Raw genomic sequence first — 144179 nt, 5'->3', positions numbered from 1 at the left:
ATATGTAGCTGCAAGTAACTCAAGGTAGCTTGGTTACGAGTTACAATATTACACTCCTCGACCTTTCGCCATTACAGTTGGACCTTTAGTTGCATGCCCTGGTTAAGATTTACATTCAAAACATTGTAATAGTTTCTTTATCCAGTGGAGACACACTACAGTTCAGAGCTGTATTACAAAATCACACAAAATACTTTCTCGCTAGAGTACACTTGAACTTAGCAGTTTACGCACATTACAGACGCTAATCTATGTATACTAATGTGCACTTAAAGTGTAAATTCTACTTTCCATTTGTTGCCATTTGCTGATACATATCCCACCTCCACCCCCAACACAAAAGACTACAGTGAAAAACTTCTCAAAAGCCAACTTTACACTTCTTAAAACTGAGATGGTATCCTTTAAGCCCACTGGGCCAGTGGAAACCACATTCCACAATGCAGAATCCTTCACAAATGCTTTCTATGGACATCTCCAAGAATGCATGGATCATGCAATCCCAAATAAAACCAAGACCCTCTCCACCAAGGGCAGGCATCCTGTCTGGTGGACCCCAGCCATAAACAAATTGTATAACAAAAGAAGGAAGCTACTGCATGACAGAGCAAAATCCCATAAAGAGAAGGCATCTCTGATCAGCACTAGTAGAAAGCTACGTTCTCTCATAAAAACATCCAAGGCCAACTTTGAGAGAAAAATCGCTATGGACACTAAAGATAACCACAAGGCCTTCTTCAGCTATGTTAGAAACCTGGGCGGAAACCCTAAGATATGTTCAGAGTTAGTTCATAATGACAAAAAATACACTGAACCCACAGATATTGCCAACATTCTGGCAGACAGGTTCAGTGCAAATTTCTCCCCTCCCTCATCCCCAAAGAAGAAATACTTATCCCAGCTGAATGTAACCTCCCTGTCATCTCAGATGTCCAGGTGAGAACCGCGCTCAGCAAAGCTAAAAACACAGTATCAATGGGACCTGACGGTATCCCGGGTTGCGTGCTACGTGAACTCCAAGAGGAGCTAAACCCGCACATAAAAATGCTACTTAACCTTAGCCTTACTACAGGATATGTACCTGAACACTGGCGTACAGCAACAGTAGTCCCACTCCACAAAGGAGGCACCTCTAAAGACCCTGGTAACTACCGCCCCATAAGCTTAACCAGCCTGGTCTGCAAAGCTATGGAAAGAATCATTATGGAACTCATAAACAGAGACATTGGGGACTTACAGCCACTTGATCTCACCCAGTTCAGCTTTGTAAAGGGCAGATCCTGCCTTTTGAACCTGGTTGACTTTTTTGAAACAGTCACTAGAGCCATTGACGAGGGCAAAGCAGTCCATACAGCCTACCTGGACTTGGCTAAAGCTTTCGACACAATACCCCACTCTGGCATCATAGACAAGCTCAACAGCTTAAATGTAAATCCATATGTCACAAGATGGGTTGCAAACTGGCTAAAGGATAGAACCTATAAAGTCAAAATTGCTGGAGCCATGTCAGACTCAAAGCCAGTCACAAGTGGTGTCCCACAGGGCTCTGTCCTGGGACCCCTCTTGTTCGGCATTTATTTCTCAGATGTGAAAGCAAACATGGGAGGGTTGTGGCTGACAAAATTTGCAGATGACTGCAAACTAGGTGCCATAGTCGATACACCAGCTGACACATACATCCTACAGCAAGGCCTCACTGAAATGGACAACTGGTGCCGGAGTCATGGCCTTAAACTAAATGCCAAAAAATGTATAGTCATCCCCTTTGGGAAAAACAAAGTACCCACAAATTATAACATAGACAGTAACCCACTGAGTATGGAAAAAGTAATCAGAGACCTGGGGACCCAAGTCGATAGTGACCTCTCATTTGACACCCACGTTGCCAAAGTGGTTAGAAAGACTTTCTACCTTACCCACCTTATCATGAAGGGATTCACATCCAGATCAAAGGAGGTCATTGTACCCCTATACTCCTCCCTTATCAGGCCCATGATTGAGTACAATGCCCCATTTGGTATGTACCTCACCCGGCACTTGCAACAGCTAGAGAGACCCCAAAAGTACCTCACCAAGAGGATCAAGGGTCTCCAACATATGTCATATGCTGCCAGACTAAAGAAACTCCAGCTCTATTCAGTAGCATACCGCCTACTCAGAGGTGATCTGTGCCTGACGTACAAGGCCATGTCCAATCAGGAATTGATGGACATGCTCCACCTCAAAAAATCCAAATCCATCAGAACCACGAGAGCTAAAGATTTAAACCTCAGCACAAATATGAATAGGACATGCTGGAGGGACAGATTCATAACTCAGAGGCTTCCCATACTCTGGAACAGAATCCCAGTTCATGTTAGGCAGAGCCCCTCACTGACACTCTTCAAGAGAAATCTTGACGAGTGGATGGGAGATCATAGGTTTACCCCAGGGGTCATCTCTGTGTCACTACTAGACAGAGGCACAGTATTCTAAATCGATTCTGCACACTTTTGTACCATTACATGGGGTGGCGAAAGCCACATCACTATGGCTAGGCTTATAAATGCCCCAGAGCAGATAGCCTAGTACTAAACTATGAAACTATGATTAAATTGACCATTTGGGCACAGGAGAATAATATGCTAATAAATATATCAAAAACTAAGCATATGAGATTTGGGAGACATAAATTGAAAGGTGAATATTTAATACAGCACACAGTGACTGAAACTGTAGACTCATTTAAAGACCTGGGTATATGGGTAGATTCAGCTATGAGTGTTTCTAATCATATTGACCATTTTTTATAGAACTATAGGTTGTATAAAAAGATTTGTAAAGTCTAGAAAATAAAAAATGACAAAGTCATTGTTTGTTAGTTACATTAACCCCAAACTTGAATATGGAATAACAATATGGAAACCCTGTGAGAAAACAAGCATCAGTAAACTGGAAAGAGTACAGTTGAAATATACAAAGGGCATCCATGGATGTGAAAATTTAAGTTATTATGAAAGACTAAAATATCTGAACTTGTACAGTGTCTCTTATAGATATCTAAGAGGAGATCTTGTTCAAGTATATAGGGCATTTAGAGACAACTACCTCTGGGAATGTATGGGGTTATCAAAAGTACTAGAGAATCATCAGACAACCTATGCAGAAGATTCTATAGGAATAAGAAGTGTACTAATTGGTTCTCTGACAGAGTAGCTGATGCATGGAACAGACTACCAAATTACATCAAAGCAAGTAGTAGTTTAGATATTTTTAAGAACAGCCTGGACACTTATTATGGGAACAGTCTATTATTATTATTATTATTATTATTAATATGTATTTACTATGTACTTTTTATGGGAAAAGTCTACCAAAGCCAAATTTGAGGTAAGTTTGGCCTCCCAGGCCAAGGACAACCACAAAACATTCTTTAGCTATGTCTGCAACCTCAAAGGCAATACACAATTGTGTGCAGAGCTCATTGTAAATGGAGCCACCTATACTGAGCCAGAAGATATACCAAATCTCTCCCCTCAACCTTCCCTCAGGAAATATCATCAAATGTAACTCTCCCTGCTATCACTAGGGAACAGGTCCTTAATGCTCTCTCTAAGACCAAGAGCACTGCATCAGTGGGCCCAGACAATATCCCATAATGCCTTCTAAATAGCATGAAATATGACCTATCAGGGCCTCTGCAATTACTATTTAACTGTAGCCTCCAAACAAGCTTAGTGCCTCATGAATGGAGAAAGGCAACGGTTATCCCTCTACACAAAGGTGGGCCATCTACAAACCCTTTAGAAAAACACCAAACACCAAATCCAGTAGGAAGGAAATCAAACAATAGGATGACTGTGAATTTCCATTTAATAGCACATTCTGGTAACTCGGCAGTTCGCCTTCAGTGGTTCCACTGAAGGCGAACTGCCGAGGTACCAGAATGTGCTATTAAATGGAAATTCACAGTCATCCTATTGTTTGATTTCCTCCCTACTGGATTTGGTGTTTGGTGTTTTTCTAAAGTTGCTGTTTGCTTAGTTTGGATCCAGTGTGTTTTTTACCATCTACAAACCCATAAGTCTCACTAGTGTTATATGTAAAGCCATGGGAAGAATTATCATGGAGATGATCAATAGAGATATAGTAAACCTCCAGACAATGGACCCAGCCCAGTTTGGTATCATCAAGGGCAGACTATACCTACTTAACCTGGTGGACTTCTTTGAGAAGGTCACCAAAGCAACTGATGAGGGCAAAATCGTTCATACTGCCTACGTTGACCTGGCCAAGGCATTTGACACAATGCCCCACTTGGGCATTGTTGACAAACTCAGGAGGTTAGGTGCAAACCTGTATGTCACCTGATGGATAGCCAACTGGCTCACAGACAGGACCCAGGAAGTTAGAACTGGGGAGTCCACCTCTACAAAGAGGCCAGTCATAAGAAGAGTCCCTCAGGAATCAGTCCTTGGACCACTCCTTTTTGGTATTTACTTCTCAGAAGTCAAGGCCAATGTCAGTGGTCTCTGGCCAACTAAATTTGCATATAATTGCAAATTATGAGCTGTCATTGAATCTCACACTGACACAAATGTTCTCCAGGATGGGCTGACACAGACAAACAGCTGGTGTCAGAGTCATGGACTAAAACTAAATGCCAAGAAATGCATAATAGTATCCTTTGAAAAGTCATCAATCCCTGGTAACTATCATATTGACAACACAGCCCTTGGACTTGACTCAGTAGTCAGGGACTTAGGGACACACATAGATAGTAATCTAGTCTTTGTTCATCACGTGACTAAAGTGGTGAGGAAATCATTTTGTGTTGCGCAACTTATAAACAAAGGTATGGCATCTAAGTTCAAGGGAGTCATGGTTCCACTGTAGTTAGCATTCATCAGACCTATCATTGAGTACAATGCCCCCTTTGGTATGTACCTAAGCAGGCATATCCAACAAATGGAACATCCACAGAGGTTCCTCACTAAAAGAATACAGGGCATAAGTAATATGTCCTATGCAGACCACCTCAAGGCCCTATCCTTGTATGCCATCTCCTACAGGTTTTTGATGGGAGATTTATGCCTGGCATACAGGGCATTGTCAAACCCCACTTTGATGGACCTCGTGCATATCCACAAAACAAACAGTACCAGAATTACCCATTCTAAAGACTTAATCCTTGCCTGTGATATAAATAGGACCTGCTGGAGAGATAGGTATGCATCCCAGAGACTACGCTGTCTGTGGAACAGGCTCGCCATCTGTGTGAAGTAGAGTTCTCCCCAGTCAGTTCAAGTGCAACTTGGACAATTTGATTGGAAACTGGATAATTCATCCTTGGTTTGGCACCTATGTCTCTAATGCAAACAGGCAACCTATAAATGGTTCATCTCCTAGGCCCATGCTTACACTTATCAAGGATATCAGAACTTGTCAGAAATTTGGGATGCATGGCTAGGTTTAAAAAAGCCCTTGTGGTTGTTAGCCTAGTAAACACCTATGAACAAGTGTTATGGTATATTGGCAAGCTAGAAGGAGGCTTTTAATGCCCGTGCTTGAAATATATGTATGTATGTATGTATGTATGTATGTATTAATGCTTTGCTATGGACTGAAAGGCATATGAAACCTTTTAGTAGATCATAAAGATGGGTGCACATAACCCTGTATGAAAATAATATCTTTTCTTATCTGCTGCTTGAAGTTTATGACTATTTTAGTCTGAGTGGAGTGTTAGAAGGAGAAGGATACAGTCAGTCTTTGGGATAAGGACATTCCTATCTAAGGAGAATTGTGCAGTTGGGGTAAGAGGTGAGAAATTTTGTAACACAATTTTAATTGAAAATACTAGTTTTAAAAATTCTTCCATAGTTTTAACTAAACCTCAATAATTCTCTGTGTACATATAAAGAACTTGGTTTAACCAGACTGAATATATGCAGATGCCCTATGTAACTTAAGGTTAAGGATCAGATTATCTATCATTTTTTCTGCTCTTTCTGTAGGTTTTTATTAGCTAGTTTTCTAATGTTAGTAATATGTATAGCTCAAAGTGAATGCCTTCAGGATACTTTAAATCTTCAATTTACATTTATTTATTGTTCCATTCGAAATATTATTTTAAAATATGTTTTAACTAATATTAGGTTGACACACACAGCATATCCTATACAATTCTGTGGAATATGTTACTTGAAGACTGTAGACTCTTTTCTGCATTTGATACTTTTTAAGATTCATCTTGATAATTTTGTAGTGAATAGGAAATATCATTATGATATTAATCATTAATGGTTAGATCCATATTCCTTGATGGTTTAATACTCTAGAATGTAGATTTGTAGTTACTGTGATGCATGATTATGTCCCCAAAATTGGATCAATTAACACTACTTCATCTGGCAGCCTTGAAACTTATGGAAAGATATTATGACTCTGGTGTAAAAGCATAGAGGATGTTGTCTGTTGGGGTAAGGCAGAACTAAAGCCTTCCACAGATACATGGAAAAGCATTGGAAAAAAACATCAGAAACAAACACCTGTTGCCTGATACAGTTTCTTTCCAGGTAAATGTATTCACAGATACAGTTCAGTGTGTTTTTTTTTTAAGGTTAAATGTGTAATTTCATGGTCTCTGAGCTTGTTACTCAGTTGTCATTAAATGTAATTAAATAAGTCTTTCTAGGTTTCACATTCACACTAGACTTCATATCAACCTTACAGCTGCAGCATACAAATACAAAAGTTGTTACCCTACTGGTGGGCAAAGACTGAACACTTATACTTCAATTGCCGAAGGTTCAGCTAGCTGAATTGGATTTCCTGCTTTGGAAATCACTGTCAGCAAGTTATCCCGGCAGTGATGCCCTTTCCCTATTCTTTGAGTTGGTGAAACCATGGAATTGATATATATATATATATATATATATATATATATATATATATATATATGTATATATATATATATATATCTTTGGCGCATTTAGGTTTTGTCCACTCATAGCAGAAGATAAAAAAGGGCCTCCCAACTCCATTTATATAATCTTGTTTCTTTTTATTCCTCTTTTTTACTTATTACTTTCTTTTATTATCTGTCTCTTTTATTTTATTTTTCAGATGTGCTATGTAAACAGATAAAGGCACTTTATGTGATATAGTAAAGTTGATGTTTATTTGCTTTTCAGAAAAAATAAAAATAATGTAATTAAGAAGAAAGGGCTTTACAAAATATGAAAACTGGAATACTCACAGTGATATCTTACTCAGAGGATACAAGCCCTAAACATCATGTCCTATGTGGACCAACTCAAAGTCCTGTCACTATACTTGGCAACCTACACACTACCAAAAGGTGACCTGTGTTTGATGGATGTACTGTATTTTAACAAGTCAAGTGACATCAGAAATACACAGTCTAGGGAGCTAAACCTCTTCTATCACATCAACAGAAAGGTTGGGAGAGATGGGTATATTTCGCAGAGGATGCTGCTGCTGTGGAACAGATTTCCCAGCCTCATAAAACAAAGTTCATCTCTGTCCATTTTAAAGTGCAACTTAGATCTATGGATGGGGACTGCCCCCTGTACTAGCAATGGACAAATGCAACTCTTGCATGCTTTCTCCCATGTATTGGTCCCCTAAAATTGTCCATATTCAATCACAACCTGGATCTATGGATGGGAAACAGAAAATATACCCCCAGGATTGCCCCATGTACTGCAGAAGCAGCTCCTAAATGCTTTATTACATGCATGGGTACCCTCAAATTATCTACAGTATGAAACCAGTTATTCTCAATTGGGATAATCTATAATTATCTATCTCAGGATGCAAAAGAAGGAGGCAGAAGTGAAACCAAAATTCTTTTATTCCATAACAATGAGTGCTTTCATCCAAATTATATGGACTTCATCAGAAGAAAAATGCCATTGTGCACACAACTCTTTAAATGCAAGTAACAAGTGACATTTAGAGTTAATAAAGAAGCTAGTTGATTAGTGTGACCTCTGCAATTTAAGGAGCCCTTTACAATTAACAAAAAAAAAACATACACATTGTTAAGTCATAAAAATGCAATCAGTTTTTTGTGTAACCTAAATACTTTTTGAGTAAAAACTCTAAAGTACCCGTTATTAGTGTGCAAAACTCACTAAGCCTTTAAAAACCTTAATAATTAAACAAGGTTAGCTAACAGAATATAACTGATAAGAGTATAAATACTTGAACAGCAGTTTCTTCACAGTTTATTTTTTCTAACTTTAAAGCCAGTATAGAACCAAATGGGAGAGGTTATTTTGAGCACAAAAAGGCAAACTGGCTGGGCTTAGAATGGTTGCTCAAGTCTCACTGGTATGAACTATTGCATTGTACAGAGGTAGACGTGAGCAACCATTTTAATACAATAAAGGAAGCATTCAATTGTTATATAGTTTCAGTGAAAATATTGTTCCAATTATTTCCTGTTGGGAAACATTAACACCAAGTTTTTAGGATGATGAATAAATGAAATATGATATGTTAGATAAAATGTATGTTACAGGTTCATAGTAAGTTACTAGGCATGCAATTCAGCAAACCATTAGGGAGTCTAGCTCAGATTTTCAATTTTCCAAAAGCACTGCCTGATTACGTGACTTGATCAAGGTCCCACAGTAGGAAAACGAAGGTTGAAGTATTTAAACCTTGTATACTTAGCACAGGATGCATATCAATCAGTCAAAGCTTTAGTCCTCAGCACTAGCTGCCAATTTATGACCAATGTGAACTGTAAAATGTATTTATTTTACATTTGTTTACCGGGTAGTGTCTGACTGGGCCATGAGCCCATTTTGAGTGGAGACATGGGAAGAAAAGTATATTACAAATGATTTACAGAGACATGTTGAAAAAATTTAGCATTATTTATATAGTTAAGGATACTCTAAGCATTATAAAACACATTAGACTGATTTTCAGAGACATGATGAAAAAGCTAAGCATTACTTACATAGTTAAACATGCACACCAAGGAATAAGTACTTATATTGCAAAAGATAAACAATATACAGTAATCAAAATTCATGTATACAACTTATAATTTTTTTAAACAGTTATGAGTAGACTAGGGGCCTGTAATCTCACAGGATAGAGTTTATGGGTTCCTAGGTTCATAAGTAGGTACTAAGCTATTGGCCCTAGGGCCTATATAAGCCTTGCCAAAAAGGTAGCCTGGCTTTTGTCACCCAAGAAAGTTATTTTCCTGAGCCCCTTTCAAGCAGAGTCACAGAAGTGATCCCCAGGGTGAATTTCCTATTTCCTATCCAATCATCAAGATTTTTCTTGAAGAGTGCTAATGAGCTCTGTTTGATATAGATAGGTAGTCTGTTCCAGAGTATGGGAAGCCTCTGGGACAGGAATCTATCCCTCCAGCATGTTCTGTTTATTGTGGTGAGAAGGTTTAGGTCCCTAGAGCATGTAGCTCAGAGGGATTGGGATTTCTTTAAGTGGAGCATGTCCAACAGCTCTGGGTTTGACGTAGCTTTGTATGTTAGGGAGAGATCGCCTCTGAGTAGGCGATATGCGATGGAGTAAAGCTGGAGTTTTTTGAGACAGTCTGTCTGAGGCCAGTAATCCTCTTTGTGAGATATTTCTGTGGCCTTTCCAGTTGTTGTAGATGTCGTGTGTGGTACATACCAAAAGGGGCGTTGTACTCTATAATGAGTCTAATGAGTGATGAGTAGAGGGGAACAATGAACTCTTTTTTTCTGGATGAAAAAAACTTTTGTGATGAGGTGCGCCACGTAGAAGGATTTCCTGACCACTGTGGCAATGTGATTATCAAAAGAGAGACTACTGTTCACCTGTGTCTCAAGGTCTCTTATCACACTTTCAGTGTTAAGTAGACTACCACCTATGTGGTAGTTCATGGGTACAGAGTTTTTACCAAATGGGATGACAGTGCACTTTTTGGCATTGAGCTTGAGGCCATGGCTTTAACACCAGGCATCTGTCTCAGTGAGGCCCTTTTGTAGGATGTCCACATCTTTAGGAGTTTTGATTATGGCACCCAGTGTGCAGTCATCTGCAAACTTAGTTAGCCAAAAGACCTTCTGTGTTAACCTGCACTTCAGAGAAGTAGAAACCAAACAGGAGAGGACCCAGGACTGAACCCTGTGGTACTCCACTTGTCACTGGTCTGAAGTCGGATTTGGAGTCTGCTACTTTCACAGTGTGGGTTCTGTCAGTAAGCCAGTTGGCAACCCCTCTTGTGACATAGGGATTTATACCTAGTTTAGTGAGTTTATCTATAATTCCAGAGTGGGGGGGGGGTGGTGTTGAAAGCCTTGGCAAGATCTAGATAGGCTGTGTGAACCATCTTACCCTCATCTATGGCTTTGGTGACTGCTTCAAAGAAGTCTATCAGGTTTAGGAGACATGATCTGCATTTTATAGATCCAAACTGTGTGGGGACCAGAGTTTGGAGATTATCAATGTCATTGTTTATGAGTTCTATGATGATACGTTCCATGGCCTTGCAGACCAGGCTCATCAGGCTAATGTGGCAGTAGTTCCTGGGGTATGTCATAGCTCCCCCTTTGCGGAGTGGGATAACCATTGCAATGTGCCATTCAATGGGCACAAAGCCTGAGGTGAGGCTATGATTGAACATGGTACTTAGGTGGGGTGCCAGTTCATTCTGTAGTTCATGTAGAATGCAGCCTGGGATGTTGTCAGGTCCCATGGATGCTGTGTTCTTGGCTTTGGAGAGTGAGGTTTTTACCTGTGCAGCCGTTTTTACAGGAACTTTGCATTCTTCTGGTATAGAGATGGGCCCTTTAGGGGGTGAGAGGGGGTAAAGTTAGCACTGAACCTATCTGCCAGAATGTTGACAATATCAGTTGGTTCTGTATATTTAGTGACATTGTGCTGTAACTCAGAGCAGATCTGAGTGTTGCCATTGAGATTCTTGACATAGGTATAGAATGCTTTGTGGTCATCTTTAGAATCAGTGGCAATTTTGTTTTCATAACTAGCTTTGGAGGATTTTATGAGGGATCTAAGCTTCTTACTGAGGCTGACCAAGGAGTTTCTCCAATCATGGGATTCTACTCTTTTTTTGCAACAGTTTCTTTCTTCTGTGGTAGAGTTTGTTTATGGCAGAAGACCACCAGATTGGCTTCCTTTTTTGGAGGATAGCATCTTGGTTCTGTTATGGATAGCATGAGTTATGCACTCGTGTAAGTGCTTATAAAGTGTATTTGTGTAGGATTAAGCAGTTGTACCTCTACTGTCCATCTGCATGGGTGTCATGAAGTTTGCCACTTCTGTCTTAAGAAGTGTGAAGTTGGCTTTGGAGAAATTTTTTACGGTTGTTTCCCTAATGGGGGGGTGGAGGTGGGATGTGGATGTCTAGGGTAATTAGCTTGTGGTCAGATCTGACCAATGAGGAATTGACCTCTGGTGTGGAACACCGGTCACCCATGTTGGTAATGACCAGGTCTAGGATATTGCTGCCCCTGGTAGGGGTGTGGATAAGTTGATCCAAGGTGTTGGAATTTATGAATTCCAGAAAACATTGAGCAAAATAGTTGGTACATGAGTAGTTTTCCCAGTTAATAGTGGGGTAGTTGAAATCACCCATTATTAGGGTGTTGGGTTGTACCCTAATATTTTCCAGTGTATCAAAAAAAGAGGAGTGGGAATCCTGGGTCATATTTTCCAGTGTATCAAAAAAAGAGGAGTGGGAATCCTGGGGCATGGTGGGGGGTCTGTAACAAGCTACAATTTGGATTGCGGTCTTGCTCAGAGTTCGTTGCACTTGGATAATCTCGGATGCATTATGCTGAGCAACTAGCTCGGAGGTGTGGACATCCTTATTGAATATGGACATGCCTTTGCCTTTAGTGTTTTGGTCCAGGTTAGGTGGTTGAAAGGTGTGGTATGAATTATAGCCTGGTAATGCATGGGTGCTCTCTGGAGCTTTGAACCAAGTCTCTGTCACTGCACAGATGTCAATGTTCTCCATTTTAAGGAGTGCCGCGAGTTAGTGTATTTTGAGGTTTAGACTTCTAGCATTGTGTAGCATTACCCTCAGATTTTGCTTGCTTGTACCTGTTAAGGTGGTGAATTTTTCTTTTGAACCTTGCCTAAAAAAGGTACTATAGGGGCAGCAAGAGCCTTTCCCAGCAGCTGGAATCCCAAGGGAGACAGGTGCAGGCCATCTCCGGCAAAGCATCGTGGTCTGTCGATCATGTCATCCCAGGCAGACAGTTACTGGATTCCCTTAAAATGACACCAGAAGCTTAGCCAATTGTTGAAGTTGATAATTTTATCCTTGTACTATGGTATCATTCTGGGTGATGGCAGGCTGCTACTCAGGGCTAGGGTCATACCTGCCTGGGCTACAAGATCAGCGAACTCCTCCATGTCTCTTTTCTGTAACTCAGGAGGTATGTCTCAGGTCATTCACACCAACGTGGATGATGACAGAGTCATATTTGTACTTGTTGTGGAGTGACCTGAGTGCATGTGTTATGTGGTGGATCCTGGCACCTGACAGGCAGCTGACAGTAACTTTCTCCTTGTTTAGCCTGGTGAGTGGAACATCAGTGTGCCTCACTATAGAGTCACCTATGACTAGAGTGTTGTGTACGTTATGCCTTATGGGCTGCAGTTGAGTGTCACATTTTGTTTGTGGGCTATGTGTCATTTGGGGTGTGTTGGGAGGTGGAGGTTGCTTGCATTTCTGCTTTGGAGGTCTTGGTTGTTTGGGCAGATTTTTATTGAGAGCCTCCATGAATGTAGGCATGTGTTTTATGCTTCTATTTCTGTGTTTTGGTGGTGTAGGTTTTGAGGGACTATGTGATGAGTGTGGTAAGGTGCAAGTGTTTACCTTCTCCTCTTGACTGTCTATTCCAGTCTTCGGTAAAGAGAGCTTTGCTTCCAGTTTGGCTATATAAGTGCATTTCTCACAGGTTGTATTGTTGGGTGGTAGGAGGAGAGGGTTGTCCAAATTGCTGCATTGCCCCAAGATGACCAGATTCATCAGGTAGACAGGAGAAAACACCAGGAGCTGACCTTTAGACATGCCTGGATATGTGCTTATTTATTAAGTACTAAAAACTGTTTTCCTCTAGACAAGTGAGGAAAGTTGAGTGCTGTAGTAATTTGTAGCTTATTTAGTGCTTACAATGAGTTCTGAACAAGTGCTGAGCTCAAAGAAACAGATTTAAGTGCTAAAACTAAAAAGTTGGCTAGTTGTAAGGGAAAATTTGAAGAGCAGACTTTATGGCGTCGGAAACAGTTTTACCCTAGTTAAGCAGGGGGAGGGAGCTCAGGAGCTTACAAATAGTCCTGGATACAGCAAATCTGTATCTGGACTAGACTTGTTACAGGAAAGGGGAGAAACAAGCTTAGAATTTTTTTTCAGTTAAGTGGAAATGGAGAAAGCTGGAACAGAAGTTAATTCAAGGTTAAGAATCTGAGTGGGTTGGCCTTCACAAATGTTCTCTCTCTATTAGATTGAATGAACTAATAACACTAGACTGGGAGGAGTGTCCCAGATCAAATATACAGTATGGGTGGGCAACTGCAAAGCCACCAAGTATAAGAACACCACAACAATAGGGAAGGGGGGTTGGGAAACTAAAACTATTACAGCAACTAGCTGTAGCCACTAAATTAAAGTTTTAAACAGATCAAGGAGCAAGCAGACTCCAGAGAATGTTTTTAACTGCAAATAGACTAGACTAGAACACAGAAACCTCAGAAAATCAAAAATGCACAGAAAAGCACAGATAGAGCACTCACAAACAGAAAATACAACTCTCAGTATGAAAAAGCAGTTCACAGTTAAGTAATTCAGTAAACATGCAATTAGAGTAATGAAACAGTATCTAGCAATGAAAAATACAGTTACAACAATATAAAACAGTACATGAATGCAGTGAAACAGTAAAAAAGCTTCATAACAGTGCAGAATGTAGTAGTTTAACCGTATAGCACAATGATAAGTGTTACAGAAGTGTAATTCAATGAAATAAGTGTAAGAAATAACTTATCCTGCTCTTGGAATCTTAAGGAATTTCTGCTTAGTTTCAGTAATGAATTACCATCCACAGCCAGATAAATACAAGCACAACCTTTTCCAGCCACAGGGTTTATATACCAGTAAGGATGGAAGAGTTAGAAGATCAAATTACTACTCAGTCCTATTAGCCCCTGCTATTACACAATCACTCATACTACAGAAGGTCAGGAAACCTTGTTACTCTCAATAATAATGAAGACTGACTATCAGCAGAAAATGGCTGCCAGAAACACAGGAAACTCAACAAGCAAAACTACCAGGCCTGGACAACAGCAGTCCTCTATCAAGATTATGCCACCTGAGCAGAACACAGAAACCTCACTTTAAATGCATAGAAAGAGCACTCACAAAGAGAAAATACAAGTCTCAGTGTGAAAAAGCATTTTACAATTTACTAATTAAATAAAAATGCAATTATAGTAATGCACACTATTACAGCAACTAGCTGTAGCCACTAAATGAAAGCTTTAAACAGATCAAGGAGCAAGCAGACTCTAGAGAATGCTTTTAACTGCAAACAGACTAGACTAGAACACAGAAATCTCAAAAAAATCAAAAATGCACCGAAAAGCATGGATAGAGCACTCACACACAGAAAATACAACTCTTAGTATGAAAAAGCAGTTTACAGTTAAGTAATTCAATAAACATGCAATTAGAGTAATGAAACAGTATCTAGCAATGAAAAATACAGTTAAACAGTATAAAACAGTACATAAATGCAGTGAAACAGTAAAAAAGCTTTGTAACAGTGCAAAATGTAGTAGATTAACTGTATATCACAATTATAAGTGTTACAGAAGTGCAATTCAATGAAACAAGTGTAAGAAATAACTTATCCTGCTCTTGGAGTCTTAAGGAATTTCTGCCTAGTTTCAGTAATGAATTATCATCCACAGCTTGATAAATACCAGCTGTTGGGTTATGCATAATAGCACTATTATGCTAGTGATGTAGTGATGCAAGGTAGCCTATTGAGGGAAGAAAAGTGGTGAGTGTAGAGGGAAGTAAGATTAGCCTGGAGATGTTCAGGAACATAGCCATTGTTTGGAGAAATATTATTTTAGTAGTTGTTTGAAATTGTGAGGATCAGGATTATTTAGAATATGATTTCATTCTGTGTTTCACAATAAAGTAAAGAAGATGCTTATTTTTACAACTGATACTTCATTGTTTTATTCCAATCTCCTACTCAGGTGTAGTACAAAACATGAATAATCCAGGAGCAAACACTTACATCACTAGTTGGATTGCCAACTTGCTCACAGGATACAGGAGATCAAAATAGGGGAAGAGACCAGTCATCAATGGAGTCCCCAGGGTTCGGTGCTGAGACTTTTTTGGTTTGACATCTCAAAAGTAAAAGGAAATACCAAAGGGTCTGGCCGACTAAGTTTGAGATGTCTGCAAGCTAGGAGCAGTTACTGAATCCCCAAATGTCTTAACCATCATGCAGGAAGGTTTGTCCCAAATAATAACTGGTGCCAGAATCATGAATTGAAACTAAACACCAAAAAAATACATTATCGTATCATTTGGGAAGTTATCTACTCCAGGTAACTGCCAAATTGACAATACCTCCCGAAAATTGACCTAGTTTGGCATTTGGTAACTTGTGTGTACAGTGACCTAACTTTTGACCAACATGTACCAAGAGTCATAAGGAAGTCTTTCTATATTGCACAGCTCATATTTCCACTTTTTCTATGCAATTTACTCCTACCCTTTTCTAAACATCCCAATTCCTATTCTTTTATCTATGCTACAATATTTACTACTTCAAGTGTGGTTGGTTTAGATTTTAATTTCCATTTTCTAGTAATTGCTTTTTTGGCAGTCACCAGAATTAAACTTAACAAGGCCTTACTTTGTTTAGGCAAATCATATCCTGCACCCCCACATTAAACAAAAATCCTTAGTTACATTCATCTGCTCACCCAGTATTCCTGACAGAGTACTGTGTATGGAATTTTTAAAGTCTGACAGCTCATTACACTTCAACAACATATGCTCTCAGATACTTCTTCTCCATTGCACCACCAACATTTGACACCTACCTGAGGAAAAATTATTTGTAGTCTACCTGGGGTATAAAAGTATCTATGCAAATACTACCAAGCAAAAGTCCCAAATCTTCTAGATTTTGTTACATAGTTGGGTGCCATGTATATGTATTCCCATTACTTCTTTGTGAATTGCTTATCTAATTTGTCTTCCCAATCTTTCCTGAATTTTTCTGATTGAGTCTTATAGTTATTGTGCAATATCTTATATGCCCTACTAAACATCCCTTTTTTAACAGCAACTTCTGCTCTAGATTCTATTGAAAATTTAACTAGTATAGGTCCTTCATTTAGGATCCCCATATCCTTTTATTTTAATACTCTGATATCTCTCCCTGATAGTGAATGCAATCACAGGCCTGAAATCCAAATGTCATATTGGCCTCTTCCCATTCTATTACATTTCCCTCTCTAATTATTTGTTCCCAATACCTTGGTTACTTTGCCAGTTTCCTTCAGTAAATTCCAGTTCTCTCTTGTCTAATCTCTTTACCCTGAAATGCAGTCATCCCCATCATCAGAATCTCCTTTCTGCATTCATGTGTTGACTTAGTTCTTAGTATACTGCTACTTTATGAATATAATATTTTATTTATTTATTTACTTGTCTTTTGTTAACTGGGTTAGTCCACTCTGCTGGTGGACCATTTTCAGTGGAGACCCGAGGAGAAAAGGTTCCACACAAAAATAACAGTAACAATAGCAAAAACAATAACAAAGTTTACATTACAAACAATGTGAATTTGTATATATAACTACATGCATTCATGACATAAAAAAATATGGGTACATGGCAAAGATTTTTAATAAACTGGATTCTAGATGCAATACTACCTTAGCGGGCTTTGCACCCTTACTTTTGAGTTGGGTTATATTGTGCCATGACATTTACCATGAGTCTATGCAGCCATACACATCCTCATCTGTGATATTTAAGTAATCTCTGAAAATGTTTGTTTTAATGTAGGACAGGTCATCAGCTACCCCCATACTGGTGAAGTCAATGGCATGGGACATGGGAAGGCATGACTGTCATTATAGATTCATATAGAACTGGATTTTTTCTTTACTTCAATGGTGGTAGCACACTATCCTCTCTGTGCTGGCACACTACCAACTGTGCTGGTACAGTACCCCCTCTGTGCTGGTACACTATCCTCTCTGTGCTGACACTGCCCTTTCTGTGGTGGCATATTACCCACTCTGGGCTAGTACATTACACCCTCTGTGCTGGTACACTACGCTCTCTGTGGTGGGACAAAACCCCTTTTGTGTTGCTATACTTCCCTCTCTGTGGTGGCACACTACCCCTTCTGTGGTGATAAACTACCCCCTCTGTGCTGGCACACTACTCTCTCTGTGGTGGCACACTACTGTCTCGGTGGGACCTTATTAAAGACTAACAGCTGGTATTAAGCACAGTCTAAGGGCATTCCTTCCCCACCCCCAAAGATGGTGATACTTATCCAAAAGTGTTTGCACACTTAGCCTAGCCACCGTTCAGAGCCTGGGTCTCTACTGGAGCTATCTAATAACAGATCACATGTGCTAAATAATCATTCCCAACATTCTCCCAGAGAAAAACATGGAGGTAAAGCCTTATCATTTTCTATCCTATCATACCAGCACCAGCAGGTCTCTGAGGATTAACTGTACTCAGGCTGAACAAGTAAAAGCCAGACCTTTATCCCTTTGTGCCAATGAAATTGAGCTTTTACCTTTCCTTTCTAAAGGTATATATTTACAAACCAGTGATTAGTCTATGTAGACTAATCACTGGCAAAATGCTAGAAAATAAATCCGCTCTCTACTCTCAAATGGTATAGTACTGGGATCTGTGCAGTCTACTTTCACAAAAACAGAACAAGTTTAGAAAAGGGTTCAGTACCAGAGCTGACATTTATTGTATAACATATAAACAGCCATGATGAGGAAAGTGGATTAGGTTAAGCAAATATCTTTCTTGATTTCAAGAAAACCTTTTGACCAACTGAACCACTCTGTACTGCCAGGAGAAGTCACATTTTGGTACTGGACTAATTAGTTGTTTCAAAATTTGTCTTAAAGTTAAACCCCTTAAAATAATTTTCTTTAGGACTGGATATGCTAGAAATAGGAATCTTCAAGCACTTGTCCTTCAAGGATCTTTGTTAGAAGCCTGTATTATTTTCATCAATAATTTAACCAGAGATTTGCCAGAGGTGTAACTCTTATATCTAAAGATGATTCATTCATACTCAGATAAGCTAGAATAATCACAGACAAATAGAAATACATGGTGAATTTATTAGGAAATGATATTGATTTGACAGCAGTAAGATATTGGCAAACTTGACAGAAACAAAAACAATGTTGTTCAGGACAACATAGATCTTAAATGTGTTGTAGATGTGCTTAGCATCTTGGGCACACAAAGATAATACTCAGTAGTCACTGTCCAAATATTTCACCTTTTAATTCAGATAAGACATTGAGATTAATGCGGATAAAGTCCTTAAGCAACCCAAGATGAGTTATAAACTTATTAATCTCCTTACCATGGAAACCAAAAGAGACACCAATATTAATGCATGAATTTCCTTTCTGTAGAATATGCTCTGTCTGTTACTGCTTTAAACTCTAATATTAACACAACTTTTGTCGAAGCCTCCATCAATAACATTTTTTAGTTTTATTTTACTTTCTGAGCTTCTTATTCGGACCTGTACCCTTCCTGAGAAAAGCTAGCTGTTTTTCAGCCTCAGTCCAAGCTACTGTATTAGTGTCCATGTTGAGATGCTATATGCACAGCAATTCTCCATTATCATGTAAACAGGATCAGTTTTTCATTGAGGCTGCAGAGTAAAGAGGGTCCAAAAGCTGGAAGTGAAAGTTCTGGATTTGGTGATCAGATTTTTGTGAAATCATTCAGGCTGGAAACAACTCTCAGCATCACTATGTCAAGTAAAAGAAAATAAATCTGCTGTATTCAAATCTGAACTACTGTAACATTTATTTCCAAACTATATATTACAAAGAAAGTAATGGCACAGATTTAGATAGACAATCTAACTTAAAAGTTAATGATTATGTGTTCACTCAACATTAAAGTAAAACTGAAGAAAAGCTGCAAACCTGTTTAAGAAGTTAACGGTGTTATTCCATCACTATGTAATAATTAGTTAAAACTGTTCCTGTAGTACCTTCTTGTTTTGGTCTTGGTGGCTTGAAAACTATGCTTTTGGAGTTACTGTAGTGCATGCAGATACACATATGTATTTAAACCTTATGGAGCTTGTATATTTTGTCTGTTTCTACTTTACTTGTCTTTTTGACAAAGTCATAGCAGAAAAGGGTCCCTCAAGCAATATAGTTATTAAATAATTAAGTAAGTAAAATCACCCCATATGTGAATTTCATGATATCAAGTACTTTGCTAAGTGCTTTGATAGTTATCCTTCACAAGAACTGATTTCCATTGACTTTTATGTCATAGAGTTCAGTTTGGAAGTCCATATTGCTCTGTGGCAGACATATACAGTGCATAGTAGGTTCCTACAATATTTATATATGCAAGATTAACTTCCAGTCATGAATTTCTTTACTTCTGGATTTTAGGTATTCTTCTACAAATATTGAAACAGCAACACCTATCCCACTGATTTTTTTCCAATATTTTTATTACTATGGGTGGGTTTGGCATAATGGTTAAGGTCTTTACCTTGCAGATACAAAGTACATGGTTTGGTTCTGACCTCTGGCTATTGGCTAGGCTTGTAATCGTCTGCAAACTGATAGCTTAGCATATAACTATGGGGTTAGGTGTTGTATAATGGTTAAGGTGTTTAACTCACAATCCCAAAGTACAGGGTTTGATTCACATCCTTGAAAGGAAAATTGATAAAGCTTAAAATGGACCACAAATGCAGCTAGCCTGGTACTTACATTGAACTATTTCAAACACACGTGTGCATGCGCACAGATACGCACACACTTACAAAATCAATACACATAGTTTCAAAAGGAAAAATTACCAAAGTCAAAAAAATCTTGATAAAATAAACATATTATAAGAGTTTCCTCAGTTAATTACTCTTATTATATCTATCTAGTGATGTAAGTAAGTCCAATATGTTCCATTCTGTGATGTTTTCCTCATGTTCTTTGTTATTAATTCCATTTATTTTTGGCATACATTGGTGGTTACTGTTATAAAATGTTAAAAAGAAGGAGTTATGTTATCTTTTCATTTTTTTGTAATAATATCCACAACAACAGAGAGTAAACTCCATAATAGAACATGCTGTCATTAACTCTGCTTGCACTATAACTTCCAATGGGTGGAGCCTAAGCTTTTTGAATGTCCCCACATTTCAAACAAATGTTCATATCTCTGGAACCATAAAATTTACTGAAGACATTTAAATGACAATGTGTAAAGCACAAACTAATACTTATAGCGTCAGCACTAATTGAATTCTTGGTTTTAAAGTAAATCATATAAATTACAGTAAACACAATACATATTAATTGTATAATATTTTGTAAACAATTTAAGATATCTCAGTAACCACTGAAGCTACAGAGATACTTTCAGCAGTATTTTATTCATCCAGCTTTGAGTTTTTATATGAGGCTAAACATTTCTGCCTGTGGTACTTGGTTATTGAGATATTTAAGCAAATGTGAAAATTGTGACAATATAAATGAATACTACGTGAATACCAATTAACAATGCTTTCACTGCAGTGGTAAAAGGGCACATATTAGTGCAGTTGTGCTGCCCATTATATACATTTTAAGACAATAAATGTCCATAGCTTGTATGTAGCGTGGTTTTAAGAGTTATTCGAGTAAATATGAAGAGGCACTATTAGATGCCTAGAGGAGTCAGTAGACTATAACTACAGAAACACCTGGAGGCTTCATTAGGTTTTACAGAGTTAAATTGATTGAACATTTAAATAAATGACAATTGGGAAACCACAGCAGTTTCATGAAATCCTTAATTTTTAGCCTTCAGTCATTAAGGCTTTCATAACTATAGAAAACATGTTCACAGTCCCCTTTAAATAGATTGTTACATCTCCAGTATTCATTTCCTTGTATTTTACATAATTTACTTCTCATATAAGGATTCATAAATGATCTGTGTTCAAATTTCCATGAAAATGAGCCAGGAAAAAATGAAAAGGCTGTTAATCTGGATGACCTCAATATCATTTTATTGCCTTTAGTAAACTGCATTTTTTCTGTGTAATTCCAATAAATATAATGCATTTTCTAATTAAAAGCTGAACCTTGTTTACATAATCTAGATGGTCTTCTACTTAAATTGAATTGTTTAGCTGAAATAACATGCTAGACATTTCAACACACGATGGTATATTTTTCTGTCATTAATGAATATTCCTTGTATTTGTGTTGTACATATTTTGCAATGCTTTGAATTAGAATACAGACACTGAGATTTAAGGTATGTGAGCTAATATATTTTATCTAGAGAATAAACTTTTGATTATTGTATGTTTGAAGCATGAAATGATAATGCTTTTCATCTATGAGGCTTCATATTTTTTATCTATTTACTACTCTTTGAAGACTCTTAGGAGTAGTAGCATATGCTTTTTAGCTTCAGTTTTTAAGTCAATGGCTACATTATGATTAAGAATGGCTTGATATTCCCTGGACCAGATTCAATAAAGGCTACACTACGTGTACATGATATGCATTCAAGAACATGCTTATCAGATTTGTTGTGCTTTCTAGTCACTCAGAAAGGTTACACTAAGTGTACATATAGTCTACACTTAGTGGTAACCTTTATGAATCCCTGTCAATATATAAAGTTGCATGAATATCAGTAGGAAAACTAAAATTAGGAGGAAGAAGGTGTATTTTATGTCAGTGCTGTCTATTCACTCAGAATGATGCACACTTAGTGTATGTTTAGTGTAGGCACACCCCCTTATATTTTCTATTTAGCCTCATATAAATTTCCTGAATTATTTCTATAGCTTTGTTCTATTGTTTTTTTTTCTTGTACCATGTTATTATTTTACAAAATAAACATAATTTCAAATAATCCCATAATATTATTAAATAAACATATCCATCATTATTAAAGTGTATAAAGACTTACTTTTTTTATTTAACAATATTTAAAATGTTTTGTATTTAGTCATATAAGCAGACATTCTTATAAATATTGGAAATATTATGAACCTTGTATGTAGATTAACACAGTGTTGTGATCATATATAGTACATAGCATAGCAAAACTTTAACATTTTCAATTTTATCAGATCATTAGAAATATAAACTCTGTTCTTGTTTTTGTACCAAATACAAATGAATAATAATGTGTGAAAACAGAGTATCTGGTTCAGCAGATTCCATCAATTTTAATTTTAAGTTTTATTAATTTGTTTATCTTTTGTTAACTTGGATATTCCCACTAGGCTAGTAAACTCTTTTCAGTGGGGAGACCCAAGGTAATATTTCTAGTACTAGGGGAAATTTGGTCAGGGCATCAGGGAGCTTCCCCTACTCATCTTTGTTGTGAGTGGGGCCCATTTTTCAGAATTCATAAATTCATAGATTGTTACTAGGGTAAAGACCCAGTGGGCCTTTCCAAGCCTCGCTAAGTTTTCCCAAAAGAATAATGATGTCCTGTATCCAAATAGGACATTGTCAGCCAGGCATTTATAAACTACCTCTGTCCATAAGGGATATGGGTTCCAGACCCAGTGTAAATTTTCTATTCCCCAGCCACTGACCTAGGTTGTACTTAAACTGGGTAATAGACAAACTCAGCTTCACACAGATGGAAAGTCCGTTTCATAGAAGGACAATGTCTGGAACACATATCCATCTCTCCAGCATGTTCTGCTTAGGTCACAGACAAAATTTAGGTCTCTAGACATTGCATTTCTGGTACTGTTTGACTTACAAATATGTAGGTCCTTCGTAAGTGGGTGTTTTGTGGATGCCTTGTAATCCAGGTATACCTCGCCCCTTAGCAATCTATAGGAGACTAAGAAGAGGGAAAGGGCTTTAATATGATCTGAATAAGTCAGGTCTGTTATGCCTTGCATTCTTTTTGTAAGTAACCTCTGAGGACGCTTTAGTTATTGCATATGACTGGTCAGGTACATACTGAAGGGAGCACTGTACTCTATGACTGGTCTGATAATGGCAGAGTACAGTGAGATAATCACTTCTTTGGACCTGGATGACATGCTCTTATTGATAAGTTGTGCAACATAAACGGATTTCCTCACCACTATGGCCAGGTGGTCAAGGGAAAATCTAATGCTATTTGCATACCCAGATTCCTGACCACTGGGTCATCTCTTATGGTGTATTATCATAAATGTTAATTAGCCAGGATGGTTGACTTCTCAAAGGGTACAATTATGCATTTCTTAGCATTGAGTTTAAGGCCATGGCTTTGGCACCATTTGTTAGTCAGAGATAGGCCTTCTTGAAAGATGCTAGTGTCTGCAGGGGAGTCGATGACAGCTCCCAGTTTTCAATCATCTACAAATGTAGTCAGCTATAAACCATCAGCATTTGCTTCCATTTCAGAGAAATACATTTAAAAAAGGAGCAGGCCCAGTACCGAACCCTGGGGCACTCTGCTAGTGACTGGGCTCTTGGTGGAGGTAGCCTCACTTCTTTTGATCTCCTACATCCTATTAGTGAGTCAGTCAGCTTGTCTAAGAGTACTTTTTTTTTTCCAGGTGCAGAAGTGGCCCAGATAAACAGGGGTAAAGACGGAGAGAGAGAAGGAGATAATGGAATGGTGAGAGAAATGTAAAAAAATGTAAAAAGCAAATATCAAGACTTGAGAATTTGTGCAGGATTCTGAGAAGATGTTTGAAAGAAATCTGTTTGCTGGAGATGAGTCTGAAATTGATGGATGTATAATTACAACTTTCCAGTCAGGAGTGTTGGAGGATGACTTACTTAAAAAAAAAACAGTGATGCAGAGTGAGCCAGAAAATGAAGGAGACATTTCCTGGAGGAAATTATGGAAGAAATATGAAAGGAGGATGCAGAAGCAATCCTGAAGAACAGTGGTGAGATGACAAAGAAAACATATGCAGAGAAAGTAAAAGAAGCAAAAGGGGAGTTGCAGAAATGAAGGCAGAAGAAAATTAAAAAACAGAAGTATGTAGTATGGATTCAAAGTAAAGAAGACAAATAAATGGACAGGTATGAAGTGTGGGACAACTTAATAGCTCATTTGGGTGTAAAAGCATATGAGGTAAGAGCACTTATTCTTATTAGCAAAGATACATTTTCTGCATTATATCTGAGACTGTTTTTCGAATGGAAATTTTTATTGGAAAATATGAAAAAGAAAGACTGCAACCAATGGAATCTTTATGTGATAAAAGCATTTAACAGGGACACAAAAAAAGAAAATTCATGTACAACTTCAAACAGAGGAGGGAAGAGACTTTGAAAGGACATTTGTAAACTTTATGTAAAGAAGTACTGGGCATTGCAGATGGTTATGATAAAAGAGGTTTATGGACTGTTGGACTGGATTTCAATATTGCGCCAAAAATAGAAAGCAAAAAAAATGTACATATACAAAGCATGATAAATGTGGAGGGGAATGGGGGTGTTGTAAAATTCTGGGGACAACCCAAAACATGCTTTTTTTAGGGGAAAAGAAGGACATTTGATAAGCAGCTGTGATAAAAGAAAATTCTATATTTGTGGGGAAATGGGACATGATGCAAAAAATGTGAACTGAAGTGTTAAAAATCTACCAAAACTGGACATTTATAGCTTGATTGCAAAAATGAAAATAAAAGTATGGAAAAAAAGATAAGAAAAAGAACAAAGAGAAGATTTTTTAGAAGTGGTAGAAATCGAAGAAAAATAAGATGAAGAAAATATAATACAGAAGACATGGAAGAAGGTTCTGAAATAAGTGATGAAGAAGACGTAAATTGGGTGGTGGTAAAAGAAAAAGAATTTGATTGGTAAAAAGGTAAAAGACATAAAAAGGATAAGTATAAAAGAAAAAAGAAAACAAATGGATGAAAAATAATACATGCAAGTAATGGAGAGCTGGTATTATGGTCAATGTGTTTGACTCACAGAAACAAGGTACAATGTTAGTTTCTCACCTTTGGGAGGGGAATCAGCTAAGCTTAGAATGGTCTATTAAGAAAGCTAGCCTAGTAATTAGCAATGAACTTATGAAACCATGAATCGAAGGAAAAGGGAAAAAATTAAATTTTAGAGTGTTCCGCAAATGTGACTAATATTAAGAATATAGTAAGATGACTAGGGAATTTGGAGTGATGTGATTTATGTGATGTAGATATAATTATATTAGAAGGCACAAGCTTTTTAACAAGTGAAGAAAGATTACAAACAGAGAAACTATGGGGAGGAAAGATAATCTGGAATTTGGGAAATGAGAGATGTTCTGGAATAGCCATATTCTGTAGAAAAACAGTAAAGCTATTATATGTAACTTTAGCAAAAATGGAAAGATTAACCATTGTAGATTTAAAATAGAAAGAATAAGTATACAGACTTATAACATTATATGCTTATATTAACTGTAAATAAAGGTGAAGCTTACTTAATTAGATTTAGACTATGTAGTGATTTATGAATATTATAATAACAGGGGACTTTGCGATTTAAGAGTCAAGTGTAAAAAGAAAGGAAATGATATAAGAAAAATGTTAAAAATTATAAGAAGTGGTAAGTTAAAACTTTATGGCAAAAATTTGTGGACTTAGCAAAGCGGTATATATAGAACTGAAATAGTTATTTTATATCAGAAAATTTAGTAATAGGAGAAGGGGTTAGTTGAAACAGGATTTTCTGAGCATTTTGTAATATAGCTAGAGAAAATGGAAATAAAAAATGAAAAGAATCCAGGCCACCAATGAAGGCAAAATATTTTATAAAACCACACAGATTGAAGAAGTCTTGCTCCAAGACAAAAGCACTAATCTGTGTGGTTTTATAAAAGTTGTTGCCTTCATTGGTAGCCTGGATTCTTTTCATTTTTTTATTTTGTGTGTTTCACTTCCATTTACTTGCTTAGAGATAAAGGAAAATAAGGAATATATTAAAATAGGCAAAGGAATAAAAAGAATAAATGAAAAAGCATGGAATGAAAAAGGAAAGCAATTAGTAATACAGTTATAGAAATATCATATACTGCTATGAGAATATTTTATAAAATTGTTCTGAATGGTGGATGATATTTAAGGAAAAATATAAAAAATATTTTACACTAGCAATATTATGTGAAAAGTAGAGAAAGAAAAATATAAAAGTCATGATAGTACCTTAGCTGACACCATTTTAGATGTAAAAATATTTTGCAGAAATGTTATGCTGCATTTAGATTTTGGAAGTGACTCTAATGAGCATAGGATGATGTTTAAGAAACTGAGTACATATGTCCCTAATGACCACCCTTTGGTGGATGCATATTTTAAGTTAACAGAAGAAGAACTATACAAGTTCTATGGTAATAAAAAGAAATCAAAAGCAATTAAAAATAAGAACAATCTGAATTATAGAGAGAGAGAAGCACTCAAAAGGCTACAAAGTAACTCAGAAATCACTATTAGACCGGCTAATAAAGGTGGTCCAATTGTCATTTTAGACACGAAACAATATATTGCACTCATGAGAGAAATGCTAAGTGATGAAAAGTTTTACAAGTTAGTACCTACAGATTATGTTCATCAAGTCATGGACTCTATTTCTGCCACTTTACTGGATGATTTAAGGAGTGGTTTTATTAATGGAGAACTTTATAAATATTTAAGAGTGGAGAATCCTTTGATCCCAATAATACAGGGCTTACCTAAAGTACACAAACATAGTAAAAAACCTCCAATGAGACCTATAGTGGCAGGTGCAGGATGGGCTACAGAGCCACTCTCTTTGTTTGTAGAAAAACATCTACGCCCAGTCATTGATAAAAACAAAATAGTTTTAAGAGACACTAAACAATTTCTCATTGATTTATATGAGAATACGAATTTAGAGAGAACTCCAGGAGAAACCATCTTTGTCACATTAGACGTCCAACCACTATTTACTATCATACCAAATGAGTTGGGCATAAAATATATACATGAATTATATATAATTATATGTATATATATATATATATATATATATATATATATATATATATATATACATATATATATATATATATATATATATATATATATATAGTTATAAATAGTGACTATAGTTTGATACAAATAGATCTTGTATGTCATTTCCTCAAGATTATACTCGAGAATAACATCTTCACTTATGACGGGGACATGTATGTCCGGTGTGATGGCGTTGCTATGGGCACGTCATGTGCCAATAGCTACGCCAACATGTTTTAGCACACTGGGAACACACTGTCCTTTTTAAGAATGATATGTATATGCAATATGTTATGTTTTACCGTCGTTTCGTGGACAACCTCTTCCTAATTTGGACAGGAACTCAGGCACAGTTACTAATTTTTAAGAATCAAATTAACACCTTAACTGAATGTCTAAGATTTGCCATGGCCTCATCTAGTAAAAGAGTAGAATACCTCGATCTATATATAGAGAGATTACATAATGGTTCTATAAATACAGGGGTATTTAGAAAACCCTGTCATAGGAATTCTTTATTATCTAGACAAAGTATGCACCCAAACTATGTATTTAGAAACTTAATAAAAGGACAAGGGATGAGAGCCTCAAGGCTGAACCCCACAGAAGAAGGCTTCAAGAATGAAATTGTTGACTTAGAAAAGAGGTTGACAAAGAGAGGCTACCACACCAACGAAATCAAGAGAAATGTAAGTGATGTCACTAGTCTTAGGGATAGTAGGGCACAACCATACTATGGGCCTCAACAGAAAAACACTGTAGAGTCTGTCAATACCTCAGTAAATAAACAATTGAAAATTTGTTTGTTTTATACATGTGATAACAAGTAGCTGAGGGAAGTGTTTATGAAGAATTGGTCCATACTTACAGTAGACTCTGATATAAATTGTCTGCTAGGCACAAAATCCAGTTTCTTGTATAAAAATAAAAATAATTTAAAAAGACTGCTTTGTCATGGAAAAAATGCAGAAACACATAAAGATAAAGAATACAGTACTCAGCCTTGTGGTAAATATACATTTTATTCATATATTAATACCAGTAATTAATTTGTACATCCAGATACAGGTCAAGAATTCATATTTACTTCAGCAGCTACTTGCTTGACATCTCATGTGGTCTACTTAGCAGATTGCCAATGTTGCCACTCATTCTATGTTGGTAAAACCAACAGAGTTTTTGAAGATCGTATAAGGGAACATCTTTATAATATTCGTACTAAAAGTGAGCATAATGCTCTTTCTAAACATGTTATGCAAGAAGGGGAGACACACAAATTTAAATTCAGAGTTATAGAGGTTATTGTACCAAGTATTAGAGAAGGTGACACCAGAAATGTTACTGAAAATAGAGAGGCATGATGAATAATATCCTTTAGAGCAGACAAAGGAAGATGACTCAATGAAAGAGCCTCTATTAAACTTTACCTAAAGAATAGGAAGATGAAAAAGTGAAGTCAGAAACTCAAATTATTTGATTTCTGACTTCTATGGTTGTATTATGGCTATATTATAAATCAGTGCAGGTTATATGTGTTATAACTGTGCTGCATAACCCTTACATATTTGAACTATATTCTTGAATTGTGTTCTTGAATTGTGTTTTGAGCAAGCTGTTGCTGTGCATTTATTTTATTTCTGCATAAATTAGTGCATGTTATATGCGTTAATGTTGTGCTGTATAACTTTTATACATTTTATATTGAGCAAGTTGTTGATACACTTTTATTATTTTACGTCTGCATTTTTACCTTTGCTTTTATTCTTGCATTTTTGTATAAATATTTAAATTAGACACATGACCATGTAAGGGAGATGCCATTTTCATGTGATTTGTAGTGTTAGATGTTATGAAATTCAATGTTATGGGTTTTAGATGTTTCGGGTTTTAGATGTTCTGGTCTTAATGTTATGAAATTAGATGTTATGGGTTTTAGAGGTTTTGAAGGGGACCCATTTCTCTCCCCATAGCTGCAGAGGTGAGAGCTCGCAACTTGGAGGCCCATGCAGGGCACCAAACCAGGACCGAAACACTAAAGTTGGAGGAGTGTCAATATTCACCAAGGATATTCACACAACCAGGCTAGTTGGCCAACACAATGTGTCTGAAATTCTCCAAGTGCAACTAACACTAGGTAAGACTGCAATCCAAATTGTAGCTTGCTACAGATCCCCCACCATGCCCCAAGATTTTTACTCCACCTTTCTAAACATACTGGAAAATATTAAGATAGAACCAAACACCCTAATACTGGGTGATTTTAACTACCCTGCCATTAACTGGGAAAACTACTCATGTCCCAACACCTTTGCGCAACGGTTCTTGGAATTCATAAATTCCAACGCCCTGGATCAACTAATCCATAGTCCCACCAGGGGCTCCAATATCCTAGACCTGGTCATTACCAACATGAGAAATCAATGCTCCATACCTATGGTCACCCCCTTGTTAGTCAGGTCTGACCATAAGCTAATCACCCTTAACATCCACATCCCACCCCCACCACCCAGTAAAGAAACCACCATAAAAAACTTCTCCAAAGCCAACTTCATGCTACTCAAGTCAGAAGTGACAAACTTCATAACACCCATGCAGACGGGAACTGAAAGTTCAACTGCTGAATCCTACACTATGGCACTGTATGAGCACATCCACTCATGCATGAATCGTGCCATCCCAAATAGAACCAAAGTGCTTTCATCCAAAAAAAGGAAGCCAATCTGGTGGTCCCCTGCCATAAACAAACTTTACAGCAAAAGGAAGAAACTTTTGCAGAAAAGAGGAAAATCCCAGGATGCAAAAAACTCCCTTACTAGCCTCAGTAAGAAACTGAGATGCCTCATAAAATCCTCCAAAGCTAGTTACGAAAATAAAATTGCCAAAGATTCCAAAGACAACCACAAAGCATTCTATAATTATGTCAAGAATCTAAATGGCAATGCTCAGATCTGCTCTGAGCTAAACAGAATGGCATTAAATATACTGATCCGAAGGATATTGCCAATATTCTGGCAGATCGATTCAGTGCCAACTTCACCCCACTCTCACCCCCTAAATGGCCCATCTCAATACCGGAAGATTGCCAAATTCCAGTAATAACGGCCACACAGGTACAAAACACACTCTCTAAAGCCAAGAATACAGCATCCATGGGACCAGATGACATCCCGGGCTGTGTACTACATGAACTACAATATGAACTGGCACCTCACCTAAGTGTCATGTTTAATCATAGTCTCACCTCAGGTTTCGTGCCCACTGAGTGGCGCAGAGCTACAGTTATCCCAATCCACAAGGGGGATCCACCTTGGATCCCGGAAACTACCGTCCCATCAGTCTGACAAGCCTTATCTGCAAGGCCATGGAGCGTATTATCATGGAACTTATAAACAAAGACATTGGCACCCTTCAAACACTGGACCCCACCCAGTTTGGGTTTGTGAAGGGCCGATCTTGTCTCCTGAACCTGATTGACTTCTTTGAATCAGTCTCCAGAGCCATGGACAAGGGTAAGGTGGTCCACACAGCCTATCTAGACCTTGCCAAGGCCTTTGACACCATCCCCCACTCTGGAATCATAGATAAACTTACTAAGTTGGGCATTAATCCCTATGTCACCCAATGGGTTGCTAAATGGCTTACTGATAGAACCCACACTGTAAAAGTAGCCAACTCCAAATCCAGCTCCAGACAAGTGACAAGTGGAGTACCTCAGGGTTCAGTCCTGGGGCCGCTCTTGTTTGGCATCTACTTCTCTGAAGTACAGGTCAACACTAAGGGACTCTGGCTAACAAAGTTTGCAGATGACCGCAAACTGGGAGCCATTATTGAATCCCCAAATGATGTGGATACTCTACAAAAGGTTCTTACAGAAACAGATGCTTGGTGCCAGAGCCATGGGCTCAAGCTCAATGCCAAGAAATGTATTGTTATCCCCTTTGGGAAAAAACATGTATCCATGAATTACCATATAGGTGGCAGTACACTAAACACAGAAAGTGTGATAAGAGACTTAGGGACACAGGTGGACAGTGGCCTCACCTTCGATAACCACATCGCCACAACAGTCAGGAAATCCTTCTATGTGGCACACCTCATCACGAAGGGCTTTTCATCCAGAAAAAAGGAGGTCATTGTCCCACTGTACTCATCCCTCATTAGACCCATTATAGAATACAATGCCCCATTTGGTATGTACCTCTCAAGACATCTGCAACAACTGGAAAGGCCTCAGACATACCTCACTAAAAGAATCACAGGCCTAAAGCAGATGCCCTATGCTGACCGCCTTAAAAAACTCCAGCTATACTCTGTCACATATCGCCTACTCAGAGGCGATCTCTGCTTAACATACAAGGCCATGTCAAACCCAGAGCTGTTGGACATGCTACACTTAAAGAAATCCCAATCCCTCAGAGCTACACGCTCCAGGGATCTAAACCTTGTCATCACAATAAACAAAACATGTTGGAGGGATAGGTTCCTGACCCAGAGACTCCCCAGACTCTGGAATAGATTGCCCATACATGTCAAGCAGAGTGCCTCTTTGGACCTCTTCAAGAGGAACCTTGATGATTGGATGGGAGAAAGGAAATTCACCCCAGGGATCACGTCAGTCGCCCTGCTAGACAAGGGTCCAGGAAAGTAAATAATGTGGGAAGAAATAGCCAGGGAATTGTTATGGCTAGGCTTGTATAGGCCCTAGGGCTGATAGCCTAGTATCAACCTATGAACCTATGAACCTGGCCAGATTGCACTGAGAGTGTGGTGAGTACAGATTTATCCTTCAATATATAGTAATATTATTAAGAAAGAGTACAGTTGCAACTGCCAGTAGGTATATTCAGTTTTGAGTGTACTGCAATGAATGTGTTCATAGACCTAGACTGATATAAGTGAGTAATGCTAGGTACAGTTCAATATATATAAAAGCATGAAACCTGATAATGTTAAGAAAAGCAATTTACTACTGCATTAATAATGTTAAGGAATAACATGTATACTGTATTAATAATAATGTTCTGGTAATAAAGTACAACTGGATTAATAATGTGAAGGGAATAAATCATCTACATTCATAATTTTCAGGAAATAAAGTACACCTGCATTCAGAATTAAGGAAATAAACGTAGTAATGCATACATTGTGGAAAACAGCTGCCTTTCAATGCCTGCATTATGTAAAGTGTTCAACAATAAAAAGACTGTTAACTGTTTTGTGTCACTCTTAGTAAAGGTGTGTTGTGGCAAATGTGTGTATTTTGGGCTGTTGGTCAAAAAATTGAGTATTTCAAGTGCTGTGAAGTAATCATGGGTATAATACCATGAAGTGACCGAAGGTTGGCTGATAAAGAACTGTTTTGCTAAAGTGTCTGTACTACAAGATATACTGCATTATGATATTTGTTCTGCACTAAGATCTGAACCTTGACTAGTAATATACAAGGTATTATAGTGTTTCCCTCAGGACTGTTTTGTGTTAACCTTTGCATTTCAACTATATACCTTTCTGAATGAAGTTATGCTGATGCAGGCAAGTATAAAACTGTAACAGCTGTAGACTGCACATATACCATCTGCAACTGTATATGGATCAGGTAAGCAACTGAGCACCCCGATATGGTCTGTACACATCACACAAATTCCCATCCACTAAGGATGGATTAAATGTGTGCACCTGCATTCCAGGTAGTAATACATAGTTCACCTACTATCTCTGTCATGCTTTTATCTCATGCATGTGTGTTCAAGTGTCACTGCAGTCTTGTGTGACATGTTACCTACATTACCAGGTCAGACTTTGTTACCAGGTGAGCTCTAGGTACATATCAGTCAATCACTGCACAGCAGTGGCTCGGTAGCTCAGCTTGCTAAATGATATGTATGTTGTTCATTTTTCCACACACAGACCGGACTTTCAATCCAGGGACAAGTACTACTGTATATTTATAATAACAGACAAGTAGAAACAGTGTATTTGTAATGGATGTTCTCCCCACAGGAATTACAGGGAAATAAATTGTCAGTCATAGCTATTCCAATGGTATACTAACTCATGTCTCCAGATGTACTTGTGTGTAAACAGCATTGTTCAGCAGGGTGATAAGACTTCATTAAATTAAACATCCACAAGTATACTACTATTTCAAGTTAATAAGACAAATAAAACTCTTTATTGTTATGGCTGTATGCCTGGTGCATCTGTGAATGTCTGCGGATAATCTAACCCTATGCCTGCCAAGGATGGCAGGATAAGTGTAAGCTCTGTACCATGCACGATACGTCTCTCAAGTGTCATGCTATCACAGATAGTAATCACTGTTACCAAAACCCTTCGACACAGATTTAACATCCAGTCAAAGTATGTCAGTAGCACACTCGTACATCAGTGCACAGTACACCTTAGTAGTCATATATGTTCCTCTGACATGTAATAATCTCCTGTAGATGTGTACCTGTAGGTGTTACAGCTTGGCCCATACTGTTCCATGCAGATACCTTGAGAGGTATGTACATGCTACAGAAGATATAGGGCACCTGTAGACATTAAAGTAAAGACAGACCCGTAGAGTATAGAACAGTACTGTTGCGATAAATATAAGCCTATACTGTTGTTAATGGAATGTCCCCCCCCCACCCCTTATCTGTATCACAAATAGTATTGCTATACTATGGGTATGGTTTCCATTTCACATATGCTGTTGCTGTACAAGAAATGGAGAGTTATGGTCCTTTCCTACACCCATCCTGCTCATCCCTACATGCCTTTCATATTGTTTTTCCCCCCTGCTGGACCCCATTTCACTACTTTCCTAACACCCCTTTTTTCTTTTCTTTTTTTGGAAATAGTGTGTGTTTAAGTGTGGATAAGTGCAGTGTCGCATTGCTGTACATCATGCAAACCCAAGCAAACCCACTTAAAGCTGCTTAAAACTGCTTTAATCACCTTTTGTCTTTCTAAAACTGTTCTGCACATAAGCAAAACTATCACCCTGGCAATTCTTGAACTTGGGACCCTGGCATTTATGAGATTCAGCTTTGAAGGCTAGCAGGTGTTTCCATAAACTTATCCTGAATGCACAGCAGAAAAACATACAGGGCTGCCAAGTTTGAAACCCAGGACCCTGTCAACTACAGTGAAATAGTCCACTAGTCCACTCAGCTCTGAGGAAGAGTAGGCATTTCCATAAACATATCCTTATTGCAGTGACACACTGCTTCTACATATAATGGGAAAAATGACAACGTACTTGACACTGTGATACAGACACCAAACCATTACAGACAAATAAATGTCAATGGATGTACATGAGGCCTTTGAGATCAGGTAGAGATGGCATCTGCAGACTGTTGTGGAATGTCCACAGTTGTGCAATCTACATTTGGCACAGTTGTCACACAGCCTATACTGTATACAGATGTACTGGCAAGTCAATACACATTGAGATTATGGAATCATGACAGACAGTTCAGTGTCACAGGTCATACACATCTGACCACACATTTTCATGCCAATCCTGCGTAACAGACCATATGCATGCACATATGTCTTGCAAGTACACCTGCTATAGTACTGACTCCGTAGCTCAATCTGTTACATACCTAGCATGCTTAACATTTTTCCACCCACAGTCCTGGCTTCCATTCCAGTGTGTTGCATGTCAAGTATATGTTTGTCGGAACAATTAAATGACTACTAAGCCGTGCAATTTTAAGCAGACCTTTTCTCTGCTACTGCAGTCACTGCCACCCATATTAGCACCTCAAAGGCCTGTAGGTAGGGACACACTTCACAAATATGTATAGGTGTCCTAAATGTCACCTACCACTCTCTGGATGGCACAGTTACATAGTATATGTACCAGAGGCACATGCCTCACCTGGACTATTATGGGTACCCTCACCCTGGCTATGTTGTGACAACAAAGATAACACTGGTCCCTCATTCACATATATAGCTTGCTGTCCCATAATGTGTTTGTAATCCCCAGTATGACTTCTGGCCAGAATGCAGCAGTTGCAGCCTCCAGCATATGCATCAGTATGTTTAGCTACTTGCTACAGATCTACCATACCTTCAAAACACCTAGAACAGGGAATCCACACAACACCCGTACATAAAGTGTTGGGGGGAATGGTCAAATGACAGGGACATGTGTCAAAGTCTTCCCCTACAAACATACACAACTGATAGACCAGTGGCTACTGCAGCAGCATGCATAATCTGGTGAAAATTACGTATGACACTCACATCTGTCTGTCCTTACTGACCTCAACCCACATTGTACTACAGTAAACTGCCACATAATCAGAAAGTGTGTTCACAATGGCCAAACATAGCATGCAAAACTGTGGACATACCACATAAATCCAAACAGTGGACTGTATTTCAACCTACCCTCTGTGATGCTGTAGTCCCCACACCTCAATAATGTCCATCTCACAGGCCAAGAAAAGGGCCAAGGCCCACATGAAGACTTCAAATACAGTATTGTGTTGCCATGACTTTGGCTAATGAAAATGCAACCCAGCTGTTCTTAATGCAATTAACAAGTCTGAGCCACAGATTCATTCACAGGCAATCAGCTGTTCATGAGCATTACCTACAAAAGACAAGCTGCTACTTATGGTAAACAGGTCTGTAACTTTCTCTATGATGACAGACTGTGTTATCCTAGCATTCTACCACATGATTTCCACACATAAAGGACTACAGCACTATACCAGATATGTAATAGTATTGCCCATGTAATGGGATGCAGATGGAGGGATGCAATCATGAGAAATATGGATCACAACAGTAGAGGTCTGTGGTAAATATCTTGGAATAACATGTCACTGTCAGTCAGCTATCCAACAGCTATAGGTTTTCCCTTTTGGCTCTGTCTGCTGTGATATAGATCACAGCTCTGGCTCCTGAGCCCCCCCCCCCCCCCCAGCAATGGTCAGCTCATGTACGAATATGACTAGATTATGTGTGACAGAATAGTGACAGTCAGTAGTGGTGGATACAGCTGCCATATCACATGATGTACTGTCACTCTGCTCTTCTCACTCTGTGAATGCTGGGGGGGGGGCACAGGTTCCATCTCAGCAACTGAGTGTACATATTGACATTGCAACATGAAGGAATTCATACAGTACCAGATATTAAAGTACCATAACTGTTTTCTGAGGTGTCTGGTGTATGACAGCCCGATTCTCCACAGTTTGGAAATAACCATTACACATTGTCCAACTGTTTTCCAGACATCCACATTTGTCTGGCAGAGGGTCAACATATATCAGGCACATGTACACATTCTGCAAATATCTGTGTACTATGGATGTTTAACACCCACAAGAAGGATTCCCTACAACACCTTTGCAGTGCTGTCTGTAATTGTGTTTCACATATGTTGCTGGACTGTCCCCATACACCTGTGGTACCACTCACCTATTCGTTGGATGGTGGATGTATGACATGGTACTGGTATGTCGCCCATAGAGGACACACCACAATAGATGGCAGTGATGTGATGTACACACAACACAGTCCATCACAGCACACGGAGCTATAATTGGTATACCTAGGATCATAACAGGTTACTAGCCTATTGGCCCTGAGTCCCTCACAAGCCTAGCCCAGAGTTTAGCCCATGTGTATGCAAGTCAGGACCCGATGCCCTAGTCCAACAGGGACACAGGTGGTATCCGAAGTGTGTATGTCCTGTTAACCATCCAGTTATCCAGGTATCACTTGAAATGGTGTAAATAGCTACCCTGGTTGATGTGGAGAGGGTGTCCATTCCACAGCTGGGTGAGTGTGTGGGACACACATCTGACCTGCCAAAAGGTCCTGTTGATGTGACACCAGGTTGAGGGTGTGTGTGCAGGTTAATAGACTGGAGCCTGCCTTGCAGTTGTGCAGCAGTACCATCAAGATGGAGTCTGTGATTGCCTTGTATGCCACACAGAGGTCACCTCTGAGGAGTCTGTATGAAACTGGGTAGAGGGATGGGCTAATCTGTGCATAGTAGATGTGTGAGGCCCTGGTATTCACTTCTGGGAAATCTCTGATCTCCACAGCTGCTGCATGTGCTCTGCCAGGTAAATGACCACAGGGGCATTATACTCAATAATGGTCCTTATTGGGGGGAATACAGGGATGTTGTGACCCCCATGTCCCTGGATAATGTACTATTATGTATGAGGTGGGCCATGTAGAAAGTTCTCCTTACAACAGAAGCAACATGGTAGACAAATGTCATGTTGCCATCAACCTGTGTGCACATAAGCCTCTTGTCTGATTGTGTGCTTTGAATGTTGTTAGTACTGTGATAATATGTGGGGACATCGCTCTCCCCAAAAGGGATGACACTGCATGTCATGGTGTGCAGCCTGAGGCCATGTGTCTGGCACTAGTCATGTGTCCGCATGAGACCCTCTTGGCAGATGTCCATATCACTAGGGAATCCAGTGACAGCACCCAGCATGCAGTCATCTGCAAACATGGTTGGCTATAGCCCAATGGTTGTGCCGTGCACCTCAGAAGAGTACATCACATATAACAGAGGCTCAAATGCAGAATACCAGGTTATGCCACTAGTTATGGGTCTATCACTTGGGGTATTCCCCTATGTGGATATGTGCGTCCTGTCAGTGTGCCAGTGTGCTACCCATCTGATGACATATGAACTGATGCCAGGGTGGGAGTGTATATCTATTATGGCCAAGTAGGGAATACTGTCAAAGTCTTTGGCCAGGTCTAGGTAGGCAGTGTGCACTGTCACCTCCTGTCCATGGCTTTGGTGACTGGTCAAGGAGGTCAACCATTTCTAACAGTCATGATCCCTGCCTTGACAAAGCCTAACTGTGTGTTATGGAGTGTGTGGAGGCTGCCAATGTCCTTGTTAATGAGGTTCACTATAACCTGTGCCATGGCCTTGCAAAACAGCCTACTTAGGCTGATGGGTCTATATTGTGTTGGATTGGTGGATGCCCCACCTTAGTGTAAAGGGGTGACAGTGGGTGTCCTCCACTCAGCTGGGACAAAGGTGGTAGTTAGGCCTTGGTGGGATACAGTGCCTTATGGTGCTCCAAGGTCATGTTTGGGGTCCTGTGATTTGATAGGCACCCATCACGGCTGTATACTATGACTGAGGTGACAGTGGTGACCTGTTCCTTACATATAAGGGAAGGGGGCAGGTACTGGGGATGTCCTGATGTATTGATGGGGGGACAGGGGGTTCAGACTACACTGAATCTAACAAGCAGCAAGTATGCTATACCTACAGTGCTTGTATATCCAGTGTCCTTGACCACCACTACTGAGCAGATCTGAGTGTTTCCTTTGATGTTGCAGACATATGTAAAGAAAGGGAGATTATTGTCTGTAGTAGTTGTCACCAATATGGCTCGGGGTTTACTTTGCAGGATTCCAGTATCATAGGATCAAAGGATCATAGGCTGTTACTACGGTATTGGCCCTGAGGCCCTTACAAGCCTAGCCATTAGTTTATCCCCAATAGAATCATCATCAGCACCTGTTGCCCATGTCATTGAGGGACATAAGTGGTACCCCTGGGACAGATTTGTGGTATCCCATTCACTCATCATGGTTTCACTTGATGAGGGTCTGCATGGTACTCTGCTTGACATATATAGGAACTGCATTCCTGAGACAGTGCAGTCTCTGGGAGACAAACCTGTCTCTCCAGCAGGTTTTATTGATATAGTATGCCAGATTCAGGCCTGTTTTGCTGGTAATGCATGAGGAATTAGACTCACATATGTGAGGCAGCTGTTGAATGGCAGGGTCCAACATTGCTTTGTAGGGGTGTCACAGCCCACCTCTGGACAACCTGTCTGATACCGAGTGGGGAACTACTGTTTAGAGGCTGTCTGCATGGGACAGGTGTTGGAGGCCATGGATTACCTTTGTGGGTATTACCATGGCCTTTCCAGTTGGTGCAGACATTTGGATAGGTACATATCAGATGGGCCATTGTACTAAATTATTGTTCTACTGACTGTGGACTATACAGAGATAATGTCCACTTTTTTTCTGGATGCACTCCCTTTACCTATGAATTGAACCACATACAAAGCCTTTCTGACCACTGCAACTACATGATGGTTGAATCCGGCATTGTTATCAGACTGAGTACACAGGTGTCTCAATACAGGTTGTGTGCTTATGGGGTTGCCAATGAAGTGCCAAACAGTGGGGACATCTCCTTGCCATATGGTATGCTGGTACTGTTTTTTGCATTTATCCGGATCATGGCACCAGTCTATACCTGATGTATGACCCTGCTGCAGTGTGTTAACATAATTTGGTGGATTTGTGACAGACAGCATACAACTTACAGTCACCACGACCTTAGTCAGTACCTACAAATGTGGGTGGTGGCAGTTAGCATTCATGCCTAGGTACATGTGGGTTATTTAGGGGCAGTGTCTTTTCACAGGCCTCGACATATATACCTATAGCACACACATAGACAACACAGAGTAGTGATTCCACCATAACAAATGCCCAGTGTGGGATATGTCATGTAGTATAGTGAGAGTTAGCAGGACAAACCATACCCATGGCAACGGCAAAGGACAGGACTTCTCTTGATCTGTCAATATGACAACTTATTTTTGTAGCAATTCCCTACATTATGATATGTCTCAGAACATCTAGGTGTTTCTGATGTAAAATGACTGCTTTATGCAGCTATTACACACATGTAGGAAATGTTTGTTGTCCTACACTCTTGGGACCTATGTATTGTTTTAGCTGTTTTTACAGGACACACCTGTCCAAACATGGACTGCTACCTGCATGGTGGGACAGGTGTTAGCCCTAACACAGTCACACTGCTGCAAGGAGATATATGTACACACACAAACTGCCCTTGTTGAGAGTGGAACTCCTACCTGTCTAGTTGTAAATATTATAATGCTACATACTTATCACATGTGCCACAGAGCTTATATGTTTTTAAAGTGTTGGACACTACTATTCAGGTGGATGACATCTGCAGGTGCTGTAAAGATTGTCACTGGGGGGGGGGTTAACAGGTTTGCACACACCCTTAAAATGGTAGAAATGCTACACACAAACACAGGGAAAACAGCCGCACTGCTGTAAGGGGATATGCATAGACAAACACATACACTAACAGAGTTGCCAGTTTTGAGATTAGAATCCCTACATATTTGGTTGTATATATAATAGTGCTACATAGTTATTGCATGTACCATGGAGCTTAGGTGCCTGGAGAGTGTCTGTGCATCTAAGGTGGATGACACCAGCAGGCCCTGTAAAGTAATCCAATGGGGGATTAACAGGGAGGAACAGGCCCTCAAAATGGTATAACCATCACACACACAAGGCAGCCATATTGCTAAAGGGGATATGCCACACACATACACACACACACACACACACACACAGACACACACACACACACACACACACACACACACACACACACACACACACACACACACACACACAGAATTGCCAGTTTTGAAATTAGAGCCCCTACCTATCTAGTTGTACTGCAGTGCTACGGATCTATCCCATGTGCCATGGAGCTTATGTACCCGGAGAGTGTCTAACTGTGCATATAAGGTGGGTGACACCAGCAGGCCCTGTAATATAATTCAACAGGGGGGGTTCACAGATAGGCACAGGCTTTAACATGTATTGGCATTGCACACACATAGGCAAGGAATACACACAGCAGCAAAGTGATATACTTGTGCACATGCACGCACACTCACTAAGTTGCTGTTGCTGAGATTAGAACCACTACCTATCTGGCTGTATACACTATAATGCTACATAGTTATCACATGCACCATATAGAGTATGCATTTGGATAGTGTCTGCCACTGCTGTTGGGATGGATGACATCAGTAGTTGATGACAGGGAAGCCACTGTTGTGGAGAACACTAGTCAGAGGGTCATAAAATAAGTGATCATTGCACAGACATAGGCCTGTGCATTCTGCTGTATGTGGAATATATAACACAAACACACACACACACACACACACACACACACACACACATACACACACACACACACACACACACACACACACACACACACACACATACACGGTGGTTTATGTGAGATGAGAACCCCCTACCTACATAGAGCTCACCGTACTATTTGTACACGCCACTGGTTACAGTTGGTGTACGAGTGGCTGCAGCACTACACCACTCTATGCCTTTCTGTGTGTCTCTATCTCTCTATCTCTCTCTCTCTCTCTACCCCTCTGTCAGCCTCTCTATATATGATATGTTCTTATACACTGACTTGTTACAACATGCTGTTGTACTAGCCAACATCTACATTATTTCAGAGGTGTGTACTGTCCATATATGTGGCCCCCTGTCACTCCATTGTCTCTGTGTTTTTCCAACTTTTTGCATTAAGAAATACTGACATATGGACAGTCTGTAGAACTCCTACCATAGGTGTAGCTCACATGCAAAACAGTAGGCGCAGTCAGTCTCGAACCATGTCATACATAACACACTGACCCCTGCATATTTGGGAAATGGTACATGTGACCAGGTTGATTGGGACAGCCCATGGATTGTGCGGTCAGCTGCCATTACCTTGCAAACATACTGTTACTGCAGTTGTATGGGAACATGGGTGTGTTGGGGGTAGGGGACTCTAGCATTGCCAGTCAAGCTTCTGTCCTGTGAAGCTGCTGTTTGTAATTCCCTGGCATAGTGCAGTGGGTTTTGTTGGCTTGGGGCCTACTACATATTACGGGTTGGCCAGTATTAGTCAGTTGTCTGCAGCTATCCCGGTTGCCCACTCTATACCCTTGCATACATGAGGCAGGTCCATAGATATGCTACCACAGTCTATTACACCATTCATTTGTTGTGCAGAACAGTGACTTACCTTGTGGCTGCAGCAGTTAAGATAACCATGCTTCAAGGCTGTCTCTGTCTGATGCATGCAGTACACAGCCAATACCTGGTAAGGTACAGGTTGTCTGGTGTGGCTGACATCATACCTCTCAACCTCATTGAGCAAGAAATCTGGACAAAGCCATAAATAAAACTGGGACAAAGGCCCAAAAATAGGAACAACTTTTAAATATTGCTCTTACAAACTTAGAAAGTTGATAGAATTACAGGTTTTGCAATAGCATGAATTTTCTGAAGGGCTTGAAGTCGGAAACTCAATTGTCTATCATTATTTTCTAACTTCAGTCTTTAATGATTTGCCACTAATTTGCCAGAAAAGCACAATTTTATAAAAAACGGACCAAAAATATGAGGCAAAAATTTGGACATTCTGCAAAAATATGTACAGTTGAGAGGTATGGCTGGCATCCTTTTTGCTATGTATGTGAGTCAGAGTGAGGTGTCAGTCCTTAAGACCCTAGATTGTCAGTGCATGTGTTATGCATTGCCTCTGCCAAGATCAGGTCATACTAGGCATGCCTACATCTGCCTGCAGGGACAGGCTCAGGGGATTCCTCCTCCATGTCCCCCATGTGGCTGTGAGGACCTTGGCACTGGTGGGGAGCTGTGTGTCCCTTCCCTGTGATGTTCCTACTGCAGCTATTTCTGCAGGATCATATTGTGTAGCATATCACATACTGTATGTGTGCACATGTGGCTAGAGAGTACTGCAGAGTGTCACCAGATATGTCAAGGCCGTGGAACCGTGACTTGAGCAGCTGAAACACATGCTCTATAATGCTCCTAGTTTGTGTGTGTGCCTCATTATGATGTTCTTCAGTATGTGTCTGTGCATTTCTGATAGGTGTCATCATCCACAGTTCCAGTGCGTAGCCAGCATCCACCATATGGGATGTCTGACCTGGCAAACGTCTGGTACAGCTGTGAGCCAGGCCAGATTTGGGGGTCGTGATAGCTGCCAGCACACACATTCATGATAATGCTCTGGGCATTGCACACAAACTGGCAATTGATGGAGTGATACCCATTGCGGTTGATGTAGGCCCTACCCTTTTCACCAGGTGGTGCTTTCATGTGCACATGAGTGCAGTCTATGGCACCCAGTACCTCAGGGTAGTGTGCTACACTGTGGAAAAGATGCATATTATTGACCCTCTCCTCAGGGGTGTGAGGTAAATAAATGTGCTCACTGGCATGTGCTTGCATCGCATCCAGGAACTGATGGAGTACCATGGACGCAGATGCCTGTGAGACCCCTATTATATCCCTGTTGCTCATTGAAAAGTACCTGTAGCTAATATTTTAAGGGCTACACATACCTTTATTTCCACTGGGATGGGTTCCCCTGTATTGATTCTGGGACTGAGTTGAGGATGGCGGAGCTCAGTGAGTTCTTGTAGTATGTTCCTTTCCACCCTGCAGCGCTCCACAATCTCCAGCTCATGTAGTCCCTGGAAGTTAACCCTAGGCCTGAATACTCTTCTCCTTCTCAATCTGTGCTATTATCAGCATCAACATCATCACTGACCTCAGCGTCAAGCACATACAGATGTAGCAGAGCAGCAGCAGCCCCTAGCATTTTGTCAGTTAAAATTCCTAAGTGTGTACTCTAATGGTGCAGAGTATGTGGGAAAACAGATTGTAGGGTGTATGCATACTTTATAGTGGTGTGCTGCAGATGCAGCCTGTGTGATTGGCTCATTATGCCGCATTCTACCTGATAGGTATAACACTGGAGGTTTGAATGGGCCAGTGTCTGTTGTACAGGGCTTATCAGTCATTTGTACCTGATTGGCTTTCCCAGACTATTTTCTTTTTTTTAATTGTTTTTTTTTCCTATTTCTTTCACTGGTAAACAGTGCAACGTGCTGCTCAAACCCTCAGCACTAGTGTAAACAATGCTCAGCAGTTTGGACCCTCCTCCCGTGCATGGGCACGCTTAGCTTTTCTTTAACCAGCTAAAACATGCACTGCAGGGCTAAGCACAGCTTAGCAGCATCAGACACCCCCCCTGCTTAGCTGAGCGCAAACAAGCACTGCTAAGCTCCAATCCACGTAAACATATAATGACACACCCCTTCTGATGACAGCTTCCTTGTCTACTACTACTACCTACACAGTTCTAGCCCTACCACAGGGTGTACCTGTGGACACAGTGGCCCTTTTTGCTTTTCAATAACCCTACCTCATTTACATACACCTAATTGCGTATTCCCTGGATACTTCACCACTCCAGAGTCTGCCTCTTTAGCAACCATTGAAACCTGCCATTGTATGACTCTGCATGCTAAGCACTATAATGCAATACTTTTCATAATGTCTCATGTTCATTTTTTTACAATTTTTTTTTTTGCCATAACGGAAATATAATTTATGTATTAAAAAAATTAGTATGTTTTAATGATTTGCATTGCTTTCTGGACTCGCTGGCCATAGTTTTGGCCATTTACATGCCTACAGTGCTATATCCACCCCCTTTTTGTTTGGCCTTTTATAGCCCCTGTTTAAAATTTACAGTTTGGTACATGGTTTCTATCCGTATACATTTCTTACACCACCGTGGCACCTACAAGGGTGCCTTTCTGCTTATTGTATTGTAAATCAACTTCATTTGCATGGATTTTACCAGCTTATGAGATGATTTGCATTCTGTGGAGGCTACTCATGTACGCCCCTCCAACCTCTTTACTGGATGGCTTGGCAGCCATGTTCCCTGTTGGGACCATGCCATTATGCCTACATGGGAATTGCTATGTGTAGGCTTTATTGAATCCCCCCACTATGTTTACATTGTGAAGAAGAAGAAACTAGAGAATCGTGTTTTTGCAATGTAAAAGAGTAAAAAATTTATGGGGAAAACTATGTAAAGAATATTTTTCAGAGATGTAAAAAAGTGATTAAAATAAACATGGGTATGACTAAATATGGACATTATAAGAACAGATATAAAGAATATTTTTGTTTATTTATCTGTTTGTTTACCAGGATAGTCGAAATGGGCACAGGTCCATTTTCATTGGAGGCCATGGGGGAATGCCCCATTAGATGCAATTAACAAAATATATAGGTTGTAAACTTATTCAGTAGTAGCATAAACAAAAGAACACAGACTATACATAATACATGTACAAGATATAAATAACAGAACCATATATAAAGGAGCATAAGTAATACATAAAAATAGTAGAAAATAATTGTTTTATGCATTATACATTTGTAATCAAGAATGTAGGTAGATGTGAGTATGTCACTATGTGTAGTATACAAAACATTGTAAGTGGTGTAGGTGAGGATTTTGAGTGCACTGAGGTAATTAGGGTGAGAGTGAAACAGGTTGGACCAAGTATCTAGAAAGAGAAAGTAAGGTGATTCTTGTGATGAATTTAAATGTGAGATAAGTTAGACATATATCAAGTAGATAGAAAATATCTGAAAAGGTGCCTTTTTTAGGCAGTGTTCCAAAGACCAAATTAATCTGAGGGTCATGCTGTTCAACATGAAGAAGTCTAAATCTCAAAATGCACTTGCTTGAAGCACTCCTTAAAATGGAGAACATCAACTTTTGTGCTGTAACAGAGACCTGGTTCAAGGCAGCAGAAAGCAACCCTGCACTACCAGGCTATAACTCATTCCACGCCTTTCGGCCCCAGAATTTGGACCGAAGCTCCAAAGGCGGTGGTGTTTCCATATTCATAAAGGATGCACACACCTCCAGACTGGTAGCCCAACATAATGCATTAGAGATATTTCAGGTGCAACTAACATTCGGTAAGACAGCGATTCAGGTCATAGCCTGCTACAGGTCCCCAACTATGTCCTCACACTCCATGTTCCTAAGCACCGTGGAGAATATTAGGGTCCAACCTAATACTCTCATACTGGGCAACTTCAACTACCCCTCCATTAACTGGGAAAACTACTCATGTACCAATACTCTTGCCCAACATTTCCTGGAATTCATTAACTCCAATGCTCTGGATCAGTTCGTTCTTACCCCCACTAGAGGTAGCAACATCCTTGACCTGATCATTACTAACATGGGCAACCATTGCTCAACACCAATAGTCAACTCCTCCTTGGTTAGATCCGACCACAAACTAATCACCTTGGAAATCAACATCCCTCCCACTCCCACCCCCCACAAAGGTAACCACCATGAAAAAATTATCCAAAGCTAACTTTGGGCTCCTAAAAACAGAGGTGGCTGACTTCACGGCACCCATGCAAATGGAGAATAATTACATGACCACCGAATCATACACCAATGAACTGTAGGAACACGTACACAAATGCATGGATCTCACCATACCCAATAGAACTAAGATACTCTCCTCCAAAAAAAAAGCAAGCCAATCTGGTGGTCCTCTGCCATAAACAGACTCTACAACAGAAGGAGGAAACTGATGTGGAATAAGGTGAAGTCCCAAGACTGGAAAAATTCCCTTATAAGCCTCAACAAAAAGTTGAGATACCTCATCAAATCCTCTAAAGCTAGCTGTGAAAACAGAATTGCAGCAGATAGTAAAGACAACCACAAGGCCTTCTATAGTTATGTAAAGAATCTCCATGGCAATACCCAGATTTGCTCTGAGCTACTGCACAATGGTACCTCCTAGACCAAGCCAACAGATATTGCCAATGTACTGGCCCACAAATTTAGTGCCAACTTTACCCCTCTCTACCCTGCAAAGAACTAATTATAATACCAGTAGATTGCCAGGCATGCAGTATTACTGCGGCATAGGGTAAAATAGCACTGTTCAAGGCCAAGAATACAGCTTGTATGGGACCTGACAATATCCCTGGCTGTGTTCGTGACAATATCCCTGGCTGTGTTCTACATGAACTACAGAGTGAAGTGGCACCTCACCAATGTGTCCTGTTCAATCACAGCCTCACCTCAGGCTTTGTCTCTACAGAATGGCTCTGCTACAGTCATCCCTCTCCACAAAGAAGGAACAACTACAGACCCTTGGAACTATCACCCCATTAGCCTGATGAGTCTGATATGCAAACCTACAGAATCCATCATCATGGGCCTAATAAACAAGGATATAGGGAATCTCCAAATGCTGGATCCCACACAGTTTGGTTTTGTGAAGGATAGATCATGCCTTCTCAACCTGGTTGACTTATTTCAGTCAGTCACCAGAGCTGTGGATGAAGGCAAGGTGGTTCATACAGCCTACCTTGATCTGGCCAAAGTCTTTGATACCATTCCCCACTCAGGAATCATAAGAAAAACTCACTAAGCTAGGCATCAACTCCTATATCACTAGGTGGTTTGCAAACTGTCTCACAGATAGAACCCACAGTGTGAAAGTAGCTGACTCCAAGTCAGACTGCTGACCAGTCACAAGTGGAGTCCCACAGGGTTCGGTCCTGGGTCCTCTCTTGTTAAGGTATCTACTTCTCTGAAATCTAAGCCAACACAAAGGGATTCTGGTTGACAAAATTCACAGACGATTGCAAGTTGAGAGCTATTATTAACTCCCCAAGTGATGTTGACATCCTACAGAAAGGCCTCACTGAGACCAACAACTGGTGTCAGAACCATGGCCTTAAGCTCAATGCCAAAAAATGTGTCATCATCCCCTCTGGGAAAAACCCAGTTCCCATGCATTACCACATTGATGGTAGTCCACTGAACACAGAAGGCGTTATAAGATATCTGGCAACACAGGTTGACAGCAACTTCTCTTTTGACCACCACATTGCCACTGTGGTCAGAAAGTCCTTCTATGTGGCACATCTCATTACTAAGGGTTTTTCATCCTGGAAGAAAGAGGTAATTGTCTCCCTCTACTCTTCCCTCATTAGGCCAGTCATCGAGTACAATGCCCCATTTGACATGTACTTTGCTAGGCACCTGCAACAATTGGAAAGGCTGCAAAAGTACCTCACAGAGATGATCCTAGGCCTTAAACACTTGTCCTATATGGACAGACTCAGAAAACTCCAACTATTCTCTGTCTCATATCGCCTACTTAGAGGCAATCTCTGCTTGACTTACAAAGCCATGTCTGACCCAGCTGTGTTAGAAATGCTACATCTAAGGAAATCCCAATCCCTGTACACCACATGCTCCAGAGACCTCATCCTCATTACCACAATCAACAGAACATGCTGGAGGGATAGGTTCATAACCCAGAGGCTGCCCATGCTATGGAACAGACTTCCCATACACGTCAAGCAGAGCACCTCACTGGCCTTGCTCAAGAGAAATCATGATGAGTGGATGGGAAATAGAAAATTCACCCCAGGGATCACTCCAGTGGCTCTACTCAACAGAGGCACTGGGAACTAAGCTAAGCTGCCAGGGTAATCCTACAGGCTAGGCTTGTAAGGGATCCAGGGCCATTGGCCTAGTACACACCTATGAACCTAAGATAGACAAGTTAAATATGAGAAAACCAATACAGTTGGATGTCATCCAGGAGTTAGACAAGAGGGAATGATAGTCAACCAGGAGTTAGGCAAGAGAATTAGATAGATGGGAGCATCTCCATAGTGATTGTTAGCTTTTGTGACTTGTAATAGGAGTTTATCAGAAGATCTCAGGTGTCTTGTCAGGTGACTAAGGCTGAAATAGATTATGGAGTGCTGGACACCTGTCAAGATGGTAAATTATGCCATGGGCCTTTGCAAGTTGGGTAAGAGTTAGGTAATTAGGTAACTCAAGCCAATTTAGTTGATGTAAGGCAGTGCAGTGATGGGATCTATGTGGTGAGTTGGTAGCAAATCTGGCAATCTTATTGTAACAAGCATCAAGTTTTGTTAAATCAGTTTTCTTCAGGTTGATGAAGATAGGAGAGGCATAATGAAGAGTGGAGAGTAGATGAGTCCTGGCAGTAGATTGTCTTGTGGAGTCGGTGAGGAAGGGTTTATTTCTGTAAAGTAAACCTAGTTTAATATGGATTTTTTTAATGATAATAGACAAGTTTTTGTCAAATCTCATGTTATTATCGATTATAACCCCATGTTGCTTAGTGTATAGTACAGATTTTAACTTGAAATTGTTAAAAGAATATATCTGAAATGGGGAATGCATATCTAAGGTTTTGTTACTTGAAAAAATCATAAGTTTAGTTTTGTTGGGATTGAGAATTAACTGAGAGTCAGAGAACCAAGATTCTACTGCTGTGAAGAAAAGTTATGTTATTTCTTGGAGTTTAGAGAGTGAGGGGGCAGAACAAATGAACATGGAATCATCTATGTACTGAAAGATTGTAGCTAGGTGGGTGGCAGTTTGACTCTTGTTGATAACGATACTAAATAGGAGTAGACCCAAGATAGAGCCTTGAGGAACACGTAGTGGAACAGGTAACAGAGAGGATAAATCTCATTGTCATTTTACAGCTTGTTGTATGGGAGGGTTGTATGGCTTAAATTAAGGCATGACAGTTCATTAATTAGTTTTTGGTGGGAGACAGTATTTAATGCTTTGGACATGTCTAGGAATGTGGAGGATACTAGTTAACCATTATTTCTGTATTGGTTGATGGTGTTAGTGAAGGTTAGGAGAGCTGTAGTGGTACTGTGGTGAGGTCAGAAGCCATGTTGGGAATTAATTAGAAGGTTGTTTGATAGCAAATAATCCAGAAACTGGAAATGGATGCATTTTTCTAAGATTTTTGATAGTGGAGATAAGATTGTTATTGGCCTAAAATTAGAATGTTCTGTATACGTCCCTGCTTTATGAAGTGGTATGATGTAAGAGATTTTCCAGATTTTGGGAACATACTGTTTAATTATGGAGCGACTGATCAAAATGGAGACTGGATAGGCGATAGCATCAGCAGCTACCTTGAGGTATTCAAAAGGTAACTTATCGAGTGATAGAAGTTTGTTAAGTAATTTTTTTATGATGCCAGTTTGTACAGGGTTGAATGTTTGAGGCAGAAAGCACTGGATAGGCCTATTGTAATTTTGTTGTTTTGAGAATGATTAGAGGTGTGTTGATGTTAGTGTTGGTCAGACTTAATATGGAGCTAGTGAAGTATGTATTAAGTTGAGTGGCTATACTGTCTATGTTGTTTGTAGTGGTAGGTGTTGGTGTTATGGATTAACCTAGCTTAAGTAGTTGATTTATGGTAGCCCAAAATTTTGGGGGTTGTTTTTATAGTTGTGTTGTGTTGCAATGTAATAGGATTTTTGGTCATATTTGACCTGTTTCTTTGGATTTATTTCTTAGTTGCTGATAAGTATCTAGATTGGTTTGATTTTTGTTGGTCTGGTGGTGTGTCCAAGCTTTATCTCTGGGTTTAAGTAATAGCTTAGTTTTCCTAGTTAGCTAGGGAGCATAGTTTGTCTTCATTCTAATGGTTCTAGGTAGTGTCTGGCTATTGAGTATGTTTAAAAATTTATTATTAAAGCACAATACGGCATTATGCAGATTTTCCAGCATTTATTGTGATTTAAAAGCTTGTTTTTTTCCAAATATTGTACTTATCTGACTGCCTGCAATTTTAAAAAGCTGTTTTTTGTTTAAATAATTTGTTTAACTGTTGTAGGTCACACACTAAAGTGCAATAGCCTTTTCTGATCGTTTGTAGTAGTTTAAAGCTGTTTTAAGTGTATTTATTTTACTGTTTTTGCCTTATCTTTTAAAAAAAACAAACAAAAAAAAATCCTTGTTTCCTGCCTTTCTAAGCTAGTATAGTCCAGTTTTCAGGCTAGTGCTGAATTCAGGGCTGTGATACTAGTTTCTGAGTTGCCCATACCTTACTTGGATAGAAGGAAGTTTCTCTGTTCACCTGTGAGAGAGGGGAGCTTTGAGTAACCTATCTGTCCCTGGAGGAGTGGTTCCAGCCCAGACGTTAGTAGTTTATCGGCCATTTTGGGCTAATTTCTCTCTCTCTCATTTCCCTACTATAAAAACCACGTTTGCACGGTTTTGTGCACCGGGCAGTGCCGATAAGCTACGGTTAAATTATTCCCGGCTCCACTAAGTCTCCTCTTCAGTTTTTCTCTGGAAACTAGTCTATCAACCTAAGCACTCAAAAAGCATCTTACAGCCCAGCACTTGCTCAGACCTAATAGCAAGCACTAATATACCTTGACACTGATTGCCCAGCAGGGCAAGGCTCTTTATTCACCCCCTCACCAACCAAGCGACTAAGCAGCTCACCCTACTATTCAAGCATGACCAAAGGGCAATTTCAGGTGCACTCTCCAGTCCAGCTGGTGAATCTGGGTATCCTAAGGCAATGTTGCAACTGCCTCATGTACACAGACAAACCTCCCCTCCTACCACAAAACACTAACATATGTGAGAGATGCAATTATACAGCCAAACTGGAAGCTAAGCTGACTCCACCCAAGACTGGAACAGACAGTCAAAAGGAGAAGGTTAACACTTGCACCACAACTCCAGCCACACACAGACCTACTAAAACAGCACTGGCAAAAAATACACATACATACACAAAATCATACTCGGAGGCTCTAAATAAAAACCTGAAAAAGCATCAGAGACCTCCAAAGCAGACATCCAAACAACCTGCACTTCCCGTCACACACCAGACAACACATAAAACACAAAATCAGTGTGCCACACAATCACAGCCCTTAAGGTGAAATAACATACCTAACACACTAGTAATAGGTGACTTTATAGTCAGGCACACTGACGTCCCACTCACTAGGCTGGACAAGCAGAAGGTTACTGTTAGCTGCCTGTTGGGAGCCAGAAACCTCCACATAACACAAGCACCCAGGTCACTCCAGAACAAGTACAAATATGACTCTGTCATTGTTCATGTTGGTGTGAATGACCTGAGATGTACCTCCCTGGACTACATGAAAAGAGACATGGAAGAGCTCTCTGATCATGTAGCCCAGGCTGGTATGACCCTGACCCTGAGTAGCATCCTGCCCTCACCAAGAATGATACCTCAGTATAAAGAAAAAATGATCAATTTCAGCAATTGGTTAAGCTTCTGGTGTCATTCAAAGGGGATCCAGTGTCTGTCAGCCTGGGATGACATGCTCGACAAGCCACGTTACTTCGCAAGAGAAGGATTGCACCTGTCACCCCCTGGGCTTTTGAATACTGGCCATGGCTCTTGCTGCCCCCACAATACCTTTTTTAGGCAAGGCTCAAAAGTCAAACCCACCTCCGTAAACAGCACAATTAACAAAAAACTGAGTGTTATGCTACTCAACGCCAAGAGTTTAAATCTCAAAATGGACATGCTCGAAGCACTCCTCAGTATGGAGAACACTGACATCTGTGCAGTAACTGAAACCTGGTTCCAGGCCCCAGAGAGCACCCCAGCACTACCGGGCTGTGTCACTAACCTGGAGGTGTAAGTCATACCACACGTTTTGGCCAGAGAACACAGACCGAAACACAAAAGGAGGGGGTGTATCCATATTCATCAAGGATACCTACACCTCCAGGTTAGTGATGCAGCATGATACCTCTGAGATCATCCATGTGCAACTAACATCGGGCAAATCTGCAATGCAAATTGTGGCCTGCTACAGATCACCCTCCATGACCCGGGACCATCACTCCACCTTTCTGGAGACACTGGAAAACACCCTGATATTGGCCGATTTCAATTACACTACCATTCAGTGGGAAAACTACTCGAGTGCAAATTCCCAGTCCCAGCACTTCCTGGAATTCATCAACTCAAACTCCCTGGATCAGCTGGTAACCTCCCCTACCAGAGGTGAAAACATACTGGACCTGGTCATCACCAACATGGGTGACAGATGTTCCATACCGGAGGTCAACTGTCACTGGTTAGATCAGGCCATAAACTGATCACTCTGGATGTCCACACTCCACCACCATCCCCAACTAAGGAAACCACAGTAAAAACTTTTCTAAAGCAAACTTCACCTTACTTAAGACAGTGGTGGTACGTTTCACAGCCCCCATGCTAAAGGATAATGCTGCCCAAGAAGCAGAAACCTTTACAAATGCACTCTATGAGCACCTACAAGGATGCATAGATCATGCCATCCCTAGAAAAACCAAGACTCAATCCTCTAAGAGAAGGAAACCAGTTTGGTGGACCCCTGCAATAAACAGGCTATAGAATAGAAGGAGGAAACTAGTTCAGAAAAAAAGCAAATCCCAAGAAGGAAAAACATCCCTGATCAGTATCAGTAAGAAACTGAGGTCCCCCATGAAATCATCCAAGGCTAACTTCAAAAGAAAAATAGCCAAGGATTCAAAAGATAACCACAAAGCCTTCTTTAGCTATGTTAAGAATCTAAGTGGCAACTCACAGATATGCACTGAACTAGTGCAAAATAGCAGAAAATATACTGAACCTACTAATATTGCCAACATCCTGGCAGATAGATTCAGTGCAAACTTCAACTCCCACTCACCTCCAAAAGGGCCCACAACAATACTGGAAAAGTGTAGTGTCCCAAAAATTACAGATGCACAGGTGAAAACAGCCCCTTTAAAAGCCAAAAACACAGTGTCAATGGGACCAGATGGTATCCCAGGATGCGTCTTGCACGATCTACAGAACAAACTAACCCCCCACCAAAACATGCTGTTCAACCTCAGCCTCTCCACAGGCTACGCGCTCATAGAATGGCGCACAGCAACAGTTATTCCTGTCCACAAAGGAGGGGCCACAACTGACCCTGGTAACTATCAACCCATAAGCCTGACTAGCCTGGTCTGCAAGGCTATGGAGCGCATCATCATGGAACTCATTAACAAAGACATTGGGAACTTCCAAACACTTGACCTGACCCAGTTTGGCTTTGTTAAGGGTAGATCATGCCTACTAAACCTGGCTGACTTCTTTGAGACAGTCACCAAGGCCATAGACGAGGAAAAGGTGGTTCACACAGCCTACCTTGACCTCGCCAAGGCTTTCGACACCATTTCCTACTCAGGTATTACAGAAAAACTCACCAGCCTGAACATAAACCCCTACGTCATGAGATGGGTTGCCAACTGGCTTACAGACAGAACTCACACGGTAAGATTAGCGAGCTCTGGGTCCGACTCTAAACCAGTCACAAGTGGTGTCCCGCAAGGCTCGATCCTGGGACCCCTACTATTTGGCATATACTTCTCAGAAGTACAGGCAAGCACAGGAGGACTATGGCTAACAAAGTTTGCTGATGACTGTAAACTGGGAGCCATAATTGACTCTCTGGCTGACACGGACATCCTCCAAAAGAGCCTTACTGAGACAGACACCTGGTGTCAAAGTCATGGCCTCAAGCTAAATGCCAAAAAATGCATAGTCATCTCGTTTGGGAAAAACAAAACACCCACGAATTACCACATAGGTGGCAGCACCCTTAATACAGAAGAGGTAATAAGAGATCTGGGTACTCAGGTAGATAGTAATCTCTCCTTTGACAATCATATTGCCACAGTAGTTAGGAAATCCTTCTATGTGGCCCATCTAATTACTAAAGGGTTCTCATCTAGAAATAAAGAGGTTATAGTGCACCTGCCTTATTTTACTGTCTTCAGACTCTTACATATTAATGTTTTTTTTTTTTTGCCCTGCTTTTAGCTGCTATTAATACCTCTTTCTCCCCATCCAAAGCCTTTCTCTATTGTAGCTTATTTTAACCATACAGCACTGGGTTTGCTTCAAGTAAATCTACTTGTGTAGCTTGAGGCAACTGTCATTTTGTAAGCTTACTTCTGCTCATCTTTTATTTCTTTTTATTTTATTTCTGGTGACTAGACTGTGGTGGTGGTGCTGCGGTAGCATTGTCGCCTCACAGTTAGATGTTGCCCATTCCATTCTCAGTTAGAGCGTCTTCTGTGTAGCGATATGCGTGAATGGGCATTCCTTCATTGAAGGTTGTGAGTTAGGCCCGGCAAACCAGTATGTAAAAATCTACTGCCAATCATTAGTGGACCGGAGTTCCGCTGTGGCGACCCCTAACCAGGAAAAGCTGAAAGACACAAACAATTTTATTTCTGGTAACTATACCTTTAGAAACTTTATATCCTTGTCTCTCAAGCTAGTTTTTCACTATCTTTTTCTGATTGTTTCTATGACTTCATCTTGACTAGGGTGCTAGCCCCGCTCCGTTCGCCCTCGCTATGCTTGAGCTCACTTCACTCCTCTACCCTACCCCCATTCCCACCTACCCCATTACAATTAACTTTATACCTAACTATCCCTCCCCTTCCTGTCCCACTAGCCACTACAATTCTACTTCCTGCCTATTGCCACAACCACCTTACTAATTTGTCAATCTTGTCAACACCACTTCCTCTATACCACTGTCTCTACCTACTCTATCTGACCATATTTTATTCCATGTATTATTTTCTAATATCTTCTACACTACTCCTTATTCTCTCTATCTCCATCTCTTACCACTCCAGTCTCTCTGACCCACTCTTATGTTCACCAACGTCTCACTCATACAACATATATCCAACTACTTCATCTTTTACTATCTCCCCTAATCTCTTTACTACCTCTACTTCAAGTCTATATAAACTATCCATAATACAGGTTTTTAAACCTTCCCACAAAGCTAAGTCAAAACTATACAAATTCCAGCTAGCATCTACTACACACTCTCTCCTCACTAAAAACCTACTTTGTTCTGGAGATATCCATCCCGACCCTGGCCCCTCTTCTCTCCCCAAAACTACCTCTACACTGCCTCCATCTTACAGTCACCAACCTCAGTCACAACAATCATCTCCATCCAAATACTTAACTATTTACTCATTGAATATTCAGAGTCTAGCAAATAAAGTCAATGAGCTGCACTCATGGATAGTTCTCAATACCCCTCACTTCCTCTCCCTATCTGAAACCTGGCTTAAGCCACAAATCTCAAATAGTGAAATACTCCCACCAGGTTATAATATCTTCTGATCTGATAGACCTGTAAAAAAAGGTGGTGGCGTGGCCATCCTCTACTCAAATAACCTTAACGTCTCACCATACCCTTCCCCAATTCCTGACTTCCTCCCAGCTAAAATCATCATCCTTAACTGCCATCAGAATCCCCACAAAAAACTTGCAATTCCCTCTATCTACCTTCCTCCTGGTAACAATCTGCCCATTCCTGAAAACATCCTATCCTGGTTCTCCCACAACATACCATATGAGACACTTATCCTTGGTGATGTCAACATTGATTGGTCCAAGCTCACAACTGACTCCCCCCCAACTTAGTATCCACCTACACAGCTTCCACCAAATTATAACATCTCCCACTCACTTCCATAAAAAATCCACTTCCAGCTCCATCATAGACTGGATCCTTACCAATTCCCCCACCAATACCACAATCCCACCACCTTACCCGACTCCCTCAGTGATCATCTCCCTACCACCATCTTAAGACACTACTCCAATATTCCTAAAAACTATTGACTTTCAATTCATCCTAATTTAACTCCATTCTCCTCAACAGAGATTGGTCCACCCTAAAACACCTCTCCCTAAATGATGCTGTAAGCACTTTCAATAGCATCTTCATGAATACTCTAAACTCCTTAGCTCCCTCTAGGAAGATCAGAGTAAAATCAAATCATGCTCCCTGGCTCTCCAAAGAGCCTAGGTCCCTTATGAAACAAAGAGATTGTGCTTGGAAAACCTAGACTAAAACTAAACAACCAAATTTTCTTCAAAAATACAGGCAACTGAGGAACCTTGCAAAAAACATACAACTAATGACAAAAGGTTATACTATAGCTCTGCTCAGCTTAACAACAAATCCAATCCTCAAAAATTTTGGTCAACTCTCAACAACATCCTCTATCCTGGAAAGCCCACTAATCCCACACCATACCCTAACTCTTCCTCTCAGGAAACAGCTACCTGAATAAACACTTTATCTCTTCCATCCAAAATCTGGTAACCTCTAAGCCAAACTGTACTTTGACACCCACCCCTCCAAGTCCCACTAACACAACTTTGTTTTATTTTGAGCCAGTTCCCATTACTTACATCAAATCTCTACTACTCAAGCTAAAACCATGCTCTCCTTCCACTGACAATCTATCTCCTACATTCCTCAAACTTGCTGCTGACTCAATTGCCTATCCTGTATCTATACTAATTAATCGATCTATTCTGGAATCAACTGTCCCCACCTTTTGGAAATCTTTCTTCACTATTCCTCTTCATAAAGGTGGAAACTTCACTGACCCCTCAAACTACCAACCCATTGCCATTATGTCCCCCCTCTCCAAGATATTAGAAAAATGTATTCACTCACAGCTTCTCAATCACCTCCTCACACATCACTTACTTACCCCTACCCAACATGGATTTCTTCCTCACCACAGCACCACCACTGCCCTGCTTTCCTTCACTCATATCATTGCAGAGGCCCTAGACAACAATAAGCTAATTTCCTGTCTCTTCCTAGATCTCTCCAAAGCCTTCAATACTGTATCTCATCCTCTACTACTATCCAAACTTGCAAATCTCCACCTATCCCACTCCACACTTGCCTGGTGTAATAGTTACCTATCTGGCAGGGAGCAATCTGTCAAATGGCTCTCATCCTCCTCACCTTTCCTTCCCATCTCCACTGGTGTTCCCCAAGGCTCCATCTTGGGACCCCTTTTGTTTAACATCTTCACCAATGATCTTTACACCTCATGCAAGACTCCTCCCTTATTCAGTATGCCGATGACTCCACACTTATATCCATCTCAAATAACTTTCCTGAACTACACTCCCTGACCCAACGGGCCCTATTATTCACTGAACAATGGCTCTCTCACAACCTATTGATCCTAAATCCCAAAAAGACCAAACTCCTACTTTTCCTTCCCCGTTCTTTTTCTCATCGCAAAACCTCCTTTTTTATTACATCTTCTAACAATACAACGATCCAACTTGACACCCACACAAAACTCCTAGGGGTTATTATCGATGACGAACTAAAGTTCAACCTACACATACTCCAATGTATAAAAAAAACAAACCAAAAACTAGGTCTGCTATATCGGAACAAAAAAATTCCTAACCCCTGAATCTAGACTTACCCTGGGCCAGGCACTCCTCCTCCCCTCCCTCTTATACGCCACCCCAGTTCTTACCAATATCCAGGCCTCCACTCTAAACAAACTGCAACAGACTTACCATAAAATAGCCAGATTCATTACTAACTCCCCATACAACTCACACCACTGCATTTCTTTAAACTCTCTTCAATGGCTTGAACTTCCCCAATTTCTGCTATCTTATCAATTTCATATGCTGCACTCTATTCTTTATAAACCCTCCTTCTGTCCATCTCTACCTTCCTTAGTCTCCATCTACATCCCATCCCGGACCCTCCGTACTTCTAACCAACAATTACTTGATATCTACTACCCAAAAAGGTCAGTAGGCAAAATGCTCTACAAACACTCCCTTGCCCATGCTTGGAACAAACTTCCCCTTGACTTACGTTCAATATCCCACACCTCACACTTTAAAAATCAACTAAAAGCTTATTTTCTCAATTCCAGAACCTGCCCTTGCCATGACCATACCTAGTCTTCCTTCCCTTTATGTATCCTCAAAAGGACCATACTTAGCACCTTATTACACCTCTCTCTCCAATGTGTCTACTATGCATTTGCATAATTTTATACAAACAAAAAAAATTTACTGTTGACCTATTGAACTATATAAATGTAAAATTGTTACTTAGCTTCTTTTTAATGCAACTTTAACTTTATGCATGTAACCCAACATATGTGAATCGTTTTGCTATAACTGCTATTATATCAATATTGTTTAAAATTGTACTTGTTTAAAATGTACTACTGGAGCTTTTCTCCTCAGGTCTCCACTGAAAATGGGCCACAAGCTCAGTTGGACAAACCCGGTTAACAAATGTCAATAAATAAATAAATAAATAAAAATATAATGACCCTCTACTCACCACTCATTAGACCCATCACAGAGTACAATGCCCCATTTGGGATGTACCTCACAAGACACTTCCAACAGCTGGAAAGACCACAAAAGTACATCACCAAGAGGATTACTGGTCTCAAGCATATGTCCTATGCAGCCCGACTGAAAAAACCCTGGCTGTACTCAGTGGCATATCTCTTACTCAGAGGTGATCTCTGCCTGACTTATAAAGCCATGTCCAACTCATAATTAATGGACATGCTCCACCTAAAGAAATCCAAATCACTGTGAGCCACATGCTCTAGTGAGCCAAACCACACCACAACAATAAATAGAACATGCTGGAGGGATATATTCTTGTCACAGTGACTCCCCATGCTTTGGAACAAAATTCTAAATTACATCAGGTAGAGCCCCTCACTAACACTCTTCAAGAGAAACCTTGACGAGTGGATGGGTAACAGAAAATACACCCCTGGGATCACTTCATTGGCTCTGCTTGACAGAGGATCAGTTAATTAATCAATGGGGCAGGGAAAGCTGACACACTCTGGCGAGGCTTATAAATGCCCTATGAACCTATTATCTAGTGGGAATGATATACTGGGGTCCAGCCGCATTATTGTAAGTTTGATATGAATGTCTGAGGTGAGAATTTTTTTTCTATTGCGTGTTTGTCTATATGTATTTTTGGGGAAGTGTAGATATTGTCTGACAAGGTAGGTAGGTAGATGGTCACTAATTGTATCTGGCAGGTTTATCGGCTAGTATCCCATTTAGTAGTGACTTTTAGTTTTTTGTCAATTCTGGTTGGGGATTGAATTAGGTTGGAGAAACTATATAAGTTTCTCCAAGGAAGGAAGGAAGGGCTCTGAGCCAACTAATCTGTGATATATAACATTAAGTATCTTGTTTTTTTGCTTATTTCTGAGTTATTTATAGCACTTTTATTGTCTGCATATACTTTGCTAGCTAGCTTCACTGTGTGTGAGGTATTAACTAGACATTTTCTACAATTGTTAAGCATCTGGTTGGGTTTGTTTGTACTGATTTTTGTTTCCCACCCTCCCTCCTTATTGGTGTCCTGTTTTTATACTTGGTGGCTTTGCAGTTGCCCGCCCCAGTGTAAATTTGATCTGGGACACTCCTCCCAGTCTAGTGTCATTACCTCATTCTACCTAATCCAGGGAGAACATTTGAGAAGGCCTACCCAGTTAGTTTCTGCTCCTCCCTTCCCCTTTCCACTTTACAAAAAAAAAATAAATAAATTTCTCAGCTTGTTTCCTGCCTTTCCTGTAAGTCATCTAGTCAAGGTACAGATTTCCTGTATCCAGGACTGTTTATAAGCTTCTGAGCCCTCAAGCCTTTCTGTGTTGGAGGGAAGCCTTCTAGCTTAATTTTGTTTCTTAGAACTAGCCAGTTTTCTAGTTTCAGCACTCAAATCTGTTTCTTTGAGCTCAGCACTTGTTCAGAACTCATTGCAAGCACTAAATAAGTTACAAATTACTACAACACTCAACTTTCCTCACTTGTCTAAAGGAAAACAGTTTTTAATACTTAATAAATAAGCACCTATCCAGGCATGTCTAAGGGTCAGCTCTCTGTGTTTTCTCCTGTCTACCTGATGAATCTGGGCATCTTGGGGCAATGCAGCAATTGCCTCATGTACACAGACAACCCTCTCCTCCTACCACCCAACACTACAACCTGTGAGAGATGCACTTATATAACCAAACTGGAAGCAAAGCTCTCTTCACCCAAGACTGGACTAGACAGTCAAGAGGAGAAGGTAAACACTTGCACCACACCACACTCATCACATAAAAACCTACACCACCAAAACACACACATAGAAATACAAAACACACACCTACATTCATGAAGGTTCTCAAAAAAAAATCTGACCAAGCAAGAGGGACCTCCCAAGCAGAAAAGCAAGCAACCTCCACCCCCAACACAACCCAAATGACACATAGCCCACAAACTCAGTGTGCCACTCAACCACAGCCCATAAGGCATAACAACGTACCCAACACTCTAGTCATAGGTAACTCCTCTATAGTCAGACACACTGATGTTCCACTCACCAGGCTAAACAAGGAGAAAGTTACTGTCAGCTGCCTGTCAGGTGCCAGGATCCACCACATAATGCATGCACTCAGTTCACTCCACAGCAAGTACAAATATGACTCTGTCATTGTCCATGTTGGTGTGAATGACCTGAGATGGATCTCCCTGGACTACATGAAAAGAGACATGGAGGAGCTGTCAGATCTTGTAGCCCAGGCAGGTATGACCCTAGCACTAAGTAGCATCCTGCCATCACCCAGAATGATACCACAGTACAAGGACAAAATGATTGACTTTAACAATTGGCTAAGCTTCTGGTGTCATTCTAAGGGGATTCAGTATCTGTCTGCCTTGGATGACACGATCGACAAACCAGGATGCTCTGCCAGAGATGGCTTGCACTTGTCACCCTTGGGATTCTGGATACTGGCTAAGGCTCTTGCCACCCCTATAGTGCCTTTTTAGGCAAGATTCACCACTGTAACAGGTACAAGCAAGAAAAATCGGAGGATAATGCTACTTAATGCTAGAAGTCTAAACCTCAAAATGCACTCACTCGAGGCACTCCTTAAAATGGGAACATCGACATCTGTGCAGTGACAGAGACCTAGTTCAAGGCTCCAGAGAGTACCCCTGCATTACCAAGTTATAATTCATACCACACCTTTCGGCCTCCTAACCTGAACCAAAGCCCTAAAGGTGGAGGCGTGGATATCCACACCTCCAGGCTAGTTGCTCAGCATAATACATCCGAGATTACCCAAGTGCAACTAACTCTGGGCAAGACCGCAATCCAAATTGTAGCTTGCTACAGATCCCCCACTATGCCACAGGATTTCCACTCCTTATTTCTTGATACACAGGAAAATATTAGGGTACAACCTAACACCCTAATAATGGGTGATTTCAACTACCCCACCATTAACTGGGAAAACTACTCATGTACCAACTCTTGTGCTCAATGTTTCCTGGAATTCATAAATTCCAATGCCTTGGATCAACTTATCCACATCCCCACCAGGGGCAGCAATATCCTAGACCTAGTCATTACCAACATGGACAACCGGTGTTCCACACCAGAGGTCAGTTCCTCGTTGGTCAGATCCGACCACAAGGGAATCACCCTAAGCATCCACATCCCACCCCCCACTCCCCATTAGGGAAACAACCGTAAAAAATTTCTCCAAAGCCAACTTCACGCTTCTTAAAACAGAAGTGACAAACTTCATGACACCCATGCTGATGGACAATAGAGGCTGCTGAATCCTATACAATTGCACTTTATAAGCACGTGCATGGATCGTGCAATCCCTAACAGAACCAAGATGCTATCCTCCAAACAAAAAGAAGCCAATCTGGTGGTTCCCTGCCATAAACAAACTCTACAACAGAAGAAAGAAACTGTTGCAAAAAAGAGTAAAATCCCATGATTGGAGGAACTCCATGGTCAGCCTCAGTAAAAAGCTGAGATCCCTCATAAAAACCTCCAAAGCTAGTTACGAAAACAAAATCACCACTGATTCTAAACACAACCACAAAGCATTCTATAGCTATGTCAAGAATTTCAATGGCAGCACTCAGATCTGCTCTGAATTACAGCACAATGGCACTAAATATACAGAACCAACTGATATTGCCAACATCCTGGCAGATAGGTTCAGTGCTAACTTTACCCCTCTCTCATCCCCTAAAGGGCCCATCTCTATACCGGAGGAATGCAAAGTTCCTGTAGTCATGGGTAAAAAACACACTCTTCAAAGCCAAGAACACAGCATCCATGGGACCTGACAACATCCCAGGCTGCATTCTACATTAACTACAGAACAAACTGGCACCCCACCTAAGTATCATGTTCAATCATAGCCTCACCTCAAGCTTTGTACCCACTGAATGGTGCACAGCAACAGTTCACCCACTCCACAAAAGGGGAGCCACCACGGACCCCGGGAACTACCACCCCATTAGCCTGATGAGCCTGGTCTGCAAGGCTATGGAATGTATCATCATCGAACTTATAAACAATGACATTGGTAATCTCCAAACTCTGGACCCTACCCAGTTCTGGTTTGTAAAGGCAGATCATGGCTCCTAAACCTGATAGACATCTTTGAAGTGGTCACCAAAGCCATAGATGAGGGTAAGGTGGTTCACACAGCCTATCTAGATCTTGCCAAGGCTTTCGACACATGATGGGTTGCCAACTGGCTCACTGACAGAACCCAAACTGTGAAAGTAACAGACTCTAAATCCAACTTCAGACCAGTGACAAGTAGAGCACCACAGGGTTCAGTCCTAGGTCCTCTCCTGTTTGGTATCTACTTCTCTGAGGTACAGGCTAACACAGAAGGTCTTTGGCTAACAAAGTTCACAGATGACTGCAAACTAGGAGCCATAATCAAAACTCCTAATGATGTGGACATCCTACAAAAGGTCCTTACTGAGACAGATGCCTGGTGTCAAAGCCATGGCCTCAAGCTCAATGCCAAAAAATGCATTGTCATCTCTTTTGGTAAAACCTCTGTACCCATGAATTACCACATAGGCGGTAGTCTACTTAACACCGAAAGTGTGATAAGAGACTTTGGGACACAGGTGGACAGTAGTCTCTCCTTTGATAATCACATTGCCACAGTGGTCAGGAAATCCTTCTACATGGTGCACCTCATCACAAAAGGTTTTTCATCCAGAAAAAAAGAGTTCATTGTTTCCCTCTACTCATCACTCATTAGACCCATTATAGAGTACAACACCCCTTTTGGTATGTACCTCATACCAACAACTGGAAAGGCCACAGAAATACCTCACAAAGAGGATTACCAGCCTCAAACAGAAGCCCTATGCAGACAGTCTCAAAAAACTCCAGCTTTACTCTTTCACATATTGCTTACTCAGAAGGGATCTCTGCCTAACATACAAAGCTATGTCAAACCCAGAGCTCTTGGACATGCTCCACTTAAAGAAATCCCAGTCCCTCCAAGCTACACACTCTAGGGACCTAAACCTTATCACCACAATAAACAGAACATGCTGGAGGGATAGATTCCTGTCCCAAAGACTTCCCATACTCTGGAACAAACTAACTATCTATATCAAACAAAGCTCCTCATTAGCGGTCTTCAAGAAAAATCTTGATGATTGGATGGGAGATAGGAAAGTCACCCCAGGGATCACTTCTGTGGCTCTGCTTGACAGGGGCACAGGGAAATAATTTTCTTGGGTGGCAAAAGCCAGGGTACCATTTCTCTAGGCTTATATAGGCCCTAGGGCCAATAGCCTAGTACCTTCCTATAAACCTATGAACCTATGAAATTTGTAAGATTGTTTGTTGTGCAGAAAAGTCAATCTATATTGAAGTTACTCATTACTATAGTTTCTTGAAGTTTTATTTGAGAGAATGTTAAGGATGATCAGTGGAGGAAGTCCTCAATTAAGATGAAATTGTTACCAGGAGGAATGTAAATTGCTATAACAGTTATAAATTTTTGGGAGTTAATTTCAAGTCTAGTAAATAGTATTTCAGAATTATTGAATTTAGGAGGGTTAGGTTCTAGTAGATTCTAGATATTGAAGTTTAAGTGTGTTTTTGTAAATAATAGCTATACCTCTACCGTGTTTATTTAATATGTCCAATCTATGGATGTTATAGCCTTGAGTTAGAATTTCATTGTCACTTTTCTCAGGTTTTAGCCAGGTTTCAGTCATAGTTGCTATATCAGAAAAGAAGAGTGAGAAAGTTGCATGAAATTCAAATGTTTTGTCCACTATGCTCCAGAGATTCATATTTAGAAGAGGTCTGATTTGCTCTAGGTAGGGTTAGTGGTAAAATGAGCATGTGGAGGGGGGGGTGTTTTGATGTTATTGATTCGTTATGGGTCCTGAATTTGGGTGGATGTTGCCACTAAGTTTGAGGTTTAATCTTACCTGCATTACAGGAATGCATGGATCGTGCTATCCCAAATAAAACCAAGGCACACTCCTCCAAAGGCAGGAGACCTGTCTGGTGGAGCCCAGCCATAAATAAGCTCTACAACAGAAGGAGGAAGCTACTACATGATAGAACAAAATCCCTGAAAGGTAAGGCAACTCTGATAAGTACTAGCAATAAACTACAATCCCTCATAAAATCATCTAAGGCTAGTTTCGAAAGAAAAATTGCACAAGACGCTAAAGATAATCACAAGGCTTTCTTTAGTTATGTCATAAACCTGGGTGGAAACTCCCAGATATGCTCTGAGTTAGTACAAAATGACAAAAAATACACTGAACTCACAGACATTGCCAACATCCTGGCAGAGAGGTTCAGTGCAACCCCCCTCCCCCCCAAATGAGCAAATGACTATCCCAACAGAGTGTAGCCTCCCTGACATCACAGATGCACAGGTGAGAGCTGCCCTCTCCAAAGCAAAAAACACAGCATCAATGGGACTGGATGGTGCCCCGGGCTCCAAGAAGAACTGAACCCTCACTTAAAATCACTGTTCAGTCTCAGCCTTACAACAGGATATGTACCCAAAGAATGGTGTACAGCAACAGTGGTCCCACTCCATAAACGTGGTGCCACAACGGACCCCAGAAACTATCATCCTATAAGCCTAACTAGCCTGGTCTGCAAAGCTATGGAGCGTATCATCATGGAACTCATATACAAAGACATTGGGAACCTCCAAACACTGGATCCTACCCAATTCAGCTTTGTTAAGGGCAGATCTTGCCTCTTGAACCTGCTCAATTTCTTTGAAACAGTCACCAAGGCCATAGACGAAGGGAAGGTAGCCCACACAGCCTACCTTGACCTTGCAAAAGCCTTTGACACAATACCCCACTCGGGCATCATAAATAAGCTCACCAGCTTAAATATCAACCCCTATGTCACAAGATGGATTGCAAACTGGCTCAGGGATAGAACCCACATGGTCAGAATTGCAGGTGCCTTGTCAGATTCTAAACCAGTTACAAGTGGAGTTCCACAGGAGGACTATGGCTGACAAAGTTTGCAGATGACTGCAAACTGGGGGTCATAATCGACTCACCGGCTGACACAAGCATCCTCCAAAAAAGTCTCACAGAGACGGATAACTGGTGCCAGAGCCATGGCCTAAAGCTAAATGCCAAAAAGTGCATAGTCATCCCCTTTGGGAAAAACAAAGTGCCCACAAATTACCACATAGGTGGTAATCCATTAAGTACTGAAGAAGTAATTAGGGATTTGGGTCCCAAGTAGATTGCAATCTCTCCTTTGACAATCACATTGCCAAAGTGGTTATAAAGACATTCTATATAGCCCACCTTATCACAAAGGGGTTCACATCTAGATCAAGAGAGGTCATTGTGCCCCTCTACTCATCACTCATCAGGCCCATAATTGAATACAATGCCCCATTTGGGATGTACCTTACCCAACACCTGCTACAACTAGAAAGACCCCAAAAGTACCTCACCAAGAGGATCAAGGGACTCAAACAGATGCCCTACGCAGTTAGGCTAAAGAAACTCCAGCTCTACTCAATTGCTTACTGCCTACTCAGAGGCGATCTGTGCCTGACGTATAAAGCCATGTCCAACCCCAGAATTAATGGACATGCTCCACCTCAAGAAATCCAAATCCATCAGAACTACACGCTCCAGTGACTTAAACCTCAGCACAGAAATAAATAGAACATGCTGGAGGGACAGATTCATATCCCAGAGGCTTCTCTCACTCTGGAACAAAATCCCAATCCATGTCAGACAGAGCCCCTCAATGACCTCTTCAAGAAGAATCTTGACGTTTGGATGGGAGATCGTAAATTTACCCCTGGGATCTCTTCTGTGTCACTACTAGACAGAGGCAAGGTAAACTAACCTTAAATGGGCTATCTTCTGTGACCTACTATACAGTAGCACAGTCAACTAATCTAAGAAAGGTGGCAAAAGCCAAACACACTATGGCTAGGCTTGTAAATCCCCTAGGGCAGATAGCCTAGTATCAACCTATGAACCTACTTGAATTGGGTGATTGAATGTAAGTTTAGTATATTTACAGAGTAGAGGAGGTATGGTGTGTTGGTGTGCATATCTATATGTGAAAAATGCAACTTTAGTAGAGTTAAAAAGTTTGGTGTTATGTGAAAGTTTATAACTTTAGCATGGAGTGGTGAGGGATTAGAGTTTGTAGGGGAGGGATAGTATAGGAATAGGTGGTGTTGGTAAGATGTTACAATAGAGGTCAAGAAAAGAAGACTTAGAGAAGTGTGGAAGAGAAACATTTTAAATAATGGGTAATTTCTATTTTGGGTTGTTTGAGAGGTCAAAAACACAAGGTCTCCAGAGAAACAACAAGCTTAGAAAACTACAAGTAAACGCAACCTAGCCACTGTCAATTCCCATGTCCAAAACAAAAACATTCTTCAACAGTTGGTCGAGAGAAAAACTCCAGTATAAGCAGTACAAACAAAATCTTTTTAAATTATACAATAATAACAATGACAGGCAAAATACAATTAAGATAAATTTTACAGTGTCACAATAGATATGATAGTAACTTTACATGCAGCAGTAAGACTTCTTGTACTAATTATATTCTATACAGATATAGTTAAATCATACATTTAAACAACAAATAGTGCAGAATTGTACTAAATTGTGCTTAAATAAAGTAAAACAATTGGTATTATAATGGTGCAGTAAAGCAAAGAACTTCAGCTAATATGAAGGTGTCACTTCTAGTACAGCAATAAGCAAGTTTCTACACATTTCTTCTCCTTTCCCTATTCATTTCAGTTTTTCTTCCCTTCAAAAACTCACATTTCCATCACATTCTTGATGTGGTTTACTTTTGTATTAATTAAACATGTCTTATTCTATAAAGACATGCAACATAAGAATGGAGATTATAAGTTTCAGCAAAAGGTAAGCTCTTATACTCAGCTTACCTCTTTGGTATGGACTTTTACTTTTATATTTGTTTGACATTAGTTTTAGTACAATGTTTTGACACTAGCTATTTGTTTGAGACAAAACTGATTTTGGTGTCATCTGGAGAATTTAAGATTGCATTGTTTTGTAGTCATCTGTGCACCTGAGTCTGCCTTTCCTAGGATATCAAGTAAAGTCTCAACTACTTCTCATATTAGTATTTATTATTTTTAGGATTTCTTTAGCTATTTAGCTCCCAAACCAATAATCCAATACATATTATCCAAAGTAAAGATTTTTTATATTATCAACCAACAATAACATGCATTCAGAATCTGTATGAATCTGCACAAGTGTGTAAGATCTTAGGCATGATAGACTTTTATTTTTCTCCACATTATGGTAGTTTTTCTTCTCTTTTTACTGAATGACAAATTTGCAAATATTTAAAGTGCTTGTTTTGGCAGCCTTTGTTTTTTTCCCCTGAACTATGAATTTCCTCCAAAAAACAATTCTTACTTTATTTATTTACAAATATTTAAATGATGAAACCCTTATTTCTACTGTTTATGGCATTTATGTTTAAAGATAAAATTCTAAGAGATGTTATTTTTATATGTTGCTTAAATCATGTTGACCACAACATTTCCTTTGAATTAAATTAAGAATTAAGTTCAAAACATAATTTGAGAATTTTTTCTACATTGTCCCATCAATCTAAACCCAAGAATAAACTAAAATTTAGAAACCATCTTCTCAGCTAATGAAATTGATATAAATATTTAATAACTGTTTGAACTTTTAATCATACACACTGTCATAGAAAACTCATTTTATTAAATTAGACTCACTGTCCAGTTACCATTTTCACACTTCATCTTCCCAAGACCCTCAAAAGATTTGACTGTAACTTGTTACTTATGTGTTTACAAAATGTACTGCATCCAATCAATGTCTTAATTTAAAATAGTTAATTGTTTATCAGATACATTTCAATTGCAGAAACAGTTAACTTAGAACTTTAAGATATATCTGATGTATTTTAAACATTTTAAATGAAAGAATGACAAGATATTGAAGGCCTATTCTATATAATTTATCTGAATAGAATAAATGGAGAATAATAACATAATGCAATATACTTATATGTAAGTATATGTTCTCAGTTGTAAGTGCAACAGACTCCTGTAAGTTTAGATTAAACTGTCTCTATTTATTAAAATATTATTATTTATTAAAAGATTATTTATATTGCATTTTCTTTAAAGATCAATAAGCACATAATATGTAGAAAACCAAACTAAAACTACCTCTACACAGTTTCCAATTACTAAATTGTATTACTAATATATCAAAACCTCTCTTGTTTCCCAAAGTTATTACATTAAATATAACTTATAAAGACATTTGTAATGGACATATAATTAGACATCAACTATAAGACCAAAGGAACAGGACTTATTTCCAAACCATAACATTATTGGTTTCAGCATAATAATCAAATGTCAGGTCTTACAGTTCCTCAAAAGCTTGTTACTAAAGTGAATCCTGAAGGTGATGTTTCAAAATATGTTGTTTCTTCACTCATGTAAAATATTCCAAACACATGGATCAGATATAATGTTAATTAACATATAATTTAAATGATGCATCTATGTGAATAAGAATAATCATGAATATTCTAACTCAAAAATGCAAAATTAAGCAAGCCAAATTTGACTTTAAAAAGTAAAGATTTATGAAATTGTTCTAAATCGAATAGCACTAACTTAAAAATATTCATTGCAGATATATAATTTATCTCTGGAAGCAATATAGGCACGCAAGTACTAAGCTCTCAAAAACACCGTCTCAAAGCCACGGACCTGAGCACTTTGTAACTGGAGTAGGCTACTGCTTACACCCATACTTGTAACTTGAGTAGGCTACTGCTTACACTCATACTTGTAGCTTGAGTGGGCTACTGCTTACTCTCATGCTTGTAACTTCAGCAGGCCACTGCTTACTCTCATACTTGTAATTTGAATAGGCTACTATTTACTCTCATAGTTGTAACTTGCATAGGCTACTGCTTACATTCATACTTGTAACTTGAGTAGGCTACTGTTTACACTCATACATGTAACTTGAGTAAACTACTGCTTACTTGTAACTTGAGTAGGCTACTGCTTACACTCATACTTGTAGCTTGAGTAGGCTAATGCTTACTCTCATACTTGTAACTTCAGCAGGCCAGTGTTTACTCTCATACTTGTAACTTGCATAGGCTACTGCTTACTTGCATAGTTGTAACTTTCATAGGTACTGCTTATACTCATACTTGTAACTTGAGTAGGCTACTGCTTACACTCATACTTGTAACTTGAGTAGACTGCTGCTTACTCTCATACTTCTGAAGAAGTCTCCTGTGGTGGAGACGAAAGCGCTCAATCTTTGTCTTTGTATCCTGTACTATATGGAATACCAAGGATTTGGTGATGTTCGTTGTTGATGGCCTTTATTTGCTGGAAATAAATCTTTGTTTTTGCTAACTCGACTGCTACCTTTTTTGCCTACATTGGACAACCTTCATTGTGTCGGATTTTGGTTTGATCTGCTGTTTTTACTCTCATACTTGCCAACAGTGAATTAATCCAACACAGGACCAGCTAAAGTACAAACGGACTTTATTGACAAACAAAATAAAAATAAAAAAGCCCAACAGCCAAAAAATGTATATAATCCATGACTAAGCGCTTTCTCTATGTATAGGCATCATCAGAGTCATAGTTCAAAATCAAAACAAACCTTTTATAACCAGTCGTCACATCAATTTCCTGTACTAGCTTCACCCCATTAATTAATTAAATAATTGTGCAATTCCTTTATAAAATACATATATAAAATCTTTTAAATAAAGTGCAGAATATGCATCTTTAAAAATTAATTTAAAATAACATTATTAGATTTTAAAATTGTTTTCAGCTATAGATTCAGAGGGCATAAACCTTTTATAAAAACACTGTGTAGACATATAGGTTCATAGAGTAGTACTAGGCTAACTGCCCTTGCAAGCCATTTTAAGCTTAGCCAGTTATCCCTTGTGAGACTCAAACCTTGCACCTTGTGTTTGTAAGGCAAACACCTTAACCATTAGGCCACCCTCCCAACTATGACTATGTCAACCTATTGACTCAAAAGTTCCTTACTTGTTTTGTTTTAAAACATAGGCGACCTTTAATACAATCAATGTGTAGGCATATTAACTCTTAAGTTCTTTTTTTTGTTTTAAAACACAGGTAATAGAGATGTAGTCATTAATGCCTGGATATATTTTAGCATTGAGTCTTAACTTCCATTCAGTCTCTTTGATTTCTATATCCAATTTTCTATCTCCCCCTCTTTCATTAAACATAACCTCGGTCAATAATGAAAAATATGAACCTTTTGAAATTTGTGCAAGTAGTGCTGTGCACATATAGTGCACTTGTTGTCTTTTTCTTTTTATCATCTCCGACATGCTCAGCTATCCTGTCCCTAAGTCTCCTCATGGTCTTGCCCACATAAAATGCCGGGCATGACACACAAGTCACCATATAAACCATCATGTCCGTGTTGCAATTACACTGACCAGAGCATTTCAAATTCCTGAAATACCCTGGAATCTCCACATAGGGGCCATTGTTAATATACTTGCACATTTTGCATGTTCCACATTTACTCATTTGAGACCTATAATCACTTCCTATTTTCCTACCCTGTGATTCCAACAAATTTTTGATGTTTCTTCCTTTACTGTAAGCTATTCTAAAGTTGCCACCCATTTTGGACCTCCACACGGGGTCAAATACCCCTTCCCATAATATTTATATCTTGGACACCAACAGAGGGGTTGAATGGTTATACTGCATTACCATGATATTCTTGTCAAAAGGCTTTTGGGTGCCACTGTCGAGCACCCCAGTATCACTATTGTTCAAAATAGGTTTAAATTTTGTATTCCTAGCCTTAGAAACTTCATTTCTCATCTTCACCAGTAGTAGCCTACTGCTTACACTCATACTTGTAACATGAGTAGGCTACTGCTTACACTCATACTTGTAACTTGAGTAGGCTACTGCTTGCTCTCATACTTGTAACTTGAGTAGGCTGCTGCTTACTTACTTGTAACTTGAGTAGGCTACTGCTTACACTCATACTTGCAACTTCAGCAGTCTACTGATTATTCTCATACTTGTAACTTGAATAGGCTACTGCTTACTCTCATAGTTGTGACTTGCATAGGCTACTGCTTACACTCATACTTGTAACTTGAGTAGGCTACTGCTTACACTCATACTTGTAACTTGAGTAGGCTACTGCTTACACTCATACTTGTAACTTGAGTAGGCTACTGCTTACACTCATACTTGTAACTTTAGCAGGCTATGTATATCAGTAAGTAGTAGCCTACTCAATTTACAAGTATGAGTGTAAGCAGTAGTGCTCAAGTTTCTGGCTTTGAGACATTGTTTTTGAGAGCTTAGTACTTGAGTGCCTATATTGCTTCCAGAGATAAATTATATATCTGCAATGAATATTTTTTAAGTTAGTGCTATTCTATGTAGAACAATTTCATAAATATTTACTTTTTAAAGTCAAACTTGGCTTGCTTAATTGTGGTTTTGAGAGCTTAGTACTTGAGTGCCTGTATTGCTCCCAGAAATAAATCATATATCTTCAATGAATATTTTTAATTTAATGCTACTCTGTACAATTCATATATATTTACTTTGTAAAGTCAAACATGGCTTCTTTCCTTTTGTATTTTTGAGTTAGAATATTCATGGATTATTCTTATTCACATAGATACATCATATGCTAATTAACATTGCATCTGATCCAAGTGTTTGGATTATTTTATATGAGGGAAGAAAACATATATTTTGAAACATCACCTTTAGGATTCACTTTAGTAACATAGAAATGTTATATTTGTCTCACACGCCAGTGATTGGCTAATTTAAGTATCATTACATGAAACAGCTGCTTTACAAATAGCTTGCAGGAAATTAGCTCAATGTAGACACTTTTTGTTTAGTGTTACATTCACAAAAGAAGACTTAGATGTGGAAGCATTTATGCCAGTGTATATTAAAGAGTAAGCCGACCCTTCCTGTCACCTGTTGGACAAGCTTGTAAGGAAATGAAAGACTAGACACTTGATTATTATGCAGAAAGAAATAATGTTATGGTTTGGAAATAAGTCCTGTTTCTTTGTCTTATAGTTGATTTCTAGCTATATGTTGATTACAAATTTTTTTATAAGTTATACTTAATGCAATAACATAGGGAAACAAAAGGGGGTTGATATATTATTAATACAATTTAGTAAATGGAAACTGTGTTGAGGTAGTTTTAGTTTGGTTTTCTACATATTATGTGCTTATTGATCCTTTAACAAAATGCATTTTATAAGGATAGAGATAATTTAATGTAATTTAATCTAAACTTACAGGAGACTGTTGCACCCAGAACTGAGAAAATAAAGCTACATATAAATATATCACATTATGTCATTATCCTCCATTTATTCCATTCAGATGAATTATATATTACAGGGTTTCAATATCTTATCACTCTTTCATTTAAAATGTTCACAAATACATCAGATATATCTTAAAGTTCTAAGTTAACTGTTACTGCAATTGCAATGTATCTGATAAACAGTTAACTATTTTAAATTAAGATATTGATTGGATGCAGTATATTTTGTAAACACATTATACATGTTACGTTACATTCAAACCTTATGAGGGTCTTGGGAAGGTGAAGTGTGGAAATGTTGACTGGAGAGTGAGTCTAATTTAATAAAATGAGTTACCATGACAGAGTATGTGATTAAAATATTCAAACATTTTTAAAATATTTATACCAATTTCATTAGATGAGAAGATAGTTTGTATATTTTAGTTTATTCTTCAGTTTAGATTGATGGGAAAGTATAGAAAATTTCTCAAATTATGTTTTGAACTTAATTCTTAACAACTTTAAAGGAGATTTTGTGGTCAAGATTTAAACAACAAATAAAAATAACAACTCTTAGAAGTTTATCTTCAAAAATAAATGGCATAAACAGTACCAATAAGGGTTTAAGCATTAAAATATTTGTAAACAAATAAAGTAAGCATTTTTTTTGCAGGAAATTTATAGTTCAATGGCTGCAAAATAAGCAATTTGAAATATTTGCTAATTTGTCATTCATTAAAAAGAGATGAAAAATATAATGTGGAGGAAAAAAAAGACCATCATGCCTAAGGTTTTATACACATGCGCAGATTCATACAGATACTGTATCTTTGGTTGAGAATATTTAAAAAAATCTTTACTTTGGATAATATATATTGGATTCTTGGTTTGGGAGCTAAATAGGTAAAGAAATCCTAAAAATAATAAATACTAACATGAGAGGTAGCTCAGAATTTACTTGACATCCTAGGAAATGCAGACTCAAGTGCACAGACGACTGCAAGATGATACTTTCTTAAACTCCCTAGAAGACACCAAGATCATCCAAGAGGTCTTGCCTCAAACAAATAGCTAATGTCAAAACATTGGACTAAAACTAATGCCAAATAAATATAAAAATAAAAGTCAGTGTGACTACCATGTCTTAAAGCAGAAACTATAAAAATAATAAAAGAGATAAGCACTTTCGCATTGCTAAGAATGCTTCTTCAGATCTAGTTAAAATCATTGAATCAATAAAGGAAATTAATTATTTAAAAAGAAAATTAACTAATAGAAACAAGAAACAAAAATTCTTAGTAACAAAAAAAAAGGCACATTTTGATTGCTGTATATAAAAATAACATACTCTGTTACAAACGTTTTATTGACGATTTGTTTATTGTTTGGAGAGGGGGAATGGAATCTCTTAAATCTCTTTTAGTTTACATTAACAGGGTTTGTACGTATTTAAAGTTCACTTCAGTTTGGAATGAGAAGAGCATTTCATATGTGGATGTAGTAGTGTGCAAAGAAAATGGTAAATTATTAACCAAAATTAACAAAAAGAATGTACAAAATAATGCATATTTACACTTGTCGAGTATGCACCCCAAATATATGAAAGAAAATATTGTCAAAGGTCAACTGATGAGGGCCCAACAGCTTACTTCAGGGGATGTTGATTTTATCAAAGATGGTGGAGCAATATGTCACAAATTTGTAGCTAGGGGTTATTCTAATGAATTAGTTAGAAGTAAATTTGATGAAGAGAAAGAAATTAGGGTCAATTTCGGAGTTTCTTCCAAGAAAAATATAATTAGAGACTATAGGACTGCTATGCAAATATCCACCAGTGTAGATTCGGAAGCCATTAAACAGATTATTAGAACCAACTGGAAAATACTGAAGAGTAGTAAAGAAGTACAAGAGGCAGTTGGAGAAAGTCCATGCTTTGTGTACAAAAAAGGAAAGAGTTTTAAAAACTTCTTCCAAAGTAAACTGAATGTTAGGTCTTCTAGTACAAGAGGTAGGATGGAAAAATGTTTAGCACACAGTCTTTGTAATTTAATTTATGAAGGAATAAGGGAAATTGTCATTAACAATGTTAAGATTTATATTAACAATGTCTATACATGTAAATCAAAATTTGTTGTTTACCTAATTGTATGTCAGTCTTGTGATGCATTCTATGTTGGTCGCACCAGTAGGGAGCTATTTAAGAGAATGTATGAACATAAAAGAGCTGTGGAGACTGGCAAAGAAACTAATGCTTTAGGCAAACATTACAAAATGGGTGGTTGCAAAATTGATTTTAAATTTTTGGTTTTGGGAAATACTGTTGATTATGAGACAAAGTTGAATGCAGATGATGAGCTTGGATGGTTGGAATACACCTGGCAGGTCAAGTTGAATGCCTGTTATTCCCCTGGGCTAAATAACAGAGAAGATTTTGTAACCTATTTGAAAAGGAAAGAGTTAAGACATTGAATTTAAAAATGTCATGTGATGAAAACTTTTAGTATTTAAAGAATGAAGTGTAACTATTGCCCTATAAGCCTGACTAGCCTGGTCTGCAAAGCTATGGAGCGTATCATCATGGAACTCATAAACAATGATATCGGAAACCTTCAGACACTGGATCCTACCCAGTTCGGCTTTGTTAAGGGTAGATCTTGCCTCTTGAACCTGGTCGACTTCTTTGAAACAGTTACCAGGGCCATAGACGAAGGGAAAGTAGTCCACACAGCCTACCTGGACCTCGCAAAAGCCTTCAACACAATACCCCACTCAGGTATCATAAATAAGCTCACTAGCTTAAATATCAACTCCTATGTATTTAAAGAATGAAGTGTAACCTTTTAATTCAGTCTGATGAAGTCTTGTGTATGAGAAGACGAAAGTGCTTACTGGATTTTTGGTATTAAAAGTATAGTTTGGTTTACCACCGAGTTTATTGTTTTTTAGTTTTTCAGTTATTTGGTTTAAACGTTATTAGTGAAAAATTCTAAGTAATCACATCTGTTAAATATTGGAAGCCTTTAAACAATAAATGAACAAAAATGCACTTATTGTAGATACGTTCATCAACACGTATAAGGAATAAATGTTATATAATAATTGGACAATAAAAACTAAGATGGCGCAGTGGTGCAGTGGTAGCATTATCTCCTCACAGCAAGAGGTTTTCCAGTTCAATTCTCAGCTGTGGTGCTGTCTGTGTGGAGTTTGCATGGCAGGAGACCTGTCTGGTGTACCCCGGCCATAAATAAGCTATACAACAAAAGGAAGAAGCTACTACATGATAAAGCAAAATCCCAAAAAGGGAAGGCATCTCTGATCAGTACTAGCAAGAAGCTATGATCCCTCATCAAATCATCTAAGGCCAGTTTCAAAAAAAAAATTGCACAAGATACAAAGGACAATCACAACGCCTTCTTTAGTTATGTCAGGAACCTGGGCGGCAACTCCCAGATATGCTCCGAGTTAGTGCAAAATGACAAAAAATGCACTGAACCAACAGACATTGCCAACATCCTGGCAGATAGATTCAGTGCAAATTCCCCCCCCCCCATCCACCCCAAAAGAGCAAATCTCCATCCCAATAGAGTGTAACCTCCCAGACATCACAGCTGATGAGGTGAGAGCTGCCCTATCCAAAGCAAAAAACACAGCATCAATGGGACCGGACGGTGTCCCAGGATGCGTCTTACATGAGCTACAAGATAAACTTAACCCTCACATTAAGTCGCTGTTCAAGCTCAGCCTTACCACAGGATATGTAACCAAGGAATGGTGTACAGCAACGGTGGTCCCGCTCCACAAGGGAGGTGCCACAACGGACCCAGGAAACTATGCCCTATAAGCCTGACTAGCCTGGTCTGCAAAGCTATGGAGCGTATCATCATGGAACTCATAAACAATGATATCAGAAACCTTCAGACACTGGATCCTACCCAGTTCAGCTTTGTTAAGGGCAGATCATGCCTCTTGAACCTGGTTGACTTCTTTGAAACAGTTACCAGGGTGATAGATGAAGGGAAAGCAGTCCACACAGCCTACCTGGACCTCGCAAAAGCCTTTGACACAATACCCCACTCAGGTATTATAAATAAGCTCACTAGCTTAAATATCAACCCCTATGTCACAAGATGGGTTGCAAACTGGCTCAGGGATGGAACCCACATGGTCAGAATTGCAGGTGCCTTGTCAGATTCTAAACCAGTTACAAGTGGAGTTCCACAAGGTTCAGTCCTGGGACCTCTCTTGTTCGGTATTTATTTCTCTGAGGTACAGGCAAACACGGGAGGGCTATGGCTGACCAAGTTCGCAGATGACTGCAAACTGGGTGCCATAATAGACTGACACAAGCATACTCCAAAGGGGTCTCACAGAGACAGATAACTGGTGCCAGAGTCATGGCCTGAATCTAAATGCTAAAAAATGCATTGTCATCCTTTTTTGGGAAAAACAAAGTGCCCACAGACTACCACATAGGAGGTAACACATTAAGTACAGAGGAAGTAATTAGGGATTTGGGGACCCAAGTAGATAGCAATTTCTCCTTTGACAATCACATTGCCAAAGTGGTTAGAAAGACCTTCTATATATCCCACCTCATCACGAAAGGTTTTACATCTAGATCAAGAGAGGTCTTTGTGCTACTCTATTCATCACTCATCAGGCCAATAATTGAGTACAATGCCCCATTTAGGATGTACCTTACCCAACACCTGCAGCAACTGGAAAGTCCCCAAAAGTACCTCACCAAGAGGATAAAGGGACTCAAACAGATGCCCTATGCAGTTAGGCTAAAGAAACTCCAGCTCTACTCAGTTGCTTACCGCCTACTCAGAGGCGATCTGTGCCTGTCATATAAAGCCATGTCCAACCCAGAATTAATGGACATGCTCCACCTCATGAAATCCAAATCCCTTAGAGCTACACATTCTAGAGACCTAAACCTGAACACAGAAATAAATAGGACATGCTGGAGGGACAGATTCATATCCCAGAGACTCCCATCACTCTGGAACAAAATCCCAGTCCAGGTTAGGCAGAGCCCCTCACTGACTCTCTTCAAGAGAAATCTTGACGAGTGAATGGGTGATTGTAAGTATACCCCCGAGATCTCTTCTGGGTCCCTGCTAGACAGAGGCACAATAAACTAACCATGAAGGGACTATATTCTGTGACCTACTATTCATAGGCACAGTCTACAAATCTAAAAGGGTGGCGAAAGCCAAACACACTCTGGCTAGGCTTATAAATGCCCTAGGGCAGATAGCCTAGTATCAACCTATGAACCTATGAATCTATGTCCTCCCTGCATTTGTGTGGGTTCCCTCCAGGTGCTCCAGTATCCCCTACATTACAAAGACATATGTTTAGAGTGTTTCTTCCCAGGCCTCCACTGAAAATAGGCTTCATTCCAAGTCAGACTTTCACGGTAAACAAAGGTTAAACAAATGAAGACAACCAATAAAATCCACTGCTGACAATCCTTGGCTGAAGGCGTACTGCTTAGTTGGATTAAGGCATATGTAGAAAGTGAATGAAAGCATCTACTAAAAAACAAATAGATAACAACAGCAAACTACAATTTAAAGAGACCGTGCTCCTGTAGATGATAAACATTTATGTATTCCTAAAACGATGCTAGTAATAATGTTAAATCATGCATATAAAAACTTGTATATAGAGATATAAAAGGAACCAATAGGGACAATCACCTTGTTTATAAGTACTTATCAGCTATTGTAAAACATTTTTATGTGTGATTGTTGAGCATTTCTCCACAACTCATTGTAAGATATTTAGTCTGTTGCTTAAATGTTTTTTGAATCTGTTGTGGAACTTTTCTCCCTGGGCCTCTGCTGAAAATGGGTCACTGGCTCAGTCAGACTTTCAAAGGGCACGTAAAATAAATACAGGATTCTCGCAATGCTTCACCACACATTACAGAAGATTTGAGCGTGACAACCCCAAATCACAGAAAACTCAAATCACAAATTTAACGCCAGATACTGATAGCATTTTGGGAAACTTCATTTATGTGTAGTGGAGGACTCCCTTGTTTAACACACTCCTACTAAAATGACACATTTCAAAACCTTTACAACAAAGAGTTCTACCAATAATCAAAAGGAGGTTACCTCTGGCATTGACAACTATAAATATATAACTTAAACCTATATAGTCTACAAAGCTTGAAACAAACTATAAAGAAACTAATAGAAAGGGTAATAGGAATTTGCTTCTTGCCAACCTTTATTATTGTACATTTGTTAGCTCTGCATCATGATTTTATAGTTATGTATCATTTAATAACTTGCATTTTTAGAAGAGGTTACAGCTGCTTTTGCTGAAAACCTTGCAGTGAATGCAGTCTACAAGCACAAGTATGTCTTTGGATTATATACCATGTGGGTATTTTTGATTAGTTAATGTAACCAAGTATAAATGCATACATTATTCACTGTATCAGGCACTAGTTAAGGCAGGCAGATGACTTGCATTTCATCTGGCTTATGTGACCAACATAACTATCAACCTTCCTTCTCCAAAATGAGGAACTCTACTTTTCATAATGTGGAAAAAAGAGCAAAATGTGGAACATTCGTGAACAGCTAACAGCTTCAACTGGGAAGCTCACAGGATGGTTAAAATGTGTTCTTTTTGTCTTACAAAAAAGTCCTTTTGATGCATTGATTTGCTTAAAGTCTATTTGCCATGCAGATCAGTTAAAAAACATTCTCAGCACTGAATGTGTTACAGACCCTTTCAATGTGGAACTTTGTTGAACATGAGTTTTTAAGTCACATAATGAGGAATGTTCCTCCTAATAAGGTACACTTAACAGGTACGGTGACCACTTGTCATCATAGGCTTTTGTACTAGATTTCCTGTTTTCTCTGTTCTCTTTTCTGATCTAAACAAAGATAATACAATCAGTACTGGCAGGGATATGCAAAAATGCAAACTTTGTAATATTGCAACATCACTTACTGATAACACCGGGTCTATATTAGAACATCGAAGATTCAAAACTTCGAATGTTCTAATATTGAACCCTATTCAGCAAAAGCTGAAAATATCGAAGCAACAGAAAACCAAATTTTTTCCTAGGGAAAGAATTCGGTTGTCCATTTCTGTTGCTTCAGTATTTTCAGCACTGTGGTGGAAAGTTACGGGTTGGGTTCAGGAAAGTGTGCGATTGAGTGTGGGTTAGGTTAGGTAGGGTTAGGGTGTGGGTTAGGTATGTGTGCGATTCTGTGGACGTGAGTGTTAGGGTGGGGTAGGTGAGTTAGGGTTAGGGCGCGGATCAGGTAAGTGTGTGATTGTGTGGACGTGAGTGTTAGGGTGGGGTAGGTGAGTTAGGGTTAGGGCGCGGGTGAGGTGAGTGTGTGATAGTGACGGACCTTAGGGTTAGGGTTTGGGTTAAGGTAAGTGGATAGTTAGTGGTGTGTGTATAGTTTAGTGTAGGGTTAGGTGTAAGATTTTAGGTGTATGTGTGTGGATTGCTGTTTGTTTGGTGTGCTTGTGTTGTGTGTATGTGTTTTGGAGCAGCACATTTTTTCCCTAGGAAAAAATTCGCTGTTCTGTATGTTCGATGTTTTCAGCTTTCACTGAATAGGGTTCAATATTAGAACATTCAAAGTTTTGAAACTTTGATGTTCTAATATAGACCCAATAACACCAGCTGATTGTTGCATTTTAGTAGTGTACTGTAGTTTCTGTTAAGTTTTATTGATTTTATAGTTCAGTTATACAGTTATATTGTTTACTCTTTGTTTAATCATAAAAAGTTTAATATTTAGAAACTCAGCTTCATTTTATTAGTAATACCATGCTGTGATTAACTAGCTATATCCAGCATTTTATTATATTTTGTGTTTCATACTTTTCATATATATATTTAAAATTTTATTCTAAGGGCTAATTTATATGGGCAGACTGTTTACTGTGGTTCTGTGTGTGTATTTTGTGTGTACACTGCACACAGTTGCGTTTTAGTTTTGTTTATTCATTTTAAGTATTGAAGTTTGTGGGAATGTAGTTTGTTTTCTACTTTTTCTGTTAAACTATGTGTAGATTTGGATTTGGTGGAGCTGTTTGATGTGGGCTGGGATGTTTCAGGTTTGATCTGTCTGTGAACTTACATTTTAGATATATTTACTTTTTCTAGGCACCTTCTGCCCCCATGCTTGCTGACCATTAATAACTATCCAATACCCTCCACATGATTTCGGCGTGATAGCTGCTGGTACCATCCTGTGATATCCAGACCCCATCTCTTAATCTATGGCCATCATGCAAATATGAGACTAATTGCTGACTACAAACCATTTCTCTCCCTCTCTCTCTCTCTCTCCTCTTTCCAGTAGGGGTATGCTGTCAAGAGTCATTCATTGTCATCCCTCCCCTTTGCCCTTCCAGCTCCCAAGCTGCTACTCAGACTTATGTTGCCTGGATCATAATCAGGACTTTTGCCCTTTCAACCATGGGGATATGCTAATGTTACTTTACTTTTTACCAAGTACCAAATATTTGTTGGGTTTAGATGAATTTTAGTATATTTGATGATGCACCCAGAATGTAGATAAATTTGAAATGATGTGCCAGGGGTGTGTAGGTAAACAATACATATCTGTACTGTGTATCAGATGTATGTTTCTCATGTTCTTATCACAACTTTTATCTAGGCCATAGCAGTAAAAGACAGAGATGGATAGACAGATAAGTAGGCAGGTAGACATATAGAAATGGGTAGTGGATTATCACTGGCCTTCCTGTATCTGCATGATTTCATGAATAGCCGAGTCATCGCAGTCTTTTTTTTATACTTGTTCTTGTACTGTATATTCAATAAACTTGATTTATACAGCTAAAGTAGTTTTTCAACCATATTTTGATCCTTACCAATTAAAATGTTCTCATTCAAGAATATTTTTGAATTGCAAAGAGGTTACCATTCATTGTCATAACAGCCATCAACAACCTATGTTAACTGTGATGTTGTAACTACAGAGTTTGTGTTATTAATAGCTATTATACAATAATGGGTCATCTTTATTCAAAAACATGCATGCAGATTGGACAGCCCCACCAGCATGCCCATGGTCAATTGAGCATATAGCAATAGAAAAAAGTCCATCTTTTGAAGTACCATTGAGCAGTCAGACCTTTCTACTGGTGTAGTCTCACAGGACAGCAAAATATGAGAAAAATCAGGTACATTCTGCAAAAAATAAATACTCAGAAACTTACCTGATTTTCCTTGCATTTAGGCTGTCCTTCAAAAAATATTGGTCAAAGAAAGAAAAAACAAATGAAACAGAGATCTTGTCTTCTCCTTTGATTTCCTGTACTGCACTGATAAACTGTGCAAGGATGGGAATGTAAGTCCCATACGCATGTGCACTACATAAGAAAAAGAGACTGAACACTACAGCTCTCTTATACAAAGACATTATTTAAGAAAGGTAAGCAATTTCTTTCTTAAAAAATGTCATTGTATAACAGCAATAACCCACACCTGGCATTGCCCTCATCATCAAATCACACCGTTAGTAAACTCAGCATTATTCACACCTAGTCATGGATTATTGTTCAACTAGAAAGTACTAGTAATACTAGAGAGTAAAACTATCTCCTTTGGTACACCATGAAGGAAGCTTCTATAGCAAATACTAAAGCTGACAGCATCACAAACAGTAGTACAGTAACCTAGTCTGAAAATCCTTATGACATCATCCTGTGTGTATAATGCATATAATCTTTGTTAACTTGGTAAGCCTACTGGACACAACTGCCCATTTTCACAAGCAGCCCAGGAGCACTGCCTGGTCAAATGACATGCTCTGGGTCACACAGTAGTTGAATGGAAGTGGAAGGAATCAAACTCTTTATCCCTGACTACAGGATTCAGTTCATTAACGGCTTATAACATTAATCCTGTAATATGCTAGACTATTTACTCCTTCCTGCTGGCTGTCTATAAAGTAGGCTTCTTAGTCTAATAAGGTCTTCTAGCACATATATTAAATCTAAGAAATGGGGTATACAATAAATCACCTTTATCATTTCACAAGGCCCTACATGAGATTGTCTCACACCTGCAGTTAATATGTAATGGGAGGTTTTTAACTTGGTTTAGGAAGCTAAGAAAAATATAGTACCTTACAACACTCTGACTGACCATGCATTTTCCAGTAAGTAGTTGTGTTTTCCAGGCCAAAGTGTGGAGAATGCTAATTACTTATGTTTTCTCCCCCAGAAATGTCCATGGTTCCTGATTTGCTCATCCAAGTAAAATTTTACTTTAGAAGTAAAACATGAATGCTGTAGAACACTGTGGTCACCATTCACTCCTGTGGGAGTATTTGTGGACCACGTAAGTTCAGCAAAGCTGTGGGTGTGTTTTGTGTGTGTGTGTGTGTGTGTGTGTGTGTGTGTGTGTCTGTGAGATGAATGACACTGTGTGTGTGTGTGTGTGTGTGTGTGTGTGTGTGTGTGTGTGTGTGTGTGTGTGTGTGTGTGTGTGTGTGTGTCTTGGTGGCTGCACTTGGGAGGGAATCAAGAGTCTGGAATTTTTGTTTAGACTGTGTGTGTGCAACTGTATGGATGAATGTAATGTTCTGTGATGATGTGAGGTATTGCCAGCTATGTCACGAGGAGTAGGGCAGTTGACGTGTAACATATGCCATCACAGATAGCTGGAATCTTTATTTGTGAAGACAGAGAATATGATTTAATGGAATATGAACATCTTAAGAATATATAATAGCACTGACCAGCACATTAACAACCTGAAAGCTAGCAAGTTAAGCACGATTGACAGAGATGTTAATGACTATGCAAATGGTGTGGCATATCCCAAGCCACCAGGTACACATAGAAAAGCCAGAAATGTAGTTAATGACAACAGGACCTTTTCATCAAACTCTAGCATTGACGTGGAAGGTGAGGGACATATGGTTGAAAGAGTGGATGATTTGGGTCTTAACTTTGATAAAGAGTACCCTGAACTGAGGAGAAGCAAGAGAATAAAGAATAAGGTGAATTACAACAATAAAAGACAGTATCCTCAGGTGGGGTTTTAAGCCCTGGGGTTTCAAGGGGCCCGGCCCAAAACCAGGAACTGGAGGACATAAGTATGCATCATGATAACATTTTTTGTGAAAAAGTGTTTGATGTGTTTGTTAACCAGGAGCAAGATGTAACTATTCCAATTATGGACAATAGTACTGATGATTTCCCATGTACAGTGACATTGAATAGACAAAGATTTTTCTGTATATAATTACTCAGAGTCTTGCATAGATGAGTCAATAGCGGATTTACTTTCAAAAGTTATGACAGTTGTACCCGCTAGAAGGTTTAATGTTGTTGACACGATCATTGACTTGAAAATTTATCTGAGAAAGTTGAATTTAATATTATTGTATGAGAACCATGATCATGATGACAACCATAATATTTTCAGGATTAGTTCCATCTATAACCCCCCCTTACATCCTAAGCTTGCCGTGTATGAAAAGGTGTATGAATTAGATATATACAATTTACATAAACATAAAAATTCAGCTAGTCGAGACTTTATGAATGTTCATTCAGAAGAACAGAACAGTTTGATATCATTACAAAGACAAGATGTTAGGATTATGAAACCAGATAAGGGGGGGGATTGTGATCATGGACACAGCTAAGAACACTCATAAATTGCAAACCATGCTTAATACTGAAAACTACAGGGAAGTCTCCCTTAATGAAGTTAATGGGGCCTACAGGAAACTTTCTGGGCAACTGAATGATATGTTCTTGGACAGGAGAATAGACATTTCATTATACAACTATTTGAACATCATTACTCCAAGAATTCCAGTATTTTTTGGGATTCCATGATCCACAAAGGCCTTTTAGATCCCCCTATGAGGTCTTTATTGGATGGTAGAGAATCAAGAACAGTTGCATGTGCCCAGTATTTAGACTTTGAATTGAAAAAATTGTTAAAAAAAGAAACCCAGATATGCAAGGACTCCTGGACATTTTTGGAACACATCAACAACATAGTATTTGATAGGAAAGATCTATTAGTCACTATTGACGTGAAAGATTCATATACCATCTTTCCACAGACCACTGGTCTGAATTGGGTTAATGAAATGTTACTAGAGCATAAATTTCACCAAGACAAAGTTAATCTCATCTTGGAACTATTGGAAATAGTTTTAACTAACAATTTCTTCATATTTAACAACAGATATTTTTTTGCAAACAACTGGTGTAGCCATGGGTACAGCTTGTGGGGAGTGTTCGCCAACACAGTCATGGCTTACTGGGAAAGACAGTTTGTATTTAAGTCAGACTACTACTCCCACATTAAAATGTATCACAGATTCCAAGATGACATTAGTTTAATATGGAAAGGCCCCCCGGAACTACTTCAACAATTTTTACAATACATCAACACCACTACCTCTTTTCTACACTTCACTTGGGTTGTTAATGTTGACCATATGGACTATTTAGATGTTCATCTTTTTAAGGATGAAACTAATGGGATGTATGCCACAACTATTTACAGAAAAAAGTCTTATTCCAACTCTTTTCTTCATTATAGTAGCTCACACCCCGAGCACCAAAAGAGATCAGTTGTTAAAGGTCAATTGGTAAGAGCTGTTTGGGTGGTGTCAAGGGATGAAGATTTTGAGTTGGAATGCATTAATTTGAAAGATATGTTCTTGAAAAGGGCATACCCTTTAGAGTTAATCACCAGAATAATAAAAGAGGTGACAGAAAAGAGGGAATCAGGTCACTTTAGACCGATAGTTAACAGTAACATTTTGGAAAGTGACCACTTGATTTGTGATTCCAGTTTGTTTCATCTGACACAAAATTAGTTAATAGAAAAACGTTCTTATAGAGGGAGCACTGATTCTTTGAGTTTGGAAGTTATTGCACCCAATTGCATACAAAACACCTTTTTAGACCAGAATACAACTAGTGGGTACAGTAATGTTTTTTTGAAATCTTTAACTATTACTTACAGTACAGATTCTGACAGTTTAAGAAGGATTTTCCAGAAGAACTAGGACATCCTTATAGAGGATGTGGATATTAGGATCCAGTTAGGCAATAGGCCAACAATAACATGTAGGAAGGGAAGGAATTTAAAAGAACTCCTCAAGAGTGGACACCAAGTGCATGTATGTGTACAACCGCTCAGGCACTTTAAAATATGGAACATGCAATTGGTGTCATAAAATTAAAGTGGGTTATTCACTCATTATTAACAATTTGGAATACAGTATCAAAGGTAGATACAACTGTTCTTCAAAAGCAGTAGTATATGCGGCTATATGTGGCCTATGTCCAGTATTTTACATAGGTAAAACAGAGAGGAAATTTAGCCATAGAATCTATGAACATGTATATGCCATCAAAAAGAGTAATTTGAATAATGCCTTGGCAAGACATATTCATGCCAACACTGACCACAATTTTAGGTTTATGGCCATTGACCATGTGGACATATATGAAAAGAGACCATGGGGTGTCCATTTGGAGTTAAAATAACTTAAATGGCAGATTTTATTACGAGCAGATAAGTGGCCACGCATTAACAAAATAACTTCTATTACACCTGTATTAAAACTTAAAGCCCTAGAAAGAAACAAAATAGTTGAAGAGATAGCATGACTTCTAGCATGAATGACCAGTACAAAGTTGCTTCCCATCGTAGGGACATGTATTAGATAAATTTTTGTAGATCCATAAGACGATGTCTATTTTTCACATCCTAGAAGCGTTAAGAACATTATTTATTTATTTTTATTTATTTTATTTTACATTTGTTGACTGGGCTAGTCCAACTGGATATATGTCAATTTTCAGTAGAGGCCCGGGGAGATAAGCTTCACTACACAGATAATAGCAACTTCAGGTACAGTACAAATTTAAGACTAAAATGCAATTGTTTACATAGCAATTTAGTAATCTTACTACTTAATATATTTAACAAAGAAAAATAAATTATTTATAAGGAAGAGACACGTTCATAAAGTTGATAGCTTAGTATACAAGTTCATACTCTATAGTGGTTCCTTACAAAGACTAAGTTCATACAGACTTTAGTTTAGCTTAACAGATCATACTATCTGTGGTTTATGAAAGAGCTAGACTTAATGCAGCAATGCTGAAGCAAGTATACGGTGCACATAGCAAGGAGGAGATTGTTAGTCTGGGTTAGTACAGGGGCATAGCCAGTGAGTTCTAAGATATATTTTAAGTTTCTTTTTGAAAAGTAACGTTGAAGAAAAGGATGAGACTTCAGTGGGATGTAGGTTCCAAGTTTTCCCCACAGTGTTGGAGAAAAGTGAATCTCCATCCTTATTGTTGGATTTGTGCATGGATACAAGAAATTTATTTGCTGAGTGAAGGGTTGTAAGATTTTTGTAGGGGGTGATAAGGCTGGTAAGTATTGAAGTATTGCTAGGATGATAAAGGGTCTTGTGGGCGATAATAAGTTGGTGAAACTGAAGCTGATTATGCAGCTCCAGCCAGCCTAGCTGTTTTAGATTATGGCAGTGGTGGGTTCTAAATGGGGAGCCAGTGGCAAATCTGGCAATGTTATTATAGGAGGTTGCCAGTTTGTTGAGGTTGTTTTTTGACAGATTAGTATAAATAGGTGAGGCATAGAGGAGTATGGAATAGGTGGTTTAGTAGTTGTTGGTGGATGCATTTTTCCATAATTTTTGCTAAAGGAGAGAGTAAGGCTATCAGACGGAAGTTTGAGAGTTCAGTTGAGTTACCGCCTTTATGTAGTGGGATAACATGGGAGATTTTCCAGATATATGGGATTGCTCCTTCAGTTATGGTCCTATTTATTAGGATAGAAATAGGAGAGGCTATAACTTTTGCTGCTATTTGCAGATATTCTGCTGGAAATCGGTCAGGTGAGGTGGTGGATGGTTTGAGTTTTGAAGAAGGGTACAGATGAGAGATGTTGGAACTGGTTGTAAATAAAATGAAGGAAGTAAGCTAGTAGCGGTGGAAGGCAGGCTAGAGCTAACAGGAGGTAGAGAATTGGCAAGAGATTGGACGGACTCAGTGAAAAAGGTATTAAAGGTATCAGCAATTTGCTTGGGATTCTTGTGGGAGGTGCCTGATGGGGTTGGTGTTTTGGAGTGACCTGGATGTAAGAGTCTATTGATACCTATCCAGAACTTTTGTGGTTTGTGTTGGTGAGTTTTCTGGAGTTGAAATTAGAAGTTTCTTTTATCTAAAAGTATTGATTTTTAGTAGCATTTCTCAGCTGTCTAAATGTTTGATGATCAGTTGGGTTTTTAGTAGTTCGCCATTTTGTCCAGATTTTATAGAATTTTATGCCTAGTTTCCTTTGTAAGCCATGGACTGGTTTTAGTTCCATTTCTAATAGAGTGAGTAGGGGCATGGTAGTCTATGATTTCTAAGAATTTGGTGTTAAAGTAAAACACTACGTCTTCTAGTTGGAGGTGTTTTAGGGGTGACCAATCATATGCCCTAAGTTCAGTTTGGAAGCTGTCAGGGTTAAAATGTTTGTTGGTTCATATAGTTCTATATATGGTTGGGTTGGGAATATTGATCTTTTGTCTAATTATATAGCTCAATGAGTGGCCACTAATGTCATCTGGGAGGTACCTACTTTATATGTTAGCTGATGACTATTTATTAGAATCCAGTCTAAGGTGCTTTCTTAGTTGCTAGGTTTGTGGATCCTGGTGGGGGAGGTAATTGTTGGGAAAAACCATATAGGTTTATATGGGTAGTAGGCTCAGCAGTAGTACAGTTATTCCAGTCTATATTAAAGTTTCCCAGGACTATGGTTTCTTGGGGAAAGTTTGTAAAAAGCCAGTTAAGGATATTTTCAAGGGTGTTGATGTTATTGCCACGAGGATGGTAGGAGCATCTGATGTAGATGGATTTACAGGCATTGATCTGAAGTTTAGAAATAAGGATTTCAGCATTAGTATCTGAAGCTGGTTGCATATCTAAAGAAGTAACTTGTAGCCCTGCTTTGTATAGGATAACCACCCCCACCCTTCTTGGTTTTGCGGTCTAATCTCAAAATATTGTATCCAGGTGGTGTGATTTCATTGTCCTGGGTGGCAGGATTTAACCATGTTTCTATTAGACATAGGATGTCAAATGAATGTACATCTAAGAGAGCATGAAGGTGGGCACATTTATTGTTGATACTACGTATGTTGAGATGTGTTATGAAGAGAGAGTTGGGAGGTTTTGTAGGGGTGTGGAAGGTAAAGGGATTTGGTCTATGGGGGTCAGTGGAGAACTGTTGTTAGGGCCAGGGTTAGGATGAATGTTACCATCTATTATAAGGTGTTATTGAAGTCTATGTGTGAGATTTAGGAATTTACAGAATATGTTTTGAGATTTCCTGCCTTGGAGATAGTTATAAGTAATGTGGGCTAGTCTATGGTACTTTGGTAGTAGATAGTTGGGTGTTGATATTATGTTTGTTTATATGTTTTTGGGAGGCTGCCTGAGATGGTAGGGAAGTCTGCTTAAAGGGATAGTGAAGTTCAGCATAGGTGAGATGTTTGTAGGCAGTTAGGACATAGGGCACATTTAGAAAAGGTAGGAGTGCATATAAGAGTAATAGCTTTATGTGTATTTATTCATTTATTTATGTATTATTTAAAGTTCATGATTTACATATTATAGTTTGTTATAACTACAGTTATTTAGTATTTTTATACATGTACATATATATGTTAGAGAACTTTAATTTCTCAAGGGACATGGGAGGTTAATTTTCTTGATATGATGTCTGTATTTTTATCCAATCAGAAAGTGGAGTGTACTATTTAAATTCCAGTTTGATTTTATTCATTTGTCTGATGAAGTTTACATTTGTTAAACGAAAGTGCTCATGTGTTTATTTTATTACTTTTATAAATAAATTATCAAGTTTTTCTACTTGCAACATCCTTATGCTTTTTTGGCTTTTGGATTGGTGAGGTTTTGTCACTGCTCATTTGTTTTTCTTCAGTTTGTTTTCATTTCATTAGTGTTTTGTTATAGCTGGAATATTGTAAAGAATTATATGATATGTATATATATATATATATATATATATATATATATATATATATATATATATATATATATATATCAAACTGATTTGTACAGATGCTTGTGTTGAAAATCTATTTGTAAAGATGCTTGTGTTAAAAAATGTACCAACACTGTGTCTTGCTGGACGTACAAAGAAATACATGCATATCAGACTGTATTGTAACTGTGGAAATTAACAAAGGATACTGGAAGAGAAGAGGTTAATCTCAGTCCAGCGTACTTTGAAAATTAGTTTGAAATTAAATTACCTGGTAGGCCATAAAGATTGTATCTTACAGTTCTGATTGCAGCCAGTGACAAAATGTCTGTAAAAACAAGGACTAGGAATCCTTGTTGTATTGTCTGTAGCAGTGAACTAATTGCTACCATCCAAGGGTGGAAGTGTTGAAATGGTTTGATGACTTCCAGATGCTATAACACATCTTAGCAATGCTCAGTCTATGTATATAGTAACACATATATGCCAGATAAGATTCTGGTTCATCTTTTAGCCATGGGGATAGTATGAGAACCAAAAGTCATATGACCAGATGTGTGTGATGTCATTGTGTACGTCAGATCTGTAATTCTCAAAGCAGTCTGTTTTTGGAACCTGGCAAAGAAGGACCCCTCACCTACTTCATCTTCACTTGCTGTAGTAAGTGACCAGGGAAAAGTAATTCTTTAGATCAGTCAGGAAAATATAGTGAGATTAGTTAAGTACTGTTTTTCTGTATCTGATCTATTCATCTGTGTTATTTTAATATTTCATATGATTGAAAGTCTATAGATGTTTAGTATTTTCATGTTCTTCTATTATTTATTATGAAATATATTTAAACTTTTCATTGGATCTGTGTCTTTAGAATATACTCACTACTCCACTCTCTACTCCTTACCATACTCCTACACAAAACCATCTCCTCCCTCACACAAATAATCTGTTTCAGCTCAACCCTCCTCACCTTTTTAATACTAAAATTATTTCCACTACTGCTAAGACACTTACTCTTAAACAAATACTAGACCATCCAGAATACCCTAGATCCAAACCAAAACACACTAAAATAGCTTCCTTCAATAGCCTCATCTTAGCTGGAGACATTCACCCCAACCCCAGACCTAACCCACCCACAAATAATTACCCTCTCCCTTCCTCTAACCTTTCACCCCCTACAGTACTCTTACATTTTTCACAGAGTCTCAACAACAAAGCACATTGGTTTCAAGCATGGCTAAGTTATAACCAACCTGACATTGTAGCCATCTCTGAAACTTGGCTCAAACCCCACATCTCTGACTCTGAAATCCTACTCTCTGGATTTCACACTCTTAGATGTGACCGCCCAAAGAAAAAAGGCAGACGTGTTGCATTAATCTAATCCAATCTATTTACCTTAATTCCCCTCCAAACCCCATTCCTAAATTCACCAAAGCAAAACTAACAGTCTGTCTATTAAAAATGAATAATCACAAAAGCCTCTGTATCATCACTCTTTATATCCCACCCAGAAATAACGTCTCGACCCTTGAAGACATACTCCAATGGGCTCAGCTGAAATTAACCGTGAAACTTACATACTAGGCGATGTAAACATCGACTGGAATAAAATCAACAGTCCCATACCCTCACTGTCCATTAAACTTTTTAACTTTAATCAAGTAACCCACTCCATCACCGGACCCAATAAAACAAATCCCCCGGGATCCGCACTTGACTGTATCTTAGTCACCCATCCAAATAAAATTACCAACTCTGGCACCATCCCTAACTCTGTTAGTGACCACCTCCCAGCTTTCATTTACCATGTAACCACCTCCCATCACCACACCATCAATATTTTCAGACCCACAACCTTAGAAAATTTGACCCCAGAACTCTCTCTATCACAAACAAATGAATTGGAACATTCTAAAAACCCTTCCACTCGATAAAGCCTTAGACCACTTTAATTCTACTTTCCTAGACGCTCTAAATTCCCTAGCTTCACCAAGGAAAAAAAGAATAAATACTATAACTGCCCCTTGGCTAACCAAAGAAACAAAGCAAATCATGCATCAAAGAGACAAATCCTGGAAGCTTTATCAAAAGAATAAACTTCCCAAAACCCTTCTCCAATATAAACAGCTCCATAACTTTGCAAAAAAACAAATCTTCAAAGACAAAAAATCCTACTACATAAGCTCCAGTCCAACCATACCCAAAACCCTAGGCTTTTTTGGAACTCCATAAACTCACTCCTCAACCCAGGCTCCAAAAATAACCCCTGTCCAGACCCAAGTAAATCTGACCTCAAAATAGCCTCACTATTCAACTCTTTCTTTATAGAGTCAATATCCGACCTAACAAAAACTTTTCCTAACAATGATCCATCTCGCCTACATTCCACCTCATCTAATTCCCTAAATAATTTCCCCCTATGTTTGAGCTTAAACCTGTCTCCACTAACTACATAAAAAGACTTCTATCCAAACTTAAACCCTGCTCCAATGCACCTGATAACATCCTCTCTTCCTTTCTCAAGTCTGCTGCCTATGGTATAACTCTCCCAATTAGTATTCTAATTAATAGATCCATAAAGGAATCCTATGTCCCTAAACTCAGGCATTCCACCTTTATTCTTCCTGTCCACAAGGGAGACAAAAACATTAACATGGCAAACTTCCACCCAATAGCTCTTCTCCTAGAAAAATGCATCTACCTCCAACTTATGCCTTTTCTGACTAAAAACCAACTTCTCACCCTTACCCAATATGGCTTCTGACCAGGACAAAGCACCATAATAGCTCTACTCTCATTCTTAGACACTGTCAATCAAGCCCAAGATTCTGGGAACTTAGTATCCACAGTGCTCCTAGATCTCTCTAAAGCATTCAATACTGCTTCCCATAAGCACCTTCTAAGTCATCTATCAAACCTAAACTCTCCCAAAACACTTTCCTGGTTCTTAAGCTATCTGTCAGATAGATATCAGACTGTGAAATGGAAAAAAGGCACCTCACTTTTCTTACCCACTCCTACCGGAGTACCACAGGGGTCCATCCTTGGACCAATGCTGTTTAATATCTTTATCAATAACTTTCACTCTGCTATTCTTAATGCCAGTCATCCAATATGCAGACAACTCACCACTTGTCTGCTCTGCCTCTAACCTCCCTGAACTCCTATATAAAACTCAGACTGCCTTCTCAATTACTGAGATCTGGATGCACCAAAATCACCTTTCTCTCAATGCTAACAAATCTAAAATGCTACTATTCACACCCTCAAAAATCTTTCTCTTTTGATAAAAATTCCTTCTGAGTCCTTAGCCACAGCAACTATCCGATCGAAGTTGTTCACTTTGCCAAACTACTCAGTGTAACTATAGATGAACACCTCAAGTTTGACATCCATATTCAGCAAAATATAAAGAAAACCCACCAAAAACTAGGTATGCTATACAGGAACAACCACTTCCTCTCTACTTTTACCATGCATACTCTGGCCTCCTCTTACCTCCTTCCCTCACCTCTGTATGGCGCCCCTCTACTAACTAACCTACCCTCTTCCATCACTTCCAAACTTGAAAGCTGTTATAACAGAATTTCTACATTTGCCACCAAAGCCAACCATTCCACTCATCACTGTGTTACCCTCCAACCCCTCAACTGGTTAGAATTCACAAATTACCTGGACTTCCTCCAGCACACTACAGCACATAGACTAATATTTAATCCAACCAAATGCCTCGCTCTAACATCCTTCCCCCATACACCCCAAATAGAACTCTCAGATCTGAACACCAAAACTTAATTACTGTCTACAAACCTAAACGTTCTGCTGGACAACTTCTCCTCTCCTTCTTATTAGGTAAGAAATGGGTCTTTCTCCCTTCCACACTAAGGACAATGTCAAACACAAACAACTTCAAAACTCAGTTTTACACCTACCTGTCATCCAAATGGAAATGTAATTGCATTCTCCCTACCTAGAACTCTTTATCAAAAGCCCCTGGGAGGGTATCCTCCTGAGTTCCTAAGCTATGTATAGCTGGCTATAACTTTCTATAGCTAATTCCCATATAATCTCTCACACTCTGTAAATATTGTAAATAGCTTTCAACTTTCACTGTGTGAATTTGTTAAAATGTATCTGCATAATATTTTTCGACTATGGGCAATATTGCTCACGCTTTGTATTATTTGATATGTATTTGTACTTGTACTTTTATTTTTATTGGACTTCTATCTTTACTGTAATCTGTTTCATGGAGCTTTTCTCCACTGGTCTCCACTGAAAATGGGCTCTCTGGGCCCATTGGACTTCCCCGGTAATCAAACTGGAAATAAATAAATAATAAATAAATATTTTAAACTTTGAGATTACTTATATCTATTTGGTGACTCTGTGGACATTCCTAAAAGCCTTACTGCATTGGTCAAACACTAGCATCTGCACTAAATTTAATTTCACTCTGTAAAATTAGGTACCCTTGAAAGAGCCTTAGAGTAGCAGGCTTTGGAGTGTTTGGTGGCAGTAACTACCATATAGCTTGGGCAGAAGGGGGAATACATAGTAAATCTTTGCTAGTCTTTCCTAGGGGTGCGTGTGTGTGTGTGTGTGTGTGTGTGTGTGTGTGTGTGTGTGTGTGTGTGTGTGTGTGTGTGTGTGTGTGTGTGTAAATCAAATCTCAAAGAGTGTATGTGTGTGGCAGCTGCTTGGAACAGGGACGCGAAGCACTGGTTTCACAGGGTGCTGGAGGACTTGGCTTGGACACTTGGCTGAGGATTCAACTCTACAGCTGTGCCAGTGGAGAGTTTTACTGTGGACCTGGAGGGAGACAGAGAGAGAGAGAGAGAGAGATCCAGACCCCAGAGTGAGTGTGCTTTTTGTGTGCTCTTAAAGGAAACTGTGCTTGATGTAGAGAGCTGCATCTGGAGATACTGTGTGCATCTATTTTTGTTCCAAGTGACTGTTCCTCTCCTGTCAGTGGTGAGGATTCAGTCTCCTTGATTACTAGTCCAGAGAAGAGATGTCACAGCTTCAGTGAGTGTCATCGAATGTGAGTTTTTGTGTGTGTGTGTATGTGTGTGTGTGTGTGTGTGTGTGTGTGTGTGTGTGTGTGTGTGTGCGTGTGTGTGTGTGTGTGTGTGTGTGTGTGTGTGTGTGTGTGTGTGTGTGTGTGTGTGTGTGACTGGAAGTGCATATGTGTGTGTGCATGGGTGTCTTACTGTATGTGTGAGTGCAGTTAGGTCTGACAGTGTTCAATTAAGTGATATGGAAATATGCCAATAATGCTGTTTTTTTTTTTTTCTTATTGCAGCCATGCCCATCTCTGAATCTCATTTTTATTTTATCTTACTTATTAACCAGGTTGCACTGAGCAATTAATTTGAGCTGTAACCATTTTTTTGAATCCTAGTGTTTGCTTTTGGTGGATTTGCACATGCTGTTCTTAAAAATAAATTATTTATGTATATACGAAATTAATTCAACTGTAATATATCTTAAGAGGTGCTCCCTATGAAGTTGCATTTGCCAAGGGTCTATGAGCTCTTTAATGGTATGAAATAATCCCTCAGGCAGATATATGCTCTTCTCTCTCTCTCTCTCTTTATATATATATATATATATATATATATATATATATATATATATATATATATATATATAATTATATATACCACTCTGCCTCCTCTTTCCCATGCCTACTATATGTTCTTATGTTGTTCTCACATTCTGTATTTAATAGATCATTGGTTTTCTTAAGAAATCATTTATTTTGTTTAATTAAAAAAAATCATCTTAGATTTTCACTTCCTGTCACTCATAGCACATTCATAGCTGTTTATTTTTGAGTGTTGTTTTTGAATTCTATCTCACAGTAGTTCTAATTGCTAGTCGCAGTCATCTTTTACAGAGCCCATCTTATTGTTCAACTTATACATTTAAGAGATAGTTCTTGAAGTGAAAATGTGAGATTTTGTAAATCCTTTTCTAATATTTGAGTCTGGACTAGAATTCTTTGAGTGAACGAACTACTTCCAATGGTACAGAGTTTAATCCCTCAGTCTTCATTTTGCTACTGTGTCACATTGAGCAACTCACTTAACCAAAAGAGTTAAATCTGAAATAAAAACAAAAGATAAGCGATGCTCCACACCGCAAAACTTGACTGAACAATTTATTTAAGACTATGATAGCGACAAAACAACAAACAGAAATACAGAGGACTGTCCTCTGTATTTCTGTTTGTTGTTTTGTCACTATCATAGTCTTAAATAAATTGTTCAGTCAAGTTTTACGGTGTGGAGCATCGCTTATCTTTTGTTTTTAGTTGTATTTTGCTGAGCGAGCTAAATTGGAGCATCCTTCTACTGTTTTTTGGTTTAAATCTGAAATAGGCTTTTCATCAGTCTCCTGGATAGCATGCCTACTAACTACCTATGAACATACCTCCAGTTCTCCTCAGACTCTGAGAAAACACTCCCCTTCAAAGTGTAATTCAACAAACATAATAGAGTTACAAATAATATACCAGTTTCAAGTCAATTATTTTTTTAAGCCTAGATCTCAGGTTAAGAATATTCAACATTCTGGGATTCAAAACAACCATCTTTTCCCAATAGGAGGACTGACTATTATTTGGAATTTGTGATATGGATATATAAATTCTAGATTTCAGCAACAAAATGGAAATCAACTTCCTTCAAGCAGAGAAATGCGTCTAAATAAGCCATCAATGTCGTCCAAACGAATAAATCAAAATAAACAAAAATGAAACTGCTCGAGCTAAAATACTTTAATCAGCCACAGTAAATACTTTAAAGTAAATAAATACTTACTACAGTAAATACTTTAAAGAGCCACATGGTTCTGATGAAGTTCCAATTATATGGAGCGAAAGCACTAAACCATTTTTAATTCACTGTGGCTCAGTAAAGTATTTTAGCTTAAGCAGTTTCATTTTCACTTATTTTGGTTTACTCTAAATCAACCATGTTTGAGACTTATTGGCATTATGGTAAATCGCAAAACAATTGTCACCAATATTTATTATCTTATGTAGTTTTCAATTTTTTTTATTTTTATTTTATTTTTTTTTTGCTTTTAGCAAAAAATACACAAAAATACACAAAATCATACTCGGAGGCTCTAAATAAAAACCTGAAAAAGCATCAGAGACCTCCAAAGCAGACACCCAACCAACCTGCACCTCCCATCACAAACCAGACAACACATAAAACACAAAATCAGTGTGCTGCACAATCACAGTCCTTAAGGCGAAATAACATACCTAACACAATAGGTGACTCTATAGTCAGGCTCACTAACGTCCCATTCACTAGGTTGGACAAGGAGAAGGTTACAGTTAGCTGCCTATTGGGATCCAGAATCTGCCACATAACACAAGCACTCAGGTCACTCCAGAACAAGTACAAATATGACTCTGTCATTGTTCATGTTGGTGTGAATGACCTGAGATGTACCTCCCTGGACTACCTGAAAAGAGACATGGAAGAGCTCTCTGATCATGTAGCCCAGGCGGGTATGACCCTGACCCTGAGTAGCATCTTGCCCTCACCAAGAATGATACCTCAGTATAAAGAAAAAATGATCAATTTCAACAACTGGCTAAGGTTCTGGTGTCATTCAAAGGAGATCCATGTCTGTCAGCCTGGATAACCTGCTCAACAAGCCGTGTTGCTTTGCAAGAGATGGCTTGCACCTGTCACCCATAGGCTTTCGAATACTGGCAAAGGCTGTTGCTGTCCCCATAGTGCCTTTTTTAGGCAAGGCTCAAAAGTCAAACCCACCTCCGTAAACAGCACAATTAACAAAAAACTGAGGATTATGCTACTCGATGCCAGGAGTTTAAATCTCAAAAATGCACGTGCTCAAAGCACTCCTCAGTATGGAGAACATCAGCATCTATGCAGTAACTGAAATCTGGCTCAAGGCTCCAAAGAGCACCCCAGCACTACTGGGCTACAACTCATACCACACATTTCGGCCACAAACACAGACCAAAACACAAAAGAAGGGGGTGTATCCATATTCATCAAGGATACCTACACCTCCAGGTTAGTGGTGCAGCATGATACCTCTGAGATCATCCATGTGTAACTAACATTGGGCACATTTGCAATGCAAATTGTGGCCTGCTACAGATCACCCTCCATGACCCAGGACCATCACTCCGTCTTTCTGGAGACACTGAAAAACATGAAGGTCCTACCGAACACCCTGATATTGGGCGATTTCAATTACCCCACCATTAACTGGGTAAACTACTCAAGTACAAACTCCCAGGCCCAGCGCTTCCTGGAATTCATCAACTCAAATGCCCTGGATCAGCTGGAAAACTCCCCTACCAGAGGTGAAAACATATTGGACCTGGTCATCACCAACATGGGCGACAGGTGTTCCACACCAGAGGTCAGCCCATTACTGGTTAGATCAGACCATAAACTAATCACTCTGGATGTCCACACCCTACCACCACCCCCAACTAAGGAAACCACAGTAAAAAACTTTTCTAAAGCAAACTTCACCTTACTTAAGACAGAGGCAATAGGTTTCACAGCCCCCACGCTAAAGGATAATGCTGCCCAAGATGCAGAAACCTTTACAAATGCACTCTATGAGCACCTACAAGGATGCATGGATCATACCATTCCTAGCAAAACCAAGATTCACTCCTTTAAGAGAAGCAAACCAGTCTGGTGGGCCCCTGCCATAAACAGGCTGTACAATAGGAGGAAATTAGTTCAGAAAAAAAGCAAATCCCAAGAAGGAAAGCCATCCCTGATCAGTATCAGTAAGAAAATAAGGTCCCTCATAAAATCATCCAAGGCTAACTTTGAAAGAAAAATAGCCAAAGATTCAAAAGATAACCACAAAGCCTTCTTTAGCTATGTTAAGAATCTAAGTGGCAACTCACAGATATGCACTGAGCTAGTGCAAAATAGCACAAAATATACTGAACCTACTAATATTGCCAACATCCTGGCAGATAGATTCAATGCAAACTTCACCTCCCTCTCACCCCCAAAAGGGCCCACAACAATACCGGAAAAGTGTAGTGTCCCAGAAATCACAGACACACAGGTGAAAACAACCCTTTCAAAAGCCAAAAACACAGCATCAATGGGGCCAGATGGTGTGCCAGGCTGCGACTTGCACGAACTACAGAACAAACTAACCTCCCCACCTAAACACGCTGTTCAACCTCAGCCTCTTCACAGGCTACAAGCCCATAGAATGGTGCACAGCAACGGTTATTCCGGTCCACAAAGGAGGGGCCACAACTGACCCTGGTAACTATCACCCCATAAGCCTGACGAGCCTGGTCTGCAAGGCTATGGAGTGCATCATCATGGAACTCATTAACAAAGACATTGGGAACCTCCAAACACTTGACTCGACCCAGTTCAGCTTTGTTAAGGGCAGATCATGCCTACCAAACCTGGTTGACTTCTTCAAGGCAGTCACCAAGGCCATAGACGAGGGGAAGGTGGTTCACACAGCCTACCTTGACCTTGCCAAGGCTTTTGACACCATTCTCCACTCAGGTATTACAGAAAAACTCACCAGCCTGAACATAAACCCCTATGTCATGAGATGGGTTGCCATCTGGCTTAGAGACAGAACTCACACAGTAAGAATAGTGGGCTCCAGGTCAGACTCTAAACCAGCCACAAGTGGTGTCCTGCAACGCTCGATCCTGGGACCCCTACTGTTTGGAATATACTTCTTAGAAGTACAGGCAAACACAGGAGGACTATGGCTAACCAAGTTCGCCGATGACTGCAAACTGGGAGCCATAATTGACTCTCTGACTGACACGTATATCCTCCAAAAGGGCCTTACTGAGACGTTCACCTGGTGTCAAAGTCATGGCCTCAAGCTAAATGCCAAAAAATGCATAGTCATCCCATTTGGGAAAAACTAAACAGCCAAGAATTACCACGTAGGTGGCAGTTCCCTTAATACAGAAGAGGTAGTAAGAGATCTGGGTACCCAGGTAGATAGTAATCTCTCCTTTGACAATCCTATTGCCAAAGTAGTTAGGAAATCCTTCTATGTGGCCCATCTAATTACTAAAGGTTTTGCATCTAGAAATAAAGAGGTTATAGTGCCCCTCTACTCGTCACTCATCAGACCCATCATAGAGTACAATGACCCATTTGGGATGTACCAAACAAGACATTTCCAACAGCTGGAAAGACCACAAAAGTACCTCACCAAGAGGATTACTGGCCACAAACATATGTCCTATGCAGCCCGACTGAAAAAACTCCATCTGTACTCAGTGGCATATCGCTTACTCAGAGGTTATATCTGCCTGACTTACAAAGCCATGTCCAACTCAGAATTGATGGACATGCTCCACCTAAAGAAATCCAAATCACTGCGAGCCACACACTCTAGTGAGCTGAACCTTGCCACAACAATAAATAGAACATGCTGGAGGGATAGATTCTTGTCACAGAGACTCCCCATGCTTTGGAACAAAATTCCTAACTACATTAGGCAGAGCCCCTCACTAACACTCTTCAAGAGAAACCTTGATGAGTGGATGGGTAACAGAAAATACAACCCTGGGATCAGTTCATTGGCTCTGCATGACAGATGCTCAGTTAATTAATCAATGGGGTGGCGAAAGCCAGCACACTCTGGCTAGGCTTATAAATGCCCTCGGGCAGATAGCCTAGTACCTACCTATGAACCTATGAACCTAGAATCTGTCGTAAAAAAGACACTATGGAGTAGAAAATTTCATACACACTATTTGTACTCACTATGGAAAGAATTGAGGACCATTTTATCATATTGAACCAAAGCCTGAGGCTAGTTACATAGGTCACTCCAGGGCCAGGAACTATACTCGAATGACGTTTGACACCATGCCTTTAGCAACTGACTGAATACCAGCATTTTATCTTTGGAAATGGGAACATTCTATGAAGCTAATGCATCTTCTCACATTTCCTTTCATTTATGATAATCCCACCATATCCTGTTTCATGTCCTTATGTGGTAGGGTGGTCATATGCTCAGTGGGGTCTATATTAGAATACTGAACTTTCAAAATCTTGAGTGTTTTAATATCGACCCGTTTTCAGCTGAAAATATCAAAGAAACAGAAAACCAATATTTTTCCTAGGGAAAGAATTTGGTTGTTCGTTTCTGTTGCTTCGGTATTTTCAGCGCTGTGGTGAAAAGTTACGAGTCGGGTTCAGGTAAGTGTGCGATTGTGTGGATGTGAGGATTTGGGTGAGTTTGGGGAGTTAGGGTTAGGGCACGGGTCAGGTAAGTGTGCGATTGTGTGGACTTGAGGGTTAAGGCGGAGTAGGTGAGTTAGGGTTAGGGCGTGGGTGAGGTGACTGTGCGATAGTGACGGACCTTAGGGTTAGGGTTTGGGTTAAGGTAAGTGGATAGTTAGTGGTGTATGTATAGTTTAGTGTAGGGTTAGGTGTAAGAGTTTAGATGTATGTGTGTGGATTGCTATTTGGTTGGTGTGCTTGTGTTGTGTGTATGTGTTTTGGAACAACAAATTTTTTCCCGAAGAAAAAATTTGCTGTTCTGTATGTTCGATGTTTAAATTTTCGATTAATAGGGTTCGATATTAGAACACTCGAAATGTTGAAAGTTCGGTGTTCTAATATAGACCCATGTTCAGTGCATATGATCCTTTCCATTTGTTTAACAAATGTACTGATTTGTACTGCTGTCTTCTTGTGACAGAGATTTTGGGTTTGCTCTTGAAGTATAAATCAAAAGCCAGTATAAATCTATAACTAAGGAAAGCACCAGTTCAGGAAATCCAGAAAGGAATAGTGTTTCACTGTACATCAGGAGATGGTTGGTATCGATTATCAAATAAATGTGGATAGACATAAAGAACAATTTCAATAAATAATTCACAGCACCTAATTATTGTGCTGTTAATGTGTTTATTAGCCAGTTCTGCAGAGTAATGCTTAAAAACAATGAAGCATATTAAATGTTGTCCCATCATTAATTAAAAGTTGTACAAGTTAATATGCTGCTAAGGTGATGTTATTTTTTTCTTAAGTGCCAGTGTTATGTTTAATATCTCTACCTACTAAATAGTAGTTAAACACTATACTCATAATGACTAAGATCCCTGCAGAAATTAGGTAACAGAATAATTATAGCACTTCAAATGAGATGGTATGGTGTATATGTCAGGCATTGTCATGGCATCAATGAGTACGCTGTCAAGTTATGTCACTCAATGAGGACATGGACTAATATTGTCACGACATCAGTGAGGGTGTGGTCAGGTAATGTCATGGCATCAATGAGGGCATGGTCAAGTTATGTGGCTGGCAGAAACATTAAAACAGGAATATGTTATGTGTGGGGCCACATATAATACAGACATTACATCTTATTTTTTATAGGTTCATAGGTTCATAGGTTTATACTAGGCTATCTGCCCTAAGGCATTTATAAGCCTAGCCCAAAGTTTTGTGGCTTACGCCACCCCTTATATGAAAAAATACTGTGCCCATTAGTTTGTTGTGCCTCTGTCCAGCAGTGACACAGAGATGATTCCCGGGGTAAACCTATGATCTCCCATCCACAGGTCAAGATTTCTCTTGAACAGAGCCAGCGAGGTGCTCTGCCTCACATGGACTGGGATTTTATTCCACAGCATAGGGAGTCTCTGAGTGATAAATCTATCCCTCCAGCACGTCCTATTTATATCCGTGCTAAGGTTTAAGTCACTTGCTCTAGTGGTTTTGGTGGATTTGGATTTTTTGAGGTGGAGCATGTCCATTAATTCCGGGTTGAACATGGCCTTGTATGTCAGGCACATGTCACCTCTGAGCAGACGGTATGCGACTGAATAGAGCTGGAGTTTCTTCAATCTGGCAGCATATGACAGATTTTGGAGTCCCTTTATCCTTTTGGTGAGGAACTTTTGGGGTCTCTCCAATTGCTGCAGATGTCGGGTGAGATACATCCCGAATGGGGCATTGTACTCGATCATTGGTCTGATAAGTGAAGAGTACAGGGAATAATGACCTCACTAGATCTGGATGTGAATCCCTTCATGATCAGGTGGGCAATGTAGAAGGTCTTTCTAACCACTTTAGCAACGTGAGTGTCAAAAGAAAGGCCACTGTCAACCTGGGTCCCCAGGTCCCTGATAACCTCTTCTGTGCTTAGTGGATTGCCACCTATATGGTAGCTTGGGGTTACCTTGTTTTTCCCGAAGGGTATGACTATACATTTTTGGCGTTAACTTCAGGCCATGGCTCTGGCACCAGCTATCTGTTTCCGTGAGTCCCTTCTGAAGGATATCCGTGTCCGATGCACTTTCCACTATGGCGCCCAGTTTGCAGTCGTCTGCAAACTTTGTCAGCCAAAGTCCTCTCATGTTGGCCTGTACTTCTGAGAAGTAGATGCCAAACAATAGGGGGCCAAGGACCGAGCCCTGTGGGACACCACTTGTGACCGGCTTGGAGTCTGACATAGCGCCAGCAACTCTAACCCTGTGGGTTCTGTCCTTAAGCCAGTTTGCAACCCATCTTGTGACATATGGGTTTACATTTAAGCTGGTACGTTTTTCTACAATACCCGAGTGGGGTATTGTGTCGAATGCCTTTGCAAGGTCAAGGTAGGCTGTATGGACTGCCTTTCCCTCATCAATGGCCTTGGTGGCTGTTTCGAAGAAGTCGACCAAGTTCAAAAGGCATGATCTGCCCTTGACGAAGCCAAACTGGGTCGGGTCCAATGTCTGCAAGTCCCCAATATCTTTGTTTATGAGCTCCATTATGATCCTCTCCATAGCTTTGCAGATTAGACTTGTTAAGCTTATGGGGCGGTAATTACCAGGGTCCGTAGAGGCACCGCCTTTGTGGAGTGGGACCACAGTTGCCGTACGCCACTCCTTGGGCACGTATCCTGTGGTAAGGCTGAGATTAAACAGCTGCCTTATGTGCGGGTTTAATTCCTCATTTAGCTCGTGTAGCACACAGCCGGGGACACCATCCAGTCCCATTGATGCTGTGTTTTTAGCTTTAGAGAGAGCAGCTTTAACCTGCGCATTTGAGATGTCTGGGAGGCCACACTCCGCTGGGATAGTTATCTCTCCTTTAGGGGGGGAGAGGGGGGTGAAGTTTGCACTGAACCTGTCTGCCAGTATGTTGGCAATGTCTGTGGGTTCAGTGATTTTTGTTTCATTTTGGACTAATTCTGAGCAAGATCATAACTTTCATCTGTTATTCTGCATGTACAAAGATCACCTTATCTGGTCACTCCACATGCTTAGTGTGTTTACATTTTGTTTGCATTTGCATTTGTCATGTTGAATACCAAATTTCTTTTTGATTAACATACTATTCTTTATAGATACAAGTACAATAGGAAAGTATTTAGTGATGTTGCCCCATAGGCATACAACAAGCATGGTACTGACTGCCTGGGGAGACCTTGGACAAACACAATCTGAATCTACCATTACACAATTAGAGATTAATCTCAATCAATGAGAATATGCTGAATGTTTTTTGTTTTGCTGAGTCAGGAGTTTGCTTAAGAAATTCCTTGCCTAAGCTGAGATGTAAAGCAAAATATGTTGCAAAGAATTCTGCAACATAATTTGGTTTGAGAGACATGCTGACCACTGATAAATTAATTTTTCTGTTCATCTTTTCTGAATAGATCTCTGATCTTCATTGGCATGGCTTCTCTGCCTTTGTTTTGGAAATGTGACTTCAGTTTTTAGTCAGCCTTTACACTGTTGTTGCACTATTGGTCAATGTCTGACTGCACATGGTTACATTTATATATGTTATTGCCAGGCTGATGTGCAGGCATCCAAGGTTAGTGTTAATTATGTGGCATTTCACAGGGATATCTTTACTTTGATATTAACCATCACTGGGTTGTGTTGGAGGGTGGAGGTTGCTTGCATTTCTGCTTTGGAAGTCTCAGTTGCTTGAGCAGATTATTATTGAGAGCCTCCGCGAAAGTAAAATGGTTCAAAACAACAACATGACTGGTTAAAAAGCATTTATTAATATGTAACTATATAACCATTCTGTCTCCTTAATTAAAGGTCTTCTAGGGAGTGAAAACTCAATAAGAAACACATATTTAAATGTATGCAGAATCACACAATCTTAAAACAATTAAATAGTTAAGCCCATAAAAGTCAGGGTCAGTCTTGGGCCAATTCCCAATTCTCAGCTCAGCCTTCCTGTGTCCTGAAAGAGTGCTCTTCAAACTATCTGGAGATATACAGAGCTGAATATATTTTTCTGGCACTTCAGAGTTGTGTACTGGTAATTGTTGTTTGACTAATTTTATATCATTGCTGGCTGACGTCAGAGTTGTGCACTGTTATTTTTGCTTCACTGTATAGTTTTTCAGATCTCTGCTGAAGGTGTTGGTTTTCCCATACCCACCCTCCCTATTCCTATGTTGTTTTTCCCATACCCACCCTCCATATTCCTGTGTTGTTGTTTAAATTTGGAGGTTTTTGCAGTTGCCCCCCCCACTGTAGATTTGATCTGGGACACTTCCCCCAGTCCCATCTCTTTACCTCATTCTACCTAAAAGACTCCTTCTGCATTGTTTTTAGTCAGTTTTAATTTAATTGCATGTTTAAACTGTTTGGTCTAACATTGCTACATGCTCAAGTGTACTAGCTTGCACTGCATTTGAATTGTTTTGACACTGCTGTTTTATCTACTTTTCTGTATATCTAAAAAAAAAATACCTTTCCTGTAACTAGTGTAGTCCAGATTCAGATTTGCTGTATCCAGGACTGTATGTAAGCTTCTGAGCTCCCCCCTCAAGCTTTCTGTGTTGGAGGGAAGTCTTCTAGCTTATCAGTGGGAGTGGTAAGCACTAGGTAACCTATCTACCACATAAGGAGTGGTTCTGGCCCAGAAATTGTAGTTTTTGGCCGTTTGGGCAGTTTTTCCATCTCTCTCAATTTTCTGATTTAAAAGCCCACATTTGCACTTGTTTCCCCCCTTTCCTGTAACTAGTTTAGTCCAGATACCGATTCTTACTTTTAGCACTTGAATTTGCTTATTCGTGATCAGCACTTGTTCAGAACTTGTAAGCACTAAATAACCTACTAATTACTACAGCACTCAACCTTCCTTATTACCTAGAGGAAAACAGTTTTGGTACTTACTTTCCTCACTTGCTTAGAGAAAAACAGCTCTTGTACTCCCTTTCCTCACTTATCTAGAAGAAAATAGTTTTTTTATTCAGGCATGTCCAAGGGTCAGCTCCCAGTGTTCTCTTCTGTCTATCTGATGAATCTGGGCATCTTGGGGCAATGTAGAAATTGCCTCATGTACACAGACAACCCTCTCATCCTACCACCCAACACTACAACCTGTGAGAGATGCACTTATCTAGCCAAACTAGAGGTAAAGCTCTCTCCAATCAAGACTGAACTTGACAGTCAAGAGGAGAAGGTAAACACTTGCACCACAACACACTCATCACATAGTCTCACTAAATCTACACCACCAAAATCCACACATAGAAAGACAAAAACATTCGTGGAGGCTCTCAATAATAATCTGCTCAAGCAACTGAGAAAATGCAAGAAACCTCCACCCCCCAACACAACCCAAATGACACATAGCCCGCAGACTCAGTGTGCCACTCACCCACAGCCAATAAGGCAAAACAACGTACCTAACACACTAGTCATAGGTGACTCTATAGTCAGGCACACTGATGTCCTACTCACCAGGCTAAACAAGGAGAAGGTTACTGTCAGCTGCCTGTCGGGTGCCAGGATCTGCCACATAACCCACACACTCAGGTCACTCCACAACAAGTACAAATATGACTTTGTCATTGTCCACGTTGGTGTGAACGACCTGAGACGTACCTCCCTGGACTACATGAAAAGAGACATGGAAGAGCTCTTCAATCTTGTAGCCCAGGGAGGTATGACCCTAGCCCTGAGTAGCATTCTGCCATCACCCAGAATGATGCTGCAGTACAAGGACAAAATGATTGACTTCAACAATTGGCTAAGCTTCTGGTGCCATTCTAAAGGGATCCAGTATCTGTCTGCCTGGGATGATATGGTCGACAGACCACAATGTTTTGCCAGAGATGGCCTGCACCTGTCACCCCTGGGATTCCGGATACTGGCTAAAGTTCTTGCCACCCCTATAGTGCCTTTTTTAGGCAAGGTTCAAATGACAAATTCACCACCGTAACAGGAACAGGCAAGCAAAAACTGAGGGTGATGCTACTCAATGCTAGAAGTCTAAATCTATAAATGACTCACTCGAGGCACTCCTTAAAATGGAGAACATCGATATCTGTGCAGTGACTGAGACCTGGTTCAAGGCTCCAGAGAACACCCCTGCACTACCAGGCTATAACTCATACCACACATTTCGGCCATGTAACCTGGACCGGAACACAAAAGGAGGAGGTGTGTCCATATTCATTAAGGATATCCACACCTCCAGGCTAGTTGCTCAGCATAATGAAGCCGAGGTTATCCAAGTGCAACTAACTCTGGGCAAAACTGCAATCCAAATTATAGCTTGCTACAGATCACTCACCATGCCCCAGGATTCTCACTCCTCTTTTCTTGATGTACTGGAAAATATTAGGGTTCAACTAAAGACCCTAATAATGGGCGATTTCAACTACCCCACCATTAACTGGGAAAACTACTCATGTACAAACTCCTTCGCTCAACGCTTTCTCGAATTTATAAACTCCAGTGCCCTGGATCAACTTATCCACATCCCCACCAGGGGCAACAATATCCTAGATCTAGTCATTACCAATATGAGTGACCGGTGTTCCACACCTGAAGTCAATGCCTCATTGGTCCGATCCAACCATAAGCTAATTACCCTAGAAATCCACATCCTGCCTCCACTCCCCATTAAGGAAACCATGGTAAAAAATTTCTCCAAAGCCAACTTCATGCTTCTTAAGACAGAAGTGGTGAACTTCATGACACCCATGCAGATGGACAATACAGTTATGACTACTGAATCCTACACAACTGCATTTTATAAGCACTTACATGAGTGCATGGATCATGCTATCCCAAACAGAACCAAGGCGCTATCCTCCAAAAAAAGGAAGGCAATCTGGTGGTCCCCTGCCATAAACAAACTGTACAACAGAAGGAAGAAACTCTTTCAAAAGAAAGTAAAATCCCACGAGTGGAGGAGCTCCCTGGTCAGCCTTAATAAGAAGCTGTGATCCTTGATAAAATCCTTCAAAGCTAGTTATGAAAACAAAATTGCCACTGATTCTAAAGACAACCACAAAGCATTCTATAGCTATGTCAAGAATCTCAATGGCAACACTCAGATCTGCTCTGAGTTACAGCACAATGGCATTAAATATACAGACCCAACTGATATTGCCAACATCCTGGCAGATAGGTTCAGTGCTAACTTTACCCCCCTCCCACCCCCTAAAGAGCCCATCTCTATACTGGAAGAATGCAAAGTTCCTGTAATCACGGATACACAGGTAAAAACCACACTCTCCAAAGCCAGGCTGCATTCTACATGAACTACAGAATGAACTGGCACCCCACCTAAGTACCATGTTCAATCATAGCCTTACCTCAGGCTTTGTGCCTGTTGAATGGCGCACAGCAACGGTTATCCCACTCCACAAGGGGGGAGCCACTACGGACCCCGGGAACTACCACCCCATTAGCCTGACGAGCCTGATCTGCAAGGCCATGGAACATATCATCATGGAACTTATAAACAAAGACATTGGTAATTTCCAAACTCTGGATCCCACCCAGTTCGGGATTGTAAAAGGCAGATCATGTCTCCTAAACCTGATAGACTTCTTTGAAGCAGTCACCAAAGCTGTAGACAAGGGTAAGGTGGTTCACACAGCCTATCTAGATCTTGCCAAGGCTTCCGACACCATCCCCCACTCTGGAATTATAGATAAACTCACTAAACTAGGTATAAATCCCTATGTCACAAGATGGGTTGCCAACTGGCTCACTGACAGAACCCACACTGTGAAAGTAGCAGACTCCAAATCCAACTTCAGACCAGTGACAAGTGGAATACCACAGGGTTCAGTCCTGGGTCCTCTCCTGTTTGGTATCTACTTTTCTGAAGTACAGGCTAACACAGAAGGTCTTTGGCTAATGAAGTTCGCAGATGACTGCAAACTAGGAGCCATAATCAAAACTCCTAATGATGTGGACATCCTACAAAAGGGCCTCACTGAGACAGATGCCTGGTGTCAAAGCCATGGCCTCAAGCTCAATGCCAAAAAGTGCATTGTCATCCCCTTTGGTAAAAACTCTGTACCCATGAACTACGACATAGGCGGTAGTATACTTAACACCGAACGTGATAAGAGACCTTGGGACACAGGTGGACAGTAGTCTCTCCTTTGATAATCACATTGCCACAATAGTCAGGAAATCCTTCCATGTGGCACACCTCATCACAAAAGGTTTCTCATCCAGAAAAAAGAGGTCATTGTTCCCCTCTACTCATCACTCATTAGACCCATTATAGAGTACAACACCCCTTTTGGTATGTACCTCACAAGACATCTACAACAACTGGAAAGGCCGCAGAAATACCTCACAAAGAGGATGACCGGCCTCAAACAGATGCCCTATGCAGACCGTCTCAAAAAACTCCAGCTTTACTCTGTCACATATTGCCTACTCAGAGGTGATCTCTGCCTAACATACAAAGCTAATGTCATACCCAGAGCTGTTGGACATGCTCCACTTAAAGAAAGCACAATCCCTCTGAGCTACATGCTCTAGGGACTTAAACCTTGTCACCACAATAAACAGAACATGCCGGAGGTATATATTCCTGTCTCAGAGACTTCCCAAACTCTGGAATAAACTACCTATCTATATCAAACAAAGCTCCTCATTAGCACTCTTCAAGAAAAATCTTGATGATTGGATGGGAAATAGGAAATTCACCCCGGGGATCACCTCTGTGGCTCTGCTCGACAGTAGCACAGGAAAATAATTTTCTTGGGTGGCAAAAGCCAGGATACCTTTTTGGCTGGGCTTGTATAGGTCCCAGGGCTGATAGCCTAGTATGAACCTATGAACCTATGAATTAAACTCAATAAGAAGCACAGATTCAAATATATTCAGAATCACATGACCTTACACCAATTAAATAATTAAGCTCTTAAAGTAAATATCTCCATTCTAATTCCTGCTTCAAGCCACATAGTTTTAAAGTATAAAATTTAATACATGAATAGGGCTGGCCTTTGGTCAACTGGTGCCCTGGGCAACAGTTTCCTTGTGATTCATTAGTAACTTTCCTTTGACTTTTGCTCTTACAGGAATTTTTACACACCCTCTAGTGGTAAAAGAATGCTGAAAATGTACTGCATAGCAGTAGTTTCACAGCCAAACTGATTTATTTTGTAAAACTTTTATGCATCTGGAAGTACATTCTAGAGCTGCCTTTTACAATTCTGCTAAAACACCGTAGGTGATAGTTTTGTTTTTAGTGCATTTAGATTTCTCTGAGAAAGTGCTGGTGTTGTAACAGTGAAGGTTAAATACTAGCAAATCCATCAGTGATGGACTCATCTGTTAGTATAATAACACCAATGTAGTTCGGTATAGCATAATTTCTAGTATTTGGGTTTGGCCTGGAAAACTCAACACTTACTGGGAAAATGCATGGCCAGTCTGTAAGGTAACATATTTTTCTTAGCCTCCTGAACCAAGTGAAAAACCTCCCACCACATAGTATTGCTAAACTGCAGGTGTGAAACAATCTCATGTAATGCCTTGGGAGACAATAGAGATGATTCAGAGTATATCCCATTTCTTAACTTTAATCTGTGTTCTACAAGACATTATTAGACTAAAAAGCCTATTTTATGAACAGTCAGTAGGAAGGAATAAATAGGCTAGTAGAGTACATGATTAAGGCTACAAGCTGTTAACGAATTGTATCCTATTGTCAGGGATAAAGAGTTTGATTCCTTCCACTTTCATTTACCTACTGTGTGACCCAGAGCATGTCATTTGACCAGGCAGTGCTCCTGGGCTGCTTGTGAAAATGGGCAGTTGTGTCCAGTAGGCGTACCAAGTTAACAAAGATTATGTGCATTATACACACAGGATGATGTCATAAGGATTTTCAGACTGGGCTACTGTACTACTGTTTGTGATGCTGTTAACTTTAGTATTTGTTATAGAAGCTTCCTTCGTGGTGTACCAAAGGAGATAGTTTTACTCTCTAGTATTACTAGTACTTTCTAGTTAAACAATAATCCATGACTGGGTGTGGATAATGCTGAACTTACCTATTGTTGGTATGGTTTGATCACGAGGGAAAAGCCAGGAGTGGGTTATTGCTATTATACAATGACATTTTTTAAGAAAGAAATTGCTTACCTTTCTTAAATAGTCTTTGTAACAGAGAGCTGTAACGTTCTACCTCCTTTTCTTATTTACTGCACATGCATATAGTACTTATGCTCCTTTGCTTGCACAGTTTATCAGTGAAGTGCAGAGAAATCAACAGAGAAGACAAGATCTCCATTTCTGTTTTTTTTTTCATTCTTTGGCTATGATTTTATGAAAGACAGCCTAAATGCAAGGAAAATCAGGTAAGTTTCTGAGTATTTATTTTTGCAGAATGTACCTGATTTTTTCTCATATTTTGCTGTCCTGTAAGCCTACCCCAATAGAAAAGTCTGGGTGTTCAATGGTACTTCAAAAGACAAACTTTTTTCTATTGCTATATGCTCAATTTACCATGGGCACGTTGGTGGGGCTATCCAATCAACATGTATGTTTTTGAATAGAAATGGCTCATTATTGTATAATAACTATTAATATGACAAATCCTATTAGAACATCACAGTTAACATATGCCATTGATGACTCTTATGATGATGAATGGTGGCCTCTTTGCAATTAAAAAAATATTCTTGAATGAGAATATTTTATTTGGCAAGGATCACCATGTGATTAAAAAACTACCTTTAGCTGTAAAAATCCAGTTTCTTGAATATACAGTACAATAAAAAGTATAAAAAAGACTGTAATGGCACAGCTATTCATGAAATCATGCAAATATAGGGCAGTGAGTATCCCCCACCCATTTCTACATGTCTGCCTGCCTACTTATCTGTCTGTCCATCTCTGTCTTTACTGCCATGGCCTAGATAAAAGGTATGATAAGAACATGAGAAACATACATCTGATAAACTGTACAGATATTTATTGTTTACCTACACACCCCTGGGACATCATTTCAAATGTATCTACATTCTGGGTGCATAATCAAATATACTAAAATTCATCTAAACACAACAAATTGTTGGTACTTGGTAAAAAGTAAAGTAAAATTATTATATCTCTATGGTGTAAATGGCTAAAGTCCTGACTATGATCCAGGTAACATAAGTCTGAGTAGCAGCTTGGGAGCTGGAAGGGCAAAGTGGGGGGGGGGTGAGAATGAATGATTCTTGACAGCACATCCCTACTGGGAAGGGGAGTTAGAGAGATGGTTTTCAGTCAGCCATTACTCTCATGTTTGCACAATGACCATAGACTGAGAGATGGGGTCTGGATATCACAAGATATTATCAGCAGTTATCAAGCCCAACTCAGGTGCAAGCATGGGGCAGAAAGTGCCTAGAAAAAGTAAATATATCTAAAGTGTAAGTTCACACACTACACAGGCAAAATGCAGACATGTCAAACCTGAAACATCCCAGCCTACATCAAACAACTCCCCTAAATCCAAATCTACTCCTTAGTTTAACAGAAAAAGTACAAAACCAACTACATTCCCACAAACTTCAATACTTAAAATGAATAAATAGAAATAAAAAGCAACTGTGTGCAGTGTATACACAAAATAAACGCACAGAACCCCAGTAAGTAGTCTGCCCATATAAATTAGCCCTTAGAATGAAATTTTTAAAAATCTATGGAAAGTATGAAATACAAAAAAATACTGGATATAGCTAGCCAATCATAACATGGTATTACTAATAACATGAAGCTGAGTTTCTAAACATTTAAACTTATTGTGATTAAACAAAGAGTAAACAATGTAATTGCATAGTTCAAGTACAAAACCTATAAAACTAACCAGAAACTGCAGTGCACTACTAAAATACAACAATCAGCTAACATATCAGTGAGTGATATTACAATATAACAAAGTTTGCATTTATTTATCTATATACCTATCAATACTGATTTTATTACCTATGTTTAGATCAGAAAAGAGAACAGAGAAAACAGGAAATCCAGTACATAACCCTATGATGGCCACTGGTCACTGTACGTCTCAAGTGTACCTCATTAGGAGGAATAGGAATATTCCTCGTTTTGTGTCTTAAAAAACTCATGTTCAACAAAGTTCCACATCAAAAGGGTCTGTCACACATTCAAGTGATGGGATTTTTTTTAACTGCTCTCCATGGTAAATAAACTTGAAGCAAATCAATGCATCAAACAGACTTTTTTAATAAGAAAAAAGTAGCACATTTTAACCATCCTCTGAGCTTCCCAGTTGAAGTTGTTAGTAAGCTGTTAGCAAATGCTCCACCTTTTGCTCTTTTTCCACATTATGAACAGTAGAGTTCCTCATTTTGGAGATGGAAGGTTGATAGTTATGCTGGTCATGTAAGCCAGATGAAATGCAAAACCTCTGGCTGCCTTAACTAGTGCTTGATACAGTAAATAATGTATACATTTATACTTGGTTACATTAACTAATCAAAAATACCCACGTGGTATACAATCCAAAGACATACTTGTGCTTGTAGACTGCATTCACTGCAAGGTTTTCAGCTAAAGCAGCTATAACCTCTTCAAAAAGAAGTTATTAAATGATACATAACTATAAAATCATGATACAGAGTTAACAAATGTACAGTAATAAAGGTTGACAAAGCAAATTCCTATTACCCTTTGTATTAGTTTCTTTATTGTTTGTTTCAAGTTTTGTAGAATATACAAGTTTGAGTTATATATTTATAGTTGTCAATGACAGAGGTAACCCCCTTTTGATTATTGGTAAGCTCTTTGTTGTTAAGGTTTTGAAATTTGTTATTTTAGTAGGAGTGTGTTAAACAAGGGAGTCCTCCACTATACATAGGTTCATAGGTAAGTACTAGGCTATCTGCCCAAGGGCATTTATAAGCCTAGCCAGAATGTGTTGGCTTTCACCACCCCCTTAGATTAGTTCTCTGTGCCTCTGTCCAGCAGAGCCATTAGTTCCCTGCGCCACTGTCCAGCAGAGCCACTGCAGTGATCCCTGGGGTAAATTTTCTTTTTCCCATCCACCCGTCAAGGTTTCTCTTGAAGAGTATTAGTGAGGGGCTCTGCCTGATGTATATTGGAATCCTGTTCCAAAGCATGGGGAGTCTCTGGGATAGGAATCTATCCCTCCAGCATGTCCTATTTATCGTTGCGGTGAGGTTTATATCTCTAGAGAGTGTGGCTCTCCGGGATTTGTTTTTTTTTTTTTAGGTGGAGCATGTCCATCAATTCTGGGTTGCACATGGCCTTGTATGTCAGGCAGAGATCACCTCTGAGTAAGCGGTATGCAACCGAGTACAGCTGGAGTTTCTTGGGTCGGGTTGCATAGGGCATCTGTTTGAGGCCAGTAATCCTCTTGGTGAGGTACTTTTGTGGTCTTTCCAGCTGTTGAAGTGTTTTGTAAGGTACATCCCAAATGAGGCATTGTATTCTATGATGGGTCTAATGAGTGATGAGTAGAGAGGCACAATAATCTCTTTTGTTCTAGATGCAAACCCTTTTGTGATTAGGTGGGCCACATAAAAGAATTTTGTAACCACTTTGGCAATATGATTATCAAAGGAGAGATTACTATCTACTTGGGTCCCCAGATCCCTTATTATATTTTCTGTATTTAGGGGACTACCACCTATGTGGTAGTTTGCGAGTACTTTGTTTTTTCCAAAGGGGATGACTATGCACTTTTTGACATTTAGCTTGAGGCCATGATTTTGACATCAGGTATCCGTTTCAGTGAGACCCATCTGGAGGGTGTCTGTATCAGTCAGAGAATCAATTATGGCCCCTAGTTTGCAGTCATCTGCGAACTTGGTCAGCCATAGTCCTCCTATGCTTGCCTGTACCTCTGAGAAGTATATACCGAACAGGAGGGGTCCTAGGACTGACCCCTGGGGGACGCCACTTGTAACCGGTTTAGAGTCAGACATAGAGCCTGAAACTCTCACCGTGTGGGTTCTATCCATGAGCCAGCTGGCAACCCATCTCGTGCCGTAGGGGTTTATGTTCAAGCTGGTGAGCTTGTCTATAATACTAGAATGGGAAATGGTGTTGAAAGCCTTTGCAAGGTCTAGGTAGACTGTGTGGACCTCGTTTCCCTTGTCTCATGCCTTGGTAACCATCTCAAAGAAGTCCACCAGGTTTAGGAGGCATGATCTGCCCTTAACAAAGCCAAACTGGGTAGGGTCCAAGGTTTGGAGGTTCTCAATGTCTCTGTTAATGAGTTCCATGATGATGCATTCCATAGCCTTGCAGACCAGGCTAGTCAGGCTTATAGGGCGATAGTTCCCGGGGTCCATTGTGGCTCCACCTTTGTGTAGTGGGATAACTGTTCCTGTTCTCCACTCTGTGGATTCATAGCCTGTAGAGAGGCTGAGTTTGAACAATGTGTTTAGGTGAGGGGTTAGTTCATTTTGGAGCTCTTGTATGACACAGCCTGGGACACCGTCCAGTCCCATTGAAGCTGTGTTTTTGGCTTTGGATAGGGCTGTTTTAACCTGTGTGTCAGTGATTGATGGGGCCATACATTCTTCTGGTATGGTTATGGGCCCTTTAGGGGGTGAGAGGGGGGTGAAGTTTGCACTAAACCTGTCTGTCAGAATGTTGGCAATATCAGTCGGTTCAGTGTATTTTGTGTCATTCTGCACTAACTCAGAGCAGATCTGGGAGTTTCCACTTAGGTTCTTGACATAGCTGAAGAACGCTTTGTGGATACTTTTGGAGTCTTTGGCAATTTTTCTTTCAAAACTAGCCTTGGATGATTTAATGAGGGATCATAGTTTCTTGCTGATACTGATCAGGGATGTCTTTCCTTCTTGGGATTTTACTGTTGTCTGTACTAGTTTCCTCCTTCTATTGTATAGCTTGTTTATGGCAGGGTTCCACCAGACTGGTTGCCTTTTCTTGGAGAAGTGAGTCTTGGTTTTACTTGGGATAGCACTATGCATGCATTCCTGCAGATGCTCATAGAGTGCCTTTGTAAAGGTTTCAGCAGCTTGGACAGCATTGTCCGTTAGCATTGGGGCCGTGAGCCACCTCAGTCTTAAGTAACGTGAAGTTTGCTTTTGAAAAGTTTTTCATGGTGGTTCCCTTGACTGGGGATGGGGGAGGAATGTGGATATCTAGAGTGATTAGTCTATGGTCTGATCTAACCAGTGAGGGGTTGACCTCCAGTGTGGAACACCGGTCGCCCATGTTGATGATGACCAGGTCCAATATGTTGTTCCCTCTGGTGGGGGTGTTGACCAGTTGATCCAGGGCATTCGAGTTTATAAATTCTAGGAAGCATTGGGCAGGGGAGTTAGTACTTGAGTAGTTCTCCCAGTTTATGTTTGGGTAATTGAAATCACCCAGTATTAGGGTGTTTGGTAGGACCTTCATATTTCCCAGTGTCTCCAGAAATACGGAATGGGGGTCCTGGGCCATGGTGGGTGATCTGTAGCAAGCTACAATTTGGATTGCAGTTTTACCCATTGTTAGTTGCACATGAATGATCTCTGATGCATTGTGCTGCGCCACTAACCTGGAGGTGTGGGTATCCTTGATGAATATGGATACACCCTGCCTTTTGTGTTTCGGTCCTGGTTCTGTGGCCGAAAGGTATGGTATGAGTTATAGCCTAGTAGTGCTGGGGTGCTCTCAGGAGCCTTAAACCAGGTTTCCATTACTGCACAGATGTCGATGTTCTCCATACTGAAGAGTGCCTCGAGTGCGTGCATTTTGAGGTTTAGACTTCTGGCGTTGAGTAGCATTATCCTCAGTTTTTGGTTACTTGTGCTATTTATGGTGGTGGGTTTGTCTTTTGAGCCTTGCCTAAAAAAGGCACTATGGGGGTGGCAAGAGCCTTGTCCAGTATCCAAAAGCCTAAGGGTGACAGGTGCAAGCCATCTCTTGCGAAGCAACATGGCTTGTCGAGCATGTCATCCTAGGCAGACAGATACTGGATCCCCTTTGAATGACACCAGAAACTTAGCCAGTTGTTGAAATTGATAATTTTTTCTTTATACTGTGGCATCATTCTTGGTGAGGGCAGGATGCTACTGAGGGTCAGGGTCATACCGGCCTGGGCTACATGATCACAGAACTCTTCCATGTATCTTTTCATGTAGTTCAGGAAGGTACATCTCAGGTCATTCACACCATGGACAATGACAGAGTTGTATTTGTACTTGTTCTGGAGTGACCTGAGTGCTTGAGTTATGTGGCGGATCCTGGCACCCAACAGGCAGCTAACTGTAACCTTCTCCTTGTCCAGCTTAGTTAGTGGGACATCAGTGTGCCTGACTATAGAGTCGCCTATTACTAGTGTGTTGGGTATGTTATTTTACATTAAGGGCTGTGATTGCATGGCACACTGATTATGTGAAGTTAAGTGTGAAGTGTTTCATGGTTGGTGATGAGTTGTGGAGGTTGCTTGGATGTCTGCTTTGGAGGTCTCTGTTGCTTTTGCAGATTTTTATTTAGAGCCTCCAAGTATGTTTTCATGTATTCATGTGTGTTATTTGCCGATGTTGGTTTATTAGGTCTATGCGAGACTGGTGGTGTGTTGCAAGTATTACCCTTCTCCTCTTGACTGTCAGTTTCAGTCTTGGGTTGAGAGAGCTTTGCCTTCAGTTTGGTTGTATAATTACATTTCTCGCATATATTAGTGTTTGGTGGTAGGAGCAGAGGGTTGTTTGTGTACATGAGGCAGTTGCAACATTGCCTCAAAATGCCCAGATTCACCAGTTGGACTGGAAAGTACACTGGAAACTGCCCTTTGGACATGCCTGAATAGGTAGAGTAAGCTGTGTTTCTGATTGGCTGGTGGGGATGAATAGAGTGCCTTGTCCTTCTGGACAGTATAGGGGGGTCTAGTGCTAGGGTTAATTAGTGCTTGCTATGAGTTTTAAGCAAGTGCTTGACTGTGAAATGAATGGGTTGAGTGCTAAAGTTGAAGGTTTGTCTAGTTCCAAGGGAAAAATTGAACAGTAGACTTCATGGAGCCGAGAATAGTTTAACTCTAGCTAAACAGCACTGCCCGATGCACAAAACGGCACAAATGCATTTTTTATAGCAGGGAAGTGAAAGAGATAGAAATTAGCCCAAAATGGCCGATAAACTACTAACTTCTGGGCTGAAACCACTCCTCCAGGGACAGACAGGCTGCTCAAAGCTTCCCTCTCTCACAGGTTAACAGAGAAACTTCCTTCTATCCAAGTAAGGTATGGGCAACAAAGAAACTTGTAACACAGCCCTGGATTCAGCAATAACCTGAAAACTGGACTATACTAGTTCAGAAAGGCGTGAAAAAGTATATATATATATTTATTTTTTTCAAAAAATAGAGCAGATACAATCAAAATTAGCCCACAATGTCCAATAAACTGCTAACATCTGGGCTGAAACCACTCCTCCAGGGACAGATAGGCTGCTCAAAGCTCCCCTCTTTCACAGGTGAACAGAGAAACTTCCTTCTATCCAAGTAAGGTATGGGCAACACGGAAACTTGTAACTCAGCCCTGGATTCAGCAATAACCTGAAAAGTGGACTATACTAGTTCAGAAAGGTGGGTAATAGGTATATATATATATATATTTTTTTTTTTTCAGAAAATAGAGTGGATACTATCAAAACAACACTTTAAATGCACAGAAAAGGCTATCACACTTTAGTGTGTAGCCTACAACAGTTAAACAGATTATTTAAACACAAAAGTGACTTAATATAAGTGCAGGCAGCAAATAAGTACAATATGTAGCAATAACAAACTTTTTAAATCACAGATTCACTAAAAGAACTGGCGTTTTAGGTGGAATTAGTTAAGACAGCAAGAAAAGCAGAAAAATGATACTTAATCACTCCAAAGTCACTCTTTTGTTTCTCTGCTGCTGTAGACTCTGCAGAACACCTGGAAGGCACTTGCTGAGCGGAATACAAGCACAAAAACTGCGCAAATGTGTTTTTTATAGCAGGGAAGTGAAAGAGATAGAAATTAGCCCAAAATGGCCAATAAACTACTAACTTCTGGGCTGAAACTACTCCTCCAGGGACAGATAGGCTGCTCAAAGCTCCCCTTTCTCACAAGTGAACAGAGAAACTTCCTTCTATCCAAGTAAGGTATGGGCAACACATAAACTTGTAACACAGCCCTGGATTCAGCAATAACCTTAAAACTGGACTATACTATTTCAGAAAGGCTTGAAACAAGTTTTTTTTTTTTTTTTTCAGAAAATAGAGCAGATACAATCAAAGCAACACTTTACCTAATTAACCAGTTAAAAAGCTCAAAACTGAGCCCTGTTCCAGCAGTCTTCAATCAGACAATTTCTAACTGCACAGTCCTGTCACTAGGGTACAGAGAAACCTTCTCCAAAAAAGATAGCCTGGATCAGTGCACAAGTTATACAAACAAAGCTAGATCTAGCCGGCCTGAATCTAGTCTATGCTACAGCAAACAAGGCGTACTGATTTCAGAAACAGTTCAAGTAAGCATACGCAATAAATGAAGTTTTCCAAAATGCTGTCAGGATCTGTTGCTATATTTACAATTTGAATTTTCTTTGATATGGGGCTGTCATAGTCAAATCTTCTGTAATGTGTGGTGAAGGACTGCAAGAATCCTGTATTTATTTTACTTGTCCTTTGAAAGTCTGACTGAGCCAATGGCCCATTTTCAGCAGAGGCCAAGGGAGAAAAGTTCCACAACAGATTCAAAAAACATTTAAGCAATAGACTGAATATTTTACAATGAGTTGTAGAGAAATGCTCCTCAAACACACATAAAAACATTTTACAATAGCTGATAAGTAATTATATACAAGGTGAGAAAAGTCCCACAACAGATAAAACACTTTAAAACAGATTGGGGTTTATGTTGTGTACAATGGATGTGTCCCATAACAGACTGAAATAAATTTACAGAATATTGCTAGGAGAAATTGTGATCAAGGATGCAATATGTACTACAAGTAGCAAGACACTTTGCAGAAGTGGATAGCCTGTGTCAAAGATATTTCTAATAATATATGGAGGTGAAAAGTAATAGCATATTCTGACGACAAAATAGAGTAACAGAATGAGATAAGGTGGAGAAATTTGTAGGAGGGAAATTTAATGTCATGGGGAGAAAAGATTAGTATTTGAGAGATGAAAGTGTCATGAAAGGACAGGATATGGGAAATAAATAGTAGTCAAGTGTTATCTGAAGAGGTACAAGGGCATATATTAGTATTATGGTATCATTAAAATTAGGGATATGTTTGATGTTCAGTCATTATTACCTGTTAAGATATGGAGATGTTAGTCATTCAGAGTGAGAAAGGCATAGTTATACTGAGTAGTTGGTTATGCATCTGTTTTGTGAGCTTTGCAGGTATGGGTTCAGATATCAGGTAGATTTTTATTTTTTTAGATTGGCCTTAAAATTGGAAAGGTTGCTAGTATATTTAAGAGATAAGGGGAGAGAGACCAGGAGTGGTCTACATAGGTGGAATAGAGAGAGGTTCCTGGTGACAGGTGTCATTTATGGCTAGTGAGGAACATTTTGTTTCCAGTACCCAAGAAGGGGTGTATGTGTGCAATGTCTAGTAAGGCTTTGATTTGGTTTGGTTTGTATATTCATTTGTGGGCTAGGAGTTGTTGGGTGCAAGTGAGTTGCTTAGGCAACTCAAGCTAATCAAACTGTTTCAGGGGTAAGCAGCAATAGGTTCCTAGATGAATCAGTCAAGTAGCCTTTTTTTAGAGAGTATCTCTAATTTTTGGTGGCCTTTTTTGATAGCCTTTTGCACATGTAAGTCAAATTTCAGGTTATCATTAATTGCCGTGTCTAGTAGACTGTTGTGGCAGATGATTTCTATAGGGATGTTATCAGAGGCAGCTATTGAGAAATATAGTTTGAGGTGCATAAGGACTTTTAGGAGGAATAATAGCAACTTTGTTTTTGTTTTTTTTTTTTTGGCAGACTGTTGATAGTTGGTAAATATGTTGAAAAGCAGTGACCTTACTACTAGTATGGAACCTTGGGGAGCACCTGTTTTGATCCATGTATTGTAATGTGTGCTTGAAAAATTACTGCTACTCATGGAACTTTTTTCCCCGGGCCTCTGCTGAAAAAGGACCTGTGTTCAGTCAGACTTTCCTGGTAAACAAATGTTAAATAAATAAATAAACTGTAACAGACTGGAGTCTATTGGAAAGGTAGCTGGAAAACCAGTTGGTGGAGGTGTATCATAGGCCAAATAAATAGGGATGTTTTAGAAGTAGGCTAAGGAAAATGGTATTGAAGGCCTTGGACAAATCCGGAAACACATCAAAAATCAGTTGGCCTTTGTCTCTGGCTAGGTTAATAGTTCTGGTGAAGTTTAGGAGACCTGTGGTGCTGCTATGCCCTGGTCTGAAACCATGTTGGGTAGGGGGAAGGACGTTGTCTGTTTGTAATTTTTTTTTTTTCCTTCCTTATTAACCACAACACTATCTCCCTCTAGAACATCTTTTTTTGTACTAGCATGCTATCTTATGCCTGTACTCTGCACAGCTGAATTTTTTTTACTGTGATAACCACTAATAAGAATTGTAAATATGACTTTGTTTTGTTAATGTTTTCCTTATTTTGTTATCTTGTTAACATCATAGTTATATCTTGGAGCTTATCTCCCCGGGCCTCTACTGAAAATGGACATGTATCCAGTTAGACTAGCCCAGTCAACAAATGTAAAATAAAATGAATAAATAATAAAATAAAATAAAGAATGAATCACAAAAGTCCAGCACAAACTAAGTGGATCAAATAGCATTTATTGAATATAAAAGGTGGCTAACCCAATAACAACAAACCGGTTTCGGCTTTAGATAGCCTTCCTCAGTGTTACTGCTTGAAAACACACACAATGTTTAAATAGTACATACTAAATTGCTGTTGTCCCCCTATTGGTGCATACCAAATCAATTATGTTCATTCAGGCCAGGTTTAAAGAGAGCTCCCAACCTTACTATCCAGCCTGACTCTTTTTCATTGAGTTTACTATGCCACCCTGACTTGCACATTCTATTTCCTTGAATTTTATCTATAATAATGAATTGGAATTTAGCAGTATGATGGGTTAAAGTATGTTTATAGAGGGCATTTGTAAACCTTTTATTCCTTATATCACTTAGATGCTCACTGATCCTAAATCTTAGTGGACGTGAAGTTTGTCCGACATAGAAAGCTTAACAAAAGCATCTAGCTAAGTAAATAACCCAATCACTACTGCAATTCCCCATAATGTTAATAGTATATATTTTTGAAGTGTTGCTGCTGGTAATCTCCTTAGTTTTATACATGTGTGCACAAGCACTACAATGTCCACAGGGATCATCGCCTGTCAACCTATCCCCAAATAAGGTAGTTTGGTGAAAATCGGTGGTGGAACTCTTTTTGTAGTGAATAAGGTATGAGTTAATTGTCCTTCCTCTACGATAAGAGTATAGACACTTGGGGGGAGAATGTTAGCAGGGCATTCATTAGCTAGTAAAATGTTCAGCAAACCAAAAACGTCACTGGGAACTGCTGCTGTACAAATACTGTAAAATGTTTATTAAAACACAAAACAAACCAAAAAGTATCAAAGTGAGCGCTTTCGGGCTAAGCCCTTCTTCAGACAAAGTGCTTCTCACAAACATCACATTTTAAAATAAACATACACCAATCACTCTTCAGTAAAAAACCCCACCCTGTTTTAATTGTTAGCTGGAACTAACGTAGATCGTATGAACAATGTTCTGAAGGACACTGCACATTTCCTTAGAGTTTTGGGTGAAATGAATAGGGAAGGTAGGCAGGAGGGCACTATGTTGGTAAGCCTAGATGTAAATAGTTTGTTCACAGTAATAGGCAATGAGTATGGCATAGCAGCTTGTGTAGGGATTCTGAAGGATGTGGGTGTTGTAGAGAAATAACTTTTTCTCATAGAAGAGTCACTGAAACTGGTCTTGGAGAATAACATCTTCTTGAGCAATGGATCAGTGTTTAGGCAAGTACAGGGGGTAGCCATGGGTACCCCCTGTGCAAATTCCTACGCCAACCTTGTTCTCTCCTTCTGGGAAAAGAAACATGTTTTGAACCACAGAGATTGGAGTCCACATATAGGGGTTTATCTACGTTTTGTAGACGATATCTTTATTGCCTGGAAGGGGGGTGAACAAAGGCTAAATACTTTTATGGAATATCTACACTCTACCACATCCTTTTTGAAGTTTGATATCAATAGCTCATATGAGGCTCTGGACTTCTTGGATGTCACAGTAGAACTTACACCCGTAGGCTTTAGTTCCAGATTATATCGAAAAGAGAGTTGGAAGAATTCTTTGCTCTCATTTGACAGCATGCACCCTAGGTATACCTTTTCCAACATAGTGGAGGGGCAGGTTGGCAGGATCTCTAGGATCAGTCGACAGGATGAACATTTTGAGAGAGAGATAGATGACTTAAAAGAATGTTTCCAAGAAAGAGGGTATAGATGTGAGCTAGTGGAAACAGCAGTAGCAAGAGGTACTGCGAACAGGCAAGGTAAATATAGACCATGGCTTGATGTTACAACGAACCTAGGAAGTAATTATAGTAATCACAATGGTCACTGGATGAAAGGTAGGAAGAAGGAAACTATACCTAGGATAACACTAACATATGGCAGTAATGTCAAAGGGGTGTGTGACATCATCAAGAAGAATTGGAACATCATCACTAGTGACAGAAACTTGAGTGGTATAGTAGGGGACTCTCCACAATTTAGTTATAAGAGAAATAAGAACCTGAAGGATATACTCTGTCACGATAGGGGAAACAATGAGGTCACATGCCTACCTAGGTCACTGGGTACTGTCCCATGTGGGGGCTGTAAGGCTTGTGATCATATTAATAGGGAGACAGTGTTTGTACATCCTTCCACAGGGAAGAGTTTTCATTTTAAAGGGAGAGCTACCTGTAGGACCATTAATGTGGTGTATCTGGCTGATTGCACGTCATGCTCAGGATATTATGTTGGTAAAACCAACAATATGCTTAAGGTCAGGATACTACAGCACATTTCGTCAATTAGGAACTGTGATGAGCACAATGCGCTATATAATCATGTAAAGGATAATCCTACACATAGATTTAAATTTAGGGTGATAGCCAATGTATTTATTAATAAGAGAGGGGGTGATATTAGGTTAAAGACAGAAACCATAGAATCAAAGTGGATTTTAGATTTAACAGCCCATATTCAACCTGGGCTGAATGATATGGTGCCCCTGAAGCCAACACTTAAAAGTAGGCGTACTTTTTATTAAGTAAGAGTGTTTTTAATGATGACTTGTTAGTTCCAGCTAACAATTAAAACAGGGTGTGGTTTTTTACTGAAGAGTGATTGGTGTATGTTTATTTTAAAATGTGATGTTTGTGAGAAGCACTTTGTCTGAAGAAGGGCTTAGCCCGAAAGCGCTCACTTTGATACTTTTTGGTTTGTTTTGTGTTTTAATAAACATTTTACAGTATTTGTACAGCAGCAGTTCCCAGTGACGTTTTTGGTTTGCTGATTTATTTCTTTGCTGAACTGGGATTTGGCTAAGCACTAGTAAAATGTTCCAATGGTTATTGATGATGTCCCGAAATGCGTTTGTGTTACGACCGTAGGTGGTAACCAAACAAATATTCTGAGATGTATTTTTGTTCAATATATCAAGCTTTGGTCTATATTGTAATAATTCCTCCCGGTTAGACCTAGCAGCATGCATACTAGCACTGTGTATGATCCCCATCTGATAACCCCTACTAAGGAATCTATTACACAGATCCTTTGTACCTGAATTGTAAGCTTGATTAGTGGAACAGATATGTTTAATTTGCAAAAATTGTGATTTTGGTATATTGCGAATAATATGAGGTGGATGGTGACTGGTGGCATGGAGCAATTTATTGACTGTGGAAATTTTTTGAATGTTTCTGTTTTCAATGTGTTGTCCAAATCCCTACTTATCAACACATCCAGGAACGTAATCTTGTTCCTATCCCAATTCAAAGTGAAATGGATACCCCATTTATTTTCGTTTAAGTAATCTACAAACTCCAATAAATAAGAGGTATCTCCTTTCCAAACCAACCACAAATCGTCTAAAAAGTGACGCCAGATGTCCATGTTGTCCAAATATAAATTGTGGGATTCATCATAGATTAACTGCTCCTCTATGTAACCCATGAACAGGTTTGCATAAATTTGAGCAAAGGATGCTCCCATTGCAGTGCCTCTGACTTGCCAATAACATTCATTCTGAAAATAAAAAACATTTTTAGTTAGAACATGTTCTGTAAGGCAGGTTAACAATGTGTTAAAACCTGGTGGATAGAGGTTCACTTTATCTAACCAATACTGTATAGCTTCTAAACCTGCCCACTGGGGTATGTTCATATAAAGGGCTGTCACATCCAGGGTGCAAAGTATCCAATTCGGTTCAAGTTGAATGTCCCCAATAATTTGCAAAAATTGGGTGGTGTCCTTAAGTCTGGCCCTGACCTGTGATAATAAAGGCTGTAAATACTTTGTAACGAATGCTGACAATGGTTCCGTTAAAGATCCCTTACCTGAAACTATTGGTCTACCTGATGATTCCCTAGGATCTTTATGTATTTTCGGTAATAGATATAGGTATTGTTGAGGTAATATTTAGTTTCCTGTGTAATAATGCCTTCTTCAAATGTCAGTTGTAAAAACTGATCTCTCTCTTTCTTGAACTTAAAGTCGGGTCCAGATGCATATGCATGTAGAAAAGGCCATTAGATAATTGTTTTTCGGACTCCCTAAGCTATTGCTCCCTATCCAAGACAACAACAGCCCCTCCCTTGTCAGCCGGCAAAATGACTAAATTGTGGTTATTACTGAGTTTAGTTAAAGCTACCTGTTCATCCTTGGTTAGATTCTGTTTGGTATTAGAATAAATCCTACCATGAAAATGTAAATCTTTAAGAACACATTCTCTAAATACTGAGACTTGCCTGTCCATGGGTGGCATAAATTGTGACTTGCGAAACTGGAAGTCAGTAGATCTTTGAGTTTGATCCTTCTCTGAAAATAACAATTTCAGGTTTAAAGTTCTACAAAAGTAATTTATATCATTGACCAAAACATGTTCACTAAAAAAAGGCAGGAACAACATTTAATCCCTTGTTGAGTAACTTTATTTCATCATCCATAAGATTATGTGATGAAATATTGTGTACATTGTTGTTACTTATGATAACATCTGTTTCAAGAGTTGCTCTGTGTTGTTTATTGGCCCTGTGCTTTCTATCCCTCCTATGTCTTTTGACCCTAAAGGGTCATTCACTGGTTTCCTCTTGGCTACTGGGGACTCTTGAGTGGGGAGAGAATCTATATCAGTAACAGATGATGAATCATCACCAGAAATTGTCTCCGAAAGCTCAGTTCTATTTTAAGAATAGATCTGGGTCTTTTTCTTTTCTTATTCAGTAATTCAGACCACCGGACTGCCAATTCAACAATGAGGCACAAACCAGGAGTTAGGAAAAGTATTTTAATCCACAGAACACTAGACTGAGCGCTTTCTCCAGTAACACTGGCTTCATCAGAGTCGATGACAAACACACCCAGTGATCTTCTTAAATACCTTAATGTTCCAATCACTTAATTAATTAATTAACTAAACATTAAATAAATTGAATTTTTAAATTCCAACTTTAAAAATGTATACACATACATATTAATAAAAATGCATATAAATATATATACAAGTATAACATTTGTACAAGATTTATATAAGCATAAGCATACATCCTCCTACCCAACAATGTACTCAATAAATCAGATGTTTATACAAAACCTACCCAATCAACATATAAAACCATATTTGTAAGTAAACTACTTATTATTTCCACAGAATCTAAATTTCAAAACTGAATGTTACATTGAACTACTCCAAAATTATGGTTAGTACCAATCAATAACAGTTCTTAACCCATTTTGTATATAATGCATGTTAAATGTTAGATGTTTAACCCATTTATATCAATTGTCAACAAACTGACAAGTATTCCTAGCTCAAATAAATTGTGCTTTATGTTTTAATACAGGCTTCAATGAAATACATTCATTGAGCCCTGGAAACTTTGTGGCATTCAACCTTATTTGCCACTCGGTTTCACGTAATGCAACAAGATTCTTAATGTCAAAATCAGCGTTTGATTTCACCCTGTCCACTATAAAAAATATAAACTTTTTGAAACCCTGGCAATTTTTGGAATGTAAATATAAGGCATTATGTTCGTCCCTCCTTCTTATAGAACTACAGTGTTCACTTATTCTTTCTTTTAAACTCCTTGTCGTCATGCCCACATAGAATGCCTCGCAGGTCATGCATGATGCTATATATACACAGTTTCTAGTGGTGCAATAACAGACACCAGGACATGCAATGGTACGTTTGTAACCCGCTATACTCAGGTAGGTGCCCTCAGCAATATACCTACATGATTTGCACCTACCACATTTAGTCATCCTAGATCTTAAATCTCTACTGTTGTTCCTTTCCAATATGTCTTTCAGGTTATTACCTCTTGCATATGTTATAACAGGGCGCGCACCAAGTATTACTTTCATATCCTTATCCATAAAGTAATCCCACAGACCTCTCAAATTAGAACTCAGATCACTTGCCTTCTCATTATACTTGAGTATAAATCTTGGGGTATCCTCTCCACCCCCAGTCTCTATATTCACCTTATTCACTGCTTTTGACATTCCCCTTCCATTTCTCAAAATCGGTGCATATTTATTTTTTCTCCCTCTGTAAATTTCCTTTTTAACTTTTGACAGCAATTCAATGGGGTACCCCCTCTCAATGAACATACCAATAAGTGTATAAATCTCAGCCCTAAAAATATCCTCTTCGCTAATGAGCCTAGATAACCTGACCATTTGGCCCTTCACTAATCCCTTTCTTTGATATAACGGATGGCAGCTTGAAAAATGTAACATAGAATTAGCATAGGTCAATTTTCTATAGATGGTACTAGTAAATTCTCCACCATTTTTCATTATTCTTATATCAAGATAATTAGCTACATCTCGGTCCCACTTGTAGGTGAATTTGAGAAATTCTGATGTCCCGTTCAGATATGTGACAAAGTCAATAGCACTTTGTTCATCACCTTTCCAGACGAAAAGCAAGTCGTCCAAAAACCTATTGTATGAAAGGATGTTGTCATAATACGTGGACCCAAAGATGTGTTCTTTTTCCCATGCTAACAATACTAAATTGGCAAATATTGGGGCACACCGTGCCCATTGCCACTCCTGTGGATTGCTGGTATGTTTCCTTCAAATAAAATGAAATTATTCTTTAATATAATTTCCATCAGGTCATAACATAATTCTAGCTTGCCTCCATCAAAGTTAGTACTAGTCCTCAAACTTTCATAAAATAAATCAAGTCCTTGTTGATGTGGAATCACTGAAAATAGATTAATGACATCTATAGTCAAAAAACTAAGACTGTTCTTGTCCTCATATTCTATCTCTTTTAATCTTTCAAGACAATGCCAAGAATCTTTGAGGATGTGACCTGCGTCCACTACTGCTATCTTACATTGTTTATCTACGTACGCTGCTAATGGTTCAGTTTTGGCCCCCTTAGCAGAAACTATGGGCCGAAATTGTAAATGTTCCGTTCCTTTATGCACCTTGGGTATCCCATGAATCCTTGCTATCCTAGGATTTTTAACCATGAGGTAATCAAACTCTATCTCATTGATTGCCCCCTGATATAATGCATCATGTAAGTATAAGTCGATTTTATAGTACGCTCTATTAATCTCATTAATGGTAACTCTCCTGTATGTGTCTTCTTCACATAGGATTCTCATCATTTGACAACTGTAGTCCAGATTGTTCATTATGACCATCCCCCCACCCTTGTCAGGTTTCATAAATCTATATCTATTAGATGTAACCAATTCGTTTAACAAACTTCTTTCAGCGTTGGTCAAATTATCATTTTGTTCATTCCTATGGGTACAAATTTTCCTAAATTCATATTCTACCAGCTGCTCAAATATATACAGCTCATTGTTAGGGGGTGGCATGAATGTACTTTTTCTTTTCAGTACACTACTTGACTGTCTATTAGTTTGTACAAAATCCATTGACTGCCTTGTATTGAAATAAATTTGTAAATTCAACCTTCTCATGTACAGTTTCAAGTTAACAAGTAGCTGCGTTACATCGAGATGGAAATTAGGTACAAATTTATTTCCCTACTAAATAAATCAAAATAGACCTCATTAATAACCAAATCTGTGTAGTTATAGATAATGAAACCCTTTGCCTTGACAATTTCATGTTTCATAACAGATGCAGATTCAACCAAATTACTAAGCACTGTATCAGATGTATTGTTGTTACCACTCATATCTATGTTGTTATTCTCACCTCCGTAACAGGCATTGGTGGCAACCTCATTTGTTACCCTAGCATCTGTTACATTTTTATCCATAACGTCAACCATGTTAGTGGCTGATACCCCCCTCCCCCTTTCCAACAAAATTTCCTGATGGTCATCAACCACATTCACAGCAGAATACAAATTGTTCTCCATTTCACTTTCTTGGAACAAGGATGTTTCAAACTCAAACACATTTGTAAAAATAGGTACAATATGCTCCAAAGCAATTTCTTCATCACTATTATTATCAATATTGTCAACATCATTACTAAGGTGTCTAAGGACATTACAACCAGACAATAATGTTTCAATATCATCGCATATGTTAAAATTGACTACAAAGTTCATATTCAAAGCTCCTCCTGCTGTTATTTTCTGCCTCTCCCCCTGGGACTCAAGTGCTTTAACCTGCCGTTCTGCGGTTCCCTGCTCTGAATTCTTTCGGAGCGACGCAGTGGTACTGGAGGGTCTAAAAAAACCTCACCCTCTTGTCCATTGTCAGTCCCATTATGTTGAAAATTATAGGAACCCACCCTATGACTAGTTCTTTTCATAGGGTGTGAGACAAACCGCCCTGGTGGAAAAGCGGTCTTGTTGGAGTATTCAGCACTGTCCCTGTTAAGCTTTTTGTTTTTCCGAGCTATATTTTTATTAACAAATGCATCAATATTCTGAATCACTCTTTCATAGTGATTCTGGTGTTGAAAAAACAAAAGATCCTTAGTGATGCTATCATCTAGTTTTGAAATTTCTTCACGTAACTGCTGGATTTTAATCTCATTGTTACGTAAAATAATATCAATAAGTCTCATACCTGTGTGCTGGAATAGTTCAATTAAATCATGGTAGGCCTCGGTGTCAGGATCTATTCCCATTGGAAGCTTCCAAACCCTTAAGCCCTTTGGTATTTGTTTAAGTTCCTTTGATTTCACCAAAAACGCGGTGTCCAACTGAATGGCCCTGTATTTTACACAAAGTTTTTCGTAATGGAAGATTTGTTCCCTCAGCGTTAATGCAGGTTGGTGTGGGTTGGTATGCCGTCGCAATGTATCCGTACCATGGTTTACATCAATATCCGGGCCTCAAACCACGAAGAGAGGTCCGCCGAGTTGTTTCCCTTAAAGAAACAGGGTCCTTATCCACGGATGTTAGCGTCACCTCCTTAGATCTAACGCTTCCCACCGCACCACTGTAGGTTTTAGCTATGTTAGATCTCTGCCCTGGTGTAATCTCGTCAGGGGAATGCAGAGTATACAACTCCACCTGAGAATCCGTAATGCTGTTGGTGGGTGTGTTGCCAAGGTTAGGTCCATTAACTTTAACGCCTCTCTCCTTATTGTAAGCCTCGACCAGCTTACCGATAACCCCTGTAAGTTCTTTTAAAATGTTCTCCATTCTCCGGTCTCACCTCGTCAAGTTAGCCGCCACAGGGTCGTCACAGATAACCACAAACGAACACCAGGCTCCAAGACAGGAACTCACCACAACGATATTCAGTAATTCAGACCACCGGACTGCCAATTCAACAATGAGGCACAAACCAGGAGTTAGGAAAAGTATTTTAATCCACAGAACACTAGACTGAGCGCTTTCTCCAGTAACACTGGCTTCATCAGAGTCGATGACAAACACACCCAGTGATCTTCTTAAATACCTTAATGTTCCAATCACTTAATTAATTAATTAACTAAACATTAAATAAATTGAATTTTAAATTCGAACTTTAAAAATGTATACACATACATATTAATAAAAATGCATATAAATATATATACAAGTATAACATTTGTACAAGATTTATATAAGCATAAGCATACATCCTCCTACCCAACAATGTACTCAATAAATCAGATGTTTATACAAAACCTACCCAATCAACATATAAAACCATATTTGTAAGTAAACTACTTATTATTTCCACAGAATCTAAATTTCAAAACTGAATGTTACATTGAACTACTCCAAAATTATGGTTAGTACCAATCAATAACAGTTCTTAACCCATTTTGTATATAATGCATGTTAAATGTTAGATGTTTAACCCATTTATATCAATTGTCAACAAACTGACAAGTATTCCTAGCTCAAATAAATTGTGCTTTATGTTTTAATACAGGCTTCAATGAAATACATTCATTGAGCCCTGGAAACTTCGTGGCATTCAACCTTATTTGCCACTCGGTTTCACGTAATGCAACAAGATTCTTAATGTCAAAATCAGCGTTTGATTTCACCCTGTCCACTATAAAAAATATAAACTTTTTGAAACCCTGGCAATTTTTGGAATGTAAATATAAGGCATTATGTTCGTCCCTCCTTCTTATAGAACTACAGTGTTCACTTATTCTTTCTTTTAAACTCCTTGTCGTCATGCCCACATAGAATGCCTCGCAGGTCATGCATGATGCTATATATACACAGTTTCTAGTGGTGCAATAACAGACACCAGGACATGCAATGGTACGTTTGTAACCCGCTATACTCAGGTAGGTGCCCTCAGCAATATACCTACATGATTTGCACCTACCACATTTAGTCATCCTAGATCTTAAATCTCTACTGTTGTTCCTTTCCAATATGTCTTTCAGGTTATTACCTCTTGCATATGTTATAACAGGGCGCGCACCAAGTATTACTTTCATATCCTTATCCATAAAGTAATCCCACAGACCTCTCAAATTAGAACTCAGATCACTTGCCTTCTCATTATACTTGAGTATAAATCTTGGGGTATCCTCTCCACCCCCAGTCTCTATATTCACCTTATTCACTGCTTTTGACATTCCCTTCCATTTCTCAAAATCGGTGCATATTTATTTTTCTCCCTCTGTAAATTTCCTTTTTAACTTTTGACAGCAATTCAATGGGGTACCCTCTCAATGAACATACCAATAAGTGTATAAATCTCAGCCCTAAAAATATCCTCTTGCTAATGAGCCTAGATAACCTGACCATTTGGCCCTTCACTAATCCCTTTCTTTGATATAACGGATGGCAGCTTGAAAATGTAACATAGAATTAGCATAGGTCAATTTTCTATAGATGGTACTAGTAAATTCTCCACCATTTTCATTATTCTTATATCAAGATAATTAGCTACATCTCGGTCCCACTTGTAGGTGAATTTGAGAAATTCTGATGTCCCGTTCAGATATGTGACAAAGTCAATAGCACTTTGTTCATCACCTTTCCAGACGAAAAGCAAGTCGTCCAAAACCTATTGTATGAAAGGATGTTGTCATAATACGTGGACCCAAAGATGTGTTCTTTTCCCATGCTAACAATACTAAATTGGCAAATATTGGGGCACACCGTGCCATTGCACTCCTGTGGATTGCTGGTATGTTTCCTTCAAATAAAATGAAATTATTCTTTAATATAATTTCCATCAGGTCATAACATAATTCTAGCTTGCCTCCATCAAAGTTAGTACTAGTCCTCAAACTTTCATAAAATAAATCAAGTCCTTGTTGATGTGGAATCACTGAAAATAGATTAATGACATCTATAGTCAAAAAACTAAGACTGTTCTTGTCCTCATATTCTATCTCTTTTAATCTTTCAAGACAATGCCAAGAATCTTTGAGGATGTGACCTCGTCCACTACTGCTATCTTACATTGTTTATCACGCACGCTGCTAATGGTTCAGTTTGCCCCTTAGCAGAAACTATGGGCGAAATTGCAAGTGTTCCGTTCCTTTATGCACCTTGGGTATCCCATGAATCCTTGCTATCCTAGGATTTTTAACCATGAGGTAATCAAACTCTATCTCATTGATTGCCCTGATATAATGCATCATGTAAGTATAAGTCGATTTTATAGCGCTCTATTAATCTCATTAATGGTAACTCTCCTGTATGTGTCTTCTTCACATAGGATTCTCATCATTTGACAACTGTAGTCCAGATTGTTCATTATGACCATCCCCACCCTTGTCAGGTTTCATAAATCTATATCTATTAGATGTAACCAATTAAGTTTAACAAACTTCTTTCAGCGTTGGTCAAATTATCATTTTGTTCATTCCTATGGGTACAAATTTTCCTAAATTCATATTCTACCAGCTGCTCAAATATATACAGCTCATTGTTAGGGGCATGAATGTACTTTTTCTTTTCAGTACACTACTTGACTGTCTATTAGTTTGTACAAAATCCATTGACTGCCTTGTATTGAAATAAATTTGTAAATTCAACCTTCTCATGTACAGTTTCAAGTTAACAAGTAGCTGCGTTACATCGAGATGGAAATTAGGTACAAATTTATTTCCCCTACTAAATAAATCAAAATAGACCTCATTAATAACCAAATCTGTGTAGTTATAGATAATGAAACCCCTTGCCTTGACAATTTCATGTTTCATAACAGATGCAGATTCAACCAAATTACTAAGCACTGTATCAGATGTATTGTTGTTACCACTCATATCTATGTTGTTATTCTCACCTCCGTAACAGGCATTGGTGGCAACCTCATTTGTTACCCTAGCATCTGTTACATTTTATCCATAACGTCAACCATGTTAGTGGCTGATACCCCCTCCCCTTTCAACAAAATTTCCTGATGGTCATCAACCACATTCACAGCAGAATACAAATTGTTCTCCATTTCACTTTCTTGGAACAAGGATGTTTCAAACTCAAACACATTTGTAAAAATAGGTACAATATGCTCCAAAGCAATTTCTTCATCACTATTATTATCAATATTGTCAACATCATTACTAAGGTGTCTAAGGACATTACAACCAGACAATAATGTTTCAATATCATCGCATATGTTAAAATTGACTACAAAGTTCATATTCAAAGCTCCTCCTGCTGTTATTTTCTGCCTCTCCCCCTGGGACTCAAGTGCTTTAACCTGCCGTTCTCGCGGTTCCCTGCTCTGAATTCTTCGCGACGCAGTGGTACTGGAGGGTCTAAAAAAACCTCACCCTCTTGTCCATTGTCAGTCCCATTATGTTGAAAATTATAGGAACCCACCCTATGACTAGTTCTTTTCATAGGGTGTGAGACAAACGCCCTGGTGGAAGCGGTCTTGTTGGAGTATTCAGCACTGTCCCTGTTAAGCTTTTGTTTTCCGAGCTATATTTTTATTAACAAATGCATCAATATTCTGAATCACTCTTTCATAGTGATTCTGGTGTTGAAAAACAAAGATCCTTAGTGATGCTATCATCTAGTTTTGAAATTTCTTCACGTAACTGCTGGATTTTAATCTCATTGTTACGTAAAATAATATCAATAAGTCTCATACCTGTGTGCTGGAATAGTTCAATTAAATCATGGTAGGCCTCGGTGTCAGGATCTATTCCCATTGGAAGCTTCCAAACCCTTAAGCCCTTTGGTATTTGTTTAAGTTCCTTTGATTTCACCAAAAACGCGGTGTCCAACTGAATGGCCCTGTATTTTACACAAAGTTTTTCGTAATGGAAGATTTGTTCCCTCAGCGTTAATGCAGGTTGGTGTGGGTTGGTATGCCGTCGCAATGTATCCGTACCATGGTTTACATCAAACAGGGTCCTTATCCACGGATGTTAGCGTCACCTCCTTAGATCTGACGCTAACATCCGTGGATAAGGACCCTGTTTCTTTAAGGGAAACAACTCGGCGGGACCTCTCTTCGTGGTTTGAGGCCCCGGATATTGATGTAAACCATGGTACGGATACATTGCGACGGCATACCAACCCACACCAACCTGCATTAACGCTGAGGGAACAAATCTTCCATTACGAAAAACTTTGTGTAAAATACAGGGCCATTCAGTTGGACACCGCGTTTTTGGTGAAATCAAAGGAACTTAAACAAATACCAAAGGGCTTAAGGGTTTGGAAGCTTCCAATGGGAATAGATCCTGACACCGAGGCCTACCATGATTTAATTGAACTATTCCAGCACACAGGTATGAGACTTATTGATATTATTTTACGTAACAATGAGATTAAAATCCAGCAGTTACGTGAAGAAATTTCAAAACTAGATGATAGCATCACTAAGGATCTTTTGTTTTTTCAACACCAGAATCACTATGAAAGAGTGATTCAGAATATTGATGCATTTGTTAATAAAAATATAGCTCGAAAAACAAAAGCTTAACAGGACAGTGCTGAATACTCCAACAAGACCGCTTCCACCAGGGCGGTTTGTCTCACACCCTATGAAAAGAACTAGTCATAGGGTGGGTTCCTATAATTTTCAACATAATGGGACTGACAATGGACAAGAGGGTGAGGTTTTTTTAGACCCTCCAGTACCATCAAGGCCGCTCCGAAAGAATTCAGAGCAGGGAACCGCAGAACGGCAGGTTAAAGCACTTGAGTCCCAGGGGGAGAGGCAGAAAATAACAGCAGGAGGAGCTTTGAATATGAACTTTGTAGTCAATTTTAACATATGCGATGATATTGAAACATTATTGTCTGGTTGTAATGTCCTTAGACACCTTAGTAATGATGTTGACAATATTGATAATAATAGTGATGAAGAAATTGCTTTGGAGCATATTGTACCTATTTTTACAAATGTGTTTGAGTTTGAAACATCCTTGTTCCAAGAAAGTGAAATGGAGAACAATTTGTATTCTGCTGTGAATGTGGTTGATGACCATCAGGAAATTTTGTTGAAAGGGGAGGGGGTATCAGCCACTAACATGGTTGACGTTATGGATAAAATGTAACAGATGCTAGGGTAACAAATGAGGTTGCCACCAATGCCTGTTACGGAGGTGAGAATAACAACATAGATATGAGTGGTAACAACAATACATCTGATACAGTGCTTAGTAATTTGGTTGAATCTGCATCTGTTATGAAACATGAAATTGTCAAGGCAAAGGGTTTCATTATCTATAACTACACAGATTTGGTTATTAATGAGGTCTATTTTGACTTATTTAGTAGGGGAAATAAATTTGTACCTAATTTCCATCTCGATGTAACGCAGCTACTTGTTAACTTGAAACTGTACATGAGAAGGTTGAATTTACAAATTTATTTCAATACAAGGCAGTCAATGGATTTTGTACAAACTAATAGACAGTCAAGTAGTGTACTGAAAAGAAAAAGTACATTCATGCCACCCCCTAACAATGAGCTGTATATATTTGAGCAGCTGGTAGAATATGAATTTAGGAAAATTTGTACCCATAGGAATGAACAAAATGATAATTTGACCAACGCTGAAAGAAGTTTGTTAAACGAATTGGTTACATCTAATAGATATAGATTTATGAAACCTGACAAGGGTGGGGGGATGGTCATAATGAACAATCTGGACTACAGTTGTCAAATGATGAGAATCCTATGTGAAGAAGACACATACAGGAGAGTTACCATTAATGAGATTAATAGAGCGTACTATAAAATCGACTTATACTTACATGATGCATTATATCAGGGGGCAATCAATGAGATAGAGTTTGATTACCTCATGGTTAAAAATCCTAGGATAGCAAGGATTCATGGGATACCCAAGGTGCATAAAGGAACGGAACATTTACAATTTCGGCCCATAGTTTCTGCTAAGGGGGCCAAAACTGAACCATTAGCAGCGTACGTAGATAAACAATGTAAGATAGCAGTAGTGGACGCAGGTCACATCCTCAAAGATTCTTGGCATTGTCTTGAAAGATTAAAAGAGATAGAATATGAGGACAAGAACAGTCTTAGTTTTTTGACTATAGATGTCATTAATCTATTTTCAGTGATTCCACATCAACAAGGACTTGATTTATTTTATGAAAGTTTGAGGACTAGTACTAACTTTGATGGAGGCAAGCTAGAATTATGTTATGACCTGATGGAAATTATATTAAAGAATAATTTCATTTTATTTGAAGGGGAAACATACCAGCAATCCACAGGAGTGGCAATGGGGGCACGGTGTGCCCCAATATTTGCCAATTTAGTATTGTTAGCATGGGAAAAAGAACACATCTTTGGGTCCACGTATTATGACAACATCCTTTCATACAATAGGTTTTTGGACGACTTGCTTTTCGTCTGGAAAGGTGATGAACAAAGTGCTATTGACTTTGTCACATATCTGAACGGGACATCAGAATTTCTCAAATTCACCTACAAGTGGGACCGAGATGTAGCTAATTATCTTGATATAAGAATAATGAAAAATGGTGGAGAATTTACTAGTACCATCTATAGAAAATTGACCTATGCTAATTCTATGTTACATTTTTCAAGCTGCCATCCGTTATATCAAAGAAAGGGATTAGTGAAGGGCCAAATGGTCAGGTTATCTAGGCTCATTAGCGAAGAGGATATTTTTAGGGCTGAGATTTATACACTTATTGGTATGTTCATTGAGAGGGGGTACCCCATTGAATTGCTGTCAAAAGTTAAAAAGGAAATTTACAGAGGGAGAAAAAATAAATATGCACCGATTTTGAGAAATGGAAGGGGAATGTCAAAAGCAGTGAATAAGGTGAATATAGAGACTGGGGGTGGAGAGGATACCCCAAGATTTATACTCAAGTATAATGAGAAGGCAAGTGATCTGAGTTCTAATTTGAGAGGTCTGTGGGATTACTTTATGGATAAGGATATGAAAGTAATACTTGGTGCGCGCCCTGTTATAACATATGCAAGAGGTAATAACCTGAAAGACATATTGGAAAGGAACAACAGTAGAGATTTAAGATCTAGGATGACTAAATGTGGTAGGTGCAAATCATGTAGGTATATTGCTGAGGGCACCTACCTGAGTATAGCGGTTACAAACGTGCATTCATTGCATGTCCTGGTGTCTGTTATTGCACCACTAGAAACTGTGTATATATAGCATCATGCATGACCTGAGGCATTCTATGTGGGCATGACGACAAGGAGTTTAAAAGAAAGAATAAGTGAACACTGTAGTTCTATAAGAAGGAGGGACGAACATAATGCCTTATATTTACATTCCAAAATTGCCAGGGTTTCAAAAAGTTTATATTTTTTATAGTGGACAGGGTGAAATCAAACGCTGATTTTGACATTAAGAATCTTGTTGCATTACGTGAAACCGAGTGGCAAATAAGGTTGAATGCCACGAAGTTTCCAGGGCTCAATGAATGTATTTCATTGAAGCCTGTATTAAAACATAAAGCACAATTTATTTGAGCTAGGAATACTTGTCAGTTTGTTGACAATTGATATAAATGGGTTAAACATCTAACATTTAACATGCATTATATACAAAATGGGTTAAGAACTGTTATTGATTGGTACTAACCATAATTTTGGAGTAGTTCAATGTAACATTCAGTTTTGAAATTTAGATTCTGTGGAAATAATAAGTAGTTTACTTACAAATATGGTTTTATATGTTGATTGGGTAGGTTTTGTATAAACATCTGATTTATTGAGTACATTGTTGGGTAGGAGGATGTATGCTTATGCTTATATAAATCTTGTACAAATGGTATACTTGTATATATATTTATATGCATTTTTATTAATATGTATGTGTATACATTTTTAAAGTTGGAATTTAAAAATTCAATTTATTTAATGTTTAGTTAATTAATTAATTAAGTGATTGGAACATTAAGGTATTTAAGAAGATCACTGGGTGTGTTTGTCATCGACTCTGATGAAGCCAGTGTTACTGGAGAAAGCGCTCAGTCTAGTGTTCTGTGGATTAAAATACTTTTCCTAACTCCTGGTTTGTGCCTCATTGTTGAATTGGCAGTCCGGTGGTCTGAATTACTGAATATCGTTGTGGTGAGTTCCTGTCTTGGAGCCTGGTGTTCGTTTGTGGTTATCTGTGACGACCCTGTGGCGGCTAACTTGACGAGGTGAGACCGGAGAATGGAGAACATTTTAAAAGAACTTACAGGGGTTATCGGTAAGCTGGTCGAGGCTTACAATAAGGAGAGAGGCGTTAAAGTTAATGGACCTAACCTTGGCAACACACCCACCAACAGCATTACGGATTCTCAGGTGGAGTTGTATACTCTGCATTCCCCTGACGAGATTACACCAGGGCAGAGATCTAACATAGCTAAAACCTACAGTGGTGCGGTGGGAAGCGTTAGATCTAAGGAGGTGACGCTAACATCCGTGGATAAGGACCCTGTTTCTTTAAGGGAAACAACTCGGCGGGACCTCTCTTCGTGGTTTGAGGCCCCGGATATTGATGTAAACCATGGTACGGATACATTGCGACGGCATACCAACCCACACCAACCTGCATTAACGCTGAGGGAACAAATCTTCCATTACGAAAAACTTTGTGTAAAATACAGGGCCATTCAGTTGGACACCGCGTTTTTGGTGAAATCAAAGGAACTTAAACAAATACCAAAGGGCTTAAGGGTTTGGAAGCTTCCAATGGGAATAGATCCTGACACCGAGGCCTACCATGATTTAATTGAACTATTCCAGCACACAGGTATGAGACTTATTGATATTATTTTACGTAACAATGAGATTAAAATCCAGCAGTTACGTGAAGAAATTTCAAAACTAGATGATAGCATCACTAAGGATCTTTTGTTTTTTCAACACCAGAATCACTATGAAAGAGTGATTCAGAATATTGATGCATTTGTTAATAAAAATATAGCTCGGAAAAACAAAAAGCTTAACAGGGACAGTGCTGAATACTCCAACAAGACCGCTTTTCCACCAGGGCGGTTTGTCTCACACCCTATGAAAAGAACTAGTCATAGGGTGGGTTCCTATAATTTTCAACATAATGGGACTGACAATGGACAAGAGGGTGAGGTTTTTTTAGACCCTCCAGTACCACTGCGTCGCTCCGAAAGAATTCAGAGCAGGGAACCGCAGAACGGCAGGTTAAAGCACTTGAGTCCCAGGGGGAGAGGCAGAAAATAACAGCAGGAGGAGCTTTGAATATGAACTTTGTAGTCAATTTTAACATATGCGATGATATTGAAACATTATTGTCTGGTTGTAATGTCCTTAGACACCTTAGTAATGATGTTGACAATATTGACAATAATAGTGATGAAGAAATTGCTTTGGAGCATATTGTACCTATTTTTACAAATGTGTTTGAGTTTGAAACATCCTTGTTCCAAGAAAGTGAAATGGAGAACAATTTGTATTCTGCTGTGAATGTGGTTGATGACCATCAGGAAATTTTGTTGGAAAGGGGGAGGGGGGTATCAGCCACTAACATGGTTGACGTTATGGATAAAAATGTAACAGATGCTAGGGTAACAAATGAGGTTGCCACCAATGCCTGTTACGGAGGTGAGAATAACAACATAGATATGAGTGGTAACAACAATACATCTGATACAGTGCTTAGTAATTTGGTTGAATCTGCATCTGTTATGAAACATGAAATTGTCAAGGCAAAGGGTTTCATTATCTATAACTACACAGATTTGGTTATTAATGAGGTCTATTTTGATTTATTTAGTAGGGGAAATAAATTTGTACCTAATTTCCATCTCGATGTAACGCAGCTACTTGTTAACTTGAAACTGTACATGAGAAGGTTGAATTTACAAATTTATTTCAATACAAGGCAGTCAATGGATTTTGTACAAACTAATAGACAGTCAAGTAGTGTACTGAAAAGAAAAGTACATTCATGCCACCCCCTAACAATGAGCTGTATATATTTGAGCAGCTGGTAGAATATGAATTTAGGAAAATTTGTACCCATAGGAATGAACAAAATGATAATTTGACCAACGCTGAAAGAAGTTTGTTAAACGAATTGGTTACATCTAATAGATATAGATTTATGAAACCTGACAAGGGTGGGGGGATGGTCATAATGAACAATCTGGACTACAGTTGTCAAATGATGAGAATCCTATGTGAAGAAGACACATACAGGAGAGTTACCATTAATGAGATTAATAGAGCGTACTATAAAATCGACTTATACTTACATGATGCATTATATCAGGGGGCAATCAATGAGATAGAGTTTGATTACCTCATGGTTAAAAATCCTAGGATAGCAAGGATTCATGGGATACCCAAGGTGCATAAAGGAACGGAACATTTACAATTTCGGCCCATAGTTTCTGCTAAGGGGGCCAAAACTGAACCATTAGCAGCGTACGTAGATAAACAATGTAAGATAGCAGTAGTGGACGCAGGTCACATCCTCAAAGATTCTTGGCATTGTCTTGAAAGATTAAAAGAGATAGAATATGAGGACAAGAACAGTCTTAGTTTTTTGACTATAGATGTCATTAATCTATTTTCAGTGATTCCACATCAACAAGGACTTGATTTATTTTATGAAAGTTTGAGGACTAGTACTAACTTTGATGGAGGCAAGCTAGAATTATGTTATGACCTGATGGAAATTATATTAAAGAATAATTTCATTTTATTTGAAGGGGAAACATACCAGCAATCCACAGGAGTAATGGGGGCACGGTGTGCCCCAATATTTGCCAATTTAGTATTGTTAGCATGGGAAAAAGAACACATCTTTGGGTCCACGTATTATGACAACATCCTTTCATACAATAGGTTTTGGACGACTTGCTTTTCGTCTGGAAAGGTGATGAACAAAGTGCTATTGACTTTGTCACATATCTGAACGGGACATCAGAATTTCTCAAATTCACCTACAAGTGGGACCGAGATGTAGCTAATTATCTTGATATAAGAATAATGAAAAATGGTGGAGAATTTACTAGTACCATCTATAGAAAATTGACCTATGCTAATTCTATGTTACATTTTTCAAGCTGCCATCCGTTATATCAAAGAAAGGGATTAGTGAAGGGCCAAATGGTCAGGTTATCTAGGCTCATTAGCGAAGAGGATATTTTTAGGGCTGAGATTTATACACTTATTGGTATGTTCATTGAGAGGGGTACCCCATTGAATTGCTGTCAAAAGTTAAAAAGGAAATTTACAGAGGGAGAAAAATAAATATGCACCGATTTTGAGAAATGGAAGGGGAATGTCAAAAGCAGTGAATAAGGTGAATATAGAGACTGGGGGTGGAGAGGATACCCCAAGATTTATACTCAAGTATAATGAGAAGGCAAGTGATCTGAGTTCTAATTTGAGAGGTCTGTGGGATTACTTTATGGATAAGGATATGAAAGTAATACTTGGTGCGCCCTGTTATAACATATGCAAGAGGTAATAACCTGAAAGACATATTGGAAAGGAACAACAGTAGAGATTTAAGATCTAGGATGACTAAATGTGGTAGGTGCAAATCATGTAGGTATATTGCTGAGGGCACCTACCTGAGTATAGCGGGTTACAAACGTACCATTGCATGTCCTGGTGTCTGTTATTGCACCACTAGAAACTGTGTATATATAGCATCATGCATGACCTGCGAGGCATTCTATGTGGGCATGACGACAAGGAGTTTAAAAGAAAGAATAAGTGAACACTGTAGTTCTATAAGAAGGAGGGACGAACATAATGCCTTATATTTACATTCCAAAATTGCCAGGGTTTCAAAAGTTTATATTTTTATAGTGGACAGGGTGAAATCAAACGCTGATTTTGACATTAAGAATCTTGTTGCATTACGTGAAACCGAAAGTGGCAAATAAGGTTGAATGCCACGAAGTTTCCAGGGCTCAATGAATGTATTTCATTGAAGCCTGTATTAAAACATAAAGCACAATTTATTTGAGCTAGGAATACTTGTCAGTTTGTTGACAATTGATATAAATGGGTTAAACATCTAACATTTAACATGCATTATATACAAAATGGGTTAAGAACTGTTATTGATTGGTACTAACCATAATTTTGGAGTAGTTCAATGTAACATTCAGTTTTGAAATTTAGATTCTGTGGAAATAATAAGTAGTTTACTTACAAATATGGTTTTATATGTTGATTGGGTAGGTTTTGTATAAACATCTGAT

Source organism: Protopterus annectens, chromosome 7.part0 (assembly GCF_019279795.1).
Source record: "Protopterus annectens isolate FY-2018-M chromosome 7.part0, PAN1.0, whole genome shotgun sequence".
NCBI lineage: Eukaryota > Metazoa > Chordata > Ceratodontiformes > Protopteridae > Protopterus > Protopterus annectens.
The sequence above is the reverse complement of the archived record's forward strand: the minus strand, read 5'-3'. Positions refer to the sequence as shown.